Source organism: Fringilla coelebs (assembly GCF_963513975.1).
Source record: "Fringilla coelebs genome assembly, chromosome: 5".
Lineage (NCBI taxonomy): Eukaryota > Metazoa > Chordata > Aves > Passeriformes > Fringillidae > Fringilla > Fringilla coelebs.
The window spans coordinates 60802087-60946265 of NC_140033.1; the positions used below are offsets into that span (position 1 = coordinate 60802087).

General features: G+C 40.6%; 3 protein-coding genes across 3 annotated transcripts; 2 read left to right on the plus strand and 1 right to left on the minus strand.

Moving 5' to 3' along the window:
- Nucleotides 1–5582: 5582 nt before the first annotated feature.
- On the plus strand, nucleotides 5583–29163 carry FAM180A (family with sequence similarity 180 member A; the record flags this gene model as incomplete). Its single annotated transcript, XM_084205813.1, has 3 exons — nucleotides 5583–5658; nucleotides 28416–28516; nucleotides 28822–29163. 3 exons carry the CDS (start codon nucleotides 5583–5585, stop codon nucleotides 29161–29163), a joined length of 519 nt encoding a protein of 172 aa, XP_084061939.1.
- Nucleotides 29164–33885: 4722 nt separating this feature from the next.
- On the plus strand, nucleotides 33886–58395 carry SLC13A4 (solute carrier family 13 member 4; the record flags this gene model as incomplete). The annotated part of the gene is made up of 16 exons (XM_084205518.1): nucleotides 33886–34050; nucleotides 39360–39488; nucleotides 42066–42202; nucleotides 42408–42589; nucleotides 43288–43342; nucleotides 44947–44986; nucleotides 45700–45777; nucleotides 47454–47632; nucleotides 48802–48921; nucleotides 51704–51805; nucleotides 52896–52997; nucleotides 54060–54157; nucleotides 55256–55386; nucleotides 55731–55892; nucleotides 57367–57504; nucleotides 58258–58395. The coding sequence occupies 16 exons, from the start codon at nucleotides 33886–33888 to the stop codon at nucleotides 58393–58395; spliced, it is 1956 nt and encodes a 651-aa protein (XP_084061644.1).
- A 4412-nt stretch (nucleotides 58396–62807) lies between these two features.
- STMP1 (short transmembrane mitochondrial protein 1) lies at nucleotides 62808–70587 on the minus strand. The gene is made up of 3 exons (XM_084206335.1): nucleotides 69865–70587; nucleotides 66635–66688; nucleotides 62808–64140 (listed from the first exon to the last, which is right to left on the minus strand). Exons 1-3 carry the CDS (start codon nucleotides 69970–69972, stop codon nucleotides 64060–64062), a joined length of 243 nt encoding a protein of 80 aa, XP_084062461.1. The 5' UTR covers nucleotides 69973–70587; the 3' UTR covers nucleotides 62808–64059.
- Between the last annotated feature and the right edge of the window lie 73592 nt (nucleotides 70588–144179).

Below are 144179 nucleotides of genomic sequence, written 5' to 3' on the forward strand. Positions count from 1 at the left end.
AGACTCTCTAAGCTAGTCAAGAGGAAATACCAAGAAGAAAGGGGAGTATTAAATTTTGTGTCTCTTTGGAGCTTAAAGTTAGTGGGAGTTATTTGTCTCTGCTAAAGTTGTCATTGCAAACGTGAGTCCTCTCCCTGTTTTTTGTCTAAAGCAGGAGAGCCTTTCTTAGATACTTAACCTATTCAAGTAAGAACCAAGAACCTGGATTCAAATATCACTTCTACTTGAGGCAACTTAAACTTTCCTCTTTTATATGAGCTTGGTGAGTAATGCAATACTGATGGAATGTATCCTGCTTCCAAATAAAAAAGATGGCTGAGCAGTAAAACCTGCATCTTACTTGTGAGTGCTGTGATCATGGCAAAAAGCACCACCCTCCTTGTCCTTCTCTCTGCCACAATAAATATTTCATTACCTCCCACAGATAGTGAGAGATTCAGCAGCAGAGCTGAAAAGCTCCAGCCCAGAAGATCCTGTAATTTGGGTCTTAGGGGTGTTTGATGTTTCTTGTGGTGTGTATCCACATCTCCTCAGGCAGAGGATGGGCTGAGCCAGGACACCTTATAAAGCAGACAACTTCTCAAACACACAAGTCACAGAGCAAAATATGTTCCCCATCTGCTTCCTGAAAATGTGGAAAAAACTGAAATGTGCCACATGGGACTTGAGAGGGGCCTTTGCAGTCATATGTTTTTGTGAGTAGTAAGACAAGTCTCAACATTTTGTTTGAAAGATGAACTAGGAAGTAAGAAGCTCTGTTTTTTAAGGTAGATACAGTGGTACAAGCATTTAAGAAGCCTCACAGGGGAAGCTCAGGCACACAAGGAATTCAGATATCTGCAAAGCTGCATGTGCAGAATTTAAATTTCAGTTATTTAAATGTAAATCTGGAAAGTATCAGCTCAGCATCTAAGTGCTCATGTGAATGGGAGCTGGATGGAGGCAACAGGGGAGCTCTGGGCCTCAAGGACAACTGAAAGGTGCCCTAAAGTTCCTCCCAGCTTCCAGCTCGTGGCACTGTGTGGCCATACAAGGTCCGTTTTGGCTTAGGTTTGGTGGGATTCTGACGTCCAAATTGAAGCTGCAAGCTCAGCTGAGGGGCCAGCCATAGTCATTATGGACTGTGGGGTTCAAATGCCAGTAGTCTAGTTTAAGAAGATTTTTTCTTTTCCTAGCTTGTGCACAGCTATTTTTTCCCCTCTCCTTGTTCTCCTTGTTAAGAGGGTGTTTCTTTTCCTCTTGCAGAAGCCACTTTCTCTCTTTGGTAGATGCAGTGGTGCTGGGTGAGCTCCTGCAGTGTCAGAGCAGCCCTTTATGTTCTGGGCACAGGACTGGATCTGCTCTCAGTGTCTGCCCCAGCTCCATCACCAGTTCCTCCAGGGTGTGAGTCACTCTGTGTGCCTGTCCCCATTTCTCCATCCCTGTGCTGGGCAGGACAGCAGTGTCTGTGTCAGGCACGTTGTCCCACCCTGCTGGAGGCTGGCAGGCAGGTCTGCAGTGCCCATGGCACGGGGCAGGGGTCTGGCTGCAGAGCAGAGATTCTTGCTGAGAGGAACTTTCCATATGCACTCTGTTTTCCTACTGAAACAGGGTACATCTTAAAAAAAAATATCTGTCTGTTTGACAGAAGACTTGCAAGGGACACTCACAGTGACTGGGGTGTCAGGGCAGACTGCAACCCTGCCTTGGGTTTGGGAGAAGCTCATCAGAGCCAGAGCTGCTATCATCAGCTGGTATTCTCCAGTGAAACAGAGATTATTTTCCTTGAGAGACCCAAAGGCTCCTGATCACCCATTGCCTTGCTTCCCCTTCCAGTCACTTTTTAGATTGTGTTATTTCACACCATGAGCTACTAAAAAACCCACAAGGGACGCCCCACCACTTGATACGCTGGTCACTCCAGAGCATCTCCTGGGAAATTCAGGATTTCTGTGTATCCAGATGGCTGAAGTTGTTCTTCCCCCATGACAGCATCTGTGATGGGAAGAAAGCTTTGGAGCACCCCCTCAAGCCCTGCTCTCCCCCTTCCTGTGCTGCACAGTGCCAGCTGACAGCTTCCCTGCTGGTGTTCTGCACTCTTTCCACCCTGCCCTGCTTCCAGGTTTTTCAAAAGGGCTGTGTGGGAACAGCAGGGACAGACTGTCACTGACAGCATCGGGCTGGAGAACTCAAATGGAATAGTTGCTAGTTAGTGTCCAGTCATTGGAGTTACACAAATGTCCCTTCTCACCTCAAAAATCCTGCCAGAGGCAGCAGTCACACCTTTGCTGGGCCTGAGAGGTCTTACAGGTACTGGGAGCACCAGAGGACTTGCAGCTCCAACACCTAAATTTGTGAGACTTGGTAAAACACAAATATTCACCTTGACATAACTGTGACACTGCAGTCCAGCACTACTCTGATTTAAGAGCTGAATAATTTCCAGCCAGCAGCCCTGAGCCTCCTGGCTGCAGCAGCATGGCACCTTCTCCTTCTGGGTGCATCCTCAGGATGAATTCTTCACTCTAAATCTCCCCTGCTCTGTATTTCCAAAGCAATGTAGCCATGGTTAATATTTATAAATAGTGAGGATTTCTACCCTACTTCAGCATTCATTATAGTTGCAGTGATTCAAACCTCCAGCATAGACAGGAACTGCCTTGAGCTGAAATTGAGCAAGTATCTAATAAAATATAGTCATGAGATGAATAGGAGTTGTACAGTTGAAGTGCCTTGAGGATGCTTGAAAGATTTATTTCCTGGCTTCCTCTGGAGGGCTTTTTAGGAGGGAGGCTTGGACTCTGTCTGTGTATATATATCCATATAAGAGAGAAAAATATTTTAAAGTTTTAAGGAGGGGGGGGAAGGGACATTTACACTTCTTGAGGATGTGCTACAGAGAAAACATTCTTTATTTTCTGTGGACCTGCTGTATTTACAGCTGCTGAATTTCCTGCAAGAAAACAATGTGAGTGCATCATTCACAGCTTACAGGCAAATCTGCCACACAGTTGTGGTTCATGCAGGGAGACACTCAAAGCTGCAGTGCCTGAAGACTGCACTGCACTGCTATGTGGGATGTGGGTAGAGATTGTTGGAGCTCACTTGAGGAAGAGGCTGCTGGAGAGGATTCTGTAGCCAGACTCAGATTGAGGAGAAATAAATAACAATTAAAAAAATATATTATGTAACTTCAGAGCAACATCTCCAGGGCCTGGAAAAGGAGAGCTCAGTAATCATTTCATACACTCGTGTCCCTTTGATCTGTATGCCTGTCTTGCCACACACCTCTTCTGTCTCAGCTGCAACTCCTCCATGGCTCCTAGGATCCTTGCTCCAGAGGCTGGAATAGGGGGGAAATCAGGCAAGGAAATTCCTAGGACTCTTCTCCTCTTTCTAGGCTACAAATATAAAGCAGTGACAATTAAAACACAGAGGAAGTGTCCCCTTGCTGCCAGCCAGAAGAGAGAGCCATTCCAAAGGGCTGTCTCTAGAACATGGCTCTGGTTCTGGCTTAGGGGGGGATACAGCCTGTCTGACCTCCTTAATCCTCTCTTATCAGCTGTTATCACTTTAAATGTAAGCAATTACATGATACAGCACCCCAGAAGTTTCCATCCACATGCCAAATAACACTTTAAGATGTTCCTTTGTCGCCCCACAGGATTTTAGGTTCTCTCATAATTTTCTTCCTTTTCTCAAGCCTGCAATGTGCCTCCCAAGTAATGCTTCTCCCTTGCTTACCTGAATTTGAAACACCTTGTTCCCAGGCCCTGCTGACATTAAGATCATTGTTCTTGATGAACATCACCTCAGAACTGGGCAAGCTGATGGCTGAGTCTACCTCCTGAGAACAGCTCATCCTATCCTAAGTGACCTGCACAAAGTACAAATCATCCTCTCTCTTTCTCTCTCCCCCTCTCTAGGGAAGACAGAGCTCAGTTTCCTCCAGCTCTGTAATTTCTGGACAGACACAGGAGTGAGCCCACACCTAAATTTAACCCTGCATTCAGACCCACCCATGGTAACAGGAGTGTATATAGGGAGCTGCTGAGCCACCCTCCACTTGAATTGCACCTTTTGTCGTCTCCCTGGCATGTAAAATACTGCCTTGCATTCATGTGCTGTTCATGTGGGAGTAACCTGGGGCAGTCTGAGCATAGGAAAATCTGTGCATGTAGGAAAAGAAGTGGAATTGCCTTGAGCAAGACAACCTCGTTTGACCCTCCTCCTTCCTTTACAGTTGGTGTTTCAGCTGGGACAGAGAGGAATGAGGGGACTGAGCTGAGGCCAGATGTTGGCATCAGGCACACAGGAGTTTAACAGGTTTTCTCCATGCCTTCCTGCCAGTGCACGTTAATCCTGAGCCACAGTGCCCTCTGTCATTCCAGCTCTTGATCCTTTTCCTTAATCCTTCTATTTATACCTTCTGAGCTGCAGTCTCCTTTCTTATGTGCCAGTTTTACACCAGCACAAATTCATGGATGTCTGTGCATTTGTTACTGGCTTACTCTCACCCATGAAAAAAGAGAATTAGACTCATCACTTTAGGTACCAAATGGAGCATCCCCTACCCCTTGGTTTTGTAAATACTCCTTGTGTTCCTATTTTTCACCAGTTTGTTCCACACACACCAGCCTGCCGTTACTTTGGTGCTGTGTTCCCAAAAGACACCCACCCCATGGTGCTGCTGCTGAAGCTGTGTCAGGGACAGTGGTACCTGCAGCTTCCCCATGCTGAGCCAGCCTGGGATAGCCCCTCCCAGGGTCGTGTTCCTGGGCACCAGCATCAGCCAGGAGATGTCTGTCAGTAGCCTTTTGTTTTCCTCAGCTTTAGCCTTTATTTCTCCCAGCTGAATGTGGAGACATTCAGCCTGGCTAATGTAGGCTGTCCTTAGGCTTGTTCAGTGTTCCTCAAAGTTCCATTGAGGAGAGCCAGTTCAAGATTTGGACCTTCCTGTCATCCATACTGGCCAAACGGAGCAAAAGGCCAGGACTCGTCTTGCCTAGGACTGAAATCTAAAGGCAGCATGGTATGTTCTTAATAAAGGAGAGATTATATGAATCACAGTAGCAAAATGTTCTTGCAGAGCACATGCCCCACTCCCTGACTGCCGTGTCTGAGGGCAGCTGTCCATCATTCCAGGGGAGGGATTGCCCTTGCACAGGGGTTTTGGTTAGTGTGCAGCCCCCTGTGTTACAGAGGAGTAGCTGCAATTCCAGAGTCTCTTTTAATGAAGATACTTGCGGCTGTTTATTGGACGAAAATAAATTCCAACTGGCCCATATAACAAATGAAACTCAACGACAAAAATGTAATGATATTTATTCACCCAGCTGCCAGCAAACTCACATGCACTATGAGTCATTCCAGATGTGGATAAAAACAAAGTCTGTCTGTGAAAGTAAGTTCCCTGATCCCGAGGAGACTTGGTTTGGGAGAGGAGCTGTGCGCTGACTTCAGCTCTACTCAGAAGAACAGGCAGGTTCTTCTGCAAAGGGGGAGGGGGAGAGGAAAAGCCTTCATTTATTCCTGAAAAGAAAGAGGCTGGGGAAATAAAAAAAGCTACTGTACAGCTAGACATCCGTATTTTAAAGAGAAGGATGCTTTGGAAGACTCTGGTGCTGCTGCTGTTCTATTACAGTGCTTATGCCACTGTAACCCACAGATGGAGCAGAGGTAAGATTTCAACCTGAAAAACTACTTAAGAGAAAAATTTGAGTTGTAGATGTGGTCTCAAATTATGTTGCATTATACATGTATGTAGGTATAGATATATATATATACAATTATAATTTTTCCCCTCCAACTCTGGAATTTTTTTTCTCCGTTAAAGAGGTCAGCTAAAAATATATGGATAAATTAAAAAAAACCACATGAATAAGTGCAAAAAGGTAAAATGATATATGTATTCTATTAGAACAAAAATGTATTAAATAGCCCAAGAACCAAAATTACATTCTTGCACTTTTTCCCTTCTTCTTTCTAATTTTTCTCCTGCATTAACAAAAAAAAAAAAAAAATAGTTTATGAAACCTTAAAGTGACAGGCTGTGCAGTCCCAGGTGGCATAATCTGCTCTAGCAGGAAGATGCCTGGCAGTAGTAAAGCAAAGAATGCCTGGATAGTGCCAGGTGCCTGGGAATGCTGCTACCCTACCCTGGCAGGGGAGCGCAGGTAGCACAGAGGAAGTGACCTGGTGTCCTATCAGGCTTCAGCTGCCAATGTGACAATGCACAGTTGTGACAGATTTGTCATTTTTTATTAAGTGTGACAGCAGCATTATGGAATGTTTGGGGACTATTGGATGGCACAGGAGATGCTTGCTTCAAAGCTAGTGATGATGTCCTTTCCCTTTTTTGGTTTTATTCTCTCCTCTGGTATTTGGCACTGGTTCAGGAGCTGCTGGAAGTGGAGAAAGGAAACACCTCCCAAAAGACTTCTTGGGTTCTGATACTGAGATTCACAGACATTTAAAGGGACCAGAGTCTGCTAAAAAAAAAAATAGAGCATTTGAATGCCTCCCTCCCTACTCCAGTCTCCTCATCATAGCTGGTACCATTCCAGTCTGACATTTGGGTTTGGTTTTGATTTTGTAGGAGAGGGAATGGTTGAGGGAATTAATGAAGAGCTACACAATCCAGCTCAGGCTGCTTAATTTTTCCTTACAATGCTTAATTATTCCCTTCAAAAATAAAGTAGTGGGAGCTCACTGGCAGGGCTTTGACTGGGGCTCACCATGGCAGGTTCTTTCCACAACTTTTTCATCAGATTCTTGGCTGATATTGCATGAGTCATTGTACCTGCATGTACCTTACTTTTCTCTTCTGCTATAATACTGGAAATAGCTCCAATATTTGTCATAAGATCCTGTAATTCTGTAGGTAAGAATTTGTTGTTCCAGGCGTGACACAAAAATGTGAGAAAATCAGAACTAGATCTGTATATATTAATAATAAAAAAAAAAAACACAGCCCCACCCTTTGGAGGAATGATGTCACATTGCCTAAGAAATGGAAAAAAAATCAAGAAAAAGGAGTTCAATTTCATGTAATAATCACTATTCAGTTTAAGGATGTCCTTCACTTTTGCTAACACACTTATTTTAATTAAACAACATCACAACCCTAAAAGGAATTTATGCAACTATTAAAGTTCAATTTTAATCACCATGAATATTTAAAGAAAAACATCAGAACTCTATTGTGCCTTTTGGGAAAGCAGATTTTTTTTTTTCAAGCTGGAAGCTCTAGCCCTTATTTTTGGAGGCTTCAGAGGGAGCAGAAGATTTATTCCCTGTTGTGATAAGGAGTTCAGTTGTCACAAATAGTGTGTGCAGGGATTTTCTGAGGAGGAATCCAGATTTCTTTTCCACATCTACTGGGACTATTCTGCTCCCAAGGTGTTTTAAAGGCATGACTCCTTCAGCAATGACTGCTCCAGTGAACCTCCACTCCCCTGAACTGCGTGTCAACCCTACCAAATCTGCAGTGCCTCGAGAGGGTCCAAGCACTGTCTTAATTTTTGAATTGCTTAGAAACCTAGGATAAAATTTGAGTACTGGGCAATGACACATTGTGCTGCACACTCTGCAGAGCTCTTCCCTCCCTCCACAAATGACAACTGAGTCCTGTTTAGGTTAAACTTCAGTCATTTAAGCCTTATCCAAGCCCTGATTTGAGTTTTGCAGTGAAAAGGCAAAGACAGATCAGTATTTGGTCTGAGGGAAATGAAAGACAGATCTGTGTATCATCTCCATGCTGACTTGTCATCCAGATTGTTTACAAACAGTAGGGCAAAGGTCTTGCTTTAATTGCCAGCAGTTGTTGTTTGCAGTAGAAATGGGCAGCATTTATTGTATACAGAGTGTCTGGCTTTGACCATTTTTCCATGGGAAGCACTGGGGCAGCCTGGGATCCCCAGCCCTTGTAACCAATCATTCAGGCTTTGGCTCAAGAAGAACTCAGGCATGAGAAAAGATGAACACACTTGTGCTGACTGGGAACTCCCAACTCCCTTTTCCCTTTGTCTGGAAGCATCAATGAGTGGGGAAAAAAAAGGGGAAAAAAAGCATTTCTGGCAGGAAAACAGAGGGCTTTATTCATTCCTTTTTCTTTTTAAACTGCCTCAGCCTTTTGCATTAAAAATCTCACACACACTTCTCAGCCTGCCTTGACTGAGCTGTGGACACAGCTCCAGAAGTCACAGGCAAAACTTACTCCCAAGGATGGGTGTGTTTAAAATAACAAAGAAAAGATCCTGAATGAGGATGAAATAATTTTCTTGTCATCACCCCAAGCGTCCTTGAGCCTTTTGTAGGCTTAGCTGCATGGAAGTATCCTCTCAGATTTTGTGAACCTCCTGTCTAGGGAAAAAAGGTAAAGAAAAAAGGTAATTAAAAGTCTCTACTGCCTAAGTATTATTCCCTATGCAATGGCTAAGGTGAGGTTATATAAATTCTTCAAGTTCCAAATAAGAGACATCTTAAGAGATGTTTCTTCTGAAGAAACCAAGGAACAAATCCTGGGTTTTGCCAACAAAAATAAGGAAAAAAAAAAACCCTTCCATGCAGCCATGGCAACCAGTGTCACTGCTTGCTGGTTGCTTCCACCAAACCTTGAGAAGTACCAATCCCCTGGAGAGCAGAAGCCAGCCTTATGAGCATTACAAGAGCTGTCTGCTCCCTGAGGAGAAACCCTGAGGCAATCCTTACTGGCACATCTCAGCTGGCAGGAGTTTATTTGCTGTAAAGGCTGCCTGATTCTAATAAATGGGAGACACAAACAGCAGCATTCTTGCTGTCCCTTTACTCAGGGTGGGAAGATGCAGATCTCTTATGGTTGTGGCTCTTGGACAGTGCAGGAGCAGCTGCCAGGGTGAGTTCACCCCTCAGTGGAAGCTGGAAAAGGAAGTGTTAAAAGACACAAAAAAAGAAGGTAGAATGCTTTTCACCCCTCAGTGTCAGAAGGATATATCAGCACCACAGAGGTCTCATGCTTTTGGGGAGTTTTTGTGCTGCTCCTTCCAGCCCTCAAAAGCATCACCACAGTCCCATCAGACCTATCTGGTCCATCTGCATTATCTTCTACCCAGTCTCTAGTGGCTGGTGAGAGTGAAATGGCTGTTTGAGAGCACCAGGGGAGCAGTCTGCTCTGATTAAAGATTTTCTGCAGGAGGAATTGCTTGAAAGAACAGAAGGCCCATCCTCTTCAATCTCCCCACAACACTGGGGACTCTCAGTATTTGCTCTGGTGTGGTGGGAGCTCAGTTTGTGGGGTTGGTGGAGCAGCTACTGCCTGAGCAACTTTGGCCTGCTGCTTCTGCTTGTGGGCTCAGCCTGAGCAGGCTGGCAGCTCTCCAGGGCCAGGAGAGGGAAGACTGGGTAGAAGTGTAGAAGAGAAAGTGTAGAAGAGAAAAGAGAGGCTGGTCGTTGCTTATTGTATTTGTGTTGCCCCCAGACAAAGGAAGGAATGATGCACCTGACTCCATGTTCTCAGAAGGCTCATTTATTATTTTATGATACTATATTATATCAAAGAATGCTATACTAAACTATACTGGAGAATAGAGAAAGGATACTTACAAAAGGCTAACAAGATAATAATGAAAACTGGTGACTCTCTCCAGAGTCCTAACACAGCTTGGCCCCAATTGGCCATTGAGTCAAAACAGCTCACAGCAGAATCCAATGAAACAATCACCTGTGGGTAAACAATCTCCAAACACATTCCAAAGGATCAAAACACAGGAGAAGCAAATGAGATAAGGATTTGTTTTCCTTTTTCTCTGAGGCTTCTCAGCCTCCCAGGAGAAAAATCCTGGGTGATTTTTCAGAGAATGTGAGTGCCACAGTTGCTAGAAAGCCAGCCAGTGCCTTTGTAAGGAAGCACAGTTTAATATGTTCTAATCTCTGTGGTCATTTGGTTGCTGGTGATCTCTGCTGTGTGTGCAAAGATTGAGTGCCTCAGAAATTAGAGCATGCCCTTTATCCCCTTCTTTTCATCCTATTTCCCTCTCTTCCCTGCTGCATCTCATATTGCATCCCTACAGCCAGGCACTTCCTGCTTGAGCAGCTTCTGGGATCCCACCTCCAACACCAACTCTTGGGTGACTTTTTAGGCTTGGTGAGCATGAGCAGAAGGAATGTGGCCTGAGCACAGCCTGTAACTGCAACAAAAATAGTCAAACATGTACACATTGAGGTACCCAGTGGTCCTTCAGTAAATCAGGTTATGGTCTGTGTTATTTAATATGTGACAAGGTTTCCAGAGATCTGGTCCAAGCTTAAGCAAAAGTTACGTCAGCTGGTCCAGCTACCAGAATTTTTAAATTGTAATGTCTATCCAACTTCTTCTAATTTCTATAAAGACTTTGTTATCCAATTCTTAAAATGTGCAGTGCAAATGAAGGAGATGAAATGCTCAGGAACAGCACCAACTCTAAGCCTGGCTGTGAAAAGAATGTTACTTCTTATGAGGAAAATGCAATATTTCCCTTTCCTCTGGCTCTCATGTGATCACTTGGAAAGCTGCCTCAATTGCCCCAACTTCCCTGCTTGTTGGGCCCATCCCAGCAACCTCACTAGAGCTGCAAAAGGTGGTTGACCTCCTGCAGAGTTTTTCCCACCTACCCAAAGTCTGTTCCATGGGTCTGACCAGTTCCTGGGAATGCATGTTTGTGGGCTGGAGTCCCCTGATGCAAATTATTTCTGCATCAAATATTGCAACTCTGTCTGTGAGGAGATGAAGGCATCTCTTAAAGAAGGTCTGGAGAGGGATTTTCCTGGTTTTTAGTTTTTTAGTTTTTACTTTTTACTTTAGTTTTTACTTTTTGCTTTAGTTTTTACTTTTTGCTTTAGTTTTTCCTTTTTTTAACTAGTTTTTAGTTTTTTTCGGGTTTTTTACTGGTTATTAGTAAAGCTGCCTGGTGTTGCAAAGGTAGCTGGAATATCACAGTCTTTGAATGGGTTTTAACCATGGTAGGATAAATATCCAGCAAGGCAGGGCTGTGACTGTAATCAAAATCCATTCTAATGTGTCCTGATTCCCCAAATGATCCTTTAGGGCCAGACTTAATTAATTTAAACTGCATGGAGGATGATCCCTGAATCAGAATTCACAGTGGATACCTGTACCTGAAAGACATGCAAAGGATGCTTAAAAAAAATTAAATAAATCAAAGTTTCCAATCTCTTCTAGGGCAAAGATGCTAAACTCTGATGAGATCAGAGGGAAGATAGATTATGGAAGTTTTCACATGTTAGTTTAGATCACAGATGGATTTTGTACTCTCTAAAAGCAGTCATGCTGTTAGGAAGGATCTAAGTGATTCTGAGACTTTATTCACCACAGGAAGCAGCCAAAAAATGGCTCAAGCTTACTGCTCACACAGTAAAAGTTAAAAAGAGACAATTTTGAGGAAACCTGAGTAAACAACAAGAGGAAGACACAAGAAGCAAAGCTGTTTTCTCTTTGATAAGATGTCCTAGACCAAATGAGATCAGTTTGCTGAAAGTGGCGCCTGTAGAATCTTCCTGGTGGTCCCAGTTCCATCCCAGTACTGAGGACTGCCAAATCAGTTTGCTGCCTCTTTGGTCACCTTCCTCAGAACTCCTGCAGGCTGTAGTGTCACACCTGTTGGCCCCAGTTCCAGGGGTGGAGCTGTCCTGGGATCTGGATCCGTTTGCACAAAGTCCCTCCTGCCCCAGAAAGCCCATCTGGGAAGCACCTCCTGCCCTCTGAGCCCCTGCCTCCCCTTCCACCTGGACACATCTCCCTTTCCCTCACCCCTAGCAGCCCTCTCACTGTGCACCAGCCAGGGTTCTCTTCCAGGGGCGAGGCAGCTCTGTGGTGAATGAAGCAGCTCATGCAAAGACACTAAAACACTGTGAGACCCTCCTGGTTTCCTTAACTTCCAGACACCTCCATGGCACCTGGCTGTTAGAGTCACTTCTTTGAGCTTAATAAGCTTTTGGAGGCTATACCACACCTAAGATAGCTTAGCTACCTTTGGAGGCTTAAAAACTTACAGGATGGCTGGAAACAAAAAGGTTTGATAAAAGGGAAAATAACAAACAGAAAAACAGAGTTAGGTGTAAGAGGTTTTTGGTTTTGGTAAAACACTTTACAAAAGCAATTAGTTTCTTTGTTCTCTTCTTTTTCTATTTAATTGCCTAGGTGAGCTACTTAGCTATTCTTGAGTTTGAGGTGAAGTCTTCTGAGTCTTATAAAGTGTCTTTTCACTTAATCGAGGAAAGAAACTTTTAGGCTTCTTTCCTTTTAAGGGGACAAAGAATTGTTTTGTCACTCTGTCAACAAAAAATACACTCCTACACCTGGAATTATGCAAACACACAGAATAAAAAGGAATCTGTCCTTCTCCAGAGGACTTCCAGTGTAATTAAGGAGAGGAAACATTAGCATCCTTTTTTGTTGTGAGGCACAGGGTCATTAAATGCCTTGTCCCAGATCTCTTCAGGATGGCTGTGCGTGTATTTAGTCCTGTGCATTGTTAATAGCTGCGGTTATTTTATTTTTTGATTCTGTTTCTGAAGCATGAAGTGCTTTTTCTTGTTTTCCTGGGGTGGATCATGCCAAATCCAGCAGGAGTGTAATGACTTGTCACGCAGAAAGGAGCCCTGTCAGAAGCCCTGAATGGTACAATCTAATGGGAAGGGAAGCCAGCAGCACTAATGAACATCATCAGGCTGCAGAGCTCTGGTTGCTCAGCTGGTGACAGGCAAGATGTAAACTGCTGAGGTAAAGAAGGAGTGGGGCAGCAATTAACTCTGCAGCAGTGCCTGTGCCTAAGGCAGGGCAGGACCCACAGGGCAAACCCAGGAGGAGGAACTGTGACTGCCCACAGGCACAGGGCTCTGTGAGTGTCCCTGCAGCCCAGGGCTCTGCTGTGGGGAGCTGAGCCCATCCAGGATGCAGGGAAGCCAGCTGGGCACATGGACCTGGCTGCAGCAAAGCAGGGAGCTGTGGGAGTGTCTCGGTTTGAAGGGCACAAACCTGGCCCTGGCTGTAACTTTAAAAGCACTTCAGTGTGCAAACCAGCATGACAAAAGTCAGCAGTAGTTTTTCTGCTCTCTGGAGTGAGGCCACAATTCATTATCTGAAATTTTGTTTCCCTGCTTTTTAAAAATATTGCAGCCCAAATCAGGTATTTGTTATTTAAAGGGTTTTTCAGCAAAATGGCACTGGTGTGGGTGAAGGTGATGGAGGGTCAGCTGTGCAGAGAGCTGGGAAGCAGTAGGGGAAAAGTATCAAACCATTATTGTATTTGCAGGGTGCCCTGATGAGGGGAGGAATTATGCATGTCTCCATGTTCTCAGAAGGCTAATTTATTATTTTATGATGCTATAATATATTAAAGAATGCTCTACTAAACTATACTAAAGAATACAGAAAGGACACTTACAGAATGCTAAAAGATAATAATGAAAACTGGTGCCTCTCTCCAGAGTCCCTATACAGCTTGGCCCCAATTGGCCAATGAGTGAAAACAACTCACAGCAGAATCCAATGGAACAATCACCTGTGGGTGAACAATCCCCAAACACATTCCACATGTGGGCACAACACAGGAGAAGCAAATGAGATAAGAATTGTTTTCATTTTTCTCTGAGGTGTCTCAGCTTCCCAGGAGAGAAATCCTGGGTGAAGGGATTTTTCAGAGAATGTGAATGCCACAAAGTATCATTAAAAGGAGGAAAAAAAAAAAAGAAAATTTGAGAATAAGCTGCAAATGACACTTGTTATTTATTTAACAGAATCCAAAAACCCCAAAGGGATGGTCATCTCTTGGGTTTTCCCTCTAACTGGAAGGGAAGAAAGTCAATGGAGGGATCCTGCATCCTGTCTCTGTTGTGCATGTCTCTGATCCCACCCAAATCCTGTTTAATTTGGGAGTTGCAATGGCAGCTGTATGATATATCCCCTACAGCATGCTTGCTCATTCAGATCCATTAAGCCAGCCCAAATCTGCAGCACAGGCTGTGGTGTTCCCATGACCATTCCTCAGCCAGCAGCCCCCTCCACCCTCCAATAACCTGTCTGCACTTCCCTCCTGTCCCAGGGCTCGTTACAGCACAGGCTCAGAGCCGGGCTGGAGGCTGAGTGGGAGGAGGAGAGGAGCAAAGTCAAAAAAGCTCCACTACTCCCAGTTTCCACAAACATTCCTTTCCTCTGGTGAAAGCATCTGTGAGGCCCTTCCTGGCCCAGTTTGCTGGTTAGGTTTGGCAGCCCCCCAGTTCCCCTGAGAGCAGCCTGCATACCGCTGCTCCTCTGGAAATTCCTCCCTGGCCACAGGGAAACAGGTCAGGAGCCAGGAGCCGGGCTCCAAACCACTGAGTCTCCCTCAGCCCGGGAAGAGCCAGGTGGGTAGCTGAAAAAAGATGCTGAGAAAGGGAAAAATTGAGTGCTCAGAGGTTATTTGGGAGGAAAGGGGACAGTGGAAGGACGGCGCTGTGCTTCAGTCTCGTGTTGGTGACCCAAAATCACAGGGGTTTCTGTGACACCTGCCTGGCCCCCTCGGCCCCTGGCAGGGCACAGGGGAGCAGAACACTTCAGACAGGCTCTGCCCAGTTGTAAAGAGAGCAAGGACTGGATGTGGATATCTGCTGCAAGCCAGAGCATCAGAATTCAATCATCTCCATCCATTTGGCAGGTGGTGGTGTGCCACAAAAATGACCTTGATGCTTCTGATCTCTTCTCTGCCGCGGGAAGAGCAGAGACTTTCCAATCTGGCAGGGATTGTTTGAGCCACAGAGAGGGAAAAAAAGACAAAGGCAAAGAACAGATATGCTGAGAAAGAAAAGGGTGGAGGTAAAAATGAAAATTGTGTAAAGGAGAGGAAAAACGAAGATAAAGGAAAGGTGCAAAGAGACAGAAAATGTATAAATATGGATGGGAAATATTAAAGTGCACCACATCAAGATCAGAGTAGCATTGTCTCCTGTGTCAGCACGGCATGCATCCTCACTTGAACCCACACTTCAGCAGATGCCCATCTGTCACAGCTGGTCTCCATCCTACCCATCTGCCTCTCAGGCTCTTGGAATGGCTGCTTTCCTTGGGAGCTGGCTCTGCCTTTTTCTCGTGAAAGCAGGTCTCAGGTTTACTTCTGGTCCCCAACAGGCTCTCATCCTACTGGGAATACTGAGGCTTCCAGCCTGGGCAGTTGACCTCCAGTGACAGTATAAAAATTGAAGTTACTGCTACTGAATCATCAGTGTGGCAGGACTTCTTCACTTTTTTTAACCCCTCCCTTTGATCTTCTACACTATGTAGGCGAAAAGACTCTTGCCACTGCCCAAGAAAGAGCCTGGTTTTATTCCACAGAAGCTGCAGGAACCTTGCAGTTTTACAGGACTGCGGAGCTACAGCATTTCCCATTAACATCAGTCATAAGAAACAGCACCACAACTGCACAAGTCCTTGTAGTTTCCTATCAGTCCCTGGAGGGATGGATCAAGTTTTGAAAGCCCTCAGTTTCCCCTCTGGTTTTCATAATGCTCACAGCCATGACATTACTTTTTTGTTTATGCTTGGCTCTGAAGAAACACAAAGTGTTTATTGAATTTATTTATTAAGCACAGATTTTATGTCTCAGAGAAGTGTTCATGTTTAAAGCCCTCTTTTGAAATAAAAAGACATTTAAAACATGCTTTATTTTTTATTTATGTAATTATTCATGGCTTGGCACTGAACAAGCTCCATTTCCAGTTAAACACTACTTGTGGACCTCCTAATATAGTACAGCATGTGTTGAGTGAAACCATCTATTTTTCAAAGTTGCAGCAACTTCTGTTTTCCTAGATTACCATGCCAATTTGGCAGAAAGTTTTGGAAGGTCTAATGATAAAAATGTATACACTACTTGTTCTGCTGCTTTCTACTGCCAGGTTTTTAATAAACAGAACTCAAAGGGGCTGTCCCACCTTGACCTGTACTTAGCAAACATAAAGCTCAGTTGGGTCCTCACAGAGGAGTGAGGATAGAAAAGGATCCAAAGATTTTTCCACACTGGGCTATCCCATAGCAGGAATCAGATGCAATCAGCAAAAATCAGATCTACCTTCCCCAGTTAGCCCCAAGTGGCAGGGGACACCATGTGTCTGCCCTGTTGGGCTCTCCAGCAGGAGAGGAGGAGGAGGATGATGATGATGATGATGATGATGATGATGATGATGATGATGATGATGCGGCCCTGTTGACACACAGAACATCTGGGAAAAGCCAGGGTGAAATGAATGGGCATCACAGCATCTGATCTCTCCCTAAAACCATCCTGCTGTTCTGAGGGAAGACAGCAGCCTCTTGTCTAAAGGCTGGGCACTGCTGCCTTGTAGGGAATGCAGAATCCTGCAGGAAGGCAGAGAGCAAGATGGAGATGTTTAGCAGAGGGACTGAGAGAGATGGGGCAGTCACACAGGCTGAGCAGTAGTGTTGCCTTGGTGCTGCATTTTCCATGTTCACAGCCGGGAAGTGCTGTGGGCTTCAGCTGATGAAGTCTGGTTTTGAAGAATCTGCCTGGCAAATACCTCAGTGTTAGGGATACCATAACAAATTGTATTTCCCTAGAAAGGTGCTCCTTTTCTAGCCAGAAGCTATATTTTGGGAGCAGGCTGCTGGATGCTTGCTGGGAATGTCTGGATGCCCTTCAAGCCCTGAAGGACTAACTGCATGTGCCATAGCCCATCAATCCATCACGCACCCAGTTCTGCCAGCCCCACTCCCTGTGAGTGCTGCTCACAGCCAGCGTGCTCCAGCCAAAGGGAATGCCAGAGCTGAATGCCAACTCCTCCAAAGGAACACAGAGGGACTCTGAAGGAAACTATCACCATCAAGGCAAACAGCTCAGTTTCTACATGCACAAATTCGGCAGTGTAACCAACTTGTCACATGTCTTAAATACTCCTTTTCTATTTTCATGATCAAAGATGGAAATGTGTGCCATGCCCAGCTGGATTTTCACACCCACTTGTGATGTCCTACCATGAATTCAACCCTCCTGGTTGAATTCATGCTACCAACCATGATATGAAATATCCTCTGCTGGACCTGAGGCTGGAGCTCACCACCCCAGGGATGTCTGCCTGCTGAGGTGGAGAAGAGTGCCAGTCCTTCCCACTGCATTCCAGCCAGGAGCAAACTGTGCCTGATTGAGCTGCTTCCAAAGCCCAGTGCATTTCCCTCTGGGTGCTTTTGCTGACAAATTAACACATGTATTATTCAGGCTAAGTTATAAATCACCTTCTGAGCATTTCTTTCACAACAAACCAGCGTGCTCATGGCAGCCTGTCTCTGTAACCCACCTCAGTGGTTAACAGCTACTAATCCAAGGAGCTCAGCCCTGACAAGCTAGTTTTCATTCTCCTTCATCCATCGTTAATCCTTGGCACTCAGAGGTCAAAGCTGAACTTAAAGATTAATGGGGCTAGCATTTGGAATTATAAATAAGGAGACAAGCAGTCCTTGCCTTATTTTGTGGCCATACTAAATGTCAATCTACTCCTACAAATGACCTCTGTGTTCCAGCATCTCAGACAATGATTACCCCAACCTGACAAAAGGAAATCATATGAAGATGATGTAAGATGGGTATCAATCACATTTTCATAACCAGGTGGTGTCTGCAAGCTTACGTGGGAGGTGACCCTCACTAAAAAGCCGAGGAAGATCTGTTATGCAGAAATATCACATGCTGAAGTCCAGCTTTGGCAAGGAGTGATTCTGCAGGCCAAAGCAACAGACAGCAGATGGACCAGAAGATTTTTCCCTAGCAGGATGTAACCCCCACACCAGCAAAACCTTGCTAAGCAAGCTCATTTCATTATGCAAGCTTCAGAGTCTCTGAGCAAGCAAGGAGAAAGCCCAAATGTAGAAAACAACAAGATGAGATTACAACGAGTATCAGAGCATCTTAATTAAAGTGCTTCTCCACAGTAACAATGTCTTCACACACAGTCCTCACACACAGAGCAGTTAAACCAAGGAGCTGACTCCCAGCTGGTTTCAGTCAGCAGCATGCTAAAGAGTTTCCTGGAAATCAGGCCTTCCTCCCTTTCTCTAAATTTATTCATCCTAAATTTAGAAGATGAGGTCATTTTTTCCTTAAACATTTACTTACATTATTCTCCCATAAGCCAAAATCTATTTTATAAGTTCAGCTCAGACGGCTCCAGAAGAGGGTGCACTGAATCAAATACATCAAACACAAATACAAACTGGCAGGGAGCCACTGGGAGATGGCACCTGTAGGGGCAGGGACTGCAACAGTGAAAGAGGTCGAGAAAGGTTTTGAATTTCCATCAACTTCAGGCACAGCTGTCAGCATTTTGTGCCTTTCAGGTCTCTCTCCTCAGGAAACAGGATATTTGGGTCGTTCTGTTGGCTGTAAGATTTCTGTAACCCTGGCTGTACCGCTCTTGTCTGCTCTGTGATCCCAGGCATGTCTTTCCCAGCACAGGGCTCTCTGTGACCTGGCTGCCAGCAGAGCAGCATCACTGGGCTGCTGGTGCCAGCTCAGGTCATCTGAGGATCTCACCCACAGTGTCCAGCAGCCTTTAACAATTTGCAACATCCCAAGTTTTAGCAAGGCTTTCTGTATTTAGCGGTGAATCCTTTGGACATCAGTCTCAGCTTTATTTCAGCAGATCTTGAAACCTGGAAGATCTTGGAACAGACAGGTTTTAGAATACTGGGAAAAGGTCAGCTTTGTAAAATGGAAATCCCAGCTGTGTGTTTGTGAAATGGGGGATGCAGCTATAAACCCAACCCCTTTTACAGCCATCCTTTACATTTCTATGCTATGTTTATGGCAATATCACAAAGATTGCCTCGGCCCAACATCACATCTGCACACACTGAAATCCACTGATCACATTTAGTGCAGGATTATATTTGAGCTTCACTAATATTTCAGTATTATTTCCACAGAGAGGCAGGCATTAACATAAGGGGGCCCAGACATGCACACAGGTGGGTACTTGACAGAATTGATGTCTTCCTGTGCTGATCCTCACTCACCTCTCCAGGAGAAACATGTGTTTGCCCTGACTCTCACCAGGGATACAACCCAGCTTTCCATCCTTCATGCTCTGCTTATGGAACAAAGCAGCTGTAGCAGCCCAGTTCAGAGACAAACCTAAATCCATCTTCAGGTCTTGAGTCCCTTTCTCAGACTTCTTACCTTTATTGACACTACTAGAAATCGTACAATGATTTGAAAATAAATTGCCTCCAAAAAATAACACATTTTTTTTTACCAAAAGAACCCAGTACCCCTATTCTTTTTGTTTTCTGGGCAAGGCTGATTTATTCTCTTTCTCATCCAGCACATATTCATGTCATTAAGAAAACCCCAGCAGGTGCACTGACATTTGGAGCTCAATGAACAGCTGGAAAGGCAGCTGGGGTTTCCCTGCTTTTGAAGAGCAAGTGAAATCCCAGAGCTGAGGAAGCAGAAAACTGGTATTTACGTATTCACTTCCTAACAATTCATTTCAATTTGGATGGGGATCTGAAGAAAAAGGGAAGACATTTCTGGTTGTTTCCAATTGGAGTGAGAAGATATGGCCAATCTAATGTTTATTTCTCCTCAGTTCTAAGCTGTGATATTCATACTTAGTGAAGATGAGGAGTGCATTGTTGTTTCATGTGTATGAGCAGTTCATACATGAAAAAAATAATAATAGTTGGCAATCAGATCAGAGACTGCTCCTAGACCCACTGTCAGAAACTTCAATTTATTTGCCAGTTGAAACCATTCACAGATGGCTTAAGTGAATAATTCCAGGGTCCGTGGCATTTCTGAGCTGTCATGTCATCTTGAAAAAAATATTCATACTACTCCCTGCTAGGTCTGTGGTTCAAACTGGACCTTTGATTCTTTTCTCTTCATCCAGTCTGGGAAAAAAAATTTACATATTCTTCCTGCCAGTTGAATTTCCTCAGTTAAAAGCTCAGTGGGGTGTAAGCCTAGAAGGGGAAGAAGTGTTTGGGAGCTGATGGTCCTCAGCTAACCCTCTCCTCTAGCAGCAGCACTGACTACCCTTGTCGAGGTGGCCATCAACAACAAAAAAAAGGATCTTATCCATCTGGTGGTTAGATCAAGGGTGTGCAGGCATGAGGAAGAGCTTCTGCTTTTCCTCCCTGGGCTGATTTCCATCCTTAGGTCATCTGAGGACTTGAATCATCACCAGCTACACCAGGAGCAGAGCACGACTGCACGGGGAGTTTCTCACACGTAGAAATGCTGCTGGCCTAGCAGATGTGTTGTGAAGTGAAACAGCTGAAAACCAGCACTGTTTTTTTTTTTGTTTGCTTTTTCCCCTCATTCACGACCAGGCAGGTTCCTGGCTTAGCTGCCTGTGTGGCCACACAAAGCGGGGTCAGCCCCAGGGAAGGAGGGAGGAGCTGCCCCTTGCAGCCACAGCTCCCTTAGGTCAGGCTCAGCAAAACCCTCGCCAGGCTGTCCCCTCTGCCTGCCAAGACACAAAGGAATCCCAGCCAGTCTTAACTACGGAGTGAATGCCTTTGCTGTGTGCCCTGTGACTCGGCTCTGAGGAAATGCACACCTGGGAGGTGGTGCAAGGCTTGAGCCCGTCCCCTGGGGCTCTGCAATGTTGATATAGAAAGGGCAGAGAACCTCTGAGAGTGATTTGGTGCTGTGAGAAACAACTGCTCACTTTGGAAATTTAAAAAGGTTTATTAAACCTTAACAAAAATACAACCAAGGACTACATAAGGAAAAAGCTGCAGCACTGGGAAGTGCCCCTCATGCACAGCACATGGCCAGTTCATCTTGGAGATGGATGCTCAGCCTTTGATACCCCTGGGGTTGCATCAGTCAGCCCTGGCCCCTCCCAAAGTCTCTCAGTCAGCTCTTCTTTGCCATTTATCAGTGGAGACTGCTTGCTTGTACCTGGATTGGAGGTCAGGAGTTGCCATGCTGCACCCCCTGAGCACCCCCTGAGCTTTTCCATCCCCAGCTGCCCCAGGTAAGGGACACATGTGCAGCCTTCTTTTACCTGTCCTGGACAGCCCAGGCTGTCTGATGGCAACAATACAGGGGGGAGAGGGACCTGTGGGGAGAACAGAGGACATCTAAACCACAATAACATAACTGTACATCACTAAAGCTTTTCTTAATGTTCACACAATAGTTATCCCTAAAGTGCGCTAGGCAATCATCTCGTTATCCATCTCTTGGAGCTGCTGCAGTTCTGTCTTTTGCCATGAAGCAGAGCTCTGGTTTCCTTTGTTCTCTCTCCATTGCAACAGCAGAGGCAGCTGCTTCATTCTGCCCCTTGGGTGTTTCCCCACAGCCCAGCACCAAACACAAACACCTTGCTGTATTTCTTCCTTCTCTCCCTCCCTCCCTCATTCCCTTCTCTGCCGCCTCCTGGGAGAAGTGGCAGTAGATTGGAGCATCGTTGGATCCCTTTGCCTGTTCATTTGTAGGAAACTAGGAAATGTAAGTAGGAAACTATTTCAAATGTGTTTAATTAAGATTTCTTGGTGTCTTTCCCTTGGATCAGAACCATTGTGAGCAACACAGACAGGGAAGGAGAGGTGGCTGTGCAGTGAAGACAGGAATATAAAGTACTGGTCCATTTCCTGACTTTGCCTTAAATTAACTGTGTTACCACAATTATTTATTGCCTATGAGTGAAACCTGTGGAGCAGGGTTGATATTTCTTTCTTTTATTGCTGTCCTTCACTTACACAGCATTTGCCATTGTCTATTCCCAGTTTGTGCTAATATAGCAGCAAAGTGAAGGATAAGAAAACAAACAATATATTTCACTTCTTCTTCCCTTTAGTTTCTCTGGGTGCATTTTTTTCTCTTCACACCTTCTGCAGTGACTTTATTCCAGCATATTAAAGGCCTCTCCTGGCTGACTGGAATGTTTTCTTATGAGCATAAATAATTCCAGGTGGGCACCCCTCCTTATCACACCAAGGGAAGAATAAATAACACAGTATGCATTGTTTCAGCCTGGAAACAGGTGAAAATGCTGCATAATGGAAATTCCATATGAGGGAATAAATTCTCAGACCATTTTAGCTGGTTGGTGCTCGTGATATCTTTGAAACCATTTCACTTAAGTCATGAATGTAAATATCCTCCACCTCTCACAAACACAGGCTCAGGCAAACCATTTTCTTCTCTAGCAATATCCATTTCTGCAAGCATAATGGTTTTTTGGTCTTTCTAATACACCTTTGCATTTCTTACTTGTGCCAAGTAGCTAGACAGGCTATTACCACTCTATTTTTTTAAATAGGAATTCTGTTGCACATTAATCTAATCTCACACATCTCAGGTCATTTATGAAGGGCAGAAGTTTTATGGTAGGAATGGGTTCTGTTTTATGCAACTGAGACACCCTTTCATGTGTTTGTTTCTTTAAAAGGAGGTTAATTAGTAAAATCTAACTTTGAAAAAAACTGATAATATGTTGCACTATGGAATTAAATACAATATGCTATTAATTTTAAGTGTTTTAAAGTTGGGTTTTTTCCCTAAGAACAGTATTGCCTCTTGCCAACTTTTGTAGAGAGATCTGCTTCCTACGTCCTTATTAACAAAACTTTTCATGACAAAGCTTTTCCTTTAACCATTTTTTCCCTTAATAACTAAATATGATGCTAATGTTTATTCTCATTTTTAGTCAACGGTTACAAATTAAGTTTAGCCTTAGGAGCTAAGATAGCAAGGATATGAACTGAGGGCAAAAAGAGGCACATTCTCTTGGTAGCTGCTTTTAAACATGTGCTAATTCGTGTTGATTTGTAATTAAAATGTTTTCTCCATCTCACTGCTGTGTTCTCCCAATGGGCATTGGGATTTAATCCCCTAATGATGGAGATTTAAATGTATCAAAGTTGGATAAAAATCCTTGCATTGCACTTGTTGTCATAGAAGCTACTTATGTCAATAACTGCAAATCCAGACACAAGTTTCAGCTGCTAAACTGCAGCACTGAAGCATTTTTTTTCCCTTTGTCTTTCTAGGATTTGGTATGTGTTTCCCCCTATTTTATTCCCCTTATTCTTCCTCCAAATCTCCAATCTGTCAATTTCTCCTTCACTGGGACAAAGTGCTCAATGATTTCTTATATTGATGATGATAATAATATAATAATATAATTGATAATAATATTAATAGTTTTGATACAAAAAAGGAAAAAATGTGGGAGTGTAGCCAAAGCTCATGTTCTGCCCTGGCAACAGCTGCAGGCCCAGCACAGGGCAAACACCTTGCAGATGATGAAGATGCATCCTTCTGGGGATGAGCCAAGCTCAGGAAAATGAATAAAATGCATAAAGCACATTAACCCCTTAATAATCCTGCCCTTTTTGTGATTTACATTGCCACTTTCACTGCCTGACACCCCTGTCACAGGTTAACATCCCCCCACCGTGGTGTAAGTGAAGCTTTTGACACCCCTGCAGAATGGTAAAGGTACCATCTTCAAGGTATTTTCAAGGGTATTTCCCTGTTAGCCTGAGGCAGCAAATAGGGAACAGTGAATTGTTACTCCAGCAATGAAGAAACTCAGCATGGACCCACCAAAGTGTCATTAGACAGAAATAAAATTCTTTATGTATAAAAGATACTTCTGGTCTGTGTGCAAGCCCTCAGAAGTAAGGTTATCAAAGAGAAACGTGAAACAAAAGCTTTTTTCAAGTGTATGCAAACTTTGGCACTGATGTCCTCTTCTCTTCTGCACAGCCTGGTCAAGGAGAGTTCAAACCTTTGCTTCCCACACACAGGTATAGAATCATCCAGAAAGAATGGGCCAGGTGTGGAGGGACCACAGTGGATCACCTGGTGCCACCTCTCTGCTCCAGCAGGGTCATCCCAGAGCCCATGGCCCGGGATTGTGTTCAGACAATTTAAATATCTCCAGTGCAGGAGATTCCACAACCCCTCTGGACAATCTGCTCCAGCGTGCAGTCGCCCACACAGCAAGGAATCCTCTTGTGAGCATCTCAGGCATTTGCCCTAAAATCCAAAACAAAGCTTCTGGGAACTGCCCAGCAGTCTCTGCAACAGAATAGATTCAGCCAGCCTGGACCACTCATCATTTTTTGCATGGCATTAATTATAATGGCTAATGTATCTGCCTGTGCAATCACTTTATGGGCAGTGCTAAGGTTTTGGGTTTTTTTAGTTTGGCAACAACTTGAATCCATCTTGAAGAATCAAATCCTTCTTGCTCCTCTGCTCCTCCTGTCCTTCATGAAAGGTGTCCTTCTGCAGCAATGAGATAACTCTTTTCCATGCCTCTGATGGCAATCAGAATCATTCCTTCTGAGTCATAACCCCAATTAAACTGCTCCTGCCCTAGAGCCCCGGGGAGCTGTACTTGCTTTGGAGCAATGGTCTGCACCAGGCCCAAACTGTGCTTCACACCTTTTCATGGGGGAAGAAAAGGGCATGGATGATGCACAAATAACTGAGAACTCCTGCAGCTATGCTCTGTGCTTATTGAGCAAACACTGCACAGGAAACAACTGGGAAATAATGAACAGATGCATGAACTGGAAAGCAAAACTAAACATCTGTACTCTCACCAACCAAACTGCAGGGAAAACCTGGGAGAGGATCACAAATATTTACCACACTGCTAATGAAGTGCAGGAGATTCTGGCAGAATCTCTTAAGAGAGATGAAAGCATCTTTAAAATGAGGCTATTGTCTGCCTCAAATGTGATGTTTTGTTTAAGCCATAAAGATGCTTTAGCTAAGTGGTTAGAAGCAGGTCGATGCCTTGGCAAACATGGCTTTTTTTTTTAAGAGCCTGGGTAGTCCTGAAGGAGAGTGGAAACAGAGCAGTAGGAGGCTGGGTGGGCTCCTGCAGCAAGAAGAAAAGGAGATTTGTGTGCCAGTTTTGAAGGGCACTCCCAAGCAGCCTTAGCAGAAGTGTGGGCAGCCTGCAGCCTCCAGGCAGAGGCAGTGGTGCAGGCAGGGCACCTGGAGGGGTGGCTGTGCTCAGATGTGCTGCTCTCTCTGATCCACCTCCAGCCCTGAGCAGGCAGCAAGGCAGAACTCCCAAGGCCCCACTGCAGAAGGGATTTGGAAGAGGATGAGCAGTTATATATAGATATATAATAGAAATCAGTAAGGACAATGAAAAGCTTATTTTTCCTAACTTGTCTCTGCAAATCATAAGTTTTTTGTTATATGACCGACCAACCCTTAGGGCAGAAGCACCCATATGTACATTGGAGATGTCTTAACACTTTTATAAGAGAAATGAAAACAATAAATCAATTGGAGACTCTCCACAGAGTTCAGAGATACTAATTGGGGATGTCTGCTGCCTCATAGCTACTGCCATTGAAATGAATTGGCAGCATTGTGAACATAAAATCATGCACATCACTCTGCATCTCCAGTTGCTTGAGAGCTTTATAGAGAAGTCCCTTGGGAAAGAAATCAGTAAAGAGTTACAAACTCTTCCACTGTTCTTTGATGTCCCCAGACAGCTCATGTCAGAGATGGAAGTAAATGCAGGAAGAAGTAAAAGTCAGCAAAAAAGCTTCAAGTGGAATTTGCAATCATTAAATGCAGAAACTGACTGAAAATCTTTCTGTATCTCAGCTTTTGTACTTAGCTGACACGTGTGTTAAGTCAGTACAATGAAAATCAGAGGGCTTGCTCCAAGTGTTCATTCAGACTTGGAGGAACTCGTGAATTCATGGAGAGGAGTGTGGAGGGAGTGATGGTGGAAGGATTTCACTGCTGAGCAGGAAGGAAGAGAAAGGGAAGGACTGAATAAAATGCAGATCAGGAAAATCAGATAACCATGACAAATACAAACGAGCTCTGAAAGACTTTCTGAGTAGAGTCTCTAAGAACTGTATCAAACTTTAATATGTTTTGGGAACGAGATAATGAGATGAGGGAGTCAGTGCTACAGAGGCTGGCATGCTTCTGATACACATAAAAATCCCTTCTCACCACAGGGCAGCCCAAGCCCTTGTCCCTTTGAATCTCCTAACAAACCCTTCTTCTTCCTGAGGTGTTACTTGTGACTCAGCAAGTACTGAGTCAATAGCCTGGCATTCATTTTTGTGTGAGTCCTTTGCTGAGGCTTTTCTGGGTGAGTGGTGATGGGCTGAAGCTGGTGGCTCCCAGCTCAGCTCCATGGCGGGAATCTCTGCTTGGATTGAAGCTTAAAAGCAATCAGTGTGATGACAAAAAGCATGACAGCACTGAAGCAAGATGCCACAGACACTTTTCCCCTGGCTCAGGGGATATTTGAGATGCAAACCACCTGCAGATGTAGAGGTACTCTGCGCTCTGAGGCTGTTTTCACCAAAAGGACATCTAAAAGCTAAAAGGGATAAAAATGAATAGTCATCATTATGGACTGGATTTCTGCCAGCAGCTAAGTAATTAGAGTTTTAATTGCCCAGTAATAAAAGTTTTAATTACTCAGCAATTAGTGCTTGAAGTTTCAAGTGCTTTGCACGCACTCAGTTGCATCCTCGAATTGTCAAGAGCCAAAAATGGAGTAGCTCCAGTGTGCCTCAGCAAAGCTCTGAGCAAGAGAGGGGAACATCAGGGATGGAGCAGCTATGCCTGAAACCCATCCTAACCACTACAGTATGTTTCTTGCAATTCAACAAAATATTTTACTTTTCCCCTAGCCAATTTAAGGCCAAAATACCCTTTGTATCATCAGGTATGAATTGCTTCATACCTAGCCTTATCATGATTCATTTTCCATATGCAGGATAATAAAGGTCCTGAGGCTCTGGTTTCTCTCTTCTTGCTTTACTAGAATTTAAGTTTCATTAACAAGCCAAACTGTAACAAAGTCAACAGTTGCCAATGGTGCAGGAAGCAGGGCTGCATTAAGGGCACAGAGTCTGGAAGAAACTGCATATATATGATCTGCTTGGGTAACTCCAAAGAGGCAAATTGTCTCATGAACCATGTAGTCAAAGAGTTGGGACGACTTTTCCATAAAATAATTACAGTTCCTCCAGCCTTTTTTATTTTTTTTTTTTAATGCCCAGAAGAGAGAGAGCTTTACATGATGTTCAGTTTTTTTTTTAACAGGCAGCATGCAAAATCCATCACAAGAACTTTGGCAAAACCAGGCAAAATTGATTTAGTAAAAATGTTTCATGGGAAAAAAATCTGGTAGAGGAAGGGCGGGTTGAAACTTTCCAAAAATTCAAAGTAAGCTGCATGTTCTATTACGTGTTACTCATAACTCTAAAAATATCTTAATTTTGACAGGGGAAGCATAACGCCTATCAAAATTTGGGGAATTTCTTTCCTTTTATTCTTAGGCTGGTTTCCAAATTTATCTGTTGGCAAATAGAGTTAAAGTTGAGAAGTGAAGTTTATGGGAAGCATGCCATCAGTCACATAAGCACAAGTTAAAAAAACAAACCCTTCCTATTCCTGAATATTAGAGAAAAAATCCAACAAATTCAAATTATGATTACCCAAACATGAAAATAGAAATAATATACAAATAAAACATTAAACAGAGGTTTTTCCCTTCTGCTCTGAAAGTACACATATGGTTTGTAACCTGGTTAATAACTCAAAGCATTTAGGTCTTGTCTAAAGCAGCATCAGATGTTTTCTATACCCTGGACTGTCCAGGTCCCTGATTCCAAAATGCTCTACTTCACTGGGGTGCTGAGTTCAGGGACTGTACATTAGTTTCCTGTCTCATTTCCCTGTGACAGTACAGTGCACTTCACAGTGGTGAGCAGATACCTGATGGTAGCAGGCTCTGTTTTTTCCAGTTACTACACTGCAAAGTATTAAAGTCCCACTAAGCTGGGATTCACCTCGCTGCCTTGTTGTAGCTGCCTTGTCTAAGCTGGTAACAGGCTCAGTGAAGTGACACAGGCATCTGGGTGAGTCACTCCTTCCAAGTGTAAATGCCCAGGACAGATGAGCTGGTCACTCTCTGGTGGATCTGTCTCTAATAAATAAGGAGAGACCAACTTTTAGGCAATTGAAACCAGGAGAAATGTAGACTCTTGGAAGCATGACAGTAGAAGAATGGACCAAATAAAGTAGGTTTTGTTGAGTATCAGTGCTGACTTCCCCTTTCAGATCCAGGAGAAGGGCCTGGATTTCAGACAATGTTAATGCTGCAATTATCATTATTCTGTTCACCTCTGATGGTGCAACTCAGAGTCCCAGGCTTGGATAACCAAACACCCTGTGTTAGGCACCCTGTGGATCCAGCTCACCTCCATCCTTGGTCAGTCAAGGTCAAAGCAATCCCTGCAGACATTTCATTGACAGTCAAAGGCCATACTGTACAGTAAGATTTTGCAAGAGGCATTTTTTTAACCTGATTCTACTGTTGAAAAGTGCTGCTTCTGGTCAGTGTTTGGCACCTTATGGAGCCTCTCTTTTCCCATTGCTGTTTTCCAGCTGTGCTTTTCCCAGCTGCTCAGCGATTCAAGAGGTCCTCAGCTGCCTTCCTGAACCCGGTGTTACAGAACTCTCTGGAAGATGTGGTCCTGCTTTATGAGGTTCAGTATATGGTTCCTTAAGCCTTAACTGAGACTGGGGGTACTGCCCATGCTGGGGTTATCCATTACCTGGCTTTGTGTCACTTTTATTCATCCCAGCAGTAAACCCGTGGCTGTGTGATAGTTCACCAGAAAGGTGGGAACACATAGCAACTTTCTGGTCTTCCTTCCCCACCTCCAGACAGTGCAACTGTCTCCATTTGACAAAAATTAAAGACCCAAGGACATGTTGTTAACTCACATGTACTCTGCCTAGAGTCTCTTGGAGAAAATAAATAGCTTTCTGTGTTCTGATTTTGTACCAGTTTCTTTTAGCTGAGCTTGACATTGACAAAGGCCAGAGGATCTCCATCAAAGATGAGGAGCTGGCTTCCCTGAGGAAGGCTGCCGAGTTTGACACCATCTGCAACGAGATCATCCCCAAGAGCATCACAGAGATCCGCAGGCTGAGCAGCAGGCTGTCCTCCTACCCGAGGGTCCTCAAGAAGGAAGACTTTGAAAGGACAGTGCTGACCATGGTCTACACTGCCTACAGAGCTGCCCAGTCCCAGGGGCACCAGAAAGACACTTGGGCTGAATCCTTTGTCAATCTCTACCAAGCCCTGAAGAACGACTTGATGCTCCCATACAACAGGCAGCCCTCCTAGTGGAGGGGGAGCAGCAGCTCAGCCACCGGCTCTGGCTGGTGAAGGACACGGTGTAGCACGCCCACCACTTTATTCTGTACAGTGGTTCATAGCCTGCTTCCTGAAAGATTGTTCGTTTTCTGGCTCCCTCTTGTGGAGTCTGCTTTCTAGTTCCATGCTAAATGGTGAAAAATGTCTTCAGTCCTGAGAATTCGATTTTTGTGCTGGCTTGGAGGCACCTTCTGTGACAGGAAAAGAAGGAAGTGTGGTGCACAGCCAGACAGACCCTCGTTTCAGGCAAACCCTTGAGTCATCCTTTGGGTTTCCTACAAGCAATACATAAATATACTGTGCTTATGCTCACATGCTGGTGTGTACGTGCTGGAGAGTGCTGCTTTCCTAGCTGGGGAAACAAGTTTGTGTTTTGGCTGACCAGTAAGAGAAAATTACACAGGGATGAAGGCCCACTGTAGAAGGAAGAGGTTTCATAACTGTCAGCCTTCAGAAATTATGCCACATATTATCCATTCCAAATGTTCTCATAAGTAAGCACCCTCTGATTCACTTTATTTGGCCAAGCCAGTGTTTAATTGCAATAACATTTTCAGAAGACAAAGGGCATTGTGATGACCAGCAGCAAACAATGCCTGTGAACGCATTCCCCGCTTCCTGGAGCTGTCCTCCCAAACAGTCTGCAATGATTCTTTCATTATTTGCACATGACTTTGCTTCTGCTGCTTGTTTTTTTTTTCTGAAAGGAACATGTATTTGTCCTCAGTGGAATCCAAGGCAAGACAAAGCCCTATTTAATTTAATAATGACACATGTTTCCTGGTTCTATCACTTGAACGTAGGTCATCTAAACCTGTGCTCCAAAATCCCACTGAGGCAAGGGAGGAAGGTGCATTAAAACATACCTGGTGCTGAATTTGGCACTGTGGCTCTTTTTTTAACAGTAAATTGTATATTCATTTCAGTATCCTTGTGTTTGTGTGTGTGTGTGTCTATGTTCGTGCATGTGTGTGCACATGAGTGCTGAGTACGTAAAAGAATCCCAAATTGTTCAGTCAGTGAACAATTGCATCTGACCACTTGGCAGAAAAGGCTATTTACCAATTCAGTGACGCAAATTATGAGTTTGGGACCAGCAAAGGGAAAACTGTAGAAATACTGCTACCAATTATAATGAACTCCCAAAAAAATCCTGAACGAAAAATAGACAGAAAAAGGAGATCTATTTTGTCTGAAGGATGACTAGCTATCAAAACCCCAAACTTTTCTAAATCAAACCCCCTCATGTTTATGCACAGGAGATACAAATTCTGTTTTTCTATTGGTATTAGAGGTGCTTCTGCTTCCAGACCATGGGAAAAAAGCTGAACATTTATTTCATCCTTTCATATCATCATTCTCTGTTTTCTACTGCATAATATATTAAGCATGCAGGTCCAAATCACAAACCCCTGAGACTAAAACAGACCTAAGGATTCCAGCCCAAGTTCTGAATCGTGTTTAACTGCTTTTGCATCACTTGAGCAACAGGAACTAATTCTCCTCTGTCCCTTAACAGGGGCACTGCAAGGATTGGAGCTGAAAAAATCCACCCAGCAGCACAGCAAAGAGCACAGTGCAAGCAGTCAGAGCACTGGGCTTGGCAAACACCTGTGGGAATGGGGAAGCACAGCAGCCTTGGGGCAGTCTGGCCATGGCATTAGCAGCTGGACAAAGGGCTTATAAAAGACAGACTCAGTCTTGTTTTCCCCAGGAGTTTCTGGATTTGTGTGTATAAGCGTGCGCGTTCATTTAGACGCACAAATGTGTAAGCGCGCTTTTATACCTGGAGAATTTTGTTGGCCATCTTCAAGGCCTGTCTGGCAGATGGCAAAGGAAACTGCAAACCTCAGGCACAAAGCTGTGGGCCACAAATATCTCTGTCTCCCCTGCTTGCACACACAGAGCTCAGCACCCCTGGAGCAGCCTTGCTTTCCTGCCCACGTGCCCTTTGAGCCCTCAGCTTTAACACTGATGATCTGCTTGGGATTTCTTCCAGCCCCCTGCTTTATAAACACATGAAGGGGAAATGCCACAGAGTGCAGCTCTGCCTTTCCAGCTCTGCTTCTTGGCTCCCTGAAACACCCCTTGCTGGAAGGGCCTGGAACCAGGGCAATTCATAAATGCCTCGTAGCCAGCTACTCCAAGTCTGCAAAAACTGCAAGAGAACTAGAGCAAATATTAATTGCTATCTCCCCAATCAGAGAAATACCTCCCAGCCATGCTCCTCACCCCACAACAGGACTGCCCAGAAGAGTTTACTAATCATAAAATATCCCAATAAAAAGAATTACAGATATTTTTAAGTATCTTATAATTCCCTATGGCATACATACATTACCATACTTACAAATTGGTAACTGAAACATTTATATCCTCCACAGAAAATAAAGGTTTTATGAGTTTTTTTCCCTCCTTCTTTTACTGTGTGTAATGAAAGAAAAAGATTTATTCCTTGGGAATGTGCTCGGACTGCCCAGGTTAATTTAACAGAGACTTTCAATGTAATAATAAAAACATTCTACATAAAAGTCCTTGCCTTTGTATTGTATTGATTTTAGCAGCAGATTTACTATTTTGCAACTTCAACTTGAGTAATTGCTTATCTCAGACTGTGAAACTCTTCATGGGATCTATGGTACTGGGGAGAAGAGGGAACAGCCCTTCCCTCTGAAGGAGATAATAAACAGAAATGAGGGTGCCTCCTTTTTCCAGGGCTCAGGTGGGAAGGAGCACTCTGCCTCCAGGGAAGTTCCCTGGGCCTGGGGCACTTCCCTGCCTCAGTATTGCTCAAGATACAGGTGCAGGTTTTCTTCTCCCTGTCTCAGTTTTTGCCTTATCACTTTGGACTGAATCATCTGTATGTGCAGTTCTTATCTCACAGGTTAGAAAAGCATTGCCCCTAAATGGCACATTTTATCCACCCTTTGGCCTTATGGATCATAAAAATATGAAATAAGATTGTAGTTTTCCATTTAAAATAAAACAATTTTTCATTTCATGAACATTTTAGACTTTTTTGTTGTTGTTGTTATTTACTTAGTTTCTCTGAAACTATTGAAAAAAGAGATCCTGAGCTGTATTGGCCAACCCAAAATCTTCACATTAACTATAGCTTTCCTTCCACATCTAGTTCTTAAATTTACCTGAAAGGTCTCAAGGTTCTGTTGCCTGATGGAAGTTTTGAGGTATAGAAATCTAAGATCCAATTATTAATTTCAGGAAGAATTCACCCTGCTCATCAAACTCCTCTGCAAGGCTGCATTTGCCAGGTTTCCAGGACTCAGGGGCACAGAGGCATCACAGTCCAGACTGGGGAGCTCAGTTTTTCACTGAAAAAACTGAGGAATTTGATGTGCAGGGTGAATTCTTCCTGAAATTAATAATTGTATCTTAGATTTCTGGCAGAAGACAGGCAAGCAAATTTGGGGGGACATGGAAAATTGTATCTTAGATTTCTGGCAGAAGACAGATAAGCAAGTTTGGGGGGCATGGAAAATCCTGGATGTGTTCTTCCCATGAGACACAGGGCAAATATACATTTGTCTGTCTAGAGATGGTGCATGTAAGCAGCCATGGGTTCAGCCCTAAATCTCCAGGGCTTCCTGCCCCACAGAAAAGCATTAATAACAGAAGAGTTGGAGAAATGTTTTTTCCCTTAGAAGACAAGCGTAGAAAGTATAAAAATTCTCAATTTGATTTGGAAGCCAATGGTTACTCAAGGCACAGGAGTCAGCACAGAGATCAGCCCCTGCCTTCTGAATTAGTGACATTCAAGGGTTGTGATGGAAGAAACACGAAGACAAAAGATACTGTTCAGAAAACAACAATTATTTATTTATCATCAGTACAGGGACCTTGCAACAATACCAAACTGTTCAGCAGCCTAAAAAAGGTCTTTTTATATATTTGTGGGACTGCCAGAAGGCTGTTGATTTTCTGAAATGTTCTGACTGGGTTTGGGACAATGGGTGGAGCAACCTCTACCTTCTGCAGTCCTCATTGGTGAATTAGAGTTGCCTGTAGCTTTTTAACAAATTTTTGTCTTGAGATCAAGTATAATCCATGTTGGAATTACTGCCCTGTGAATTCCAAGCTCAGGGCAAATGTAGGGTAAAGGTAGATACAAAATAGAAGCAAAGAAATCAAATCTGAAGGACCTGCAAATGGAGGGGAGGTTTGGTCTTTTCTTTAAAGAAGAAGTATCTGAAATTTTACTTCTATACGTTGGAAAATGAATTGTTTGGTTTAGTAATCTTCCAGCAGAAAAGAAACTGCATTTGAGACTTTCAGACTATCAAACAGGAGGAAAAGCTGCAGCTCAAAACATATCTTGCCTGGTTTATGAAAACGGAAATAACACCACTGGATGATGGAAGAAAAAATCTTTATAAAACATGGGAATAAGGATACAACAAATCTACAACTGTGACTCTGAATGAAAAGGAAAATTTGTCAAAAGATCACTATGCTCCAGCTTGCAAACCTCTGCATGTTATGGTGTGATAATAATTCAGATGTGCTGGTGAGCCCTACCTAATCTGAATGTATTTTTAATCAAAAAACCTTTTCAAAACAACAGATTGAAGAATAATAAAGTGAGAAAAATATTTTAGGTGGCTGTGGGGATAGAAGATGAGGTTGTGAGAGTTTTTTGGGAGAAATTCAGGCAAAGGCAAAGGAAAACGTGGCATGAAAATTGGAATATCTGAAGAACCAGAGAAGAACCTGAAGGAGAAGAAAGCCCCCAGAAGGAGTATGGCAGTGATGAGGGAGATTCTCCGATCCAGAAATCTCCTGCTCGTTGTTCTCATTCCACTTCTGCTGCTTCCTCTGCCCCTCATATACCCCAGCAGTGTAAGTACATTTTCATTTTCCTTTTAACAAAGCCCCTGAGTGCAGCAGGCCGTCCTGCTGATTAGGTTTGCAGCGTGCAAAAGGAAAGACAAAGATGTCAAGAAGCTCAGATCTTAGAAAAATCAAAGACTCGAATTTGAAGGACTGTGAGGGTCACTGAGAAATCATCACTAAGAGCTAGAGCTGCCTAGAGTTGTGTCACAAGCAGAGCTGAAGAGCCAGGTGAAGCTAGAAAAGCGCTGCTTTAAAGCACAAATGTTGGATCTCTTTCTAAAATAAGATTGTGTGGAAGGGGGAACAGAACAAACACATCCATGTTTTTTGGTTTTTTTTTTTAAGGAGAGGTCTTTAAAATGAATGCTTATAGAGTCTTTAGTTTTTTAGTTATAAGTATGCATGAAGGGACTTTCAATTTAGTGGGGGCTTATAAAGACAGCACGTCAGGTGTGGCAGGAGGTGGCACTGGGTGACAATGCACGGCTCTGAGTGCTCCAGGGCAGGTGTGGGTACCTCTGCTGGAGCATTGCAGCTCTGGCACTGGCACACACAGCCATGCAAAGGAGGAATATCCTGTGCTTGACACACAGACCAGGGAAAGGAGGGAGTGCAGCTGTGCTCCTGACCCTGCTCTGGAGATACTGAATGCCTTGGCCACATGGCAAAGTCCTCTCTTTGCACACCTCTGCAGTTGTAACCCATAAAACAGCAATGTTTTTCTGCCTTAGAGAGGTGGTGGTGTTTAACTTATCAAAATCTGCAATGTATAAAAAATTTGCAGCTTGTCCTTCCCCACAGATCTAGACATAAATCTGTCCAAAAAGTGCAGCAGTATCCATTCCATCCTTTATCCTGCTAAAGATTCATTCTTCCTTGAAGTATCAGGGGATTTATGAATGCTGGTACTTTACCCAATAGAAATGCAAAAGATTACAAACTGCATAGCTGATTTCAAAAACAAAACCGTAGCATTTTGTTTGGAAAATAAACCAGAATTCATAAAAAGGAAATATTCCTGCACCACTGAGCTGTGTGTTCCACTTTGAGTTTTCCTGCTTTGAACTTCCACGTATCTTGGCTGTTCCCTTGCAGTGCTTTTTCATCTCTTTTATCTCAAGAGAGGGAATGAATAACAGACAGTTGTGCTCTTCAGGGAACAGAAAGGCTCACCCTTTCACAGAGGCTTGTTCTGCAGAGGGGTTTAATCTCCCTTGATGCCACTGGAAGGGTAACATGAAAAGAGATGCTCCCTGGCACGCTCAGCCAGGGGATTGTAAAGCACCTTATGGCAGCTGCAGCAGGAGTTCACTGACAGGATTGCTGCAAGAATTGCTCTGGTGCAGTACAAGCTGCCCTGCACTGTTACTCTGCACCTTGTGGTGCTGCTTTTCTGCAAAGTGATGTGAAAATCCATCCAGTGGAGATTTACATCCACTTTGTATATCTGTGAGGGACCACAGAGGGTAAAGCACAGCTGACAATCTGACCAAGAGCTGGACAAATGTTTATAGAGCTATAAAAAAAACCTCTACACCATTTAAACTCGGCCAACAGCACGCTATGCAAGTGCTTTTGTGTAGATTTTACTTTGTTACAACCCACTGACTATGATTACTTTTTAAATATGAAGATTAAATTTGATGCCTGCTCACATGCTTGTATTTTTATATTAGGGTTATATTATATCAGGGTTATTGTCTTTTTTATAGAGATGGAAATTACCAGGTCATTTATATTTGCATTTCTGCAGGGAATCAGCTTGCAGTTTCTTTGATGATACCAGCACATCCCTGAAATGTCAAAGGAGCATTACATGTGTAGTGGCAAGAGAGATCAGAGAGAGCACAAGGACCCAGAACTCTTGGTAGATGCTGCTAATGGGAATAAAGTCCACAGCTTCTTTTATATTATTTTGTGAAAAGAAATGGTTGGGTGAAGAATAAATTTGAGAAAATTTGCTTAAATTCCTTTTTTCCCCTTCTGGAGTTATGACTGAACTTGTACCACGTGTTTGGACATACATAAATGCCTTTCAGGTCAAAAAAATTGTGTACTTTACAAACTGAGGGTCCTTATTTCCTTCATTGTTTACTGTGACATGTGAGCATTTTTTCTTCTTCTTTTGAAATCTTTAGACGATTTTTTTTTTTTTTTTTTGGTCATGAAGCCCCCAGAGATACCCCAAGGAATGCCACATGATTTCAGTGAGATGGGGGCAGGCTTTCTGTGACCAATGTTACTGTGGCCACACTGCACCCAGTCAAGGACATTTGGATGGCTCCTGAAAGTCACCTGCTGGCAGAGCTGTGAGAATGTGGTGTCAGAGAATGTTGGCATCCTGATATGCCAAATCAGCAGAATGGATCCTAAAGCACAGAACCTGCTCTGGAGAGCCACAGTTGGCACATTTTCATTCAACTTTGGTTTTATTTCCACCAAAGCTGAAGGATGGAATTTCACATGATCCCATAAAATCAAAGATGTTATTCCAGAGGCTGGACTACCTCTTTGTAGAGCTTAACCACATGTCTGCATGCAAGATACACAATGGGCAAATAAGTGGGCAAATTTCCAATATATAATTTATTCTTCTTTTTAATAATTCTGAGATCTTTGGATATTTTATTTACAGAAGTTTTATGCATGACCCTTAGTGTGGGTCATGCATGGCTTCCTTTCAGCTCTTCTTTTAACCCAAGGGACTGGCTGAAGAGATAATTAGATGATAGTCCCTCCAACCATCACATGTTTTCCTATTCCCTGCTTCAAGCTCTGAGAGGGGTTTAACAGAATTTTTCAGCTGCAAAACAAGGAGTGAGGGGGGTGAAACACTTAAAATTACACTGCCACTGCTTCAGTGTAATACTTAGTAGCTCTGGTGACCATTAATTAAATATATAAACTCTGTTCAATTAAATAGAAGAGATTAATATGGTTTCTCTTGGAAACCAACTGAGAAAATAAATAAAGTTGCCAGACAAGCCGATTAAGTTTTTAGTGGAGATTAGCAAGCTTGGCTTTCCCAGTACTTGCTTACAGTTTTGTACCATTTGAAAATGTAATTTATTTTGGTTTTTTCTTTTGTAAAATGATTACAGCCTAGTGTATAGGAAACACAAAGACTTAGTGCCCATCCCAGTAAGGTTTTGGTTGAGATGCAAATTCCCTCTGTCCTATTCCATTTTCACTACCAGCCTACTGGTAGTGAAAATGGAATAGGAAATGGAAATCTGTTACTCCTCTGTGTGTTTTTGCCACACACAGAGGAGTAACAGAAAATTACACAATTACTCAAAGAAATTAGAGAGAAGTACATTTTTTGAGTGAGAAAATGGTTTGGGTACACCTTGGATCTTACATCTGGACTGCTCTAAAACAAAGAAATAGTTGATTCTTCTTTAATTAGAAGTTATTTTTCTCCTTAGACAGCTGCTGAATCTGATAGAGAGCTCATGCAAATTTTAGCAGAAGCTAATGAGTTAAAAATTAAAAATGTGTCAGAGTCACTAGGACACAAAAAAAGGCCCCATGCTCTGCTCTCTGTGGAATATTAACCTTGAGGTATAATGTAGTTAAACGTGACTGAAGAACAAGTTGGCTTATCCAGAGCTAAATTTCACCCTACAACTGAAGACATTTTCCCCAATATCCAATATAAACCTATCCTGGCTTTGATAAATTATAATTGTTTAGTTACACTTTTCTGAAACAGGAGTCAGAGCAAGATCTGGCAGCTAATTTAAATCCAAACTTCTGAGTAACTTTGGCTACAATTCTTGCACAAGTAAAGGAAATAGTACATATCCATCTATCTCAGCTTCCTCTCTGGGCCATGTTATGCCTGTTGTTACTATAAGCTGTACTTCAAAAAAGAAAAGATGAATATCTGATTGTAGCTCTTTTTTAGAGGTAATGTAAAAATGACATCTATAAAGATGAATTTAAATGCAAGCTTTGATTAATTCCATTGAACCCACATCCCTGTATAATTTCACTAGGCTTTACCACCTTGTTCACAAAGCTGATTGAAAACAATGAAATGTAAAACATGCTCTTTGATTTGCACAAGGGTCTGTGAGAATTGCTTGTGAAGCCTCTTGAAAGCTGCTTTATTTAGAAGTCATCCAGCCAGGATGGATGTACAATATATGAAATTATATTTTAAGAGACTCAGATAGCAGTTGTGAATGGTGAATTTTCTAAACAATATCCATTTGTGAGCTGTGACTCCATATGGCTCGACAGGTTCACATGGAGCATCTGGTGCAAAATGAAGAACAGATAAATTTATAGCTGGAGTAAATTAGTGCAGACCTCCTTACTGCCATAGAACAGCAGGTTAAGGCAAGTACAGGACTTGGCTTCAAATTTGAGAAAGGGAAAGAAAAAGAAAACCTTTTCTTGAAGATGGTTTCTGTAATTATTACCAGCAGACATCCCCAGGTCTCTGAGTATAGAAACTACTGCAAAGTAGAAGAAACAGCCTTAAGAGAACTCCAGTGAGCCATAAATAAAGACATTTCTAAAGAAATGGACAAGAAGACTTCAATTTGCTAGCTGTGTTCTCCTGTAAGATTATTCAGCAGACAGCACTTTTCTCAGTCATACCCCAGCTCCCCATGACTGCTCACCATGATGCTCTCCTGCCTTTTTCAACCAGAACCTTGGACAGCAGCAAATTTGTTTGATTAGCTCTGTTCACCCATTGCCTCCAACCCTGCAGGCCAGTGGTCTTCTTCTGCAGAAATTACCTCAGCAAATAAAATCAGCTAACAAAAGTGTTTGCACATTGCTTAAAAAAACCACAACAAACTAAAACAACAACAAAAAAACCCCAACTAAGTTTCCAGAGTATTTCCCAAAATAACTACGAGGCAGTTTTATGGCAAATATGATTGCTCTCATCTGGTCCTGAAAGGGAGCAGTTCCTGTATTTGTCCAGGACTGGAGACAGAAATATGCTGAGATAACAGGTCTAATCTGAGGAGTCATGATGGAGTGCCTGGTAAATATTGGATTATGGAAATCAAACTAATATGCCAATGCACTTGAAGCCATTATTTTGCTGCTAAAAAGGCTTGTCCCAATGCTTTGATTTGGATTATTTGTGAAAACTTTCATCAGCCTCATCTCCTGACACTCTCCTTTCAGAAGGTAGCCAACATTTCACTCCCAAACAGCTGCAACTTTGGAGGTCCCAATGCAGTTCTTTTTGTTTTGTTTGTTTTTTTAACCCAGGCACCCCCAGTCTGAAGAATCCTGTGGGTGAGTTCCAGGGCAGTACCACTCATCCTCTGTGCTTGTCCCTGCAGGAAGCCTCGTGTGCCTACGTGCTGATGGTGACAGCTGTGTACTGGGTCTCTGAAGCAGTGCCCCTTGGGGCAGCAGCCTTGGTTCCTGCCTTCCTGTACCCTCTCTTTGGGGTCATGAAGTCCAGCGAGGTCAGACTGTTGTGTGTTTTTATCCTTTAATGTTTTTGCTCTCAGCTAATTATCTGAACGAGGCTGATCTGAGTGCAGCAGCGAGACTCAGAGGTGTGGGAGGCAGAAATGTGCATCCAGTAAGGTGCAACTGGGCCCCACCAGCCCTTTCTTCATCTGAAGATAGATATGGGATGGGAGATGGGCTACAATAGCCAGGAGAGGTGTCCATCCTTTCAGCTCCTGCATCACCACAATTACCAACACCTACTGCACCGCAGGATCCCACCTCTGCCCTCCTCAAATCCATGTGCACAGCAGCCACAGGATTCACTGTCAACTTTCCTTCCAATTTTATTTATTGTGGATGTCATATAAGGCAATATGCTAAAACAAGTTATCATTTACTGAAAAAGACTAGATAATTTTGTTATCCAGATAAATGTCAAGCCTTTTTCCAAAGCTGTAACTTAACTGCTGCACTGTAGCCATAAGTTCTCAGGAAAAGGAGCAGCTGTACAGAAAAGTCTCTGTGATCAGTCCTGAATTTGCTTACTTGAGGTTTTTTCGAATGTTAATTTCTTTCATTATATGCCAAGAATTTATTTTATTTTCTCTGCAACTTTTTCCCCCCTGCCTTTTTCTATCTCTTTTTGGGGGAGTGAGGGGACAGCACATTGGATTCAAGGATGAGTAATACAGATAAGAATGCAGAGGAATATGCAGCAAACATAAAATTGTTGGATTTCTCTCACAATCTAGCACTGGAAATACTCATAAATGGCTAGAAACAAGCATGAGCCGAGAGTATAATGACTGCTTATTCCCCCAAGTTCTGTAATAAAATGAGATACATTTTCATACCAACACAATTCAGTATTTTCACAATCTTTTTTCCCTAACATAAAGGTAAAGTAGTTGGGCATTTTCATTAAAAACTTGGCAGCACATTGGAGAAGGAAATTTAATGTCAGCCTGAGAGAAATTCAACAATAGAAAATAAAGTGACAGTAAGACAGTACTGTAAAGAATGTATTATTTGCTTTAGGAACTGAAAGAAATCTCTGCATTCACAAATAAACAGCTCTGAAGCATTATTTCCAATCTGCTGTCTGGACTGAGTCTTGCCTAGAAAATTACTACTATTTAAGCTACAAATTACTCACAGGGGCTTGAGAGCATGAACCAGTGTGCCATATATATGTATGCTGGTATTAATGAGACTATTAGCATTCCCTTATTTCTCAAAAATGGCTATGAAAGGAATAAAGGAGGAAAAAAACCCCCAAATTCTTCATGCTGCTGGATTGATGGATTTCCTTCATTCACCTCATTATTTTTTGAAAAGGTAGCAGGAAAATAAAGAAAGTTAATGAGAAAGAAACCAGTGGAAGAAAGCCAAAAAGGTGATGTTTAAAAGTTCTGGCACACAGCTATGATGGCCGAGTCTATTTAGTCACCATAGGGATTTATTAAATAAATGTCATTAAATACATTACCTGTTGCAAATTTCACAAAATAACATTTTAGTCATTCTTGCATTTCATGGAGAACCATCAGTATAACTGAGAAAAATTGAAAAAATTATTGCTTCCTCTGATCTGAATTGTAAAGTGCTGGCACCTACATTTCATTAGAGAACTAGTTTTAAACTGAAGAAATTAAAATTTTTGAAAAATATTCCAGCATCAGCCTAGGAAGGATTGCATCAAAATAAATGAAAAATTTTGCTAGACCCCAAGCATCTCTATGTAACTCTTATTTTCTCCCATTTTGTTTGTTTTTACAGAAGTATGTGTGTATGTTTGAGTAAGAATTTTATGGTTTGCCTAATTTGTCATTTTTGCAGTTGCTTCACAGAATATCTTCTCATATTTTAGCAGGACCCACATCCACAATTCCTGCTGTGGAGGTGGTGTCTGAATATTTCCCTGAGCCAGTGATGGTTTTTGCTCATTGTCTTTAAATTAAGGTTCTTATTCTTGAAACTTTTCCCTCTTTTCCTGATAAAATGGAAATAGATTTCCAATGTGAAAAGGCTTTGACACAGGATTTGTGGATCATTGCAGCAATGTACCAACCCTTTTTTATTGCATTTAAAGAGTAAGCCCCAAAGGATTTTTATTCTGATGCGGTAAATTCTAGGGATGCCACATTTTTCCTAAAAGCTGAACAAGACAGAATAAAGATAGGCAAGATAAACAATACCTCCAGAAGGAAAAAAGCAGATGAAGCACATGTATAAGCTGCCTTCAGTGCACTTTTGTCTGTGCTTGTTTCCATCTGAGTCTAGCTGAGTATGACTGACTCACTGCAGGCACTGAACACCCGGCTTGCAAACGTAACATTTCTCCTGATCTCTTCAAAACTCAGAAGCCTATAAACAATAGGGGATAGAGCCTTATTTGTAAACACAACAAGAGAGAGATTAAAGAGAATATTCTGATTTATGAATTCTTCATTTTCTCCAGCTCCTTGTCATTCTTACTTGAGGGAGCAAAAATGCTCTGTGCTATATTTCTTCTCATTCAGCATGCTTTCTGTGTAGCGTATTTACTGCTTTTTTAACTGGCTGCTTCCCCCTGGCCCTTAATGCAGGTGGCTGGTGAATATTTCAAGAACACAACTCTGCTCCTCATGGGTGTGATTTGTGTGGCAGCTTCTGTAGAAAAGTGGAATCTCCACAAGCGAATTGCCCTGCGCATGGTGATGATGGCTGGAGCCAAGCCAGGCATGTGAGTGAACCTTTGGCTTTGGGTGGTCTGAGGCTGAGAGCAGCAGCTTGAATCCACTCTCATCTTCCCATCCATGGGCGAAATCTGCCCTGGTTTGGGGAATTTTCCATACCCATCTTTCCTTTCAGAGTTTGACAGCTCACAAATCTCCCCCTATTTTTTCCGCCCCCTCCGACTCCCCGCGTTCCCCCACGCTGCTCTCCAGGTTGCTCCTTTGCTTTATGTGCTGCACCACGGTGCTCTCCATGTGGCTCTCCAACACCTCCACCACAGCCATGGTGATGCCAATCGTGGAGGCAGTGCTCCAGGAGCTGGTGAATGCTGAGGAGGAGTGCGAGGTCATCGCGGCTGCAGGCAGCGCCATTGCTGAGGAAAACAAGCCCATAGGTACTTGTCAGTACTGGCATTCACTCTTTTCTCATGTCTTTGTCAGTGACCACACTTGTTTTATTTTTATTTATATTACTGAAAGTCTGTCGAGGTCAGATCTGTCTGATTCATACTGCCAAAACCACTGATATGTACTCTTCCTTTTTGTACTCTGATACTCCTTTCAAAAAATGAAAGGAAATTTTAGAAGTGATGGAAGAATAGGAGTTGGGAAACTATTTATACTGAATCAAGGCATCTGCTGTAGCTGTGTGCCATAAACTCTTGGTCATAGGATTTTACAGGGTTGGAAGGAAACCTTTGGGAATAAAGTCTTGGAAATTTAGAAGAGGCTCAGAAGTTTTAACAATCCCATAATAAAAAATTGATAAGAGCTCTAAGGTTCATTTTGTTCATTCCTTCCCAGAAGAAGAAGGCTTAGGAAGAAAAGAATCTCTCTTTTCTTTCACTTTACAGTTTCCAGGCTGAAAATTATTTCATCCAACCTTGTCTATTACATGTAGCCATCACAGTCTTTTAACTGCCGGATGCACACGATCAGTACAATACAAAATAATGAAATGCCACAACAAGAGAGCACCTGAGAGTGTTTGGACAAGCTTTTGTTTGCAGCAGCTCCTCCAGCTGCAGGGGTGTGGGCCAGGGGCTCAGCTCAGTTCTTCCCCCAAGGGCTGGTCTCTGTTCCTCTGTTGCAGGTCTCGGTGAAAAGCACGGCCAGCCTTCCCTGGAGCTTATCTTCATCAATGAGGAGTAAGGATGAGCCCTGTACACCAGGACTGGACATTTGAGCCCTACTCAGGTTGCAATGAGATGAACCCAGGAGTAGAGCCAGGAAGGGCAAGCACAACCTTACAAGGGAATGTGTCACATGTGACTGCCAAGGAAGGCTTACAGGATAAATGGGATTCAATGCAATGGTCTGGATCTCACTAAAAATTCATTTATTTTTTACACACTACGGATATTTTAGGGAGAAGGAAAATATTTCCAGGAGTTTGAAAGCTCTTTTGAAATCTGGGTTTGTGCTGTGTAAGAAAGTGATGTCCACAGGTTTTTATTCTGTTCCCCTGAAGGAACAGTGATGAACAGGATCCAGGTACAGCACAGACTGCCCACAGGACATGTCCAGAGGGACATCACTTACAGAGCATTCCTGAAGAAAGTCTGACCTGCCTGCATTCAAGAGAGATGGAAGTGGAGGGCAGGGGGACATGGTGGGAGGGAGAACCCACAAAAAACCACCCCTCCTCCCCTGCAAAATTTGTAGAAGATTTCTTGAAACATAGATGAATTTCTTCAGAGATTTGAAACACCAGTATTTTCTATTTGGAGAAGAATCTAGTAAGGGGAAAGGGTAAATCAAGTAAAGGAATAATTTGTTTTTCAAATTATCTAATTAAGCATCAATTCAAGCTGTACAAGACGGCTGATGCTCTAAAAAGTTATTATAGGCCAATTCCAATGCTCCAAGAGGAGCTTATGAAGTGTGAGAACAAAATTGCACAGTCCCTTTGTGAACTCCTTCTGTGTTATTTGCAACTGCTCAAAATAAAAGAGAAACAAGTTTCTTTTACTTTAAATTTTAATTTGCTTTAAAAGATATCAAACAGTACAGGTAACTTTAAGTTAACTGGCAAGATCTAAATAGTTTTCTCATTAGTCTAGAGACTATTTGAGTTCTCCAGTATTCCCTCTGTTATCTCTTTTTATCCCAGCCATATTTTCTATGCAATATAGAATCAAGTCTTCAGATTGGCACGGTGCCATTAGTCCCTTTAACCCCTATTGCAGAGTATATGTGGGATATTTCAAACAGAACTATTATTAAAATAGGATTACTTGAAAAAGAGCTTTGAATTTGGCACGAAAGGTAGCGCATCTTCTGGAAATAAGTTCAGTGGGTTGTTTGCATGATCCACATGCCACACGGGGCAGGTTTTAGGGAAGGCTTTAATGTGGTAGGGGTAGGTACTCAGAAACAGCATTGGAAGTGTTGGCAGAGGAAGAATTTGACTAGAACAGGCAGCAATGGTGCTGGATTGCCTGGAGATCCACTCCACTCCAGAGAATGGAGTCCTCTCCCAGAATGGGGTAAATACTACCAAGAAACAAATTTTTTCTTGCCTGGAGGTGGAACTCCCCTGTTACACAGCTAGAGATTGAGCTATGAAACACAATAATGACTTATTTTTTGGCCAAGAGCCCACATAAGAGGTTCTAATAAGTGGTATTCAGCATTTCAGTAGGCACTAGCTCTCCTGCAGATGTTGCCCCTCCTACCCATGATGTGTGCCTCTTGCAGGAGCTGGATGAACAGGCATTTTTAAAGCACATTTTCCTTTCTTTGTTTTTAGTGCTACTACTGCTGACTTCAGCTCCCTGATGCACTCAAAGGTATTGTCAAAGGTGGTATCTTCTGTGCTATGCTGTCTTCTAGTGCAGGAACCAGCAGAGCAAAATGCACTCAGCTCTGAAAAAGAACTGCAGGTCTCTTTATATTGAATGTGTGGTGGTTGTTGGCAGAAATTAGGTATTGCAGCATGCCCTGCTTTGTATTTAACCTGTCAGCCTGCTTTCACAAATCAGTTGGGGAACGTTAGCTCTGAAACAGCAAAAACAGAAGTACAAAACAATAGAAGCCTGTTGTACTCCTTGCTGGAGATCCTGAGATCCAGTCAGAGAACTAACAATTCCATATGGTTTCTAGCAAATTCAGATATGATGTTTTGTTGTTCCAGTATTGCCAGCTTCTGAAGCTGAGAATCCTCAAACTGCTGCAGCAGCTTGTACACATCACAAAGTCACAGGCTCAAGGGACCTGTTAAAATCTCAGACATGCCAGAGGAAGACCTAATCTCATTATAATTTGACTTTAAAATCTCTTTAAAATAAAAAAAAGCAGGGAGTTTAAACATTTTTTTCCCCAATGTAAAATTAAGAGCTGAGTTTAGTGGGTTGGATTTTCTTGTAGTTTTGGAACCATTTTTCTTTTTCCTTTTTTGCCCCCAAAGCCTGCCACCCAGTACCTTCACAAAGCATCACGAATTCACAAGTGCCCCATGGAAAACACGAGAAAAGCTAATCCAAAGGCATTTTCCTCCTTGCAGAGTATGAATGGTGTGCACATGATAGCCAACCCTATTGGAACAATGAATTCTACCAGCAATGGGCAGCACCTGCCTCAGGTAAGGAAATGTTAGACCTGGGGGTGAGGCAAAAGACAGATGTGGATATCACCTGCTCCCTACTGTTTCATATTTGTTCCTTCAAGGAATCATTCTCCATCACCTCAGCACAGCCCCAGCTTGGCCCTTTGCCAGCTCTCATTCCCATTTAGATACACCCAGCACAGGTATGTCCAGAACACCCTTCCCCAGTGGCTGGGACAATTCATTTAGCTTTATATGCAGTAATGTGATCACGAGTTTCCTTTATTATTTGACTGCAATAGCCACTTTGTTTCTGCAAATCCTCCTTGGAAAATAGCCCAACTCAAAAATAACAACCCCTGGCACACAAAACCCTACTCAGAATAAAAAAAAGCGGACCATGAATCTGTTCAGCCACTTTGTTGGGTACTCTATCCACTTCCTTTTTGTCTTCCAAAATATTCAGCCTCAAAATCTTCCATTAAATCAATTCATTCCAGTATTTCTACTTCTCTTGAGTGGTTCCAAGAAGAGATTGCTGTTTGGATGACAATTTTGTAGCATCCTAAGGGTATAAGTTTATGGGCATGGAAGAATAGGCTAAAATCAACACAGGAATTTTCCTTCACAGTTCAAAAATAAATCAAAATAAAAATTAGTAAATGTAACAAACCTTTCTGAAGCACTTGCTATCTTTTTCCTCATTATTAAATTACAGCTTGCATGAGAAGTGCCTTGAAGTACTGTACCTTTTTTCCCAGTATAAGGACTTGATCTACCAACATAGACATTTTCCTGTCACTGATATGAAAGCTTCTTTTGGAGCAAAATTTTCTGGCATCTTTTCCTTCCAAATTCCCATCACTCAGCCTTTTCCATTCCATTTTGAGCACTCCATCCCTAATTAGAGGCCCTGAGCTAGTTTAAGTGTGAAAAGTTCACCAAGCCTTTGTGTGGTGGCTGCTCCTAAGCCTCAAGGATTATGGATTCCTTCTGCTCAGTGCTGGAATGCTGTCCCTGCAGCCCTCAAAGGATTTTGGTATCCCACTGATATTCCAGTCAGACCTGGAGTTGGCCCAAACCTTAGCCAGAAGTCTGATTACTGCTTGTCCTACATTTTTGTCACAGACCAGGCCATTTTAGGCCCTGGGACAAGTTTCCAGGACTGATCCCAGTTAATCCCTGTAAAGAAAAACCTGGCCTCTCTTACACAAACCTGTTGCTTCTCTGGGCCCTGTGTTATAGCAAATCCAAGGGGAGAGAGAATGATGCATCTGGCTCCATGGATATCAGAAGGCTAATGAATTTCTTTATTATACCATACTATATGCATTTCATCTAAGCTGAATCTGCCAAGCACTCAGCCCTGCACACCACTGCTCACACTGCACTGAATCTCGTGACTGTCACCCGACAGTCCTGACACACACACACAGAGTTGGTCCTGAAGGAAACAAAGCACCATCACTTTGGGTAAACAATCTCCATATTGCATTCTACTTTGGCACAACACAGGCACAGCCAGTGATAAGAGTTGTGTTTTCCCTCTCTCTGAGGTTCAGAGAATGTGAATCTCAGAAATCCTTGGGAAGGATTGTGCCTTGCTTTTCTCTGTGGAGAGAAATGTGGCGACGCCGTATCGCCCTGCCATTAGAGCAAGCTGGGCTGCTGTTCTGATCACCTGCTTTGCTTGTGAATATGTCCCCTCGCAGGCTCAGATCCTGGTGCTGCCCCCTGAGCCCCCAGAGCTGAGCAGCAGGTACCAGAGCAGGCACGACCACATGGTGTGCAAGTGCCTCTCGCTGAGCATCTCCTACGCCGCCACCATCGGGGGGCTGACCACCATCATAGGCACCTCCACCAGCCTCATCTTCCTCGAGCACTTCAACAAGTAAGTGGCACTGGGATTTGCTGAGAATCATTTTCATCCTTGTGGGTCATTTCCTACCTCAAGGAACCCTAGGAAGAACACTCCCCCTGAAGGAAAATTTGCTTCTTCCTCTACTCTAATGCTATTACCAATGGTTAATGATTGAAGGTTGCTACATACCCATCTCTTCCTTTCTTGCAAAGTAAAAACTCCTCAGTGTGGTAACATTGAAGATTCTCCAGCAACTTCTTTTGATTTGACATAATGGTTATCATGAAAGGCATCAGGCACTCTAGAAAAGTAAACACTAAAGCTATGACAATAGAGCAAAGAAGGCAAAGAAATACAAAAGAAGAAATGTCATAAAAACAGCTGCTCATCAGCATGTAATGCAAAAAAACCCAAACAACCAACTTAGATATGTGGCCTTATGCATTTGCTTCAGAGAAGATGAGAAGCAGCTCTCTGATCACCCAAGTATTTCCTTTATCATAGGCCCAGGGCTCACAAAGACTTGAATGTTTCAACATCAGAAAAAATGAAAGCTTTTCTATAAGGAGACAGGTGGCACTTCTCATGCACAGACACACAGCCAAGCTCAGATCTGATTCTGACCACCTACTGCTACCACTACTATCTTGATATCTCTCATTTCTCTCTCTTAAATGGTGGTAGCACAGAAGACTAAGTTCAGAAGTCATGCTTAATCCAAGGATTTGGATTTTACAGAATTTTCCAAGATCTTGCTTTTATGACAGTTGCATCAAATGCACACATCCAACATCTTTGTCAGAGCACAGCAGAATGTAGTCAATATTTGTGTGTCCTGTGAGAAAATATAGAAAGAGGTTGTGAGTGAAATCATTCTGAAGATTGCCAGCCCTAAAAGAAGCTTTAATATAAACCACAGGTAGGGATGGAGTTTCACTTCAGGTATCTCCAAGTGTTTTTGAAGCTGGCCAGACAATCCAGACCATCTGGTGTTAAAGGTTTGGAGAGCTACACTGTTTGTCTGCTGGTTTCACTCTGCAGAGGTAATGCAGCTGTTTGCAAATGCAAACTGATGGAGTTTTTCTCTCACCCCATGATAGATAAATATGCCCCATAGATGTGTTTGCATCTATGTCTGTTGGAGGTCCCTGTCCCTGTACTGTTCTAACTTCTCATGCATCCTCTTTTTTAATTTACAGCCAGTACCCAAAAGCTGAAGTGGTGAATTTTGGAACCTGGTTTCTGTTCAGTTTCCCCATCTCCCTCATCATGTTGGTGCTGACTTGGTTCTGGCTGCACTGGCTGTTCTTGGGCTGCAAGTGAGTGAAACTTGTTCAAGATATACAGATTACAAAAGCAGGGCATCTGCAGCTCCTCTCAAACTTGTCTCATAAAGAAGTTTTGACTGGCAAGTGACAGAATTTAAGGCACAATTTCCTTCTTCTTGCCAGAACAATTACCAGAGGAAATCTCACTGCTTAGCTGCCCTGCACAGACAGCAGTGTGGAGTGTTGCTGCTTAAGATTGAAGGGCCCAGGTATTGCTGATAGAAATCCATACCAAGTATTCAACTGGTTTGGGTTTTTTTTTTACTCTTATGACAATGAGGATTCCTTCGTGGACCAACTTAAGTCCTCTTGGAAAAGCGCAGTTTAAAAGATTAATAGGAAAAAACCTGCAAGTGAACAAGTTACTTTTCAGATCTGCCTCCAGTTCAATGAAATTAGCATAAAACCAATTAAAATTAAAGGTAAATAGACTCCATATATATTTCTCTTTAAAGTGGACGGGACTCACAGCCTAAGACACAAATACATTTAATACCAGTCCCTAAGCCCCAAAAGAAGAAAAAGTTTCAGTCTTCTAGGTCATTTGTACCACATATTGTCTTTACAAAGTTAATGAAAACTGCCAAATGTGTGCATTTAGAATGGATTTGTTAATCTGCATTGAATTGTGATGCAGACACATTTACTCTGAATTAAATTTGCCTTAATTTGATTTAGTTCACTCTTAAAAGTAAACTGAATTGATATCACTATTTCACCCAGGACAATGAATAAATTGATAATGAGTTCTGCTTGCTGCTGACCTTGACTAGATTTGAAGAAGTAATTTAGAGGTGAATGGCTCCATGCCCCTCTCAGTCAGTCTCTGAATCTTATAGCTCCAAATTAAAAGGCTAATATAAATTCCCTCTGCCACTTTTTTTTTTTTTAATCTTGAGAAGAAACAGGTCCTAACATGACCCTCAATTAATTTGGTTTGAAAATAAAAATTGAAATTCCACATTGCATCCAAGACTTCATGCTGATTAATGTTGTTCTAAATAATACCAGAGTCTGAAGCATTATTGACTTCTTGAGAAGTAGCTGATTCCAAGGCTCTCTAATCTCTGACTTTATTCTCTGCACTTCATTAAAGAACATATTATGTTGGGAGCTGGGCTTCAATTCTTTGCCTTCACATCCTCCTGAGCCTGGAAACACTTGGAACCTGTTGAAACAGCTGCCTAATGCTTTTGCATAACTGTTTAATGAATTCCCATAATGTGTTTTTCCTAGGAAGCCCTGTGCCATCAATCTGTTATTGCTTGGTTTAGCTGGAACAGCATTTCAGAATTTAAGGCCTAGACCAGGTCAAGGGTGAAAGACAAAATGGATTCATCAAAGGATCATTGACAGCAAAAAAGAGATAAGGGTAGAAGTTACTACAGAACTGTCCTTTATAAACCATAGAGGTCTTCTCTTCCAGCCTCGTCTCTCCCTGCTGGTAGACTTTACTAAAGTCTAACAGCAAGATTTGCAAGGAAATTTAAAGTACCTATAGATGGAGAGCAATGCTAAGTCAGCTAAAAAATTGTATTAAATATTTGCCCATGTGAAATGCAAGCCCTGGTTAAGTCCTTCAGACAGGGCCTGTCTGGATCTTGAGCAATGCAAAGGAATTTGAGAGTCTGGCCTTGAGCAGATACATTGAGGGAGATTGCAGTCCATGGTTTGGCCAGGGCTACAGCTTGGGTGCCTAGTGAGGTACCCAATGAGATATTCAAATAGCAGGAACCATAAAAGCACCTATTATCACCCTAAAGAACTAAAGAATTGTGCTGCCATGGTACCTGAGTCACTGCTGCTGCTTCTTTTAGACTGGCTTAGATCCTGTTACACCCCTGTGTGACAGAGGGTACAGCTGGAGTGAAAAAAGGAGGGATCTGTGGCTCAAAGCACAGCTAGGTAACACTTCTGGAAAGAAAAATAGGAGAGGGTTAAAGTGAGCTTGAAAGCATCTTAATTTCAATTAAGAATGCCCATGCTTTCTTACAAAATGACAGAAAACTGAATAAATTAAGGGATTCACTTAACATCCATACAAGTGTATAGGAGGCTCAAGATATCCTGCTAGGATATGTGTTCTCATGTCCCTGGCAGAAGTACAGGCATTTTTCACCTGGGCAAAACACCAGGGTGACTCCCCTGGCCTCTGTGGTGCTTTTCTGGCTATGCCTGATTTATAAACAAATGTTACTATGACAGTATAAGCAGAAGCAGACAGGTCATGGCAGCTAATGGGATCCCAAGCACAGCTTTCCCTCATTATGAATCTTGAATATTCAAGGCAAATATGGTCTCAAAAGCCAGAGCAGACCCCAAATATGTTGGCTAACCCTGATCCAGGAAAGCATAGTTAGCCCATGAAAAATTTCTATTGATAGCTGACCTCTGTCACAATCTTTCCACGTGATGATAGACACTAGCTGTAGCTTTGGGAGGTTTCTGGCAGCTCTTTGAGGGAGCCTACGCAGAGGGAGCCCAGCCATGGCTCAAGATGGCTCAGTGATACCAATCAGTACTAGTCAGAGCACCCTGGGAGCCTTCCAACTGTGTCTAGAGTTGAATCTTAAAAGAACTTGAAATCAGATTAATCAAATAGCATGCAAAAATAATTTCCTTTCCCGTTGCCATCAGGCCTTGCCTCGGTCACATCTTCTCCCAACAGTCCCCGATACCAGAATTTTCAGTCTACCCTATTGCTGGGGGTGTTTTAAATTACATTTTCCCTCCCCTCTTGATGCTCTTGCCTAATTTTATCATGCTATCTCAGTTTTAAAGAGACTTGTTCTGTGAGCAAGAAGAAGAAGACCAAACGGGAAGAAATGTCAGAGAGAAGAATTCAAGAAGAATACAAGAAACTGGGAAACGTTAGGTAAACCAGACCTGCCTTCCTTGGGAATTTGTCTCTCATTGTCTCCTACTGCCCTCCATGTTGCCTTGGGATCATGTAGCTTATTCTAAAATTCTTTGCTCTTTTTCCTCCCCTCCAGTATAGAAATAGATCAAAATGCAAAAAGGAACTAAAATCAAAGACGTTGTTACAAGCATGCGTGCTAACATGCAACTCATTTAATTCTGAGGAAAAGGGAAAAGAAAGGAAAGATTCAAGTTTATTCCAGGGTTCAAAGGTCATCTGAGTCCAGGTTTGTCTTTGAACCCTAAAGGACCCCTTCTCCTAATTCAGGCAAATACTTATTTTAGTGGATATAAGTTCAAAAAAGGCTTTTCCCCATGCCATGGGTTTCCCAGCTTTCCCAGTTGCCCATAATATTTATGCACGACGGCAAGAAATGTCTCTTGAAAAGATTATTTGGGAACATTTTCAGTTTCAAAAGGGCTGATATGGCACAGAATTCTTTCTTCACAAAACATTTTTGTGCTGTTTAACTGAAATATTGACAGACCAACTGCCTGAATACGATAAACTCTGAAACTAAACTGTTGTTCAGGCTGTGCCTAAATATGAAATCACTCTTAATTTAAATCTATGCTAAATTAAAAATCCTCAAGCCACCTCAAGTATCCTCAAGTCACCTTGTGTGCACCATCTGTGCTAATTTACATTGTCATTTGCTCTTAGGCTTTCTATCCTTCTAAAAAATGCAGGAGAATGTGTTTACAGGGGAATGCTAATATGAACTTCACCTTGTTAACACATTTAATCAGATAATAATGCAAATACAAAACAAGCATTTAGAAATATTTTCCTTCAGGTCTTGCCCACGAATGACAGCATAGCAAATACAGATGGATATTTTTAGCCTATTTCTTACAGGGTTTAGATGGTTCCCAGCTGGGAGCCAAATCTAGAATTCTTTAATTCATACTAATCTCTCTTGCTATTTTTCATATTTTTTTAATCCTTTTTTGAAGCCACATTCTTACTTCTTCTGGAAGTTGCTCTGGAGCTTTCAGACAGACCTTGGAATTACTTCCTTGCTTTCTCTGTTTTTTATTTCTAGCTACCCCGAGATGGTGACAGGATTCTTCTTCATCCTGATGACCTTGCTTTGGTTCACTCGTGAGCCTGGCTTTGTACCAGGATGGTCATCTTTTTTTGAGAAGTGAGTAAAATCCCCATAACTACTGCACAGGAATACAACTTTGCTTCTTATGACTTACTACAATAATTTTTTTCCTCCTAAGACATCATCGGATGCATTTAATGAAGCAGTGAAAAACTGAGTCTTTATTCAAAAATTAGGATTTTTTTTCTTAAATTGTATTTTTTCATATAGTGAAAAATTCCATTATTTCTAAGTAATCATAGTGAGTTAACTAGAGAAAGTAAGTGAAACCATTTCAAATATAAAAGAATAGGAGGGTCAGATTTTGAGGTTAAAACATTTTACTGCATTCATAAAGAAGTTTTCACTAGAATATATTGCAACTATAATTGAAATGAAATTTTTTGACAAAAAGTGTTTTATCAAGAAAAAGTCTGTTCAATTAAATATTGCTGAGAATGGTGACTAAAGCAAATAATTTTTATTTTATTTTAAATAATATCCAAATAAATTATATTAAAGCTTACTATAACACACTTTGCACATCAAAGAAGAAGTGATTTGAATGTAAGTTTTCTTTATATTTCTACAGTATAAAATTACTTTAATTTTTCATTCCAATTTTGACAGAAAAACAATTTCTAATACTGTGATTTTCTGATGATCACTGGAGTTTGGTACTCCTCAGAACACTTTTACAGAAAGCGCTTTAAACATTTAATTTAAAATCAATCTACAGTTCATTTCTAAAGGATCACCTGGGTTTGGCTTTTCCCCAGAATATGTTTACTGTTTCTTACACTACAGTAAACACACTATTTTTTTGTACCTCCAAGTTAATAGATTTGTAAACCAAAAGGGATTATTTGTTTTTCAACCAGAATATTAAAAATTGTTGAGCTGTGATTGAAGTTGCCTACCAGAGTCAGTTTAATAAATGGGAAAAAATCCAATTTGTACCCTTGATATGAAGGTATTTTTTCCTAGTAGGCTGTTAGTATGACTTCAGATGTGGGAATACAACTGCACCTGCAGAAATGTGCTTGGAGCTATGTACCTGGTTTGGAAATGTTTTTGTTAATGTGTTTTTATGAAAATGTTGCTTTTTTTTTTTCCTAGGAAAGGCTACCGGACTGACGCCACTGTCTCTGTATTTCTTGGGTTTCTCCTTTTCCTGATTCCAGCAAAAAAGCCATGTTTTGGAAAAAGGAGGAAACGTGAGGAGAAGGCAGTAAGAAAGAGAACTGGTACATTTTTCAATGTCTAATGATTTTTTGTTATTTTTTTGTCTATAAAAAGTTCCAAGAAGACACTTTTATGTTGGTAAGTCAAGGATACCAGCCCTTCCTACATCAGACCCCCTTTTCCTTTGCTGTAATTCAAATTGTCTCATCCAGAGGATGACAAACCTCAATCTGAGACTGACACCTCTTCCGTGCTAGCAGAGTTATTAGACTTCAGGGCTGAGGACTGAGATTTGGGAAAGGTTTAGATGGAGTTCCATATTAAAAAACCATAATGCAAAATCAGCTCAAGATAAACCCCAGCAAAAAAATTAGTCATCACTCATATGTAGTGTCATCACTCATATAGTCTTAAGATAAACATAAAAGAGGTCATAGAGTGCCAGACAATGTTCCAATTTTGTGCAATGCTTCTCTCACAGTCTTTTTGATAATGAGAATATTTCATATTTGTGTTTGGGTAGCACTCAGAGGTTTGATCAGTTTGCTGCACCAGTCTTTCAGCAGTGCTGTATGACAGTAGAATTGTCTGCACAGTCTTATGTAAAGATTATAAATATATAGAAACATATATTTTTATGCTGTCATATATTGTACAGGTTTTAGGAAAATATGGCATTCTCTATCTCCTCCTTTAAGAGGCACTGAAAAACACCCTAATGTACTCAGATAAAATCTAGGGGCCTAAATGCACTTTATCAAGCATCATGGCCTACTTCATAACCCTTCTTTGATAATATAATCCATTGTAACACCATCTCTGTGGTCTACAGATACATGCACATGCATATACAACACAGCACACAGTCCCTCAAAAAGCTGTAACATGAGAACACAGGGGTGTACAACTATTTACATTAACAGAGCAGCCAAGGGAAAGTCAGGATGTTTGGAATTAATATGCTGCATTTTGTGAGGCCAGGCTATGCAGAGAAAAAGGCTATGCACTGCCTCTTTGCCTCTCTCTCAGGTAGTCCCATGCATCTTCAATCACTTCTATTCTGGTGAAAAATGTGAGGGTCTTTGCTAAAAGGGCAGTAAAATACTGGCCACACACTTTATTTCATATAGGAGATGGTGAAAAGTCAACAGAAATTAACACACTGGAGCCCATCATTACCTGGAAGGACTTTCAGAAGACCATGCCCTGGGAGATTGTAGTGTTGGTTGGTGGAGGTTATGCTTTAGCAGCTGGATGCAAGGTACTGGTGTAGATTTTTTTAATCCTCCTTCCTAAACATATTATCAACCTGCTCTTTTATTCCTTTGCATGCTCCCCACTTTGGCTTTATGATGTGGATACTTAAAAGTTTGTACATAATGCAGTAGGCAGCACACCCTGCACTCAATATATGTCTTTCCTGCTATTCATTAAACACTGCAGTGAAATCTAGTTTACTGAGCATAAGGAAATGCAGAAAGCATTGACCTGAACTTTGTTTATTTGTTGGTGGGATTCTCTGATGTAAACTGCCACAGAAAGAAGAATCCGTTTGACAAACATAGCAAATGTTTAGTAATTCTTGCGCTTCTGTCCTTTCCCCAGACCTCTGGTCTCTCTACATGGATTGGACGTCAAATGCTCTCCCTGAGCAGCCTTCCCTCCTGGGCTGTAACTCTGCTGGCTTGCATTTTGGTGTCCATGGTAACAGAATTTGTTAGTAATCCAGCAACCATAACCATCTTTCTACCTATTTTATGCAGCATGGTGAGTTAAAACAGTGACATTTTTAGTCTGTTGTTTCCTCACAGGCCTGTGGGAATTTTTCAGGACGTCAGGGTCTTGGCACTCTGTCCCAAGCTCCCAAGCTACTGTTCTGTAGTCTTGAAACTAGGAACAAAAACATAATTGGGCAGCCAAAAGCATATTTTAGCATCATGGATTTTATAATACATCTCAGACAAAGTGCACTGAGGAATTCATAAGCCAGGTATAAGAAAAGGTGACTATGGAATTAACAAGTTAGGTGAATTTCACATGAAGTTTAAGATGCTTTTGTCAATGTTATTTTAAATGTGTTGTTCATTACTTAGTAGTCACCTGCTCCCTACTTGTGAGAAAAGACTGGAGTGCCAAATTTTATTTCAGATTTAGAAGTGTTCAAGGGGTTGATCTGGTAAAGCATACTGTCTTCTATCATGGAAAGCAGAGATGTTTGTAAGGAGCAGAAAAAAATCAGGATGCTATATACAAAGGCAGAAGAAAGAGAGAGTAATTTAATTTAAAATTGGAATAGCAGTTACAGAAATTTTTTTTTTTTAAATATAATGAGAAACCTTTCTGTCCAAGAATGGAGGCTGTTAATCATCTTTCCCTATTATAATTATTTTATGGGATTGTCCCAAAGCATATTATGTGAACAGTTCTGAGTTAATATTAAGATGTGGTCAGATCACAAGATGTAATTGTGTTTCTGTGGCTTAGGAGTTCAGATTTGCTTCTGCTCCATGCAGAAAGAGATTCTCCTGAAAAATATTTAGAGCAGTAATCTACTTGTAGTGTCAACTGCCATCTTAAGGCAAACTCTCTTTTCAGATTGCAAAAGTAACCTGGAGACACTTCCCTCCCCAAAATGACTGTAACCTTGTTTATCCTTCCCTTTCCCTCTTATATAAAACTGGGCCAAAGCAATGCAAATGAAAATGGAAAATTTCATCACCACTGAAAACTGCATTCTTTAGCCCACTGTAAAAAATATTCCTTCATCTCTGCCTTCTCACCATGCACATTTGGATCACGAACAGCTGGTTCTCTTAACCAGTATTCAGGAGGACATCACGTAATGGTCTCAGCATATTCAGCAACTGGAAGAAGCAAGTTCTTTGTGTTAACCTGTTGTGATTTCTGGTGGATGAAGACTGAAGCAGCAGTCAGTGTTAAAGTCCAGAAGACACAAAACAGAATGACACAGAAAACAAGTGGGAGAAAGAGCAAATGTGTCCCAATAGTAGCAAACTCCACCCTCCCCTCAGTGTGAAATGTCTCAAGAGAGATCCCTGGAGCATGACCAGCTCAAAATTATGGCATTGCTCTAAAAAACCCTAAGAACCAAAAAATACTTTCATGCTAATTTTAGAAATTGGGCAGGTGTGATTCACAACAGAGAGGGTCCTTTCATAGTCTTTGTCAGCTGTGACTTTTATTGATCAAGTGAAACACCTCTCTCCCTCTGTTCTTCCAGTCAGAAACCCTGCTTATCAACCCTTTATACACCCTGATTCCTGTCACCATGTGCATCTCATTTGCGGTGATGCTGCCCGTGGGTAACCCTCCAAATGCCATTGTCTTCAGTTATGGGCACTGCCAGATCAAAGATATGGTGAGTCTTGGCACTGGCTATATCCTCCCATGCTTCAGGCAACTCCAACACCTAATCCTTCATCAAACAGATAAAATAATAATAAATAAATAAATAAATAAATAAATAAATAAATAAATAAATAAATAAATAAATAAATAAATAAATAAATAAAATAATGATAGTAATAAAAATAATAGTAGTAGCATTGGTGCAATAATAATGACTATATTGTTGCTAATATAAAGTAGTGATGTCTGAACTGCTCTTACTCAATAGAGCTGTCAGGTTAAGAACAACCACATACCTGCTGTTGGATGCACACATTTCTGATTTGTATTTTTTTATGAATGTAATGGTCTAAAGAGCTTTAGGAGTATACAATCCTTTTTGCCCTGACCTACTTAGACAAGCACAAGAGAGTGTAAGAAATTAGATTTATCACATAGCTTCACAGCAAGTCACGTATCACTCTGTTATGTGTGGTTTAACTCCCCATTCTGGTTATCTTCAGAAGTCCAAGTGACAAACTGAGGAGTTCACAATGAACTGCATCAGCCTCTAACCTGAATATTCATTCCTGAATACTCCAACATATACCTTGACACATTTGCTCTCGTTCATGCTTTTTATTTTTGCTCTAGAAATCACTATACATAAATTATCACACTATATATGAGTCAGTATAAATTCTACATACTGCTTTTTTTTTTCTTTTTCTCCCTTGTGTTAACTGTTTTCATTAAGTTGCTCTGATGCATTTTGCTTTTGCAGGTGAAAGCTGGCCTGGGTGTAAATCTGATTGGCCTGGCTGTTGTCATGGTGGCCATCAACACGTGGGGAATTAGGCTCTTCCAGCTGAACACCTTTCCAGAATGGGCAGCAGTCAGCAACATCACAAGCCAAACGTAATCTTTAATTAAAAAAAAGAGCAAAAGTGCAAGACCAAAGCAAGCTGGGGCAAAATATCAAAATATTGAACCTACATTTCACATATGAAAGAAAGACAGAAACTTGTGTATACATAGAACCAGGATCCATCGCAACACCATGAAGAAAATCCACTGGGAGGTCTTCTGCAACAGCTTTTCAGTTCTGAAACTCAGTGTGAGTTAAAAGGAGAGATTAGCTTTGCTCTGTTGTTGCTTTCTCTGGGATACCATAACTCAGAAAAAATCCATCAAGTTATTTCCCTATAGCTTTTTCATGCCTTAGAGGAGTTCTGTAGGACTTGCATGCAGGACTCCAGTGGCAGAAGACAAGTACACAAACACTGCTGTACTCAGTGTTTGTAACTCAGTAGCAGCAGCAGATTCAGTCCTACTGTTGACTCGTACACTGAATGTAGGGCGAGCCTTTTTCCCAAATCCAGAGGAGTTTTATAAGCCTACTTATTTTAAGGCAAATTACTCTTGTTTATTTTGAGATGACTCATCACTGTTTTGCAAAAACCATTTTTCCACCTAACTCATATGACCTGGACAGAAGTCCAGCTACCAACTACCAGCTACAGCACTTCAAAGGGATAATAGAAACCTCCAGAGAGGAAGGAGAAATCTCCTTGGAAGGAGAATATGGTTTTTTTTTCCACACAGCGCTAGTATAAATTTCCAGTATTGCAGTACTTGCAGTCCCAGCTTTGGAAGGAAGAGTTTCAGGAACAGAAAGTTTTGTTCAAGACCTTCTTCATCATTACTGCAGTGGGAGCTCTTTCAGCAGGAGAAGCTGTGACCATATCAGGCCAACAGCCCCTATCACCCTCCTGTCTCTCTGGCTGCTGTTTAATTATGCACTTATGATTCCCCTGATTGAGAAAGTCTCATTCCTGATGGCACTCAGTGCTGCTCCATGAGTAAGAAGGGAGAGGGCTGAAGTGGAGTGGTGCTGGTGTATCTCCCCATCCTGTGCATTCACTTGAATCTCACACCCCCTGCTCTCGAGCAGCCCAGAGAGCAGGAACTTCAAATGTAGGAAACTGTGGCATGAAGTAAATAACTACCAAGCCAAAAGGCCAATCTCTTTATCTCTTATCAATAAAGTGAATACCCTGCTTTCCTCACTGCATCTCTGTGACACTCATTAAGTCTTCTCATGTATTATGTCCAGCTTTTAATAATTTCTTTCATTTCAATACATTTAAGCTGTATATTAGAATGATTGAATCTCATGTAATCACACATACACTTTTAATGAATTTTTATGCTTTCCACTTTTAATCTAGGCTCTCTAGATGTGAATGTATTCTGCAAAAATAAAATGTCAATAAAATAAATTATTCACAACTGCACATTCTGGTGCTCCATGAGCATACAAATTGGATATATTTCACCCATAACCCACCCAAAACCTTAGAGAAGCAGTGTTGAGACAGCAGGAGGTTTTGGTTTGCTGCTTCTGTCTCAACAGAGGAATCCCACAGACTCATCCTGGAAATAAACAGGTACAATAAAAGGTCTTAGGCTGGCAGAAGGGAGAAATATGGGAAAAAACCAAAAAGCATGTCTTAGTCCTTGTTCCAAAAGCAGGAAGCTGCTTCCTTTAGCAAAACAATCGCTATTCCTGGTAGTTCCTGTAGATTTCATTTTGAATAGCAAAGCGTTTCTGTGCATCAGTCACTTAAAGTATCCCCGATGCATAAAACAAGACCTTGGCCTCACCTTTTCAACTCTTCTCTCACCTCACCTGTCCCCCTCACCCCGAGCCTGCTGCTCTGCTGCACTCCAGCACACCAAGCTCAGGGCATCCTCTGCCATGCAGAGCCCCCCCATCCTCAGGGTGTTTCCCTGCTCCCCAGCAGGAGCTGCTCTGAACATGGACCCCAAAATGGTGCTCAAGGCAGAGGCACTCTGACCTCCCCTGACAGGAGCTCCATCCTGAAGCCCCAGGAGCAGGAGAGGAAGGGGCTGCAATGTGTGTTCACCAACATCTGGCACCTGGAGGCAACTTCCTCCAGGACAAGCACTACAGTGGGTGGGGATGTCTGCAATACCAACAATTTTGTCCCTACACACAGCAAGCAGAACATCTCTTTGTTCACAGTGCCTTAAGTTACTTTTGGCCATTTTCCCCCTGCCAAGAAACTTTCTGGCTTGCTTTCTTCCCAGGGCTTTAGCTGCTCTGCACCTTTCACTTGCACTCATCTTCTAATCCTTTTCACTTCATGCTTCACCCACCAGCATTTTCCAATTGCTTTGCTGCTCAGCAACAAATCACTCTCTGTCCTCCTAATGCTGATCTCTCAGCTCTGTGCAGCTCCCACCACACCTTGCTATCCCAGAGATTTCCCAAGGGATATGAACATGGGATATTTTCATTTGTGAGAGACCAGCAGCTGGCATTCCAGCCAGCCTCAGGGAGACCTGGGATTACTCACAAATCAAACAGGATGCCCAGCAATGCTCTTCAGTAAGAACAGCAATAGCAGGAGGTAAATGAAATGCCTTGGTGCTCTTACACATCTCAAACAATATTTCTTCAGAAACATTTCCAGAAGGTTCTGGCTTAGCTTGTGTCTCACAAGATTGGTACAGAGGCATTTGGAGTGGACTCAGGCAAGGACTTTCCCCAACAGACTGTTTCTCCTGTTTTGGTGCTCTTGGCACACTTCCACATTCACAGCTGCTGGCACTCGTCACTGCCATGTGCCACCAGGCAGAAGCATGAGGCAGTGGGCTGTGGTTTTGGGGTGTAAAACCAATGAACATTCATGTAGTGAAGTTCTGTGAGGTGCATCCACCAACATTATTTGGTTCTGGCACCCAATAAGCTAATAATTAGCATTGCTGTCTGGCTTTCTGTTTATTTTATTAACCCTTGACTGTTTAATGGCAGAAGAGCCTTAGGGCAGCATTTTTCAACACAAGATAATACTGTCAACCCACAGTAAATGTTTTAGAAGTCTGTCAGTGGCTCATTTTCCTTTCCTCCCATTTTTCCTTGAACCTTCAGTTCCAGAATATGTCTCAAAAGCATCAATACATGAACACAACTGTTTTCAGGAAAGGAAGGAAGCCTGCATATTTTAGCTGGCAATTTTAGCTATCCACATAGGCATTTGAAATGGACATTCACAGAGTCCATGTTAAGTGGGAAACTTGCTCCTAGGTAATTTCATGGAGCATCCACCTTTTGTGCCCTGCTATCACACCAGAGCATCCAAGGCATTCTGAGCCACCAGATGCAAGACCTGCATCAAGCACTCACAATCTGTGCTCACCCTCTGCCCTCTGAAAGATAAGGTCAAATTTTAGGATCACCTAGGACAACCTCAGGCGAGGTAAAATGTGTTAGACAGAAGTTGCAAAGTCCACATCAGCTGTGTTATGTTATCCAGATTTACAGTTTATTATGTGAGAGGAAAAAACCCAGCTTGGGTTTTTTTCATTTCCAGCTAAAATGGAAAGTGTTGCCAACAGTGTCAAACACTTTAATATTATTGTCTTTAATATTAATGAGCATATATTGTTTCCACAGCATTACAGTTGCAGCTTTTCACTTACTAATATGATTAAAAAAAAAAAAAAAAGAATTCTAACATCTGCTTGGAATGCTTAGCTGAGGAGTCAGCTCCAAAAACACTTTCAGAGTAACTGGCCCGTTTGGCAACAAATACAGAGATTTTGAACATTATTTCACTTCTCATGACCATGTAAAGAAAGGGAAGAACATAAAGTATGTTTGAGCAAAGAAATAATCCAATTTTAAACACTAATATAATTTTACATGACAAGCAAAGAAAAATGAATGGGTTGGAGACAGTGTTTTTCAACGCTGTAGAATAGAAAAGGGAGGGGAGGGAGAGGAAGTTGGAGGAAACTTAAGTTCATCATGTTCATGAAAACATCAAAACAGCTGTACAGCACTATCAGTCTAGGGAAACATTTCTGGGCATGGCAGAAATTCTTTCAGTCAGGTCTGAAGGTAATGGAAATCTCTCTGGGTATCTTCCACACATGCTGCTACCACAGGGCTTCTGGTAGTTGGGTTCAGCTGGTACAACCATTTCTCCCTGTCAGAGTTTCTTGGAGTGTTTCCTGTGGAGAAAATCGGTTGCACACTACTAAGATTGTCTGACTTGAGCTGGCTTTTAAACTTCTCAAATAACCCTCTGCAAAGACTGAAAGCTTTTATGTCAGCTACACATTTCAGGGCAGAGGTGAAAGGAAGGATTTAAAATTACAGGTGCAATATTCCTTATATATATTTGTATTGCTTAAGAAGGAGAATCTTTGCATGAGGAATACTTTCCTCTGGTTCAGGAATGCCCTGTGGAAGAACTCTGTCACCATCAAACTTTGGCAAAGGATACAAATGTTTGGTATATGGTACTTTGTAAGTGTGTCCTTAGTGATCCAGTGAGAACTCCTGAACTCAGTCCACTCATGAAACAAAAATTAAAGGTTTTGGGTAGACAGTAAAAATTACAATGGGTACATAGAGTTCTGTACTTTAAAGCTTTGATGCTATATTTGTATCAAACAGCACATTTCACTGACAAAGCAAGACACTTAGTGCCCAGAGCTTGGGTTCTTTTCCTTCTGAGTGCCCCTAGACCTCTCTAATGGTCTAAACACCCATTAGAGATCAAAGCACATCTTCTGATTTAGTCTCTTCTGAGGGGAATACAGACCACATGCTCCATGTGGCTTTCCTATGATGAGAATGAAAACACAGTAGAAGGACAAACTGCTTTGAAGCCACAATCCCCATCCTAATTAAAACATTAATGGAGAAGCACTCTAGGTATGCTTTAATCTAGAGCCTGAACAAATGGAGGTCATTCTCTGTGCTTGCTGTAGCACTTCATCACCAGGCATTCTCAATAAGAGCAAGAACATCTTCCTGGCACTTTTCTGTGTTCTTCATGTCCTGCAAAAAACTGTCAAGAGGACTCTGCCATTTAAGCCATGTTACAGAGTTGATAGACCTCTTCCATTTTAAAGGAAAAAAAAAATTAATAAGATTCTTTAATTAATAAAATTGACATCTATTCAAATAATTGCAACTTTTTTTTTCAGAATTTACAACAGGATTTTTGCAGAATTATGGTTTCAAGCAAAAGACAAGAGTTCTACAATGGATGTGTGTTATCTCACACACCAGGGGTTTTAATGGCTGCTCTTTTTCTTTGCTTGTGTTTGTGGCTTAAGGACAGTGAAGAACCACTGCTCACAACAAATGACAGGAAACTCTGAAAGTTACTTCTTGATGCATTTAATTTCTTTTGTGCTGTTCTAAGAGCTAGGATATTATCAAGTGTGAGGTTACAATTGCAACAGGACCAAAAGCACTCCAGTTGGATCAGGTAAAAACAGGTTACAAAATATTAGGAAAAGAAATACTGAAAAATACAAATGATACCATCCAGTCACGCATCAGTTGCAAATCCAAATTCTGAAACCCTTAAAAATCAGTCCCAGGAAAAGTTCACAGCCACCCTTTCAAAAGGATATTCCAGTTCTAGGAAACTAAGAGTGGAGCAACCTCCCATGCCAACCCTCTACTTGGCCTTTGCTGCCTGAAAGGTAAATTGCATCCTTGGTGTACACACAGAGTTGACCTGGGGAACATTTCTCTTCAGGACTTGTCGTTAGGAGGTTTCTTCTTGGCTTCCACATCCTTCTTAAAATCTTCCAGCTTCTTTGCAATGTTAGGAATCTTTAAAGACAAAACAAAACAATCAAACCCCATACAACAAAAAAATCTGGGGCTACGTGAGTTTTATCAGGAAAGACAATACCATACACACAGCAAGAAATTCCATAAAGTTTCAACTGGTTTTTAAAAGATATTTCAGTATCTGTTGCCTTGCACAGAGATTAAATCTAAGCAGTATCAAGCAAACAGCAGATGAGAGCACCTCACATGAGGCTTCAGGAAATACTTTAGATTAAGGCTATAAGTCAGTGGTGATGGGAACAGGAGGAAGGAAAAAGGATGACCTTACAGGAAATTCAGCATGACCAGTCTGGCTTCCTGACTGAAAGAAGACACACTGCCAAGAATAAGCAGATTTAAGCACTGATGCACAGGATTTCAAAGAGGAAATTAGATTGCACTATACTGGTCATATCCCAAGAGAAAAGAGATGTTCAAGAGCATCAAATATATTCTCAAGAAATTTATTAAGAAATATTTCTTCTGGTTCATTTTGTGGGAAATCAAATTCCTCACTGAGGCATTCTACTGCATTGCAAATTGGCACCTTTTTGCAGTTTAACACTTGAATGAAAATTCAATTTACTGCTTGTGAGCTCCAAATCTTCAGCTTTATCTTACAAATAAAATAATTTTGATAAAATAATCCAACAGTAAATTTTGATAACTTGAAAGGGAAAAAAAGCTGAAGCTCCTAATAGCAAAGAAAAAATATGACCAGCTAAAACTGGGACGTGATAATGTATGATTTTACAAAATAATGTATGATTAAAACAAAATTAAAGCAAATTTTCCACTCTTAGCTGTGAAGAAAAAAAAAAAATCCTGGGTTTTTACTTCATATGTAACCTGACCACAGAGCAGAAGTTAATCCAAACAGAATGCAGTTCTCTTATTGAATGGTCTGAGGCTCACAGAACTGGTAACAAGTTCCTCTTACCTTCCTTTTCAGAATTACACTCTGTTGGAGCAAATGAAATTAAGAGCCCAGCCTGTAACACACCTGACATTTAAACTAGACCAAGAGCCACGGTCAGCAGAACCCTCCATGTACTTATTACTGAGCACTTGTGTGTACAGCTGCAGAATTAGGACCTCATTATGACAAGCTTATAGTAAATGTCACCTCAAATCAATCATCATCAACAACAGCAGTAAAATTTCCATGTTCATCCTGCAAGTCAGTGCTGCATTTCCAGGGAACTACTTTCAGCAAATCAAAAGCCTGAGTCCCCCTCTTGTGGCAATACTTTATCAGTGCTGCCAGAAAAGCACCATACAATGCTTGTGATACATATTGATACATCCAAATATACTCTTACGACTACATTTTTGTAACACTGTAAAACATGTATGAGACAGAAACACCAGCCTTTCATTAGTCCTTTTACTGGACTGACAGGAAAAATCACCCAAGTCTGTGCATAAACAAAGAGCAAAATGTAAGTTTGGGGTTTTTTTTAAGCAAGATGACTTCAATAGTGAAGATGAGAGGAAAGCAAAACATAAATGCCACCAAAGCCTCAAAAACTTTATTTTTTTATTAAGGCTAATACAGATTGCCTAAGAATTTTAAAAGATTTATATGTTAAATGTTGTGAACTCCTCTAGCCAGTAAGTGAAGTGGCACTGCTCTTACAAGGGATTCTACTGGCTCAGCAGAAAGTAAAAGCACATTTTGAAGGCTCAGCTTGAAATCTTTTTCCTCTGCCCTCTCACATTGAAAACTGCTAACTGAGAACTGAAAAAAAGAAAGTTCTCTTTCTTTTCTCACTGTGAGAAAAGAAGGAAATAAAAAAGTCTATTGACCTGCAATTTTTAAGAAGGAGAAAGTATCACATTTACAAAAAAAGCTGGCAAAACTTATTTTCATTACAGGTCCAGAAGAAAAACATTTCATATACATTGAGGATTTTTATTAACAGTTATACTGAGTGGAGAACACTGTAAGAAGACAGGCTATCTGAGACAGGAAACCAGTATTTTGTGCTGGTAAAATCCATGAGCAATTGATAAACCTTTTCTGTTTATCCTGTCTTTGCCTGTAGAAGGCTGGGCTCTAGGACTGAACAGAAGTTTAGGCTTTAAGCACTACACTACCGCAGATGATGTTTTGGTTACACCTTTTTTTTTTTTTTTTTTTCAATTATGGTTGGAAAAGTCCTACAAGATCACAGAGTCCAACCTTTGAACAATCACCACTTTGTTAACTAGACCAGAGAATGAAGTGCCACGTCCAGTCATTCCTAGAACACCTCCAGGGATAGTGACTCCAGCACTTCCCTGTGCAGCCTGTCCCAATGGCTGATCACTCTCCCAGCAAGGTAATTGTTCCTGAAGAAGTCTCAGTTCTCCTGTAACTCAAGTCAGCATGATCTGCATTTGATTCAAATAACATAAACCATCAAAATAAAGACTGATTCAGCTCTAATTGAGGGAAAACTAATTTATTTTCAGTTCAGGACAGATTTACCTCTGAGAACAAGATACTCACATCATAGTTCTGAGCCAGATACATCCCAACCACGTTGCCAAGAGTAAAACCAAGCTAAAAAGGAAGAAAGGGAGAAGAGTTAACATCCTTCCATCAAAAGCTTATTGGCGAAAATAAGGAAAAAGAGACATTGCATGAGTTATTTAATTGCAAGATATTTAATGAGTTTCAACTCATTAAAAGAGATACACAAAGAGATATTTAATGAGTTTCAACTCCACTCCTACATAATTTCTCATCTTTCATCCAGAGAGGTGCAGTTTTCTCCATCTTCCTCACCAGAAACACCTTGCCATCATTTCCAAAATACCACACAGTTTTGTTATTCAATCCACATCCCCAAGACTATTTGGATCAAGCTGTGTTCATCCTTGTAAGGCTCTCTACACACCCACAAAGGCACTAAAACTCCTAGAAAAATGGGGGAGACAGCAGCAGGGACCTACACATCAGAGAGCTCTTGGTCCATGATGGGAAAGCCTAAAGCAACACCCCTCTAGAACAGTGCACAGTGTTGGAAAGGGACATGTCTTAGTATGAAATAAAAAAACAAACAAACAAAAAACTTCACAATATGAACTTCAACTGATGTAAACCTGTTTCTTCTCTTCTGAAGCAACAGCTGGGCATCTTCCAGACAAACCCTTCTGACCCCAAGAGATTAGTTCTCAGCCAAATCCACTCTGATCTAGGGGCTCCTCCAAGGCAGTACAGTTGGTTGGAAGCTGGGCACAACCTCTTCTGACAACTGTGCAAACTTATAGCTGATGAAGGCTGTTCATAAAAAATGCACTCTGGAATCAGAGCAAGAGTAAAACACAAGCACAGTTTCTGGCCCAGACCCTGTCTGCCAGCTGAGGAAAATCCTCAAGAATTAGAACAGTTCTAGAGTGAAAAAAATTCCTCTCTTCAAAGGCAGGTGATGAGATTTTCATTCAGCAACTGCTCATTATCCTACATTTTAGTTTTGTTGCTACTCTTCAAAATAAGTCTGCCCTATACCATGAAAGTTCATTTAACTATTTTGAAAGGAGACACTACTAATATTGTGCTTCCCTTCATTGTTAGTAGACAAAACACTCTTTGTAGCAGCTGAGGACAGCTCTATCTCAAAAAATTGTTATTGTTCATGGTCACTGCTGTCAAAATAAGACTATTTAAAGAAAAATAAAACCACAGTCCACAAAACAACTTTGCTAGCACTTACTGACCAGACATTTTTTCCAGGCCCAAAGCAGCACTGCTCATCTTTTCTGTGATCCACACTCCCTAAGCAGCACTGGCTGCTAAAAATTGGCTGAGAGCTGTCAAATAAACTCTGACTGCAAATTACTTCAGTATTTTCTTAAACCCATTTTCAGTCCTATTCCTTATATTTATTATACCCTTATATTCCTATAACTACTTTTTAAAAGTTAGCTTTAACAATTTAAGAATTATTCCTTGTGTACTGTCCTGGTTATCATATGCTCTTGTAGCTTCAATTATCAGCTAAGTAGGTACTCTGGGAGATACTAACAAATAATGCACTGATGAGAACCAGACCTGTGATTCCTCCTGATTCAGAGTATCACTCTAGAAAAGGAGACTTTCCTGTATCTTTAGCAGGGTCTGGAAAGCCACCTGGAAGCACAAACCAGATCCTTGCTTATTAGCAGTGTTCTAAGCTTTTACCCTTGAACCTCTCCAATACACAGCACATTCTGTTGAGAGACAATCCTTACCCAGTAGGGATAGTACTGAGATCAGTACTCCCTTAAAGTGCACTCCTTTATTGGAAAGTCTAGCACTGCATCCACCCAGTTACATTTATTTTTAGAGCTGACAATTCGAACAGTGGGGGGAAAAAAATAATCACTACTTAAGACTTCAATTATATGGAAAACAAAACACATAGCCAATGAAAATGTACATATTCACTAAAAACAACAGGACTGAGGAGGGTTCAGGGTCTTCCAATTTCCACCCAGCATTTCAAGGTGCTTTGTAAACAAATGGCTTATTTAAAGCTTAACTCTGGACTGCAAAAACACAAGGTTTGTGAGATTATTCCTTTATCTCTCTGCTACAGCCCTAACGGGGGAGAGCAAGGGTCAAACATCCAATCTACACCCAAGCAGGGAAGAAACCCAGAATTAGTATATCTTTTGTCTAACGGTCACACACTAATGAGAAGCTGTTATTATAAAGTATTTTCATCTAGCAAAAAAACCCCAAACAAACAAACAAACAAAAAAACCAAAAACAAATCAAAACAAGCAAAAAAACCCCCACATCCCCATTAGCAGAAAGCAGCAGAGTTGATAAACACAGAAACTCTGAGAGAGGCTAACCATATTTAGCCTTACTGAAGGTTTCCACTGGGGTGCAGAGGAGATTATAAACAGCTACAGAAATGACTAAGACTTTCATACTTGTTATTATGAAGCTGGGATGAGAAATAGGCCTCATTTATTTATTTATTATATAAAACCAGGAAAGACTATCCCAATTTACAACAGGCCATCATTTTTTGCTCTGTATCAACACCTGCTATGAAACACTGCTGCATTATCTTACCCCAACGAAAGATGAAGTCTAATATTCAGTCTAATAATTCTGCTGTTCTTCGGGCAGTAATGAAATGTGGTCCCTTCCTTTAATTTCCACATATAAAAATCCACATCTCCAGCGGTAACCCTTTTAAGGGTGTACAAAACGGCAAGGGCTGACGCCCCTGCTGTCACTATAAAGGAGAGAGGCATTTATGCTTACACAAAGAAATTTGAGCAGCAAGGGGAGCATCACCGTGAGCTAGCAGAATCTCCAAGGCAAATTAAGAGCAGTGCTTGGAGGAAAAACAAGCCATGGAACTCCATTTTCGGAGCAGCTTTAGGGCACCGTTCTGCGAGAACAAGGGGGACGGGTGGGAAGGAGCGGGAGAAGGGAAGCCGCCCGACGATGGGACGCTGCCGGGGAGACAACACCGGGCGCAGCCGCCCCGCTGACAGGGACCGTGGGGTGGCCGGACACGGGGCCGCGGGGTGGCCGGACAACACGGGGCCGTGCGGTGGTCGGACACGGGGCCGTGCGGTGGCCGGACAACACGGAGCCGTGCTGTGGCCGGACAACACGGGGCCGTGCGGTGGCCGGACACCGCGCCCTTTCCCCTCAGCCGGGCAGCCGCCCCGCCGTGCCGTGCCGTGCCATGGCGGCGGCGCGGCACCGCGCCTCAGAGCCCAGAGCCTTACCAAGAACTGCAGCATGGTGCCCGCTGGCCGCGCCGCCGCCCCGCCCGACAGCCGGGGAAGTGAGGCGGGCGGCGGCTGCTCCCCTTCCGGGCCCGCCCTCGCCGCCATGGCCGGGGGAAGGCTCCGGGCCGGCCCCGCCGCGCCCCGGCCTGAGGGGGAGCCGCGACCGCGCCATTCCCGGCCCCTCCTGAGGGGCTGCGCGGGGATGCCGAGCGCTGGTTGTGGTTCGGTTTTGGTTTGGTTTTGGTTTTTTAGTTTTTTGTTTTTTTTTTTTTTTTTTTAGGTTGCCTGAGTAGTTGTTCTTTGTGAATCGCTTTGGGTTCAGTTTCTTTTAATGGCTACATTCATTAATTCATTGAGATTTGGGCAGTAAATATCGGTTAGGAAGATTTCTCCTGCTGCGAGTCAGTGAGAGATCACAGGCTTTATCGCAATTTGTATCAAAACTCTTCCCCCCCGCAAATTTTCAGAATAGGAAAAAAAAAAAAACAAAAACAACAACAACAACAACAACAAACCTAACAAAAAAAACCACAAAAAACCCCAACAAAAGAAACAAAACAAACAAAAAAAAAAAAACCAAAAAAACCCACAAAACACCAAACAAAACAAAAAAAACACCCCACCAAACCAAAAACCTCCCCGTGAGATATGTATATTTTTGAGCTATTGGGAAACTACTCTGAAAGCAAGTTAACTCACATTACATCTCAGTTCCCAGAAAGCTCCATGCTCCATCTAACAGAGAATATGTAGCATCTGCCTTTCTGAGGAAGGTACCTTGGTGAAGTATCTCCTACCCGCTTCAGGAAAAAAAGCACAGAAAGATATTAAGTAACACCTTTTTTTTTTTTTTTTTTCCTTCTGGTGATACCCTGCTGAGGACCTGGACTTGAGACCACTTTCTGCTGAATTTCAAGGCATCCCGAAGCTGTTGTGTTCTTCCCCTCCGCAAGAGCTGACAGCTGGAAGTAACACAAAGATTTGAATGGATGTGGCACAAGAGCCCGGGCGGGGCTTCCTTGTCCTCTGGAATGACTGACTCTTCCGGGGGTCTCACAAATGAGCTTTGTTCTGGAAAGAAGAACAAATGAGCTGCTAAAAACTATTTTCCTAATACTGAAGCCTTCTCCATGTGTGCTGGATCAGAGCACTGAGATAATATTAGACTCCAGCCTGAGCACATGTCAGAAACCAGATGGGGCAAACAAGGCTTTTAGTAGTTATAATGCCTCCACAGTATCATCACAGGGAGATAAAGTTCATTAAAAATGTTGTTATTATACTTAGGCTATAATGAATACAACATGTGGTAGACAGTCTTGGCTCAACATTACTCTACAGGGTTATTTTCCTACATGCCATCAATTTCCTCTGTGACATTTAGAGGACTGCCAATTTTTTTTTTTTTTTCCTTTAAAGTAAAACTATTCCATTTGCATCAGCCAATGCTGAATCCTTTTGGGTCAGAGAGTGTAGAGGGTGGGTGCTGTGGATGGCATATATTAGTGGAAGGAAGAGCTCAGTCTGGTAGTTATAAATTCAACAATTATGCTTTTATAAATGGGGCTGTGGAGGGGGGGGGAGAAGCTAAACCAAAAATCCCAAAAAACCAACCCAAACCTACTTTTTTTTTCTGCTAGGGAAGACTTTCTCAATGTTATGTACTATACTCTGGTATTCTGCAAGTACAATCAAGCCCCTGAGGCATGCAGAAAGCTTGTTTGTCAGGAAGTACTGGCAACTCAACATGATTCTCAATTGCTAAATCACATTTGGAGACGCATTCATGTTGATTTAATATTGTTTTTATAGAGCATGTGCAGTATACCTATGTACTCAACTCTATGGAAAGTGAGAATAATTTTTTAAAGGGTAACATTAAATTTACCCTACTGTTACAATAAATTTGCTGAGTTATGAACATACTAGGACGAGGATGTTCTATATGTTAGGCCCAGTAGAAAAAGAAGGGTGTTCTGTCATGATATTGTGAGAATTGCTAACAGAGAAGAGTTTATATTCTGTATCCCCAGGAGTCTATGTGCCTGGACAAAATTTGCCCCACTGTGAGAGGAAGTGGCTGACATTGCTGCAGGTCCACTGTCTATATTATTAAAATTTATAATTAAAAGTTGTGGAGATCCGAGGATATCTTTAATAGCTGGAAGAAGGCAAATGTCAGACACATCTACAAGAAGGGCCCAAAAGAAAGCCCAGGAAACTACAGACTCATTAGTGTTGCTTCTACCCCTGGGACAGGGATGGACCAACTCCTCCTAGAAACTATTACAAACCAAGTGAAGCAGGTGATTTTTCTGTACCCACAGTACATATGTGATTGTCAGGTCTGAAAGCAGCGCCAATTAAATAGTTGATGCAAAAACTTAACATAATTGTGTTGTAAATATCTGAGAGTTTATTTGAATAAAGCAGTAGTATTGATTCAACCATCATGAGATGCAAGCAAAGCGAGGTTGGTAGGGAGTATTGGTATTTTGGCATTCTAACCGGTATCCTAAGGACAAATTATAAGTTTGCTATAGAAGACCTTTCTCAGAGATGAAAATTATTTAAGTCACAGGATATAAAAACTAATTTTAAAAAGTATTCTCTTTTTACTTTCACAATAAATAATATACAACTTTGAATGTAAGTCCTCAGAATAAGTATGTTTAACTGGAGGCTTTTAATACCACTCTTCACTTCCCATGTGCAGCTGGAAAGGGAAATCATACTGCCTTGAGATAGAAATTTTGTAAAATAAACACCAGATGGAGCCAGAAAACCATCTACTAAAACTTCTGTTAAAATTTTATTGTTTAATCTGTACATTTTGGTTTTAGTTCTGCCCATTTTCTTTGCTTTATTTTAGTAAAATATCTTTTATAATCTGTAATGTGGTTTCAAGGTTTCTGAGAAGTTGTAATTATCCCGGGCTCTTTTGTCTTGCCATGGAGACGTGCACTATTATAGTACACAACAGATACAGAATGTATTCTGCACTTGACATGTATTGAACAGTATGTAATAAGAAATCAGAACTGCAGGGCAGTAAGCTTGCAAAAAACTTAGTAGGACTTATGATCTTTCAATGTACTGAGTGTAATTGCCTACCTCAAAAAATATTAGGTAGCCTTTCATCTCATATCTTTTCTGGTGGAGGTGCAGTTTATTGTTAATTAAAGTTGTTGAAAACATCTTTTCCATAATAACTTCCAGTGCCTTCTGTCTCCTCTTAGTGGCTGTATCCCAAAGGTCCTGTGGAGTTCTCAGATCAATAGCCTACTACATTTTTGACAGAAAAACAGATAGCATCCCTGACTCACTGTGTAAGTCAGATTGTTTAAGGCCAAACTTTCAAATGTAATTATGACTAGAAGAAGTAGTTGGTTTATAGTGGTTCATATTGACCCTCTCACAGAGCTCTCTGGGAGCCAAAGCGGATTCTGTACACTGGAGTCTGCCTGGCTTTGTGTGAATGATTTGTCAGAGGCAGAGAGAGCAGCTTAGCCCTTCGTGCCAGCCCTCAGCCAACCTGCAGTGTGTGCTCCCCTCTGCTGCCCTGGAGGAAACAGGCTGCAGCAGCAGCTGGAACAGGGAGATGTCAGGCACTACTGGGCTCAGAGTGAGCTCCAGAGTGCTCTCCAGAGCACTCCCTTCTCCTAAAAGTGCTCCTTAGCAGAAAGAGGGAAACTTTAAAGCATGAGGAAGGTGAGCCCCAGGAGAATCAGAAGAGATAAACCTACAGAAGGTCTCTGAGCAGCAGGGCCGAATCATAAGTTGGAGTTGAGGAATCTGTCACACTCCCAGGGTGACACAACAATGCAGGACCCTGGTCCCACTTCAGTGAAGACTGTTTCTACATTTCCAATAAAATGAGAAAGTGGTCCTTACTCTCATGGCATGGTCTGATGATGGATGTTCTAATTGAATCTATAAATCTAAACATCTACAGCTTGTTCCTCTCTAGAGTAACTCCACAAGACCCTTGGCACAAGGGGAGGAAATCAGAGGGACTTGAGGAGTAGCTAGAAAACAGAAAATACAAGCAAAATTTTCTTTATGTGCAAAATAATAACAATGGGATGCTCCTCCAACAGACCAACCATGGAAATGTGAAATACTTTAAATGAAAAAAAAACAAAAGATAATTCAACCACATTTTTTGTTACTTGTAGATGCATGAAACTGAATTTCCTGACCCATTTAGCCACTCATTCCATCCTAATATTGCAACTTAATCCTGCATTTCAACAAAAGGTGATCTGAAAGCCCTGTCTATGAATTTATCATATACCTTGAAATTATCTCACACAGTGATATATATAAGGCTACAGATGGCTGTAATTTATCTGCTTAATATCTCACCACACACCTTAGAGCCTCTGGTTTTACCCTTAAAAATGGCTCTGCTTTATTTTTTTTTCTCCTCTCCTATATTTATATATATAGGCAACTTATATTTGGCTTGGATTCAGCTTTCAACTGTTTGATCATAAGGTCAGTCAGATGATGGTGCAGGTCAGAGAGGCTGTGCCACATCCATCTTTCAGGTTTTCTTTTTTTCTTTTAATGGAGGAAAGAGATTTTTCAGTCTTTGCATACAGAAATAAAGAAATAATCATCTACCCTGCCAGGAAAAATGGAAACCTGTGCAATAAAAGTTCCAGTGTATAATTAAAAAAACCCTCAAACCCAAAAGACTGATGATTTTATTTATAGGCAGGGTAGTGGAGTATCTTGAACGCAAATGAGTCATGATTTTAAGTTTTTACCCTGGAGCTACAACATCTAGAAATGTTCTTTAAACAACTCCTCCCCCAGCCAATTGATGTTCCCATGAATACATGTCCCTGGGACTCAAAATTCAAAAATTGGAGGCTGAGTCAAGCAAGAAATTATTGAGTAATGATACCTTTCAGCTCTAGCTGCTGTGCTGTGGCCTGACAAGGACAATATATGAGAAGTAGATGATATATGAGGAATATATAATTCTCCAGTGACTCACGGAGAGGCATAATTGCATGAGCAGACAATAGATATGAAATGAATTCAGACCCACAGAGGGCAAGGGTGCCAGTCATGCAGATCTAGCTGGCATTTCAAGCTGTAGCTGTGCAGGCAGCTGTGGGAGCTCTTGGTTCAGCTCCTCCTCCATTCTGGTTTAGAGACAATCATCACAATCACATCAGGTGTGAGACACTGGGGAAATAGTCCCATCACTCATAGGATGACAGCAATCACCAGCACACCAGTTTTCTGAAATTGTTTCTCAGAACAGCACTAGAGCTTTTTAAGAACTCAAATCCTATCAGAAGTACAGAAAAATGAACAAAGAAAACCTATTTATAGCTTAGCTTTCTTGCTGCAGTTAAGGCCTTGAGTGCACACACAGACTCTACAGCCTTGGCTACCACCCCTGGGTTGTGAGATAAGGCTGGGAGAATCCTCCCTGGGGCCCCCCGTGCCTTGGATCTGAAGCTGAGCTTGCTGCCTGCTGCTAAGGTGCTGCCAGCTACTAAAACAATCAAACATCACCGTGGTATTAGCTGATGGCTGAAGGTACACAAGCTTTCTTTCACATGTGTTCAAGAATCATCCAGAACTTCTGGAATTAAGTTTATGACATTCCACACAAATAAAACACATGCAAGGGAAACATCATACAGAGTGATGATCAGTAGATGGTGCTCTTTTGCCGAGCAAGAATGTAAGAAATATTTTCAAATTATCAAAAATATTATAAACATCTTTCAATTTTTTATTCCAGAATTAGGTAATATTTATTAAAAGTTGTTTCAAACACTTTTTTCCTTCCAAAAGTCACTCCAGATTATCACTAGATAAGAGACAGAGAGGCACTGGTTTAACTGACCCACTTCATTAAACTTGGTGGAATAATCTAATTGTGGTGTTGCACTTTAAAAAGCAACCCTTCAAAAAGAATAAGATTATCTGTCCAGATTTTAATTAGCTCTCCTCTTTCTATTATGAGATTGTTTGTTCTGCTTTTTATGAAAGCAAAACAAAATCAACCTGTCACCCCTAAAATCCCAAGCCCCTTGAATTACCTGGTGTTATTTTCTTAGACATCATTTCTTCAGTTAATTAAAATAATCTGAATTAATATAGAGATCAACTGAAGAGTGACCTGTTCTCCTTACAGCAGTAATGTCAAAAAGAAAAGATTTTTTTTTAAAAATGCCCAGTACTCTTGTTTTGAAGCGACTTCCAGGTATGCAGTGGGAATTTCAGGTGACAAGTTACAGATGTTATACCTTTGCAGGACTGTGGCTCTAAATATTCAATTAATCTCTGATAATTGAATAAAATCTGATAAAATCCACACTGTTCGCTTTCTGCTGAGCTCTGTCCACATTTCTTTTTAGTCTTCAGTGCAAATAATAACCTGCACACATCACCGAATTGAGGAACCCCACTTACTTGATTACAGTTATTTGGTATTCACTCACTTTCTGTTTTTCCTTTGATGACTGTCATACTCACTGGCAAGCAGAGTTCAAATGCTCCCAGTTACCAAGAAATTTTGTGCTGCCACTTCCCAAGTTTCCAGCATTGTACAAGATAAGCCATTAAAGTAAATCTGGGGAGCGCAACTTCTGTGAATGCTCTTTTCAGCCCTGCCCCTGACTGCTGTGCCTGTGAGTGCTTCTATTGAGGAATTACAGCTCCAAAGCATCTCAAGCCTTCTCCTTGAGGGTCACTTTGCCCTCTTTTGCAGGCTTTGGGGTTTGGGCTAAATAATTTAAAGACCCCAACAAGGATTTAGAGTTTCAAATGCTACTAAAACCCATGTTTCATGTGACAGCTGCCTTTAGAGAAATGAATATTACAAGAATTTAATAAAAGCAAAAGAAAAAAGTCTGGAACTCATACTAAGTACATAATTTTTCCTGCAATGACTTCTTGAACTGATTGAATGATTCTTCTGTTTAGGCCAATGTGGTGTTACAGGGAGCATTCAAATCACTGTGATTTCATACAGCTGAAAGTCAAGGATATTGTAAGATGTGAGATTTTAGCTTAAGCAAAATATATATTGATTGTTTTTAACCAGGTTGATGAATGTAAGATCAAATCTGTGCTTTGTACTTGTCTGTAATATGTAATTCAGAACACGTAATTTCCTTCTGTTTCAGTAACTGAGTGCTCCCTCTTTCATGGGCTCATTTAGATGCAGACAATGAGATCCTTTACTTCAATAGCACAATTCTTTTAGATGGATGATAGATATGTCTCTGTTATACTTGGGAACATTGAGGCTGCAAAGGTGTAAATTCCATGGATGAGGAAATGTGATAGACTTAGAGGCCTAGCTCCAAATCATGAAAAGCATTGGGCATTTAAGGCCTAATTTACAAAAGGACTAACTTAATGTCTTGCCTTCTGAAAGGTTACTGAAGCAGAAAACTCAGATGATCCAGCTGATCCTAACTTCTTTCTAGCAGTGTGTCAAGAAACAGCGAGGCAAGCTCACACTTTCCATGAACAGACCTTGTTAATTGCACTGTCAAATTTATATGCTATTAAAATAAAACACTGTGTTCATGTGTGCCATGTACATTTTGTATAATATCACAGACATATTAGAGTGATTTAAAAGTCTAAATTAAATGAAAGAACACAATCTGATGATTATGAAGGGAAAAAAATTTCACTCTCAAGGAAGCATTTTCAAAATATATCTATTTTTTTGTTCAAGTTAAAGCATCCATTTATGCTGACATTTAATTTCTGAATGAGAGAGTTTTGAATAAGCTCAGAGATTAATTGCTATATGTATTTGATTCTGCGATCTTATGGGAGGCTACATAAGGGCGTCCTAAGAGCTTTGTGAACTGCTATTGTGTTGTACAACGTGTACTACTTCTTGTCCTAATATTCCTGACCTCTGTTAACTACCATAGACCACAACTAGCATATACATTCTCATTCTGATAATATATTATCATAATGAATGTATTATTCTTATCTAACAGGGGAGAAAAACAGAGAGAGAGACACAAGTGCTCCACTTTAATCTCAAACGTGTCATATTGCTCATGGTCTTTACAATGTGTACAGCCAGATGCTCTTAATCTTGTCCTGCAGGCAGTTCTCAGTGCTCAGTTTCTACTGAGAACTGGGGTAGTGGGTATTTCAGTTTTGCTAATTTCACAGGTTTTCCCAGGAAATCACAATATGATCTGCTGTTTTCTAGTTCAGAACTCTTTCAGAATTATGTTTACAAATGCTTTTTGGATATTTTTTTATTCCATAGAAGTAAAAGTTGTTCTTCAGATAAAAAGATCTCTACTTCTCAAGTATCTTAATATACTGATAGTAGTTGCAAGTTCTTTTCACGTTAGTTCATGTCTTGTTACTTAGGTCAAAGTAAGGTGGTTCTGGCAACATCCATTTTAGAGTGACTATTAAAAAACAATGTGATAGGTAATGAGCATGAGGTTACAGACTTGAATAACAGGTATCAAATGCATGCTCCTGTTGCCTTAGTAACCAATCCTTCCCCACTGAGAATTTAATTTAACCCACTAAGCAATGTAAATTTAACCCACAATATTTCCCTGTTACAGTAAAGGGAAACATTTCCTAGAGTCTGATTGAAATTGCTGGAAGAAACAGAGGCTAATTTGTAACATTACAGCAAATCTTTGGCGCAGTTCCCTGTTCACCTGTTACATAACCTAAGTACAGGACAGTTTCCTGCACCCTTTTTGTTTAATATGCACATAAGAGTCAAAATCCTCATAAAAATTCACTGTACATCTGAGAATGACTTTATGTGGAGGTGCACAGGTAAACAAATATAGTTTTGAAGTTTCTGATTCTGTTTAGCAAAATGTTTAGCAAAGTCAGGAAGATAATATTCTTTTCCTCTTTTTGTCCCTTATTTCACAAGTACCCAGGCAATTATCCTTGAATCTCATTCTAGGAGCTGCCTCTAATTATTGTAGTTACATTTGCTAAGGCATGAAAAGAATTATGTCAAAGCTTAAGATTAAAAAAAAAAGCCAAAGAACTGAAGTGTTAAGCCATAGCTGGAGCTGGTTCTGTACTCAGGGAATTTTGCACAGCATACTGTCATATCTTAAAGATATAAAAGGAGAAAGGGAATCAAACTGTTCTTCCTTCATGTCTTCTTGAACTGGCCCCTAAAAGGCCTGCTATCAGATGAGCTGCTTCAGTAAAAATTTGTGCTGGCATTGCTCAGGGACATTAGGAAGTGTGATCCCTGAGCAGCAGATATGTGCTAACTGAGAAACATTGGCAAGAGGCAGTTATAGAAAGAAAAACCACACCAAGGTGTTGCAGGGTGCACTATACGAAATGCATCTTCTGAGCTGTTTTAACAATCAGTATACACTTTGCATCAGTATACCCTGGAGTCAATGAGGCCTCACTAGACACTCTTCTTTTGTTTAGATTTTACTAAATGTGTATCTTTTTTTTTTCTTCATTTCAATATTTTATTTTGCTGTTTCAAAAGTTTCATTTTCCTTCTGTCTAAAACAGTTGGAAAAGCACAGCTGTGTCATGCCACATGGCCCTGGTAAGGCTCCTGATGTGCAGCAACACATAAAACAAGATAATTTGGAATGGTCTATTGAGCTGATGGCCTGGACCTCAGGCAGGAGTGCTTAAACACAGTCTCCAGAGAGGCTTGAGACTTCTTTGTTTGAGGAAGGGTGCCTGCTGAGAAAAACAGTTGTAAACATGAAATCAAAGCTTAAGGGACTATGTAGGAGCAGAACTGCACAAAGGGAAGAAGCACAACTGAAAAGGTCTTCTCAATTCCAGTACTCCCTAATATTTTTGTGAACTATATAAATATTTTGCATGCAGTATATTATTTATGAGGTAAATGCCTCAGGACAAGCTAAATGATTTTCAAGGTCCTATCCCACCTCAAATAAAATGGCCCACAGAAAAAGAAGAAAAATAATTGAATTATGCAAGTTTTATTTGGAGAAAATAATTTTGGTGCAGTCCATAAATTATCTTTGACTTTAATACCGGTTAAGCATCTTTCCCCCAGCATTATCTCCATGCCCTCTGCCCAACAGTCCCAGACAGTTTGTCCTGACATTTCTGCCTCTGTTTCCACCTCCTTTACTCCTTGGTACAGGTTAAAGCCTAAAGCTCAGAAACTCTTGAGAAGAGCCTTTGCTGCAAAACCCAGACTGCTGACAAGGTAAAATAAGCGTGTTCTTCGCTAGTATTTGAATATGGCTCTTCGAAGAAAAACAATAAACTAGATACAACATTGCAAGGTGCCACTGCAATACTTTTTTTGCACAGGTGACAGTAATGCTGTCATGTAATTTGTTCTTTTTTGTGACCTATTTTCTTCCAGTAAACCCACACAACATTGCACTTACAGTGGATGCAGGAAAAACCATCCTGAGGAACTCTCACATCTTGTCCTGAACTCACACATCTCATCCTTCCCAACTGAGTATTGGAAAGAAGGTCCACTTTATGCATATATTCTCATCTCACTCTTTTTCTATTCCATATCTTGCAAATAAGGAAAGTTATTGACAATTTTTGTTTTGTTAGCAGCAGAATTTGAAAATGTGTTTGTGTCTACAGACTGTGCGTATGTTGGCTGGCAGGTGTTATTCAGGTTCTTTTTTGCTTTGAGAGAGATGTATGGAAACATTTTAAAAGGTACTAAATAACCATCCTACAATAAAGCTTTTGATGGGCATGAAGATCCTGAGGCCAGTCAGGCAGGTAGCTGTTCCGGGCCTGCTAGACTGGGAGTGTGAAAAGGAATCTGTGAACAGGCTCTTAGACACAGAGAGAGCTTCTCTTCTTTCTTCCTTCCCCTTGTGTTTCTAAGACTCACAGGGAAAAACATGAAAGTTTGGAATATTGGAAATATTGTGGAGAAAGCAATGCTAAAGCGTACAAATGTAGCTGACACAAATGCACTGAAAACTCCCATTATAGATCCCTGAGTTCTTTGGGCTAATGAAACCTTTCTGTGTTCTCTGTGCAAGTGCTGTGGTCTGATAAGGCTCCTGAATTGTAACACAATGCTATAGGAAAGAAAAGATAAGTTCAGGGAAAAGCAGTGTGCTGAGAAGAGGGTAAAAACCCTGACACTGACACAGTGAAATCAAACTCATGGCTATTATTTTAACCAACTCACACTAGTGAGAAATAGCTGTAAGTGATTTTCAATCCATTAACATGAAATATTTTTCATCAGGAGATCTCAATACAGTCCATGACAAAGTCAGTGTGATTGTCATAATATTGGAAATTAAGAAATTGAAGTATAGAAGAAGTAACAGAGTTTTGATGCAAGGTCACCCATCTCTCTGACAGTACCACAGTGCATACATTCCAGGAATCTGAAGACTGAATCCAACATTTTCTGCAACATTATCTTGCTGAAAGTGTGTGTGGGGTGATATTTGGCATGTAGGTGCTCACACATCTATGCACAAACTCTTATACTAGCAGATATTCTAGAAATAACTGGAAGTATCATTGTCTACTATCCCATACTAGTAATCACATGTCAGGATGGCACTGAGCACATCTTATCAGAGTGCAGAATAATCTTACTTCTAATCACTTTCACCTTTTCAATCCATTAAGAGGCCCATCTCTGTTGTGCCTTCCATCCAATTTTTTTTTAAGAGACCCAACTGATCTAACATATATTGATCTGAGCTTGTCTTCCAAATTACTAATTTGTTTATATGCTCCTAAATGGCTCTAGCAGTGTTTCTGCCAGGATTCTGGCAGAATCTGAGATAGACTCTTTTTGATAAACAAACATGCAACTTATGTCATTTTTATAATAATATTTGATTACTGTTCATCATGTTTTTACAAAATACTTCAGTGTAGTAAAGGACAGCACCTGCCTTTGGGTACAATGGCTACTTTTATAAATGCTGCAATTTATCATTTCGGTGAACCCATTTAAGCAAGCTGAAGTTATCCTGCCTAAAATTGTCCCAAGGGAACAATGGGATCTACTTTTTATTTTTTAAAAAGTACATTTGCATTATCACAGACTCTGAAAATTAAAGTCATATTGGCTTTTATTAAAAAATAATAACTTAGCAAGTATAAAATGCAAGCCATCAAGAGAAATAAATCAGATTTGTCTTATTTTCCCTTTTATATTTGTCATGTACTTAATTTGTTGCAATGCTGTTCTGATCCTCTGTTATTTTAAGAATCAGAACTGATTAGAAATTTGCTTGCAGTACTTCTACTAGAAACCCCCTTTTTATACACTTTCTTTAGATATTTGTTTATGTTTTTATAAGAAATGGTAGGATAGTGGTTCCATATTACTGTGGATGTTAGTGTAACTTCTCAGAATCTTCTTTTTCCTTGAGATCACTGTTAATCTTTAAGAAATTTTCTAGATGAAATATTATAAAAAGATCATAAAATCATGGAATGGTTTGGGTTGGAAAAGACCCTAAAGGTTGTCTAGTTCCAACCTTCCCTTGCCATGGTCATGGACACCTCTCACTATTCCACATTGCTCAGAGCTCCTTCTAACCTGTCCTTAAACAATTCCAGGGATGGGGCATCCACAGCTTCTCTGGGCAGCCTGTTCCAGTGCACTGAAGTAAAATGCTCAGAGGGTAAATTTGATCCTAATAACTACTGGGGATACCACTAAGTTAGATCACCAGGAACTCTGATTTCTAAAGCCACCATTGGGCTGTCAGATGAAGATTGGGGACTTTCAACCATGTAAGTCTGTATGTTCCTGGTGCTGGAGGTGATATTCTTGCTTTCTGCAGCAGGTGGCTGACTCTGGGGTTGGATACAGATGCAAGCTTGGCAGTAAGGGGCTGAGCCTGCTGGAAGCTACTCAGTTTGCCCTTTTGCAGACTGTTTTCCTTAGGGATCTGCTCAATTCCAAATCAATTCATTGCAGTTTGCCCATCTCAAGACAAAAAAACCCCTCTTCATTTCCATTCTGAACCAGTAAGTTTCACGCTCACTGTCAGTCTGCAATCCATCTCAACGGCCTTATTATCATCCACTGTCCAACACAAAAGAGTTTGCATCTAAGTGTTGTGTTTTCAACTCAGAAAACCCAGGAGAAAAGTTCTGGCTGCAGAGAGAGCAGTTTTTTCTCACTTTTCCACGCCATCTTTGGATCGGTTTGATTTCATCTCCATTTTATCTTTTTGTAACTCTCTGTAATGTTCCTCCCTGGCACATGTTTTGGATGCTTCAAAAGCAGAGGCAACAGATGGGCAACTTTTTAACCAAATAAGTTAAATTTTTCTCTTGCCACAAGAGCATTAAGCCAGTCAAGGAGGCACTATAGAAGCTGAAAACACCGAGGAATGTTCTTCTCTTTCTTGCACAGAGTAAGAGCTGCACTTCTGAGAGCTGAAAAAGAACAAAGTCTCTGTGCAGAGCCTGGCCACAGTGGGAAAGATTCACAGATGCCTCTGTCCTACTGCACTGACTTTGTGAAATTAAAGCACACGGCGTAAGTTAATATCTAAGACAAATTGCATTTATGAAATTACATTTCTATAATAATTTAAATGCTCTTCCTTCCACTGTAGTATTGGAGTTATTGATTATGAGCTAGAAAATGAATTCTGTTGCTTTCCCAGCATAAAGAGAAATGTGGAAATGTGGATACATCCGTGAGGCTTCTTCTCTTTTGCTGGTAGCTCAGAATGCCCCTAGGAATTTTAACAATGCAAAGGACATCTCAGGCTCAGAAAAACAGAGAACATAAAGGTATCAGCTCCCATGTACACAGTATTTGTCGAGCCTTTGGATGTGAGAGACTGTTGTTTTACCAGATTTCCCTATGGCCAAAATTTACCTAGACAATGCTTCATTTGGTCTTATGGATATCTCACAATTTACTGAGGCTCCTGGGTGTCCAGCTGAGTGCACATGTGCTTGTCTGCCATCTGCCAATAATGGTTCATCTCTAAAACACACCCTGCCAGTAAATGGATAAAAACAAGTAGAGTCAAGAGACTTGACCACAGAAGACTTCTCCTCATTACGACAAACTGTCTGAAGGCCTTGGCAATTTATTTCATTACAAGCCTTGCTGATGCAGACAGACCTTAACAATATTCTGCCAATGATCCACTGTGGAGTAGCAGTTACCTTGCACTTTTCATTTAGAGTTGTTTTTCTTTCATGTTTTTCCTCTAAGTTTTCTCTTAAGACAAAGTTAAAAGGCACATTTCAATCTACCAGGCTGATGTTGTTAAGCTCATGCACTAAATTCCCATGGGGGGAAAAAAACAACAAAACTTTCTGCTGGAAAGGGGAAAACAAAACTCTCTGCTCCAATTATGTTAATCAGGAATCTGTCTGCAGGGAGGGAAGAAAGGACTAAGTGGAACTAATAGAGGAGAAAAAAACCTATTTTATTATTTATATTTGAGTGAGTGTACCTGACATCTTGCACTCCAGGGACCTTGCTGTCAATAAAAATATACCATGAAATATTGTTAAAGAACTGTACAGCAGCATTTCCTCTTTCTTAGGGAGAAGAAAATATATTAAAATATATGTCAGAATTATACAGTCATAGAGAATAGGGCTGGCAGGGATCATATTTAATCATCAGGCTCATATTGGCACCTCATGCCTAAAATATATCTGGCAGACATCTGGAAAACCTCGAGCACATGGACATCCCACAGCTTTTTTGGACTAACAATTCCTTGTCTTTAGTATTTATCTCTTGTAAGAAAGCACACACATTCCCCTGAAGCCCTGTCCTGTTCTGGCAAAACCCAGCCTTTTACAGTACCCCTGGAAGCTGCTGTAGAGCACTGGAGTTGGCCCTGACAGGGTCTTTCTTTCCTTTTTATGCAATATTGCTCTCTCCAAATAGGTCTGATGGCAGCTGTTGCTAAGCAGAGCCTAAAGAATAAGTTGTGTTCTCAGACATTTGTCTGGATTCTGCCCAGTCATGAGTGTGGGTACAAGAAGGAGGAACAGAAAATGAAGCTGAGAGAGAAGCAAATACAACACCTGTAAGATATTGGTGTGCCCTGGCACTGGATGCAGAAGTTCTGCCAATTTTCCTCTGAGTTGTGTGGCAGGAGCAACAAGAACTGATGGCATATGTCATGAGGGGAAATAGGGTTGATCATGTGTGATAGGCCATGAAGCTTTCATGCATTGCTAATCAGAAATTTGGTGAAATGCCTGTTTTCCCCTCCTTTTTAGTACAGCTGTTGCCACTGTGTGCCCTTACCACCAGAAAGGACAGGGATGGTAGCTGGATCCTCCTGGGTGCACACAGCTTCAGTTATGCCCTGAGCAATTTGTTTTCAAACACAGTCAGAAGCAGCTGGAATTGTGGGGTTTAGGTAGTTTTGGTTTGTTGATTTTTTTTTTTTTTTAATTCTGTTTTCCATTACCTATGGAGTACCATGTCAAGTAGCAGCAAATAATATCACATTGTTTCCTTCATTTCATCTGGCACCTGGAGCTTAGGGGTTGTACTCTGCAGAAATCCAGACACTCTCCTCGTGATGCTTACATTCATATCATCTAGAAAAAAATTCTTTATTGGAGTTTAATGCCTAGCAGCCACTGCTATTTGGGTGCAATTTTCACAAACAACAAAATTACTTCCATAATGAAAATGGCTCTCGAAAATGTATCTGCTGTGTATTTTTAGTACAAATTTACTTTCACCCAAACCCAGTTTAAAATATTTTACTGCTGAATTAGGATAATGATATGTTAGATATTTTAGCAGAAAATGAACCTGTTTCTAATTTAAATGTTGTAGGTTTTAAAAGAACAGATCACTTTACATAGTGTTGGGAAAACCTACCATTTTATGGAACTGAAAATTTAGCCACAGCTGGTAAAATAATCAAGAATTCCATTTCTGTGTAGGGGGCAGGAGGAGAAAAAATGTGACTCCAAGCAGTTTGTTTTCTTGACTGAGGAGAGAGTTATAAAAATGGGATTGAGGCCTATAAGCACAGAGCCCCATCCTGATGTGGGTGCTCTTCCAAGCACAATCTCTCCTTAGCAAACATGGCCTGTGATGAAGACCCATCTCATATCAAAATTGCCAGGCAAGTCACAGTGAATCCCTGGCATCATGATAAGGACTCACTTTGTTCTCTTTATTTATGCAAATTGCCATGGGAGCAGAAACAGTCTGGTTGGGAGTGTTTTCTGCTTGGCACAGTGGGTGGGTTTGCTGAGGAAAGGGAAGGAATTAGGCTTGCTGGGAGCTCTATGCTGCTCTGTACTGGATGAAAGCAAGGCATTGGCTGTGCCCTTGTACATCACCCTCCTTCCTTCTGCCCTGACTCCCCCAGGATAGCTGCAGCCAGCTTTATTATCCAGCAACACCCATTGATAAGGATGGTGATGCTAACACTGTATAAATAGGGCAATAATAGGTAAAATCTGCAGGCTGAGGGGTAGAGAGTGTCCTCCTCCCTTTTTAAAGAGCATTCACAGCTCTCACCTCATCCCCAGCTGGCAGGAAAATATCTCCCTTATTTTTTCTGCTTTTGAAACAGTTTTGAACACAATGCTGGGGCAGGATGAGCTTGGCCTCTTTAAGGGACAGATAAGGGGCAGAAAAATGCCCATTCCCTAAGCAATGCTTCTCTGTGAAGAGTGAAGGATGCAATCTGTGGCAAACTGGAGGCAAGAGGATGATTTTAGACAGCAGGCTTGCTGGGGTAACATATTTATCTATTTATCATTTTAGACTTTGTTTATAAAGAAACATGCTGGCTCTATCTGTAAATATTTAAAATAGTTCAGTCGGTGGTAGGCGTGGGAAGGGGATCCAAACAGGGATTCTGGGCATTTTCCTTGCTGTTCCTTCTGACATGTCAGTTCAGAGCAGTTGGTAACATAGCGACAGGCTGCAGCACTTCATTATCACCACAATCTGCTACCTTTTTAATATAGTATCTGACATTTCAGTCAGACAGAGATCTGCCTCCTTAAGCTGGCAGGAACTCGGTGCCTTGCACTTGAGAACATCGCCTTGCTGGGTGTGGGCCTGAGGCAGGGCACAGGCTGCCAGTGTTTATCTAGATATGCCAAAGCATGGCATTCAGGTGAAAGGCAAAAATATATAAATACTGATGGAAAATCACCAGCAAGATCCAAACCATCCTCTGCCATCTGGCAAAACCATTTCCCTGTAATGCAGTTTCCAGCAAGGGCTCACACAAGTGTTTATATGAGAGGAGAAAAGCCAGTGTCACTTGAACTTTGTTGGCAGAGCTGAGGTACCCAGTGCTAACCAGGTGCTGGTGTTACCTGTGCCACAAGGTTGTAGGGAAGATTCCAACGCTGAAAGTGATGTGGCCACAGGGGCACAGGGTTGCAACTATTTAGCCAGGCAAGAGGCACAGGCAGGACTGTGCTTTTGGGATTGCAGTGCAGGGAAAAATTTGAGCTTGGAAAGTTCTGACTTAAAAGGAGCAACTCCACACCGAAGATTTTTCCTTAGGTATGTTAGAGATTTATTATTTCAGACCTGTCTCTTTTGCATGGCTTCATGTGGCTCATCTTGAATGTTCTGTCTTGCTCTGCCTACTTGCCCTTGTTGGGAAACTGGTATTAGAAAACCTAAATAAATGGCAGAAGCGAAAATGTGTAATAATGTCTGTTGCTCATTTGACTCTGCATCTCAAGACCTTGCCTATAAAATCTTAAATAAAATCTGGATAGCAGATGTTACTAATATTAATTTTCCAGGTGGGTAAACTGAGGCACAAGCGGTTACTGGCCATTTACAGGCTTTCCTACCTTTACTGGATAGCAGAGTTTCTCCCAGGAGACTGTGAATTTTATATATTACATGGAAAAGATGCATTAAAGTTCGAGGATTTGGCTTCAAGTAAGTAACTTAACTTTGAAATCAGAAAGTTCTGGTTTGCTGAAGTTTTGCTTTGCTACTTGAACAGCATGGCAAGACTGATTTTTCCTGTTACAGCCCATTGAGATTTCAGTCAGGGGTACCAGCGTGACTGAGAAGTTTAAATGCTGATCATCAGAAGAGCTGCCCTGTTTGTCCCACAGCTGCACAGGGGTAATGTGTGAAATCCTCTTTGTTTGTAAAGCTTTCCGTGTTATCCAGCTTGAAACACTAGATAAGCTTTTGTTAATATTTCAGCAAAATTTGTATCTTAGGCAAATCTTTGATCAAAGCTTAAAATTACCTCATTTGATCTAAGCTCACTTTATAGATAGCAGTAGAATAAGGGGATGATTTCCAGTACTCTCCATTTTATCTTGGCTAGAATAGTTTTTCTCAATAATTCATGCACTACAACATCCATAATCTTTCTTTTATTATGGCTAGACTATTTGCTTCAATGCTAGGTTTAAAATGTCATGTAGGATAACTATGGGGGTTCTGTGAACTAAATTGTTAACAGCACTTTTTTGCTTTGTAATTCACTTAAACTTGTGACCCTTTAAGTTATACTAACACGTTATGATAGTTGCTGTGAAAAGAAAGGTGAAATCTTTTTCTTGTCAATGAGAAGCAAGTATGTAAAACAGTTCTGGTCTGATTTGTGAGCAGTGGTTAGCACAGTGATTTAGTGGAAACTTCATAAAAGCACTCCAGTAATTTGGGTCATTTATCTTAATTTTTACAATCATCCACAACCTGTAAAAGCTTAATATTCATTGCAAAACAGGGAGACTTGAACTCCTAAGTGTCTAAAGCCTTTTGAAAAACAATGATTCAATTCTCAAAAGCCTGTTTTTCCTTCTAAAACTCTCAATTCAAATTCAGGGGGGTTTTTGGAGTTATTTTAATGTATTAAACTTCCTTAATACCAACACAAGTTTGCCTTAAAGGGTCTTTCACACTTAGTGGGTAGAGGTGGGAAATAGAGGATGTGGGAAATATGTAGGATTCTGTGTTATACCAAAATGCATCATGCATCTCCTGGGAAAGACTGAACTTGCTCACTAAAGTTCAAAGCCTGTGAATAATAAAGTAATAAAATACTAAGAGAGAATGCTGAGCATTAATTGATCCAACACACTTCTTGCCCAGTGGAGGGCTGGCAAACACCAGTAGACCACACCTGTGGTCAAGGAAGGGGTATTGCCTAGTGAGAATGTACCTGGGAATCATCCTAATGCTCTTTCTAGATGTGTTGAACAAGCTTTTCGCAGTGCTTGGAAGTCAGCAGTGTGTTGGAGGTCTGAAAGAGCTGTCAGTCAGCTAGAAAATATCAGGAGATATCAGATGGCAGGCACATGAAGAGCTTTTGAATTCCAGGTCACAGTCACCGGAGCTGCAAGGCAGATTGAGTTTGCTGCGCAAAACCAGGTTCCTACTCTTTGTTACATTGTGTAACAGAGATTGGTCGACAAATATCATCAAAGGATACAAAACAAACACTTAAGAGGCTGAAGAGCTTCAGTGCTAAGGTAATTTTCCACTATTTTTGCTTGATCAGAATGAGGGGAAAGGGATTCATCACCATTATGGCACTAGAGTGTGCAGCTCTTTGCTGAGACCACTCTAGACTTTGCACCTCATTTTGTAGCAGCTCTTTCCCTCACAAGAAGTGCTTGCTGACTGTATTGATTTACCCCACTTGGCAATTGCCCCCCACTCTGCTTCTCACTCACTTGCCCTGGTGGGATGGGAGAGAGAATCAGAAGAATAAAAGTGAAATAACACGTGGACTGAGACGAAGGCACTGTAACAGGTAAAGCAAAAGCCACACACACAAGCAAAGCCAAACAAGGAATTCATGTCCCATTTCCCATGGGCAAGCAGGAGGTCAGCCATCCCCAGGAAAACAGGGTGCCATCCCAGGTGAAGGTGACTTGGGAAGAAAAACTTCATCACTCCCAACATCCCCCCGCTTCCCCCTTCCCTAGCTGTGCCTGGTGAACATGACAATGCACGGGATGGATATCCCTCGGGTCAGTGGGGACCTGCTCTCCTGGCTGTGCCTCCTCTCAGCCTCTCATGCAGCCCCAGCCCACTCCCTGTGGGGGGAGAGGCAGGAAAGGCCCTGACCCTGGGTAAACCCAGCTGAGCAGCAGCTTTCCAGCTTCTGCAGCATGAACAGTATTTCTGGCACAAACCTAAAACATCGCCTGTACTAACTACTGTGAAGAAAATTAACTCTGCCCTAGACACAAACACCACACCATGGCAGTCTGGGTCTAAAAATAGTGCTGATGTTAACGGAAGAAAAGAATGAGATGTGAATGAAAAATTGAATACATTATATTGATGTCAACTAAAGAGAGATTTCTGACAGTACTTCTCCCGCAGTTTTGTTAAACAGTACTTCCATTTTATTAACAATGACGGAAAGAAATAAACAATTGCCTACATATTTTTCTGGGGAGAAGTTTCTCCTTCTGAAATCCTTATAATGAAAGGCCATTCTCTCTGCCTTTCTCAAACCAATTTGTTCATAATTGCTACCTTCAAAAAGAACATGTCTGAAGATTTCAGTTTTTATCTTCCAGTCCAGGTCTTTAGAGGCAAAACAAATGAGCTCAAGCTAAAAATTTCTCTTTTTTTTTTGTGTCTGTGCTTTCTATTTTTGTTTTTTGGGGTTTTTTTTCCCACAAAAATAAGAGCTAAAACAATAGAATAGACCCATTCTCCATAATGCTCTAAACCTTTGCAAAATCATAAGACCCAGAAGTTTCCTATCAAGAAATTTCTTCATTGTGAAACATTATACAGCTTCATAAAACAAAAATAAAAAAGTCTGCCTACCTCCAATTACTGATCCTTTGTATTCCATAGTGGAAAAGAGAAGACTTGTGAATCTCATAATTCAATATCTGTGAAAATACAGCCTGGCAGTTAATGGTAAGGAACCTGCTGTGGGTCATTTTGGGTACATTTTAGAGTTTATCATTGACTCACAGCACAGCACTGAGCAAGGAACTTGATCTCTTTGCAGCCCACTTTATACCACTATTGAAAAGTTGTAAGGAAATCTACCTTCCAAGGGTTTTTTCAAGCCTTATTGTTCATAAGACACCAGGACAGGACCAGTCCCTAGAGAGATTTCAAAGTATAATTAGTGTCAGAGAATTACTAGGCTATTTCCTACTTTGGCGATGTGCAATTAACCCTGTAGGCATCTCAAAGTGCCTAAATCCCCAAATTCACTCTATAAAACACTGATAGTCTTAATTTACAGTAGCACCAAAAAACAGACAGAGGATGATAAATATATAAAGATAGGTAGGTAGATAGATAGATAACTAAATTAAACAAGGATAAAGATAAGATAAAGAGAAAACTTGAAAACTCCTTTGGGTGGCTCTTTAAGCTGTCAAGTAAATTGAACTGCAAGTTAATGACAAATTAACAGTGGTGAATCTGTTTTTACTCTTGACTGTATTGCTGAGATATTCCTTAGTTTGTTCAAAGATGTTGCTATTAGGACTCTTGGATGTAAAGCAAGCATTTTGACAGTGTATCTGAATTAACTTTCTGTGAAAAAGGAGATGATATTTTAAAAGTTGTCTGTGATACCTAACTGCAACTGTATTATACTGGAATGTATTCAACATTGCTGCTAGTTACTGACTTAAGAAAAGCCAAAGGACAAGCTAAATAGTCTCCTTTTGGGGTAAATCAAAGGAGCAATTAACCTTTTGGATAGCCAGGGCCTGATGCAGTGATGGGAGGCACTGAGCACTTGCACCATGCAGCTCAGGAGAGCAGATGCCACGAGTGGGTCTGGGAGCCCCAGCTCATCCTGTGCCACGTAAATCTGAGTTTGGGGGCTCAGCTGGTGTGGTGCTGGCCACTGCCAGCAGTGCTGGGAAGCAGAAGGTTGAGCAGAATGCTGAGAGGGCTCTGGGGGAGCTGGCTGCCAGGGGCTACGGGCGGATTACGGGAGGTCGAGTGCGGATTTGTGCGTGGCAGGAGCGAGAGCAGCGAGTGCTGGTAACACTTTGAAGGAAAGCCAAGAGCACATATTTCATTTTGAAAACACAGTTTTCTTTCTCAAGGCATTATTTTTTGCTTGTTTTTTGGAAAGTTTGACTTATGTTACAGGAGACAAGTAATGAACTCAGTTTTAACCAGTTTCTTCTTCTGTCAGTACTTGCAACTCACAGTTTTAAAGCTCTGCACCTGTGTCTTGGAATAAGATCTTTGCCCTTTCTGGGAAGATTTATTTTAAAAAAAATATTTAGACAGAAATTCAGCTAATGTTTATATAAATAACAGAGAAGACAAATATTTATAATTTGCTTTTCCTTTGCACTTTAGGAATTAGGTCCTCTAGGGAAAATAAGTCCCAATATATTCAAAGCACCCTGAAGAAGAAATTCAGGACTCATGTCCTGAAAATCTTTTCTTTTCAGAACTAAAAACTTTGTACTTATTTCAAATTTAAATTATCAAGATGTCTCTTCAAATTAGAAAGAGTCTAAAACTAGTATTCAAATTTAATTCATTCACTGGATATAAGAAAATTTAAAAAGGAATTATCCCATGCATCCTCTTGTGTGTATATGGGTTTTTTCTTAGAAGTGCCATTTTAATTTATGCTAAAGTTTATATTCTGAAAAATAAACCTCTTTTGAATGTATGTTTGCTTCTGTTCTATTGAGACAATAATTTAAATTCCCATGTTATTTAGCAGTCACCTCAGCTTACAGCATCACTTGTATTTATGCTCTTCAGAATTCTCCTCCAGACAGAGGTAAATCTAATTTCTCTTCCATTTTCTTAAAAATTTTACAGTTGCTGTATCACATGGGTAAAGCTTCAGTAACCTTATGCATAAGGTTACTGAAAGTACCTTTCTTTATTACACTTGTATTTTTTTCTTTTCTTTATATTTTCTCTCCCTAAGGGCCAAGAGTGGTTAACCTGTGTATGATGTCATTGTCGTGCCAGTACCAAAGCAGCAGTTCTGTGTTCAGAACCCTACTCCTCATTCTGGATTTAAGGCTGTCAGCCTCTGTGAGTTTGGATGAAGATTCAAGAACTAAGTTTATATGAATATATTAATGAAAGAGCCAATATTATACAAAAGTAATTAAGCACAGAAAAGAGATAAAACCAGAATGCTTTTAATTAGTAACAGGCCTTACAATTTCACCAAGTAGGGTACTGCTGCAGAAAACCTCCTTGCTGAAATTAAATTATTTGGCCCATGTAGAACAGAAAAACAGTTTTTTACTGCATCCCATACAGGCTCAACTGTAGGAAGAACCTTCTGTGACTGCAAAATGAAAATGTGCCAGAGGGAGATCTGAGTCCAACTGTTCTTCAAAGGCTCTGAATCTGTCAGCAGGTGTAGTCCCCTGCAGATCACTCTGCAAAACTTTTTCAGAAGTTTCCCTAAATGTGGGGCTTATTGTTTGAAAATTGTTTGTCAGATATTGTAGAGAGAGTCAGAGCCCAGCAGTGTTATCAGAAGAACAGCTGGTGGCCTTTGTGAACTCCCTGTTACCCTAATGGCACCTTCTTGATCACATAACGCAGGTCCCACGCTGTCCAATGCCATAAAATAAGGGGGGGTAGGGGATATTTTACAGAGTATTTTTGGCTGGGATAGGGTTAATTTCCTTTATAGCAGCTGGGGAACTCCTGAGAACAAACACTGGAAGAGTTTTGTATAATTGGGAGAAAAAAAGTGCATGTAATTATTTTCTGGTTTTGAAATGGAAAAAATACCCAGTGCAATGAAAGAATCGGCACCAAGTGATTTAAAATGTCAAGTGCTTCAATTTCTATCAATTCCACATACAGCTAAGTTTGAATGTGTTTTATAAATTGAATAAAGTGCTTACAAATGTTTTAGAAATACCAAGTGCTATGCTGCCATTTTATTAGATACAGACTACATGATGTTGGAAGCTGAACAAAGTAGAATTTCACCAAGCCCTGGAGGTGGATGACAGCATTTCTCACTTGGCTTGGGTGTGTGGTCTTGGTCCAGCACTGTGGATGAGTACAAGTATGAAAGGTAAAAGAAATTAAACTAAAAAGGGGGAGATTCATCAATGAAAAGTAAACTGAAAAGACCATGAGCATGTTGGACAGGAGCCATGCAGTGTCTGCTGAGATAAGCCTGAAGAGTCAAGACAAAACTTTCCCCCTTGCTTGTAGGTCTGTTCCCTCTCTTGCTGCTGTGCCCAGGTGAAGTTGTTTCAGTGACTACCACTGCTTGACTAATTCATACTTTCCCAAAAAAAAATCCGTGAAAAGCCACCCACAAAAAATGCCTAGAAAATTTAGCAACCGGTGTGACTGTCAGTTTAATGGAGAGTTGTAAGTGCTTTCTTTAAGGATTCAGTTCTAATTCAGGAGTTTAGACGGTGACATTTTAGGCAAATGTCACTCAGCAGCTCATATTTTGTGCAGTATATAATATCTGTGCTCAGAGTTTATACCTACAGTTTAAAAACAATTCTATTTCTCAGTGTATGGAAGCACTGTGAGGGGAGTTGTACCATTTCAGGGTACCAAAAGCTACTTTTTCTTCAAAGAACTGTCTCCCAAACCTCCCTATTTTGCTATGAAGGGATTTCTTCCAAGAGTCCAGTGAAGTGTGTTCCCTTCATCCTACTGCCAGGCAATGGTGGATTCAGATGAAAAATAAGTATTTGCATTCCCTCTTTTGTCCAAGTAAGAAATGTAAAAAAAAAAAAAAAAGAACAGAAAGCAGCACATGACACACAGAATGGCAAGGAGGCACATCAGTAATGTCCTTGATAAGAAGCCTGCTGAAGGCAGAAAAACTTATTAGGAATTTTTCAAAATACATCAAAGCAGAGAGTGAAACAGAGAATCAGGCAAAATAAAAAATTATCCAGGTGTAAAAGGGAAGAGGAAAAGGTGAAAAAAATAAATTTTGAGGTTGTACTCCAGTTTTCACTATGGAGAGGTTTGAAAGAGAGTCCTGCATTCAAGGAAAAGTTTTAGAACCTTTTAGAAAAGGAAATATTGGCAGAAGAGATATTCAAAACAAACTTATGAAATTGATAATAATGTTAAAATTGTTTATTAAAGGATTCAGTAAGGCTTTGATCAAAAAACAGAGAAAGTTAAGCCAGTTTTTAAGAGTGATTTCACAAAAATACATCTCAGTAAGTCTGATTTCTGCAGCAGAAAAACTGACAAACTTTATAATAAAAAAGGAATAATTTCTGATATACAAGTATAAAACATTGGGGAAAAAAATCAACATTTTTGTTATGCATCAGAGATTTGTCAGATTCTTTGTAGCAGCTAACAAGCAAGCAATAAAAGGGCCTTAGTTAATATAGCATTATTGGATTTCAATTCAATTATTGAAGTTTTGAAAAGCTATTGCAAATGTAAATAAATGGCTTGCCATTGATATTTTCCCTCAAGAGTCTTTGTAGAGCTTGTGCTATTCCTCGTAATCATAAATGATCAGAAAGAAGGGGAAATTACTGAGATAATAAAATTGGTTGCTGACACAAAATTAGTCATAATAGTAAAAATGAAATCTCAAAACTTATTCACAGGGCAGTATTTTTTCAATGGTGATTTGGCAATTTTGGAACTTTTTCTCCAGAACATCATGGGTATAGAAATTATTAGGCCATTCAAACATTAGACAGATTCATCTAAATCCTGTAACTATTCATGTCTCATGTACATCTTCCAGGCACAGTCAGAGACAGAAAGCTGGGAGAGAAAAATTGCACATGTCTCCCATTTCTATCTCCAGCTGAATCCTGCTCTCCGAGGAGGCTGTAGAAATTCTGCAGTTTCAGGGTAGGGACTGTAATTCAGGAGAGCCTCCCTGTGTCCCATGTGGGAAGTGTGGGGGGATTCCCTGTCCCATCCTGTGGGAGCAGGATAACTCATGACAGTGCATGTCTTCATCAAATTCAGGTAAGAGCTTGCAGAAGCTGCAGAATTCTTATTCAGTGAGGTAGGACACTGTGGAAAACACCCTGAAAAAAACCAAACCATTCCAAACCAACCCCCACCAAAGTTCCTTCCCTGATCATAACACAGAGAAGAATTTTGGTTTTCAGGGCTGCATTAGAGACATGTTGATACTTGGTACTGATGAGAAGCTTATCAATGCCAAAAGCAGGGAATTGTTCCAGAATAAAAGCTGGGGTCTCAGTCAAGCTACTCATTATTATTTATTAAAACTGTTCCTCCCTGGTTAAGAAACCATGACTCTTCTGAAAATTTTCTACCAAAAAACAGCCTAGCACCTTTGGAAGCTTATGAGGGTGCTAAAGGCCTCCAATAATCCACCCCAGATCTCATTTCTCGTTGTCACCTTTGTGTATTTGATTGCATCATGCTCCAGCTGCTCCTAATTAAACCTGTCAGTCAGACAAGAGTCCTGACTTGTTCTGAGAGAGAGAAAAACCTAGCAGACATCGTGCTGAGGTGTTGCTAATGTGGGAACCTTGGAAAACAAGTCCAAGCAATGAATCTGGGACAAGAAGAGGAAAAAAAGGATGCTGAACTCTTCAGGGAACAGGCTGGTCAAGAGGACTGGCTAGAACAACGAACTGCCTTTTGCATTATTAGTCAGAATTTGTTCAATACAGCACTACCATTGCTGGTGTGAACTAAAATTGCCCCTGAGAGCCTCAAACACTGCATCAGGAATTAAATTAAGTTTAAACACAGGGTGGGTAGGGGTGATGAGGTGGGTAAGAAAGGCCCAGAAAAGCTTGCTTTTCTTCTTCTTATGTAATTTTTTTTTTTTTTTTTCTCCACAGAGAGAGATGGCATCTCTCATATGTTTAATTCTGGCACCTTTTCATTAGTGCTATATTTGCTTTCTAAAACTAGGCAGTAGCACCAGGAACTTTGTCTTTGATAAGAGCAATTTTAAGACTGAGTTCATTCTTAGGTACCTTGATGAATCAGTGCCCAAATTTTCAGCTCCAGTTCTTAGACTTTGAAAATATGTAGAATTGTACTGCTAGTTAGATAAACCAAACAGATCTCTGAGGGAAAGGTGTATTTCTAGACTTGAGCTTCACTCTTTCCCTTCAGAAAAACAAAACATCATGCTACATATCTATCTAGATTACTAGGGTTTTTTTTTTATTTTCTAAAATATTTAATATATTTTAAGACATAAGCATTATCTGTTCTGACTTACCACTTCATCTGACTCACTGAATTTCATCCAGTCATTTCTGGTTTGAATCTAATAGCCTGTAAATGAACTAGAACTTTTCTTCTGGGTAGACATTCAATCAAGGAAAACATTGATTTTATACTTGGAGCAAATTGTTTTCAAAAAGTGTTTTCTCTGCCCATATCTATTTAAAAATATGACCACAAAGAATCTTGAAACAGTCTCAGGATATCCCACTGTCTGGACAGAGAAATTTGTACAAAATATTCATCTGACAATAAGGAGTGATGCAGAATATTATCCTAGTGAAAATACTGCCATAACTTCATATTCAGTTCTTGCTACAAAATCCCTAAAATCATTTCTAAGGGAAGCAAATTATTATCTTATTCAAGGTTTACTTTAAATCTCAAAATTACATAATTGTGTCTTATTTGCAAGTGATATGTGAATGCTGTTGTGTTGATTCCTTTATCTTTGTGAGACAGCCTGAACTGAATTTCTTGGGATGCAAGGGACAGTTTGCTTGTGTCATTCACCAGTTATTTTTGGGGAGGAATAGAGAGACTCAAACCTAGGAACAGAACTAAAATGCATTCCCCCATGCACTTCTAGAAGGCTCCTAATTCAGAAATATTTGGTTTAAAAAAAAAAGCACTGGAGTAAAAAGGGCAGTCTTTGGAGGACCAGAGGGGGTTTTTTAGCACTGAAAAGCACATTGTAGCAGTCAGAGGGTATTCACAAACGTCATTTAAGGGTTTTCTTGGCTTCTGTCTGTAAGGCTGGGTTGCCTTAACTGGAAACAGAAGAAATGCACTGAAATTACTGCTGGGCATCAGCCAAATATAAAGAGTCTCCTGTAAATCTTGTCAGACCCTACACAGACAGGTGAGACAGTCAAAGCCATGCTGCCGTGGGCTTCTGAGTAAGGTGATCCTCCCATGAAGTCTCTGCCTGTTTCTGTACCTGTATTTTATCCATGGCATGATCAAAGTGGTTTTGTGAGACCCCACATCCACCCCATGGCGTGCCTTTTGCTGGGAGCTGAATGAAATCACAGCAGAGTTAAACTGCCAGGTACCTTTTCATCACAGAGGGCACAAAGATGCATTTGCCCTTCTGCACAGCTCTCACACACGCAGAGGCTTCACCACAGTTCTAAGGCAGGTTTGTAAGGGCTCCTGGGCATGGGGAGGGCATGAAAGAGGAAAGAAGAGGTGTTGAGGTGAGGTGTGGAACAGAGCTGGGGATGTTCCAACTCTGCCTGGCGTATCAGAGGTGTTAAAATCAAAGATGTAGGTGTATTGTTTACAGTCTGAGGGCAACAGAGGAGGGCACAGAGTATTTCAAACCTGACTGAAAGGAGCCTGCAAGGTGTCAGCTTCTTTCTTCTCCGTCCAGGCTGCAGAAGGATCCTAGCAAAGGTCTCTGCTTCGTGCCAGAAATGTTCAGAAGTTTATCCTGATGGCTCGGCTCTACAGGAGAGCAATCTTTGTTAGTGTAGCTCCCAACGTGGTGCAGCTGCTGCCTGCTACTCTGGCTAGAAATGTCAGGCCACATAAAGACCTGAGAACAAAACAGGCGTAGACAGGTTTCCTCTCATCTGATTTTTTAATAGAGGCATTATTACATTTCAATATTTCCATTCCCATTGCTTGCTCTCAGAGCAGACAGTGCATAATTTTACCCTAAAACACATCCACTCCATCTTCTATTCTACTACAGGAAGCTGAAGACACTTGATATTCTACATTTTACACACTGCACATTCATCTTATGGGGTAGCATTTTCACTTGTCTTCCACAATACAGCCTGAGAATTTTCTAAATATTCATTGAAATAAGATGTCTTGTCTCCCACATCTACCTCTGTCATATTTCTTCTATCTAAACAAATAGAAAAATAAAACAAATTCTTTTATAATAAAAATAGTCTGAATGTTAAATAAGTCCTACAGAGCTTAGCTGCCATCTTTCTGAAGGGCGTCTAATGATTAAATAAGATTTGGCTTTGTTCAACTCACAATTCCTTTAGTTAAAAAAAGATGTAAATTGTGCAGAAAATAATTTTATTTTTTGCACAATTTCATCAGATTTTCAAAGATAAATTAGTTTCAAAGACAGATCAATTCACATATTTCTGGTTGGATGAACATTTTTGTAGGTATCATCTCATTTATATTTCTCCTATTCCTCTATCAAATATAAACATCCACGTTAGATTTTTATTCCTATGCATGAACTCTGTATCAAGTTTAAGAGTTTTAGATTCAGATAAGAACGACAAGTAATATGTTGGAAATATAAAAGGCTGCAAATGTGGTAGAAGAGGAGCTGCCAGTTTAAGGGGTTTCTTTTACATAGTGTAGGAAGTAAAACTAAACAAATTACTATAGTGAAGTATTTTAGTTGATGGAGTTGATTTATATTTTTTTTTCTCTGTTGGTTTATACTCCCATCTAATCAGTCAGAGCTTAGTATAGAAAACAGAAGCTGATAGTGATTTTCCAAATGGAAAAACAAAGTAAAATTGACAAAGCTCTTTTCAATATTGCTGTTTTAACTCTCCATGGATCATTTTATTCAGGCAGCCTTTAGCATTTATTCAAGTGCTTCACAGATTACTTGAAAAACCAAAGTAATTTGCTAGCTAATACATGCAAGGAACTTGACAAACTTTTAGCCTAAACAGTTCATGTGCTCTCAGTTCCCAGTAAGAAGCCCCCGGGAGTTTGCAGGTCAGGCAGTGGGCAGGGCAGGGGCACCAAGCCTTGATATTGTTATTTTACGGTTTATGGCTCCCTGTTGTTTCTTTCATAGGTTTACACACCAGATCTCCGTGCTGGTGTTTATCCTCTCAGACCCTCAAGCTGCTCTGAGTTCACAGTTTTATCTTCTTCACTTTGTGTGGGTTTCCCTAGAACCCTTTCTCACAATGAAACCTTGCTCTGAAATTTACCCCCAGATTTTGTAGATGGGCTGCGTTGGAGCTCAGCCTTGGGCTACAGGGAGCTGCCTCCCTTGCCAGAGGAATTCAGGGGAGAGGGCTGCAGCTAAAAACATGTTTGCCCTCTGTTTATGTGCTTTTAGCAGAGATAAGTGCAGTGGTTAATCCCACCCTGAGCTATTGTTTCAGGGTCTCTGCAGGTGCCAGATCTCACACTGGTTACATGTGGGTAAAATTGCCGACCTGAGTGAGTTGTGCCCCCCCTCTGATTCAATTTTGCCTTTACCTTTGAAGCACATGAGTTTTCCTTTTAAACAGTGGGAGTACAAATGATAACTCTCCTCATTTTCCTTTTGTTGGCACAGGGGTTTAGCTTCCTGCCCTGTGGAGAATTTTGGATAACTCATTGTCGAGACAACCCTCAGCAGGATCAAGGCCTTGCATGAAAAGTTACATTTTCCACAGTGAACCTTTTAAAACAAAGCACAAACACACCAGGCAGTAGGTGGCAGTTCAGGGTGGGATCTGATGACAGAACATTTCCACAGAGAAAGAACCTGAATTACAATTGCTCTGTTCCATGAAAATCATTAGGTGTCTTTTCTTCACACCAGTTGGTTTTCACCATCTCTTTTTAATTGTATTGAAATAATTGATGCAAAATGAAAGTAAAAATTAGAAAAACTAGGAGGGAAGAGCACAGAAGAAAGCATGCCAAAGTCTTCTGAAGATATGAAGGGGTTTGAGGGAGCTGAAGAGAGCAAAAAGGAGCCCCATATCATAAACTATGCTGGGCAGTGATTTGGAACAGAGAACATGTTTAATCCTGCGAGACTGCAGTACCTTGCATGATGTACAAGTGCCTCACAGACAGAAATTATTGTCACATTTATAATATAAATGACCACATCTGTGTAACAGGGTTCATTACTAGATAATTCCTTATCTGGGCTGAAAAATTAAATTGTATAACAATAGCAGCACAATAGCTCTCTTGGCAATAGAGCTGCACAGTTGTTGAACTGAAACAACTCTCTGCAAGGTCCTTAGTTAGAGACCTCCAAAATGCAACATATCCTCTGCTGCTCTGCTCAGCCATGACACCCACAAACCCAGTGGTCTGTAGAAACCCCTGTTTGCTCTTTGTGCATGTGAGAAAATAATTTTTCTCATTTTAAATGTTACAGACCTTCTTATATGTGGTTCCACTAGAAATCCACTGTATAACAAAAACCCTGGGCTTTTTGAGCAATACAGCTGCCAGAGGATCCACAAACACTCTGAGCAGGGTGATGAATAACATTGGATTTGCCTATTAAAGATAAGATTGTCTGAGAAGCCTCTTGGTTTGGAGGTTTTGGTCACTTCAGACTCTGCTGGGAGAGCTGTGAGGAGCTGTGAAGCTGTTCTGGCCCTTTCTCACACAAAGCACATAAGCCATATTCTGCAGGATGAAGCTTTTCCAATTTGTGGATGTCTTTGGCCATATTAAGAGGAATTTGAGAAGGGCTTAAGGAGAATTAGAAATCCTTATTCAGAACCCAGTAGCTTAGCTGCTGGTTATTATTCTGAGCTGCTGGTTTTTCTAATATCAATTTCAATGATTTTCATTTCAGAAGAATCACCTTAATAACACATTGGGAGCAGGAATAATATATGGAACTGTTTGGAGGCTACTGGCTTAATAAAAATAATTTCTGTTCAGCCCATCTATTCTGCTAGATGTTTTTTACAGCTTTCTTTCTTTCTGATAATCTATCCCATATTTCTTCTGGTAAAATTGGAATTCATCAGACATGAGTTTTAATTCCTCCTCTACAGCCAATGCAAAGAGAGAAGCACCTGCAAGCATTGACTTAGTGCACCAAGACCATAAAGCTCTGGCACAGCTTTGAAGGGAACTATTCATGAGCAGAATCTTTGCTTGAAAGTCTAAAATAACACGAGGCTAGGCCAACCTTTGTTTGTCCTATTGAGTGCCTTGTCTAATACCAAAACACTTCTGGCAAATGCAGCACAGTCAGAGCAGAAAGAGTTAATTTTTTTTTTGCCTCAGAACTGAAGGTCCACATTTTTATCATAATGTGGACCTTCAGTTCTGAGGCAAAAAAGAACCAAAATCATTTCAACATGCACCCCAAGTAGACTAGCAGTCCAGTCAGGGAGTGAAAAATCAGACAGGTAAAAGAAAGCTGCAAAATTTGCTTGGGAGCAAGCATATCTGAAATCAGTCATTGAGACACTATTCTGGGACAATAGTATTGGAAAAAATACTATTGTTACCCAGTGTAAGAGGAATTCTGGAATTCTGACCATGGCAGGAGTACTGATGAACCTTGCCACTCACTTTCCTAAACAGTAAATGCAATCCAGAGATCCAGGAGCTAATCATGATGCAGGTAATGGATCAACTGCTTTTCTTAGAGAGATTCAAACTTTGAAATGAGCCATTTCCTCATAGCATTGGAAGATATGAAGTATATAAAACTGGGGTTTATTTTGGTAGCTTTCATTTTTCCTTTCATGTCCATGCTGAGAAACTTTTCTGTCAGAGGAGGCTTTTGTTTCCTTGCTCAGACACTCATCAAAACAGCGGATGCACCAAAGCTTTTGCAAATTTCCTGAATTTCTTGAATTCCTGAACACACAAGGCTTATGGCCTATTTTCTGTGGTTCTGAGGTTCTGTGACAAAATCCCGTTTTTCCTTGTTTGTTAGACTCTCTCATAACTAGTCTCCTCCCTGTAAAACATAAAGATCCCCCAAAATAAAGTGATCTCATGAAGGAGAAAAGTGTTCAAATCAAAGGAACTTTTTCTATTGGGTCAGTAGATTTTAAAAACACTCTTTTTTCTTCATCTGGGTCACATTTTTTTAATATTCCTGTGGCTTTTAACCAGCATAAGGTTAAAAAGTGTGCTATGGGAACAGGAAGGGGATAGTCTCTTCTTCCACCTGCTGTCTCTGATCCCAATATTAAAATCCACTTTGTAGTTTCTGGCACCACAGCAGCATGCTGGTGATTAATGTTCAGTTTGTTGTTCACCAGAATCCCAAGTCCTTTCCTTCATGGTTTCTATTTAGCTGTCCAGCCCCCAGTTTACTCTAGTCTGAGTGGTTATTGCAGGATTTTCATTTGTCCTTGCTGAAGTAGAGTCCTGTTGACCCACACTGGCAGGCTATGAAGGGCCCTCAGAATGGCAGCCCTACCATCCAGCATATCAACCACCCCCAATATACCCTTGTTTGGCAGCCCATTGAGTGGCTATTTTATACTGCCAGCAATTAATGAAGATTTTAAATAAAATCAGTGCCAGCCACCAAGAGGTGCCACTGGCACCCAGCTGCCACTTTAAACCTCTGACCATCAGCCTTTTAGGCCAGGAAAGAAAAAGAAAAATCCAGCAGTTTTCCACTTTATACTCCATCTATCCAAAATATAGTTCTCCAGTTTATCATCATGGAATACCATGCTGACACTCTTCCTGGAGTCAGGGTAAACAACATCTGTTGTTGTGTCTGCTTGTGCATGGCTCAAGTCATCTCCTCATGGAAAACAAATCAAGTTGATCAGCTGTGCTTTCTATTGCTGAATCCATCCTGGCTGCTCCCAATCACTTCTTGTCTTTCATGTGCTTGCAAATAGTTTACACAAGAATTTACTCCAAAATCTTACCAAAAACTGAGGTTAGATTCGCCAGCCTTTAGTTCCCCAGGTTCTCCTTATTGCTTTTCCTCTGGCATGTTTTCTCTCACAGAGTGAGGATAGATGCCTCAGGCTCAATTAAACACCTTTCCTTTTCTTTTCCACCCTCTTAGATTTGGATCAGTCTCCCTCTTCCTTCAACAGACCTGAAGTGATGGTGAGAAAAATGCTCATTCCCATGGACCTGGATCCATGGCAGTGAGTCTGTGACATCCTGATGACAGGGAAGCCTAAAGTGATAAATAGCAGAGGGCTGGTTTGGGATTTGGCCTCTGCTTGTGCCTGTTGATTCCAGTGAACCCTTTTGCAGGTACTATTTTAGGGTCTCAGCTGTCTTCCTGAGATGAAGGATTTTTCTTTCTCTTGCAGCATCCATTATTGTGCTGGATATGAGAAATCTTTGGTTCAGATCTAGTAGTACCCACCTGTCCTCACATGCTTGTAAAAGGGCTGCCTCAAAGTTCCATTGGTGTCTGAATTCCATCTGAATTTCAAACCATTAAAAATTCCTAACCATCTGACTTTCAAGCCATTCATTCCATCTGAATTTCAAACCATTAGGAATTTCAGTGAGCACAGTTGCTCCTATTAAATCTGTTTGCACACACAGGAGATCATTTCATTCAGAAAAATGCCTTGTTACACAGGAGATCAATTAAAGAGATGCTGGAAACTCAATTAGGACGAATCAGTTTTATCCTACTAAGCTAAGAAAGAAGTTTACTTAGACTGTCAGTGGTAGGACCTGGACATATAATTTAAGTCTCTTGCATTACTATTTCCTTAGGTATTTTATTTTGTCACATCCCATCTGGCACTTCAAAGATAAACAGTTAAGGAATTATTTTCATGAAAATGATGAATGAGAAATGAAAAAATATTTTCATTTCATGTAAACCCTCGTATTTTCCAACGTCCTGCTCTGCAGCAAAGGAAACAGCAGGAGTGTAAGATATGGAATCACAGAACCATAGAATTGTTTTGGTTGGAAGGAACCTTAAAGAACAACCCTCTGCCATGGGCACCTTCCACCAGACCAGGTTGCTCAGAGCCTCATCCAACCTGGCCTTGGACTCTTCCAGGGATGGGGGCAGCCACAGGTGCTCTGGACAACCTGTTCCAGTGCCTCACCACCCTCACAGTAAATAAATTCTCACAAATAACTACTCTCTGTCACTTTGAAGCCATTCCCCCTTGTCCTGTCACCATGTGCATGTATGGTATGGGTCATACTGTGGCAAAGTTGACAAATTCCATGTCTACTGTGTCACTGTATCGCTCACTTGAATAAATATGACGTATTTGGCCTGGATTTCTTTCGAGTTACAACATGAAAAAAATAATATTAATAGCAAGTGGTTTGCAGAAAACTGACTGTCTTCTATTTCAAACTCAGAGTAGCTGAAAAATGCACTGAATTGCCATTGATGTCATTTTAATGGATTTATTCCTGGTGTTACTTCTAATTAAACTGATATTAGTATTTGCTGTCTCTTCCCATTTTAGAAAAGGTGCAATCCAGTCAAAAACTATTGTCTCTTATGGAAACCTATAGTCTTGTTAAGTCATGGTTTAAATATAGAGCTGCTGTAATGCTTATGAGATTCTATGTGCAGTTCAAATTGTAACAGCATCCAGAATAACCAGGGTTCACCAAATGCCTCAATGCAAAGAGCAGCCTAAACAAACATTCTGAAAGATACATCAGCCTTGAACTTGGTATCACATAGAAAGTAAATTATACCTTCAGCTGAAAGTAGGAAGGCATTAAAAGAGGATCCAAATTGGACAAGTCTCTACCAACTGATTGCTGTAAGAGCAGAGTTCAGCCTTTTATTCATGGATTCATCTTCACAGTAGTAGCACCCAGTGATATCAGTGAGGGGTCAGTGCCCTCTTCTACAAAGACAAGGGTGCAGGGTGTGAATGCCATAGCAGCCAGGAGAAGAGAAAAGGAGTTTTTAGGGAATCTTTTTATGATTCATTGGGTCTGTGTTGGCCAGCTCCAACAAAGCTGGAAGCTTTCTGGTAGAAGGTCCTGATTTAAACATAAATCACATTAAACTCCTTGTTCATTAATATGAGGAAAAAGGGGAAATGGTCTGTGTTTCCTTTCATCCTGTCAGATTTGTAGACACTGCTATAGGGGCATGAGAACAGAATAGAATTTTTGGGATAGTGATGAGGCTCTCAACTTTGGTCATTAGCAAGCCAGGACTTCATTACTGACTGCAGTCCTTCATTTAGGGATAGTCCCTTGCAAAAGGCATAAAATAGAAAACAAGCAGAAAACTTTTCAGGAAGAAATATATCCCAAAACGTGAGGGCTTCCCCCCACATAACAACAGACATAATTCAGCACAAACGACTTTATTAGTAAATATCTTCAGCCAGTTCCTCACACATCTTCTGTTCACCCTTGGACTATTCACAATGGAAAAACCAAGCATGCATTAGAAGCAAGCAGCTAAGAGATGTGGATGAAGAACAGAGCCAGGAACCTCTCCCAGTGCAGCACCTGTGACCAACTAGCTCCTGCTTCAATTAATTGAACTCAGCTGGGTTTTCTTGCATTTATGAAGAGAATAAAATCCATTTGTTTCAGTTGCTGCTTTAATTGCAGCACAGGATCACTGTCTTGGAAACTGAAGGGCATTGCCATAAGTACAGTCAGTGACAAAAGCAGCTTTAGGCTCATTCCTCAGCACTCAAGAGTAGAATTCAGGTTGAAGTCACGTCCCGGTTTAGCTTAGGAAAGATGAATGTCCCCAGTGGAGTGACTGATTTTTGAAACCAGGCAAAGGAACCCCCAAAGCACAGTGCGAGTTTGTGAGCTCTGTGGTTATGGAAAGCAGTCACAGAGCAAGCATTGCCTCCTCCCTGTTTCTTGTGTCCCTTTCAGTTCTGCTGCCTTTCAAGATCAGGGATACATGCTTTTGCTGTGTTTTGGGGTTCATCATCACCTGCTTGTGACTGTGATCACAGGGGTCCCAGGATAAGGGAAGAGACAAGAATCTTGACTGCATGTTCAGAAGGCTTGGTTTATTCTTTTATGATATATATTATATTAAAAACCATACCAAAAGAATAGAAGGAAGGATTTCATCAGAAGGCTTAACTAAGAATAGAAAAGGAATGAATAACAAAGGTCTGTCTCTGACCGAGACAGTCTGAGGCAGGTGGACTGTGATTGGCCATTAATTGGAAACAACCACACGAGACCAATCCCAGATCCACCTGCTGCATTCCACAGCAGCAGAGAATCATTGTTTACATTTTGTTCCTGAGGCCTCTCAGCTTCTCAGGAGGAAAAAATCCTAAGGAAAGGATTTTTCATAAAATATCTTGGCTACACCTGCTCTTTGCATTTAAAATCTTCTTTACTTTAGTCCAGTTGATCTCCATAGTACCAGAGAAAGGATTACGGGTAGTACTGTTTTTGTGATTTATAAGTTCTTTCATGCAATTGTTATTTATTCTTTGAAATGTTAGCATTCACTTTTACCATTAGAGGGCTGTATTGTTTGTTGCTTTTCTGTCTGTTATACATTGTGTTCTTGTTAATATCAGTCAAAACTACCTGTAATAACAGCCACAGCACCAACAAGTTCTTGCCTTCCACCCAACAAGCGGCATGGACCTCGTTTGCCCTCATACCAGGAGTCCAGCAGAAAGAGGTAAGTTAGTAACTGTTCCATAAATTTACTGAGTTAAACTTTGAGGTCTTCTCTGCTGCTGCTGATCCCTGAGGAGATGATTGGCCTCCTTCCTCAAAGGGAAGCAGATAGAGCAGATTTATAAGGTGATATCTGAGAGGGAGGTCCCAGAGAGAAAATCCATCCTCGCTGCGGTCAGTGGGAAATGTGCCGCTGAGCTGGGCTCAGGATTGCTCTCGCTTCTGCCTGACACATGAAAGCCATCAAGAACTCCTGCCAGTGACTGAGGGGGCTGAGATGAAACTCTGCACACAATCACAGCTGTCACTTCTCAGGTTAGGGTTTGTTACAGCTTCCTCTGTCACACCTGAAACACTGGCCCTCAGTGCAGGCAGAGTGACAGGCTGAATGGGGAAGGGCAGCTGCAGCAGTTTGTTCTCTACAGCAAGAACAAATCATAGGAACTCTTAGGTCCAAGGAGGCCTGCAAAGAATTCTTGCAGAAAGATAGATAGTTTTTTTTAATAAATTAGAATTTTTTTTTTTTTTATGCAAGCCAGGCTAATTTCATCAGGGTTTTTTTCAAGGCAATAGCTGCACCCTGTTTTTCTGACCATTAGGAAATACAGATGCTTAAACACTAGGATTTAGTTAGCACAGTGGAGTAAGCAGAGACATTCCCTGGTTAGAACCCTCATATACACATATACAAATTCAGGTGAAACAGACAGCACTTCCCAAAGTTGCCTAAGTAAAGCAGTGCCAAATCCAACTCTGTGCAACACCTGGTTGGATAAAAGACAAAATTATTTGATATTTTCCAGTATAGTGAGCTCACTGGGTTTTCTTTCATGATTTATCTCATGCATCCAGATTAGAAAATGTCAAACTATTAACTGACTGTTCTTCTAAGCACTCAGTATCAGACCAGCACTCCACTGTGTCACTGGGCTTCAGGGGACATTTTCAAAGGCACAAATGACATGCAGGCACCAACTTTCATTATCTGCTCTAGAAATTGTTTCAGAGGTTAGGGACATTAGGGGCCCTGACGTTATACATGAGGAGAATATTCTATCAAAATACCTTGTTAGCCAGGGCACACAGAGGAAAGATTATCTTAACTTGTCATGAATAAAGCTGTGTGCTCAATTCAGCAAATCTTTTAAAGACATGATGGTGTCCCTTGAAATGGAGTACTGCAATTTAGAAGGACATAGTAGCCATGTAGAGAGAGAGAGAAATTTCAGAAAAAGTAGAATTTCAAATCCTGACATTACAAATAAAATTAAAATTTTAAAAAGTACAGTACATTTTATATGACCAGTAGGACAGTTTAGTTTTAAAAGTTCTACTCTGCTGGTTTTGCATTGCAGCCAGGGCCCCAGGCTCACCTCTGCCCCTGACATTTGAGCTGAGAAAGTGTCTGTGTATAAAAATAGAGCAGGTGTATGGATCTCCACAAAAGGCTTTGAGAAAAGTTGCCTGTTGTTCTTTCTGCTTCCTAATATTAGACCATACAACAAGAAAAAGAGCTTTCAGAAAAAGAGAAGCAAATTTAATTTATCTTCTTAACATGTGGACCACAACACATCTACAATGAGCTATGGCATTTATTTTTATGCAAACTAGGTACAGAAAGCCATGGATGAGGACAACAGCCAAACAAACAAATTAAAAAAATAAATTAAGGAATTTTCCCTTTATTTCTTTACTTAAATACAGATTTTTTTTTTTTCAGTTTGTTTTTGACTGACAGAATATCAACATATGGATTAACTCCCTCTTGTCATTATTGGCAGGAATGTTAATGTGTCCTTTTAACACTTGTTGTGTCACAATATTAGAGACTGTTTTAGAGAAAATGTTCATGAACAGTTGATGGCAAAATTCTGCCAGGATTCACGTACAGAAATTAATCTTGATTAGTTTGTTGAGACAAAACCCCCAACACCAATATTTCTAAGATACTGTGAAAAGTACACGAATAATTTAAAAATAAAAATCAAGAAATGATCACGAAATGATGATACTGGCATCAATAACATATTGGTAGAATTATTCTAATAATTACATCTACTTTTATTTGTTTACATTATCCTATGGCCTTCATCTTTGAATTTTAGTCACATGCTGTAGGTTTGGTGCTGTGAACATGTATGATCTGTTTTCTGTTCAGAGAGATTAGAATTAAACTTTGTGACAAAACAGATGGACAGAAACAGATGAGAGGAGTAAAGGAAAATAATGAGGCAACATTTGTGGGTGTGCTTGGCTTCTGATCTCAGAATATCCCAGCAGTCCCTGCTTTTGTGAGCACCTCATCAAAGAAGAATGGTTGTTAAGCAGTGGTTTTAAAAGGAATGACCAGAGTTCTCGGGAAGGCTGTGAGAAATAAAAGACAGGTGAAGGTGTCACTGGATGCCTGAATGCATGAAGTTCAGAATTTAACATGGGTGTGATGAAAATTGGCCTCACAGACACCTGCAGGAGGGAAATGTCAACTTGATACTGCAGTAAGACCTGAAGAGCTTGGAAAATTAAAAATAAAGTGCTCTCTTTGATACAACCCAGAAGGTGAGAGCAATTGCAGAAAGTCAAAGTGATGGACTGGGAAAATGACCTTAGCAGCAGCCTGCCACATGCACACTGGCAGCACAAAAGTGCCTCTGACAGGAACAGACAACATGATGCCACAGCAAGTGAATTGTGAGATGGAAAAGCTTTAAGGACTTAAAGGGACAATGAAACTCTATCTTTGCAGTGCTCTGCAAGCTCCTTCCACCACCACCGCTGAAAAAGAACCTGTCACATTTAAAAATAGGTCTTACATGTCAGTGTTAAAAAGCACTCTAAATTAAAGATTAAACCTCGATTGCAAAGCCAAGAAATAGATCACTTGCATCTGTAATGGTGCAGAAAAGGGATGGCTCAGAGGTAAAAGACAAAGATGCATTTGTGAGGTAAAACATGCCAGGAAGCTCTTCTCAGGAGTGAAAGCAGGAAAAGGAGAAGACAAAAAGAGTGCAAGGAAGAGAAGCTACATGGTGAGGTCATTGGAACAATTGGGCAGTTGGGCAAAAGGCAGTCAAGAAAAATCTGCTTTTCACAGGTAAATGTAATAGCTTTAGAATAGACAAAAGCAATGCAAAAGCCCTCCCTTTGATCAGGTTCCTCTCGGGAGGCTGAGAGGACTGTTCATGGAATCAGTAAAAGGCTGGCTGCAGTGGGGAGATCCTCAACGACAGTGACAAGGAAATTGATGGCTGGGGTGAGAAAATCCACTAAATGTGAGGAGAATTGTAAACTGGAGAAGATAGAAAAGGTTTAGTGAAGGTTTTGTGGCATTTATTCCACGAGTGTCCTAAGCCCAGAAAGAAGACTGAGGGGAAAAGGCAATGGGGATGAACCAGGGTTGGATTGCAGCACAAGCTAAAATGGGGCAGGAGGGAAAATATTTATATGAGAGAAAGAAATACCTTGAGAAGTAATTATGTCAAGAGAAAGAGAGAATTAAAGGGAAATCAGGAGGAGGAATGAATCTATAGAAAGCTAAACTGTAAAGGAAGGAAAGGTGGGTGGTGGCAGGTCAGCAGGTGCCTCCAGGACTTTGGGTGAGCTACTTGCTGAAGATTTTTAGTAAAAACTACTTAAAGAGAAATATACCCTAGTGATTGCCAAAACCAAAATGTCAGGGGTCACTGCAGACCAACACCTTTGAGAATCTTATGACCAAGGCTCTTTGTGGCAGGACATTACAGAGTGCATTTTTGCCTAGAGGACTAGAGAGGGACTCTGTACGATGTGAAAGCCATGAGTCCAGAACAGCTGCAAAGGTCAAAAGTTATGTTTAGAAAAATATTGAAAAATCCAGCAGGAAGCCAGTATTCAAAGAAAGCACTGGGAAATGGAATAGAAAAAATACATTATAAAAACACAACTCTGTCCTGTTCTACTGCAGTTCACACATAACATAGAGAAAAACAATATTTTAAGATTTAATATCTAATCTAGGCTGCATTAGTGAGTGTTTGTCATCTCAGTATTTCAGGATCTCACATCCATTGCTCAGGAGTCTATATCTGGAATGAAATGTGACTCACAATATATTAAAGGCAACTGAGGTGGGTACAAAATGACTCAAAAGGGAGAAGGCAGAGGAGGAAAACAGTGGTGCTCAAATTCCTTGGGGTGGGAATGTGTTTTCCTGTGTGTAACAGGTCTCACCTGCTTTATGTGGAATGTGGTGACAAGCTGTGTTTTCAGAAGCGAGCTGCATGTCTTCTCAACCCCCCCCCCGAGTTTGGGCACTTTCCTTCATTGCCTGGGTATTTTAGGAACCAATAAATGTCCCAGATTATTTCAAATTATTCTCATAATATTTCCCATATGTACTTGACTTCTTTTAGAGTCACTTTCCATTACTGTCCCTTCCTCCTTTCTGGTCCTGTGTAACATATTTCACATAATTTTCTTGAAGCATCATATGGAATTCGTGCAATGGTCATAAATAGTGGAAGTGAGAGGAAAAAAGATGCAAAAATAGGATAAAAAGAGCTCAGTCTAACTGAAAGTACCTCACAAATAGATATTTTTATTGCAAGATTCCTTACCAGCACTCATAATGCCTAAATAACTAATTTCTGGGCATATCCAAAGACAAAGAGCAGTAGAGATTTGTGGTTATTTTTGAGACTTTCTTTTCAGATATTTGTCTAAGATTCCAGTGGCATCTGTATCTCTGAGGTTGTCTTTCAGCACTGGGAAAATCTCATTTTCAATACCAGCACCTATTCTGCAGCCACACTTCACAGACTGTCACTTTGGAAGGTTCTGTCTTCCCAGATTTTAGCCATGCAGAGCTAAATGCTCACTCTTTAAACTGCTTTTCTAGAGTCCTTCTGCAGTTCCTAGAAATAGAAAGATTCCCCTACCACAGCACAGAAATTGTACCCAGGATCTTCCAAAGTATTAAGCTACTTTTGCATGTTTAGCTTGATAAAGGGATACCAGAGGTTTTGCTCCAGGATTTCTGTAATTTGCAGACAACATAAGAGTAGTACAATGAGAGCAAAATGCCACAAAAAGAGCAGAGGTAGATTTGGGGATTATTTTTTTATTGTAATATTTGGAAGTATTTTATGAAAGCATGAAATTACTGTTAACTGTTATCCTAATGAAGAAAATAATAATTTTTAAAACAAAAAAAAAATTAATGCTAAAGTCTTCTTAAAATTAAAAAAAGCCTGAGCTTGATCTGCAAGTGGTTGTATAAACACTCATAAAAGTTCTCACAAAATAGCTTCTGTTTGGCCCTTCTGCCAGTTCTGTAGGAAGTAATTTGGCCTCTAATTTCTTATCATGAAGGTACATAAAGTAATAGTTCACAGCCTTCAGAATTATCGTGCAAAGAAATTGATGAGTGTTTCACAGTCACTTATATTTTAAAATTGTGAGGACTGCACCAAAGTAAACTTGGTTTTGTAGGTAATGGAATATTTTCAGTTCAACCAGCTGTGAAAAAAAAAGTGAAAGTTATTCAAAAGAGAAATTTGGATTTCTTCCAACACTAATCCAGAAAATAAAAGTTAATATTGATTAATAAATAATTAACTTATGATAAAAACTAGTTTATGATAAAAGATGTGTCCCCCAAGCTTGTGAACTTTGATTCAAGTTTTACTTTACAAACAAATAGTGTGAAAACACCTCACAATTTACTGTCTAGTAGAGACTGATAAGAAAGGAATGAAGGCTCAGTTTTGTGTCTGAAGGGACCTTTAAGGCAGCATTAGCAGCATTGTAAGACTGTTCAGTACTGCTTTTTTCAGCAATTTCCACCTCTTCATAAAACAAACAAGCAGCACTACAACCAATAGGACAAAGAAAGATCAGTGTGTGCTGGTCCAGCAATCACCAGGCAAAAAGGAGAGAATATGGACTGCAGGGAGGATCCCCAGCCAGCTGGGTTTTACCTGCAGGCCTAGAGTCAAGGACTGGAAATGCAAAATTAGGATTTGGAAGTCTGTAATCACATGGCTCCTTGGAGGATTGGAAAGCCAGCAGGTGCTGGTGGGATGCATGGCTCTGAAAGCAACAATTCCATCTTTGTTATCTGGACACCCCCACCCCCTGTCCCAGTGCCAGCTGTGCAGCTGTGCCAGGAATGACTTTGAAGCCCCTGGTAGAAAAGTGAGCATTCAGAAAGTTTGTAAATCTGGTCTGTGCTTAAATACAGTCTGCAAAGCCAAAACTAAAGCAGACTCCAATGCCTGTGGTGCAGGGAAAATGCTCAGCACTGAAGAAATATTCATATTTCAGCCTGTGCTGACTCCCCTGTGGAGCCACCGTGCCAGACTGTGCAGCCCTGACTGCTGGAGCACAAATCCTGGGGTGGAAGGAAAGCAAGGTATGACCAAGGAACAACTGCAGAAAGAGCTTAGGGGTGTTATAGATGGATAATGAGATGATTGGCTCTCACACTTTAGGGATAACAATTGTGTGAGTATTAAGAAAAGCTTTAGTGATGTACAGTTATGTTATTGTAGTTTAGATGTCCTCTGTTCTCCCCACAGTTCCCTTTCCCCCCTGTATTGTTGCCATCAGACAGCCTGGGCTGTCCAGGACAGGTAAAAGAAGGCTGCACATGTGTCCCTTACCTGGGGCAGCTGGGGATGGAAAAGCTCAGGGGGTGCTTAGGGGGTGCAGCATGGCAACACCTGACCTCCAATCCAGTTACAAGCAAGCAGCCTCCACTGATAAATGGCAAAGAAGAGCTGACTGACAGACTTTGGGAGGGGTCAGGGCTGGCTGATGCAGCCCCAGGGGTATCAAAGGCTGAGCATCCATCTTGAAGAAGAACTGGCCATTCTCAGGGTTTCTGTGGTTGAGACGACCCCGAGGTGTCAGGGAGTCTCTTTTTCCCAGCCCTGAGATCAAAGTCAGGATTCTTTGGCTGTGGTTTCCAAGGTTGTTTATTCTCTGTTATCTATAACATTCTTTTTCTGACCTGCTGAGGTCTGTCTAGCAAGTCAGTCTGAGGCACTCTGCCCGCCCTCAGGGTGGTGTTATCTTTTTATTCTAAAAACTACGTGTACATTATTTACAATAATTTTCCAGTGCCTATCACCTATGTTAGACAGTGAGTTTCTACTCTAAACCAATCCAAAAGTGCCACCATCACCCAGAAGATGGAGACTAGGAAGAAGAAGGACAAGGCACACTTCCATCTTGGCTTCTGAACCCCTATTCTAAAAACCTAAAATTCTACTTTTCATCCAGTGATAAATTACCTATCATTCTATTTACACTCTCATGGCTTGTCAATCTTCATATAAAGTTGGTAATTTTTTCCATGGGTTAAAAATCAAAGACACAGGTGTATTTGGCTCTGTGCCAAGGTCTCTGAGCCCCCTGGCAGGGGCTGGAGCCATCCAGGGCAGCCAGAGGGATGTCCTGGGTCCTGACAGGCCATTGGTGTGCATGTGGTGTTCCCAGCACTGCAGCTTTTTCCTTATGTAGTCCTTTTGTTGTATTTTTGTCAAGGTCTAATAAACCTTTTTAAATTTTCAAAGTGAGCAGTTGTCCCTCGCAGGAGGAAGGACAAAAAGAAGATATTAATACATCTGAAATACCTAATTAGATGTTTTTGAAGCACATCAGTAGCAATAGGTCAAGGAGAAAGCGTGTAAAGCCTCTGCCAGGTGTTAGAGGGAATTTATTGATGGAAGGATACATTGCCAAAATGTTAAATATGTAGACTTGCAGTTCTAAGGAAAGAGTGAGAGGTAGATTTTTATTCTTTTAAGAAAAATGTTAATCAAGTGAATTCAAGCATCTTGGAACATGGAACTAACAGAAGGTAGCAAAAAAGCCAATGAAATTTGAGACTAGAGCATGCAAATCCATGACACTAACTAGGGAAAAGCCAGCTGGGTGTGAACGGAGAAAACACAGTACGGAATGAAAACTATGGATTATATAAATATAATAAAACTGATGTTTCATGCACAGGAGAATCTGTTTCAGCATTAATAAAATGTTTGAAGAGAAGGACTGTAAACAGGAGGGGGTTTTGAGGCCCAGCATTAATTTACTTTATAATTAAATAAGGACATTTCCAAGAATCTAATACATAATTGACCTGCATCGATAAAGAGCTTGAGGCTCAAACCATACCTTGAAAAAGCAAGTTTATAGCCAATAAGGATATTCTTATTTACAACAGGGAATAAAAAGCTTCTCATTTAAATTCTAAAGTTTCATTTACAGTCTCTGCAAGAAGTTCTGTAAATGACCTTTAAAATACCTTTAATTAAAACCCAGAACTTTTTTTTTTTTCATTTTAACATATAAATTCTTTTAAAATGCAACCAGCTCTTCTCATTTGAGATACAGTGTAGTTTCTGATGTATTACATGTAACTTAATCCAGAGGTTCAATTCTGGATTGAGCCAGCTATTTTGCTGGTAGACTGGACCCTTAATTAAGTAAGATGAGCTATCTTTGCTTTTCTACCCTTTACCAAGTGATAGGAGATGAAGTGTTAATGGGAAAGCTCTTTTTTACCTTCAGAAGAGAGAGAGGGCAGCCATTTACCATCTTTTGAGGGCAACTGTTTATTTACCTGCATCCCTCAGAGCATCACAAACCATCCAAGGCCCGGGAAAGGTCAGGTCTGTATTGATGATGTTGTATGCTGAGGACAATCCCAATGTAATGCTTTCTGATGGGCTCTGCTGACAGCACTGGGCCTGTGCAGATAAATGCCCACTGTAGTCATTTCATGTTGCTTTCCCCCTTTCCACTTCAAGCAGTTTCTGGCTGCAGAAGTGACATAGATCTCTATCCATTACTAACTTGAAAATCTGATCTAAAGCTCTGTGAACCTGCAGGCAGTGCTCAGTAAATTGGTATTAAAACCCATATGAAGAATTGCATAATCTTTTAAAGAACATTTCATTTGCCAGTGACCTTTCCAGCACTGGAACTAGTTTCTTGTTTGGCAATGATTATTTGCTAGAATAACCCTCAATACTTGTATGCACCCTTTGTGTAGCATGAACCCTGAATTTTTCTCCACAGACCTGTCATATTAGGCTATGGTTCTCCAGGTAGATGGCTTTAATACACCCAATATCATCAAGATATATTGAGTATATTGTCAGTAAACTATGAACAGCTGACTGTAGGTTCAGCTGATGATAGACTACCAGCAGTGTGCAGTGACCATAAAATTATTTACTTAGGAAGCTGTTCCAGAAGCAATCTATCAGGCAGCAGCTTTAAACCCTCAAAACTGCAGAGTCCCATGGATATTAAACCTGGCTTAAAAAGATCAGATGCAACAAGTCTGGGCGAGTGTGGGAAACACTGCCTTTTGCCAGGATACTTTCAATACTTTACATGTGATTTTGCAGCTGTGTAGGGTTTGGGTTTTTCTCCTGGACAAATCAAGGAAGCAGTCAGAGAAAATTAAGGCAGTGTGGCATTCACATTCTCTGAAAAAATCCCTTTGCCCAGGATTTTTCTCCTGGGAAGCTGAGAAGCCTCAGAGAAAAAGGAAAACAATTCTTATCTCATTTGCTTCTCCTCTGTTTTGCTCATGTGGAATGTGTTTGGGGATTGTTTACCCACAGGTGATTGTTTCATTGGATTCTGGTGTGAGTTGTTTTCACTCATTGGCCAACTGGGGCCAAACTGTGTCAGGACTCTTTCCAGAGTCACCAGTTCTCATTATTATCTTTTTAGCATTCTGTAAGTATCTTTTCTGTATTCTTTAGTATAGTATGGTATTCTTTAATATAATATAGTATCATAAAGTAATAAATTAGCCTGCTGAGAACATGGAGTCAGATGCATCATTCCTGCCTTTGTCAGGGCATTTCCTGCAAATACAATAAGGCATCCCTAGGGTAAGGAGTGATGCTGAGCTATGTGGCAGCTTGACCACATCCTAAACTGATGATTCCTCACCTTTGTTACCAGGAGTATAAAGCTTATTAAAATAATTGCTTATTTAATTTTTTTCCTCCCACCTGAGATGCTACCAGAACAGCAAGGAATACTTTATTCCTTCTGAAATTGTCTGAAGGTCCCCAGCTGTGGTGCTGTCATTGCCAGAGATGTCAGAATGAATCCAAAACCCAGGTACACTTCAAGTTCAGATCCAGACCTTTCTTTTTACAGCAACCTTTTAGTGATACCAGAAGATAAAGCTAAAAGGGGAAAAAATGGAGTCCAGCCACACTTCAGCTTTGCTTTTCAATTATGACCTCTTTGTGATTGAAATTATTGACACTCTGCAATGCCTTTACATAGGGAGAAAGACCCAAGAACACAGAGTGCCTCAGAGGGTGCTATGAAAGACAGCAGATATTGCAGTTATATTAACAAAGTCAGTAATTAAAAATATACAGCAATAATGGTTCTGTACCTTTCCAGTAGCCAAAAAAGAGAGCTGGACTACTCAGTCTCTCAGACATGCTGTGGCATAGACACCTGTTGTCAACAACTGCAAAGAAATGTGTAAAACTGAATTCCAAGTGTGGAAGTAAAATTTATCTTGATAAAATATTCTGAGAAATTTTATCAAGAGGTTGTCCTCAGCAGAGAGTTGGGGAAGGAAATTATTTTGTGGCTGTTATTATTCTTAATATGAATCTTTTGAGCTGGAGTGAAATGGACATTCCTTATCCTCAGACTCAAAAGAATACTTAAAACAAATCTTTTAAACTTCAAATAGCTTTGCTGACGTCTTATTAATTCTTTCACCACTTTTTTCTTGGAAAGTCAAGAGCATTCTTCATGGGAAGATGAGCTGTGATGAACACGAGGCAAACCAGGAGAAGGCACTTTTGAAATACAATTTGAGGGTAGTACCAGGCCACTGTGCTCCATCAGCCTCTCATTTAGATTAAAAGAAATTAAATTAATAGCAACTAGCCCATAGTTAGTGTGCACAGCTCTAAATCCACTGATTTCTCTAAGTCCTTGTCACATACATGTTGAAAAAAATCTGGAAAATTCAAGTATTTATGAAGACCCGCATCAAAGACTTCATCTCAGTTCTAAGAACTGTACTTGCACTGTTCATACAAGAACCAATAAACTACAAAGATGAACTTAAATATTACTATTGCTGTTAGATTGTGAAACCACATTATACTGTTACCAGCATTTCATTTAATTTTTCTGCAGTCATTTAGGAATGTTCAATTTGTTTGTTAGATTGTTGGTTTTTTTCCCCCTCTATTTTTTACATCCCGTATGTTTTTCTCCCTTGAGAACTGGGTTGGGATTCACTTCAGACGAATCTCTTTCTCCCTACCCAGGGATCAGTCTGTATTAGAACTTTTTTGCCATGGCAAAACTATACTCCACAGGAATTATGGATTCAATGCCAATGGTTTAAAACAGTCTCCAGAGTGCAACTGTATTTTCTGTAAAAGTGCCCTGTATATACCTAAAGAGCATCCCAGAGTCAAGTGAAATAATGTCTTGACACGTGGCAGTCAATATTGGTGAGTGCTCTGATGTTATTTGTACAAGTCCCATATTCTTTCTGTTGAAGTCCATGATACTATCCATTACTTATGGCAGCAAGTCAAAATTTTATATTTTTGAAAGGGTTTTTTTCCTGGTTTTGTTGTTGTTGTGGTGGTTTTTTGGGTTTTTTGTTTGGTTTTTTTCAGCGTTAGAGGGGTGAAGGGAAAGAATGTGTCCCTTCCCATCTGATGGAACAGGAGGCCACAGCAATATTGCAGCCCTTAACCCTTTGAGAACAAGCAGTAAAAATTGCTAAACACTCTTGTTATTACACAGTTCAACCTGATAAAGATGTCTTGTTTTCGTTTAGCCATAACAACAATTTGTATCATGGAAATGGTAGTGCAAACAGGAAATTGAATGTGCAGAATAATGGGAATAATAGGATTTGGCCATTGATTTTTACATGAAATAAAAGAGGAGGGGAAGATTGGGGGATTAAAAAAAAGAACCAAACAAGATAGCAAAAATATTTTAGCAATGCAGTAAGTGAACTGGAAAATACATTAAGTGGGAAAACTAATTTTCATAACAGAAGACCAAAAAGCAGGCAAAAATAAAAGGAAGTGAATCCACTCCCATACAAAACACTGCTGCTTGACTACAGCTGATCTGTGCTTTAATGTGGCAGCAGAACCTCTGCTGTAAGAAGAAACTGAATAAAAAAGAACATTGGGGACAAGTAAGTCACTTAGAAAATTAGTTCTCACCCATTCTCAAGTGTTTTGCATTCTGATTGGAATTCATTATGTGCAGTGTTCCTTCTTCACAAGATAAAAACCATTTATTTCTGTGTTTATGAAATGTTGCAATTTATTCTATTGCTCTGTTACCAGCTTTTTATTTTCTTATGCCTGGAAACTTTCCTTTTCTCATTGATCTCTATTTGTTACCTCTTTCACTCGGTGCACTTTTTTTTTTTTTCCTGTTAAATAGAGCAAGATTTACCAGGAAACAGAGGTGAAGTAGGCTTGGGGATATAATTCTATATATCTCTTCCTGGAACTACAGGGGACAAGACAAAATGTTTTCTGACAGTATCCAATGTTTTCCTCAGTTGGTCTCATTCAGTTCTGACTTCAGGACTTGATCTTGAAATAAGGCAGCTCAACAAATCTGGAAAGCAGGTTGTTTTAATTTCTGCTGTCTCTGGTGTGCCAGCACAGTACACAGAGATGGAAAAAGAAACTTTTCACAGAACATATTCATCTTGGACTTGGAACACCTGCAAACCTAATATTTGTTTTCTTCCTTTTTATAGTTCAATGGCTTCACAGTTCTTTTCCCCATCCATTTTTACTGTAGTTGGTCAATCAGCCATTTTCATCTGTATTATCTTGTGATCGTTTCCAATGTTTTTGGTGTTATTTACTTCACAAGCTGCTGACAATCAGTTTCTGCCAGATGTTCTTGGAATCAAAGCAGAAAGATGAGCTGAGACTGCAGCAGACAGCTGGGACAAACACTGTCTGGGATTTTTGCATGTATTTTTTATTTTATATATGTGAATAAATCTATTCAAAACCATAGTCTGACAGCACGTGATGAAAAACAATGGGCTAATCGGCCAAGCAGTATGTGAAAGACAAGGTATTTAATTCATGGTTTTGAAACACATCACCAGTACATGCTGAGAACAAGATACTGTAAGTTTGCTGAACTTTACTGTTCATGCTTGTGCTGTATGAGCCCAAGCATGAGCAGTATGATTTGTATTCCCACAATCTGCACTCCTAAACCTCCATGGTCAGATTCCTCTGACTGAGAAAAGTGAGAGAAGACTTATGCTTCTTCAGATTCTTTATCATAAAGAGATCATCCAACCCAACAATGAACAAGAGCAAAGCTGCATCAAGCATGCCTTAAGAAGATGTTTGGGCACACGCCTGGAGTTTCATATTTTTCAAGTTAGAATGATTTCTGTTCTTATACTTACAGTGCCTTATTAATATTATAGCTCAGGAGGGGGAAAACATCAAACCATTCAGAGTTATTATCCTCAAAACAGAAACTAAATGTCAAGATCTAGCTGTGATCAAAGCCAATGAATTTCTGTTGTATTCCTGTTCTTCACGCTTTGCTAAGGGAATTTACTGCTTATAAAAGGTAACAGATTGACTGCCCTGTGAACAGGGGTCTTCTATTGATCTTCTGAACAAACCTGCCAGTGTGAGATGCTGTCTCACTGATGTAGCACCTTTCTGGCCAGAGGGATCAGACAGAAATTCCGCTGCAGCTCTTGGTTTGTCTGCGCAGGCACTCGCTCATCCCAGAACCGCTGCGGGTGCTGATCAATGTCTGCCAGGAGAAGGGATGAGGAGAAGGGATGAGACTCTGCTTTAATCTCACCACTCTGCTGCTCTCTGCCAGGACCTGAACCACTCCAGAGAAATGGGAAATTATGTATGTGTACATTTGTCTGCTCATTACTTTGGGTCTGGGCATTCATTTTCTCTCAGGCTCACCTTTAAAAGCAAGGAACCATGAAACAATAAGATATCCACCTTCACAAAAAAAAAAACAAAACCACCACATTTTCAGGTTAAATGAGTCTGTGAAGCTTCTAAATTATTGCAAAAGTAACATGCAGATGCAAATTCTAACATGAACATTTGGAGTGCAACATGGCAGAATTCACAACAGATTTCCCTGATTTGTTTTGATTTTTTTGGACAAATTTTTTTCAACCAAGTGTTGTGGAGTTTGTGTTTTATCTGTGTAATAAAGCTGCATAGATATAAGCTTTTATTCATTTTTAAGTGGAAGATGAGTTCTCAGCAATAAACTGGTATTCTTCTTGAGGCTTGTTAAGGCCCTGCACCTTTCAAACTGCTAAGAATTTGAGACAGTCTTTATAATTTTGAATTTCTACTGAGAAATGCTAGAGCAAAACCCAGGATCATTTGTCAAAACAAAGACCTAGTTTTGCTTCTTTCCACATTACCTAGAAGGGAAAAAGTCATTTAGGCTAAGAGACACACTGAAAAAGAGAGATGTTTTGAAAATCGAGAGTTCCTCAATTAAAAAAAAACCCACAAGTGTTTTACCAGTGTTGTGACAAAAATATCTTTATGAATTGTACAAAGCCAAAATTGGGTTTATAATTCAATTTAGTTGCAAGGTTGCATCCTCTAAATTTATTTTCTGTATCAGCAATCTTTATGCATCAAGTTGAGGAGAAGTGCTCCATTTACATTGGTTACAGCAAGGACTCCCAAATTTGTCTTCTGCAAACTGCTGCTCCCTGGAAGCCCTGTCCTGCTCTTAAGCAGGCACCTCTGTTCCTATCATGGTATGTATCTCAAGAAAGAGTCCAATTACAGAATAAAATTACAGGCTAAAGCAATACTGAAGTTAGTTTCATCCTTCCAAACTGTTGTGAACTGCTCCTCCCCTCCTTTGGTGGAAAAAGTTACTTCAAAGGGGAAAGAGTGACTTTCACCAAACTACAGTACTCACAGGACAGCTTGATGTTGAATGTCCCTACAGAATAAGAGTAACAAGCAAAAATCTGAGACTCCTGTACTGCAACAAAAATCAGAGATCTCTACTTTTTTCTCCTTGATTTAGCATTTAACAGCAAGCTACTGTTGCACCAGAGTCCCACAGGACCTGGTAAGTTGTGATGAATTAACATGAGACACTAATGGGTTTTAACTGCCTGGTTGGCATCAGAAACATCAATCCCAGAGTTTATTAGAAATGCTTTCTGCAAGGTTCTGGCCTTTTTGGTATTTCCATGATGCTAATTGCTATCATTAGCAAGTTGCTTCCTCACCAGAGCTGCTTGTAAAGGACAAGTTTGTGGGATTGGATTCTGGGTGATAAGTGTGCCATCTGCTTTCCTTTTACAGCCCTCAGCCAGATAGATTCATCAGTGCCACTTTAAAAGAAGTGCCAGGGGGGAGGGAAAAAAGGGTTCCTTGCCAGATGTTACCCAATGTTTTATGAGAGATGAAAGGCCAGAGAAATTGATGGTGATTAGAAAATTGTTGCACTTTCAGTTTTCTTTTTGGTTACATTTCAAAAGAATGTCTTCAATAATAGCTACAGACATGAAAAGTCAGACTGCAAGGCTAATTGTGTCAGCTTCATTGCAGCAAGGACAGAGTTATGCATTTTTTAAATCCATTTCAGCTTGTGGGGATTGGGAGTCTGTTTAACCTTTTTGGTGGGAAGGGCTCAGCAGAGTGTTTGAACACATCAGAGAAATAGTTGTGACTCAGCTGCACTTCTCCTTTCAGCCCCATTTCCTTTGCACTGTTGCAATTTCTTTTCCCTGCACTCCCCCAGCTAATCTGGCAGTGGTTTCAGAGGGTTTCCCATCTCTCATCATCCCCCTCCTCAACTGGCTGCACAGAGGAGCAACAGATGAACAGACCTTTATCTCCTGAGGTCTGAGGATGGATGAGTAGGGGAGAGGAGGGACAAACATTGCTTCTAAGCACCCTCGTGCAGCCCAGAGAACCATCTGAGGTCACAGCAGACAGACAGAACCTCAAATCACAGAGCAGAGGAAATTTTAATCTGATATTCTCCACAGGGTTTAGGATTAGCTGAAACAAAATGTCAGGCCACAGTGGAATCTCTGAGTCCCTGCAGGTAGCAAAGCCCCAAAGTGGGGATTGAGCTTCACTCCTGAAAATAAGAAATGCTTTAACCAGCTTGCACACAAAATCTTCTGGACACCACGGGAAGGGCAGTGCCAGACCGCTTTTCAGCTTTGTGGTGAATCCCTCTGCTTACCAGGAGAGGCTCTCCAAGGGAGCTCAGGTGAGTTTTTTAAAGGGAAATACAGGTGCTCAGAGCACTAAGGAGACAGTTCAGGGTTACAATGTTGAATATTAGCCATTAAGCTGAGGTGACCAACAGTAAAATTTCATGAGTTGGAGGGTTTTCTCACCCTTCACTTCCAACCCCTGATGAGCAGTGAGGTGCTTAGAGAATATTTTCTGTAAAGGCTGGATTCTTGGTGGATAAATTAAGGAGCAAGTATGGATTCAGACTCAAATTTTACAACTATTGAACTGTCATTTAACTGAGTGTACACAGAGAGACATGTCCCACGTTATGAAGTTCCCAGCTCAGATCTGCAGCTTAGAGAATGAATTAAAGTGTTCCTGACTTTGAAAGTTGCTTCAAATGCTCAGTTCAGCCATGGGCCTGAAGACTCCCCATACCAAAGGGTGGGAGAGCAGAATGCCATGAGGACATGAAGACCATTTGAGAGACCTGAATTCGTGCAGCCCTGATAACATTTAATGTCTAGTGTATCTTTTGCAAGCACAAAAGTATTGTGGAGACAGCACATGGGATGCAAGTTGCAAAAATATATGTGGCAAGAGGAGCAATTTGCTTCCTTATTTAAAAAAACCCAAAAAAACCCAAAAAGGAAATATGTTGTTTTATTAATTGTTATGAATGGTAGTGTGACTCCATCCTTCACACCTTTTGGAAGAGTTGGGTGTAATCCCTAATGCTCTGTTAAAGGTGAATGACTTTTAAAGGAACTAATTGTTATTAAATGGTTGCCCTAGCAACAAAAAGAGGGTTACCATAGTAGCCTCTTCTATCCAAATTGAAATATAGCCAGTCTAAGGGCTCACAGGGCTGGAGATTTTAAAACCTACTTCTTCCTCCATGCAGTGAGCCACTGCCATTACACAGAGCCAAGTCTAGCTCAGACCCCGAGGTTCTTGGTGTTGTCTTTTTCCTGCTGTAAGAGATCTTGTTTGATTTTCCCCTTCACTGAAAGTTTGAGGAGGGAAATTAATAAAGATTAAACTGCATGACACCTGTGTAGTTCACAATCTTGTCAAACCTGATGGAAGATTCCTGACCTGGTTCTTTTTCCATGGGGCAATGTAGGAATCATACTGGTCTCTCTATCCCTGCATTATCCATGACACTGGGCCATGGACACCTCCCCTATTTCTTTGCCTTCTGATAAAACTTTTTCATCAATAAACTATTCAGATACAGATTCAAAGCATTCACATGGGGCTCCAGAAACTTCTCTGAAATAAGAAAGCATGGAATATTTTTCACAGTACCACTGTGGGGTCAGTAAATGAGTTTGCCACTGGCAGGAGATGACTAAATCATTGGTAATAAAGAGTGTGCCCAGCAGGTCACAAATCCCTGGTGGAGCTGAGTGTTGCTGTTTCTGTCCCTCTATTTTACTCATGTCTCTGTTCTTCTTCAGATGGAGTGCATGAATATTTGTGCCACTGATCATGTTGCAAAGACTTATAAAGCACAGCTGAACTATTTCCTGATAAACTGTTTCATGATAGTGCCACTGTTGTCAAATCAGATTTTAAAACAAATCCTAACCATTTAATGTTTTCCATAAAACCACAGTATCCAATTCAAAGGCCCATGGAAGAATAAACATTTCTTTGAAAATGTGAAATGGGCTTCTAGTCCCATAGATTGTGGCAAAAGGCTTAAAAAAACCCTTTAGAACCTGACTGGGTGCTGCATGCTCAACCTCTTTTTCTCTCACTCCATGTCCCTCAAGAATTTTAAATGAATCCCAAACGCAATTGAAGTAGTACCAATAAGCTCAGACAACTTCAAGTCCTCCTAAAGTGTCATGCTTCCAGAAAGACTGCCTCACTGTAAGTCAGCATAGAAAAGCTGGAATTCTTCTTTTCCCTCCAACATCACAAAGTTAGCATCACAATATTAACTTCAAAATTAATCACCATTTTCACATAAAATTTCTCATAAAAGTCACTTCTGAATGACGTTTTTTCAATGAGTCTCACTAGCAGAGTAATAAAATTAGCCATGGAATACAAACTTCATGACTCTTATTGCCAAGGTTTCACTTCAAACGACATTTCTCAGAGCCTGCACTCGTGCATCCATCCTTTGTAAGTGCCCTGCAGAGCTGCTGGGCAGCTGCCATGGAAGCTGGGGAAGTCTCCACAGCTCAGAGGAGAGAGCAGCTCCTTTCCTCTGAAAATCCAGCTCCAGCTCCTCAGGCTGCCCTGGCTGCTGCCCAGGAGGAGTTTGTGCTGCCTCAGTGTCTCACCTGAGTGCTCAATGTCCCCAGGGACCCACCCTGTCACTTCCCAGGGCAGCTCTGGCTGTCAAATATTCACACCCACAAGTGCCTGTGGAACTCCTTTTTACCGGGTGACGATTGCCTTGGTCAAGGCTGGGGGCTCTGAGGATGAATTCCTGTGAGAAATGGGCTTCTCTTGAGATGGTTGTGAAATAATGATCTCTAAATTATCTGGTGAGGCTCTGCTGGCAAAGCTAAAATGGCACTAAAAAGAAAAGTGTAATGTTTATGCAGGAGGTACTGTCTGTTGAAAATCTGATTAAATTAGAGACTAAGCAAAAAGTACCTAATTATAATTAATTAACAGAAAGGTTTGCCTTTATTTTAAACGGCATTTTAAACTGACTGAACAATTCAGAATGAAGCAATTACACTCATGTACCTTTTGTTTCCTCAAAGACCAGGAGATTCCTTTAAACCCTTTTCTAAGGGTTTTCTAAGAAAGTCTTGCACATATCCACGTAATCAGTTCTTGGAAGAAAGGCAGAAGTTGTATAGATGATTTTTGCACAAGAAATATTAGTCTGTTAATGAATCCACCTAGCACTATAAGTAGCTGCTATTAATTGGGACAGAAATTAAACATTCAACATTTATGCCACTGACTATTTCAAGGAGAATTCAGAATTCACTGTATATGATGTGAAGTGAAATGATTTCTTGAGAGACTTCTTCCACTTTTTGTGGAAGTCCAATAGGGGTGCATGAGAGAAACATGAGATTACCCATTGATGCTTATCTTTTTCAGTTTGTTTGTGCTTTGGTTTTAAATATGATTGATAACTTTTTTAATAGTAGCACATGTTCTGTGAAGATTGCCCAAATCAGAGAAACTGCTACTGGAGAAAGAGACCCTAGGCTGCTCTGCTGCTGTTCTAGACTTGCATTCTCTTCAGCAGCTGCTTATATAGTAAAGTTCTGTCCTCTGGGGAAAGAAAAAAAATTCTTCTTCACACCTCACCAGAATCAATGTGGTTTTGAGACACATCTTTTAAACACCACCAAGCAGTGAGGTGGAGAAGTGATTTTCTGCCTCTTCTGGATTGCTCTGCTATCTAGAGCTCCCATGTCTGTTTTTTCCTCTTTGTCCAGCTCCTCTGTCTGACATTACTGCTGTGCCCATGAGCTCACCACCGTGCTTTTGAAACGGTGTCAGCATCCTGAGCTCAGGCTGTGCCCCACAGCACACCTCCTACCCTGGCTCCTCTCTGCAGAGACACAGCCCTGCATGGATGATGGGTTTGGAAGGCTCTGTGAGCTGCTTTGGCCTTTTCCTGCATGCAGGTAAGGCTGGGTGCAGCTGAGAGCCCTGCTCTGGAAATCAGCCTGGAAGAGGGACAGGGTTCCTGGCTGGAGCTGCCTGCACCTGAATCTGCTCCCAGGGGCAAGCAGCCGGCAGCAGGCACGCTGAGCTGCAGCTGAAACAAGGGGAAACGGGGAGGATCTCTTTTCTGTCAGTAATCTGACCTAGAAACTCAGATGGAAAATGCAAATGCCGTCAGAGAGATGGTTAGACGTGGTGTTTTAAATGAAACTTGGGAAGAGCTCTTCTCAGCAGAAATCTTTTCCCCGAGCTTTTGGAGGAAGATGAGAGTTGTCCTTGCAGAGCAGCAGGGCACATCTGCTGCTGCTGCTGATTGCTGCTCTCCACTCTGCTGCCAATGAGCCAACCGTGACCCAAATATCCAAAGTTCCTAGAAGTGATTTCTACACAGAAGATTGAAAAGACAATGCAGTTGTTGTTTATTCTCTTTCCATTCTGCTTGTGGACATTTTATAATTTGTGTATTCAACCTTTTGTCTGTACCTAGGGTAGACAAAAACAAATTTTACAACCACAAAAGCTGGTTGTTTTGTGCAAAACCTTGGGTTCATTTTTTAATCAAATGAAGGCAAATTTCAAGAAAAAAATATTTATTCTGATAGTGAAAATAAAAATTAAAGTGAATTTTAAGAGTTGAACTTACCAACAAAACATTCAAAGGAATTGGATATAGCAAAAATAAAATAAATTAAGTCCTTTGAATTTTAATAAAAGGTGACAGGAAAAGGAAAAAGCTCTTTTCTTTTGTTAGTAACCATCAAAGTATTGCCTTATAATGTTAATTCAAATATTAATTTCCAATACAGTATAAATATTTTTTTGTCTTGGACACATTTGGCCTATGCATGAATGATTGACTTTTCTTCTTAAAATAACCATTTTCATGTAAAAAAAACCCCAAACCCATTAAAACCTTTATTCAGTAAATTACAACAAATTTTATTAGAGGAAACTCATCTAGATTGACCCAACTTTTTTTCCTTTTATTTTTTTTTCTTCTATGCATAGTCCTAGGAGGTATTACTAAAATAATAAGTTGCTGTTGCTTGAAGGCCAAGATTTGATTTCAGTTTTACACTCAGTTATTCAATACTGCTATTCACCATGAGGTAATCAAAATAAAAATGTGAACATGCATTAAGTTATCATTTTGTCTCATCCAAGTCACCCATAAAAACCCCCAATTGTTTCATATAGCTACTTCGTCCAAGGGTCTTAACAAACATGCAAGTTAATTAGCTTCAAGTGTGATAAATGAAAAGTAATAGTGTGTGCAGGAGTTAATTAGGAAATTTCGTGAGGAATCATACCTTAACCAGCTGAGGAATTAATGGTCTTTAAATGCAGGAGAGATTAATAACTCTAAGGGAATTATCTTGGTAAACCCTTAAAAGAGGACAATCATTTGCCTAAATCAAGATCCTGTAAACCAATGAATAGTTTAAAAATACTTTTGTTTTAATACTTTGCTTCTTAGAAGTATTTGTGATGTTCTTTTTTCCCTGATGTGTGCTATTTACTATCACTGGAATGATTGATACAAATTGTACTGAATTTTCTGTCTTTAAAATGCATGTAAAATCCAACAACAGCTAGGGAAGTAGGATAAAAATGTCATTAAACTCCACTAGATTTAAATTCTAACAATGGTTAATGTGTTTGGTTGCTGTCAATCCCGAATGATTTCCTCGAGTTTGGGAAATTAAAAACAGTTTAATTTTTTTGTTGATAGACAGGTTGAAAAACATAATTTGAGGATGGGGAAAGTGTGTTGTTCTGGATCTCAGTGTCCTTTAATTATTGTCTATTTTAGAATAGATTTGAATGAAAGAAAATTGGAAGTCATCGTCGTTTCTTTTAAAAATCCAAAACAATTTTAGGTTAATTTTTCTTTTTTCAAAAGGAAGAACTTTTTGGAATTGAAATGGCCCCTTCACAAGCCTGTCTTCACTCCAGTAAATTAGTGACTGTCCTATTAATGTCCCTGGGCAACCTTTTCCATTTTAGATTACATGTGAAAATATATATACAAGTATATGCATACGTATACATTTAATGTGAAAATGTCAGCTGGTTCTACTAGGGTGAAGCTCTTTTTACCAAAAAGAATCTAAAAAGATCCTTTTAAATGTTATGCTCTTTGAAATGCATGACATAATCCAAACTTGGAGATCCATAAAATCCTCCTTTTCCATGATGATTTGACTACTACCTCTTGTTTTTCTGTGCCTGGTCTAGGAAGGTGCATTTTAACCACAGCTTTCATCTCTGCTCTTTCAGGGGATGACGCACAGAGCTACTCCTCCCTCCTGAACCTGCTTCCTTTTCTTCAAAGGAAAATGCCAGGTTGTCCTGCTGGGAAGTTAATTCCCATCTATCAGACATATAGCCCGGTGCCTGGGATTTGCTACCCCTGGAGATTAAGTGAAGTCATAATGAGGTGCGTGTCTGTCATTGCCTCAGGTGTCCTGTGCACCTCTCTACTCATTTTCTGGACTCATTTTGCTTTGGTCATTTTTTTGGTGGGGCCTTTTTGTTGTTTTTTTGTTTAGTTGCTTGGGATTTTTTGTTTGGCTTCCTAATTTTGGTTTAAAGATATTTTTTCGTAATAACTCTGCAAAGCAGCATTGTTGTTCCTACCCCTAAAGGCCATCATCTACATTGGATTCCTTCATATCCCAGGATATAGGTCACATCTAGTTAATGGACATGGCCAAACACCCTACTCAAGGCCAGCAAGGATGCAAAACACTGAGGACAAGTGGTTTGCTCTTAGTCCTGCACACAGCATTCCATGAGACAAACCATCTCAGCTGCATGATTTTGGCACCGCTTCTGCCAGTCCCTGGGGGCAGCCAGTGCCTTGGATAGCTGCACCCAGCCTGCTGCCACACAGGATGGCAGAGCTCCCATGGCCTGGAAGGAGCAGTGTCTGTCCTCCCCGGGGCAGCACACACCAGATGGGGATGCTGGCCCTGTATGGCCCTACCAAGGAATATTCAGGCAAGGAATTGTCCTTGATCCACAGCACAAATCACCCAACCCAGGTCCACACACAGGAGGCCACTGACACTCCAGGTCACCCTGTCCTGTTCTCATCAATTCTCTTTTATCCCTCTCACCACAGGCTCCCATCTGTGTTTTGGTTTTTTGCTGTCCTGATGCCCTGGATCCCTCTGCATCCCTCTGCCTCCCTTCACCTTTCTCTCCACGTGCCTTGAGTCCTTCAACACCCCAGATTTTTGCATGTCTATGTACACCTGATTTTTTCCTAATCAGTGGTTGGCATGGTTTTGGAGATGGCGGGGAGGTCACCATGACTAATTCTTATTTTGATGGTGTCTTGGTTTGGAAAGACAGGTGCCTGCTAGGGAAGGCAGGAGCCTCCCCTGAAATGGAGAATGTAAACCCCCCCCTCCAAATTGTGAAAAATTTTTAATTAAGGGGCTCTCAGGCAAAAATATGGGAGCAGGAATAACAGTTCTTTATTAGGGAAGAAAATGAAATGATAAAATAAAACAATGCAATACACTAAAACAGCACTGACAGAGTCAGAACACAACCTGACACCCTGCGTGTCAGGGTGTTGGCAGCAGTCCAGTTGGAATTGTGGCTGCAGTCCTCCTGGAGTGTCAGGGGTGGTTCTGATGGAGCAGGGATCCTGTGGAAGGGTGGAGTCTTCCTCTGAAGATCCAGTGGAAGAGGCAGCTGCTGTTCCTCTGGGAAATCCAGTGGAGAAGCTGTGCTGGTGTCAGAATCTCCAGATTATATCCAGTTAGGAATGCTTGGCTCCTCCTCCCTCTGGGTGGAGCATCTCCCAGGGGGATGCTGTAGTTCTTATCAGCCATGCAGTGACACTCAATAGCCTGTTATCAGCAGATGTCCCTCTGGAGGAAGGATTGGTTGTGGAGGAGATAAGGAAAACTGCTCAGTTAACAGAAGACAACTGCCATACAGATGGCAAATAGAATACAACTTGCTTGGCAATTCAGGACAGATGGTAAATAAATCAATTTCCCCTGAAGTTGCCATGGACACCAAAGCTCCCTACAGCCCTACTCCACTATGAAGTAGGGATTCCTTGTAAGGATGTTTGGCAAGGTCCTACTGTAAGTCACATTAACACCCACTTTACTCTCCCCATTGCGATTTAGTATGGAGAGCCTTTCAGAGCCCTCCATCAGGGTACCATGAAGGTACCAAACAAACATAACTGCAGCCCTGAGGGTTCCAAAAAAACAAAACTGCAGTCCCACCTTGACCTGTCCCCGTGCAGCCCTTGGCTTCAGGGGCTATCTCACCCTCCCAGAGCTCTGCCATGAAGTGATGGTTTTTATCCCCATCTCCTGGGTGTTCCCTGGTCCTGGATCCCTATTTTTAAACAGGTGGGTCATTCAGGCAGAGCCCAGCCTAAGGGAGGTCACCTTTGACTCTCCCCCTCCCCACATGCTGCTCCCTGGCACCTCCAATCGCTTGATTTTCTTAGTGTTAAAGTAAAACAAGAGCCAAGGACAGACCCTTGCTCAGTTTTAGGCAGCTTCCTGTTTAGTTGCTCACCCAGATGTTTAAAAGCAGTCATACCAGACCCCCTGAGGACAGCCTGGAAAGCTTGTTATTATCTCTCTGCTCTTTGTCAATTGTGCTCGCTTGGCATTGGTGACAGCTGCAATTAGTTAGGCAGAAATGATAGAAATGTGTTCTTAAAGACGAGGCAAAAATGTGGTGGGTAAAGGTGTTACCTGAATGTTACTCCAGAAAAAAAGAGTTGGCTATAGGAGCATCAGAATAGCACACATAAATGATTTTTTTTTTTTATTGCACATACCATGCTCATTTCAGGTCTCAGATTTTTCCCCAGAATTAAATGATAGGATTGATTGTAATTTCAAAGGGATTTCAACCTATATATATTTTGTATGTTATATAAAATCCTTATGGTAACAGGGGAGGCACCTTGCATAACCTTGAGTCCTTATCTCAAGATCACTGAGAGTTGTGAAAAAATTCAGATGATTTGACATCTTTTGGATTACTTCCTCCCTGTAAAGTGGAGGAGAGATGACAGTGCAGATCAGATAGCCCAGTTTATCACATGCTGTTCATTCTCCCTTTCTTTCTCTTTTTGGTTAAAAAACCAAAGAAAACAAAACAAAAAAATGCAAGGAAAAAGGAGAAAGAAGCAGTAATATTTATTCTCTGCTTCATTATTCTTTACACATTTTTTATTTAATTACACTCATTAATAATTACTCTGAATCTTGCACTTTACATTTACTCACTCTTCCAAGGAATTTCAAAGTCATTACAATTTTAATTTCACTGCAGTAAAACAAAAAAATTGTCACTTCCAAGAATAAACTCACTGGACTGGGTCAAACAATACTACTTTCTGATGCAGAGAACCTTTATGCTCCACCTTTCCACTCACCAACAGAACTTTCCCAAAAGAAGGATAGGAAACTAGAAATGCCCTTTTCTTTGACCTCCTCTTTAACAAAGCATGTTTCTTTCACATGTAATGGTGCTGCACAACAAGGAATGACTCTTAGCTTTCTTTTTTATAAGTAACTGTGTGACTAATCCAACAAAATACTTCTGTTTTCCTCTGAATGTCTCTGTGTGGTCTGACCAATACAGGCATAAAAGCAGGTGAGTAAATGTTCCTCTGATAGATGAACAAAACTCAAGAGCAATTTGAGGGACTCTAAAAATTACTTAATTATTGCAATGGACAACTGACTTAGTTGTTATACACTTTCTTAGTGTTATACATTAAATCATATCAGGCAGAGTCTCAACTGTAGCTCCAGAAATCTCTCACTGTGATTTCTGCTCTTTCTGAAGGAATTGCAGCATCACAGATGCTGGGAGGCAGCTGTGGGCAGTGTCTGTGTAAAAGGCAGGGTCTGAAACCAGAGCACCATCAGGGAGCTGTGGAGAACTGAACAATTGTAAAACTCACTGGTGCATGTCAGAGTGCTAAACTGAAGGAAGAAGCATGACTGCTATGTAGCACAAACAGCTGTAGGGATACTCCCAAGCAACACACCCTGGACAGGTCATGTTGAACCAAGTTAATGGCCTGTTTCACTCTTTGGCTGAGCAGGGTGTGGATGCCAGAAGTAGATAATTGACAGAGAACTTCAGCTTGCTCTGTACAGGCTGCAGAATGCCTTTGGCACTGTGAAATTTTTTTCCCAAAATCTACCCTCCAGCAGTCTGCTGCTGCTGTCATATCTGGACTCAGTAATTTGGAGTGTGCTACTATCACATGTCAAATACAGAAATGTTTCAGCCCAGACAACACCAATATACCAGACTGGCCACTTCTGTTCCTCACTTAGTGACATAAAAGTCTGAAATCCCATAGGTGAGCAAATGGATGAGTTAACCTTATCCTAAACAGAGCAAGAAGTGTGTACTTCATTGTGTTATCCTGTGGCAGATAAAGACTAAAAGCCTCCAAGAACAAAAACTGTTCTTTTCTCATCACCTAAGTTGTGTTGCAAGAACTAGAACATGATAGATCGAACTAAATCTCCAGAATATTATTACTCTGTCAGTCAGTGAGTCAATTTTGTTTGATTACATGTTTGTATTGTTTAAGAGACTTCTATCCCTCCTCAGACAAATATATTTTCTCTTTGGGAATTTATAAAAAAATACAAGCAGATCTAATAGAGTGAACAAATAATACCTGTTTTGAAATATGGCTACAGATGTAAATTTTTTGTTTGTAGCAGAGTGGTGCTTGTTTCTTGAAAACATCTTAGGCACAGCTGCAACAATGAGGGACTCTTACCCCAGTAAAAATGCTGAAAGGTTTGGTTCCTAAACACACATGGTAACACAGCTAAGAGAACTCATGCATTTAGAAGGCTTTCCCCTCAAATGTCTTTTTTCTGTGAGCTGTTCTGTGAAGCAATTAGCAAGAAGAAGGTTGTATGACAGCATTACAGGGAAAGGAGCAGCTGTACAACACAAGGCAGGTTCCAGCTGAAGGTCAAACCATTGTGCACACACTGATGGTACCTACCAGAGGCTGCTCCCCAAGGAGGAGAGCAGGAGCTGGCTGAGGTACTGGGGGTGCTGAGGGTGAACAGAAGCTGAATTCACATATCCTCTTCCAGTTTTCAGCATCACATTTACTAAACCAGTACAAGAATAATCAAAAAATAGTTGAACTGAAGTTTGGAGTCATAAGACTGTAATTTTTAAGTTGCCTCTGTCCCTCTAATTAATTCCCCTTAGTCATCAGACCATATGGTTTTCCATGAAACAAGCTAGTGCCCTGGCTAGATGATACCCATGTTTCAGAAGGTTGAATAAAAAGAGGATGCATTAAAGGAAGGCAAACCCAGAAAATAATAGCCCACACTACCACTTTGTTGTCCTTGAAATAGATGGAGAGGGGAAGAGAAAAAAACGAAACTCAATTCTCTGTAAGTGAGTAGGTGGTTGTTAAAAGATTGCTTGGATTGTTTGATCTGAGTGGTTTCAGCATTTTTGGTATATTTGTTGCCCAAGGCAGACAGGAAATTTCAGACCTAAAGTCATCACTGCACATTTCTGGCATAGGCTAGTAAGACAGATCAAAAGAGCAATTGAATTTACATTAGGTGAGCAAACAAAGGTTTGCTGTTCTTGTAAGGATGACAAATTACAGTGAAAATTCTGTTGGAGTAAAAGAAACAGAAGACCCAAAAGAGGCATAAGGAGATCCCTCAATGGTATAAACTGACACAATGCTGAAGAACCCATTTCAGTTAAAACCAGCTGTGATCTAAACCAGAAAATTGGAAAGTTTGGACATGCTGATCATTCACTCTGTTAGTCAAGTTATTTTGCAAGTGGTGTAAATTTCCTGATCACCATGAAAATTTAGACTTTCTTAACGCATAGTGCTTAATATATTGATTTGTTGCAAAATGAGGGAAATGTTAAATCTGTGTTGATATCATCTACAGCTAAAATATTTCTCACTCACTTACACCACAATTTTTTTCTGTTACATTTTGATTACAAAAATGCTGAATCTTGAGGTAAAAAACAGCACTGAAGGCAGTGTCATGGGATGAAGCCAATTCTGTGCTGCAGAAGATGATACAAGCACAAGGTGAAAATGAGTGATAGAAGATTATACACCAGCAGGGAAATGTCTGGAAATCTTCTGAATGCTACATTCCATAATTTATAATTCATGCAATATTAAAAGCTTCCACTTTGAGGATAACACTGAGTTTTGACTGGATCCCTCTGAAGCACTTTTTTAGGTTGCCTTCCCCCCCTCCCCCCCACCCACCATGTTTTACTCTAATTAAACTAAATTTTGAGTTTCTTTACTGAACTTGAAATTTTCTGTCTTCTTTCTTTATCTCCTCCCGGTCATTTAATTAGGTCTGGCACAAATAATCTGTAATAAAGGGCAGAGGGCTCCACAAATCTGGTTCTGCTCACTGTAGGGGAAGCAAGAGTTACAGTGCTCCAGGCTGCTCCCCAGCAAGTCACAAGGCTGGCATATCCACTCTGCCTAATTCCACCTAAGTGTGGAATGCCTCAACTTCATGCCCTCTGAATTACCCTCCAGGGGCTTCTAAATTACTTTCACTCACCTTGCTCAAGGGCATCTCGTGGAGATTAGACTCCTCATTCAGGTACCTAACTCAGATGGATAAAGTCAAGCAATGTGAGTGCTGCTTAATGGCTGCTGGAAGAATTTGCCTTGTGACCTTTAACTGGCATCAGCAGGCAGTTAATCACCATTAAAATGGTTTCTCGAAGCTGAATGTTTTGCCCACCAGAAGATGCTATAATTCCTGCAGTTAATTCCTTTGTAAGATTGTGGTGCACCTCCGGTTCAAAGCATTTAAGAGAGCAAATTGTTATCTGTGCAGGAATTTCAGTCACCCAAATAAAATAGATCAGGACCACTGTACACCTTGCTCTCACATTAAAAAAAAAAAATCTTCATTATTAAAAGCCTGCAAAAATAAAATTTAACAAATTCAGTTCCTTCAACCAATTTATAAACAGTTAAAAGAGTTACTGCAAATCTTCCTTAGATCATGTCCTTTAGGAAACAAAAAACATTGCTAGCAATCCACCACCTTGCATTGCACACCACTTATTAGAATGAGGAAGGACAAACACAAAGATCTTTCCCAGGAATTACTTATCTCCGAGCCCAGCAAGAGGGTCAGTTTTTATTTCAAAGTGGCCAGATACGACAGAGACAGAAGAAAAGTGAATTTCAGAATCAGTGATTCCACCAAACCAGACAAACATGCAGCATGTTGGTCACAGTTTGAGAATTAACATCTTCCATTAGAAAAAAACGTCTAGAACATGATTATTTAGTGGTCAGATTTTCAGTAGGATAGAAATATTTCTTGTATCTTGAGTGGAAATCCATTTTCTGCACTGGCTTGGTTGTACCACAACTCTGAATCTGCTAGAAATCCTGCCACAGAAGACTGGTCCTTTCCCCTTGTTTTTACTTCACCTACCTTCCTTCTCTCTTCCTATTGATTTCCTTGTGTGCCTGATAAGCAGTCTGACAATGAAAAATAAGATATAGTCCGTGAAACACCGGACTCTATATGACTGACACATTCTGCCTCTCCTTAATCTGTTTTCATGGGTGTGAAAACTCAGGACATTTTTAACCAGTTATGCTTAGTTCTCATTGAAAGTCAAACACATCACTGTGCTGACAAGGGAGGAAGTGCTAATTTTAATGTTAACACAAGTCTCCCCATCCCAGTTTGATGTCTTGTTCCTTGTGGCAAGAAGCTATTTTATGCATTAGGTTGTAACCTTTTGATTGGAATGAAGATGTTGTGTGGTATTTTCTGGGTCCCCCGTAGTGGGGAGGAAAAAAGAATCTGACTCCATGTTCTCAAAAGGCTATTATATTATATTATATTATATTATATTATATTATATTATATTATATTATATTATATTATATTATATTATATTATATTATATTATATTATATTATATTATATTATATTATATTATATTATATTATATTATATTATATTATATTATTATGGTATACTAAACTATACTAAAGAATAGAGAAAGGATGCTTTAAAAAGGCTTAACAAGATACTAATGAAAAACTTGTGACTCTCTCCAGAGCTTCAGCACAGTTGGCTGTGATTGGTCATTAAGTCAAAACAATTCACATGAAACCAATCAACCAATGACCAGTTGGTAAACAATGTCCAAACACATTCCAAAGCAGCAAAACACAGGAGAAGCAATCAGATAATTATTGTTTTCATTTTTCTCTGAGGCTTCTCAGCTTCCCAGGAGAAGAAACACTGGCAAAGGGATTTTTCAGAAAACGTGATGGTGACAGTGTTGTTGTTACACTTCGGAGGGGTTTGAATGCTTCCTGTGCCTGAATGGCACGGGTTAGATGGAGCTTACCCCATCTCTTTCTTTATTTTTCTCTCTTTTGAATGCAAAGTGAGGTGGTACCACTGAAGTGACTCCCTCAGAGATTGTGCTGTGCAATGGTTGCCAGCAAGCCAAGGCAAAAGGACAAATTTTACCTTTTTCTCACAGATAGTAGGTGTGCTGCTCACAAAGCATTGCTCACTCTGTGATAAGGCCACGACTTCCTGAGGTCCTTGCTAAACAGTGGTAGAGAGCTCTGGGAAAGGACATGATAATTACTTGTAACATTCAGGAGAAGGCATACAAAGGAGTTATTGTATAATTTCCCTCAGATATCAGTGGGGATGCTTTCTGATAAAGACTGACTGCATTGGAACAATAATGGAAACAAACCATACAATATTTCTTTAAATGGAAAAACAGATCTTTCCCTTTCACACTGCTGTGTTCTTTTGGACAAGAAGCTGGCACTGAATTACTTAATGGTAAGGCAGTTTTCTTAAATTCTGTTGGATTTCTCCTGCAGCCTCTTCTTTCTTTTCAAGAAACATGATGAATAACTCTTAGATCAAAACTTTTGTTGGACAGACTACAGTTCAGTTCATGTTTTGATTGTCTCTTTCCTCTTCAACTTTTGGATGTCTAAAAGAACCTTGGTACCTTCAAAATATGTTTAAGAACTCAGCATATGCTAATAAATTCAGGATCACTATGACTTATTACAGTCAGAAGTCTCTACATCAAAACTCCAAATCTAAACCAATATAAACTGGCATAAATCCAAATACTTCAATTAATTTCTGGCTCTGGGGAAGAACTAAATGAGAATTCACTGTCATGCAATATGTATTGGAAGAACTCTTCTTATTCCATTCATGCGATGGAGGATACAGTCCAAAATTTTCTCTTTCAAAACTTTGTGTGTGTCTATTATTTCTAGGGAATAAACTCTTCTGAAACACAGCTAAATTAAGCTCTGAGAAATGAGAAAAAGTTATGCAGAGATTTATTTTTTTTTAACCAATTGCAGAATTTAGATAGTGAACTGCTTTAACTGATCCTCTTATGTTTGGTTGCCACGCTTTAAAATATATTTTCAGTTCTTCTTTAACCATGCCACCAGTTAATGTGGTATTGAAGAATGCTGATCCAAGTGAGTGGAATTTTATACTGGGCTTAAAAATCTGTGCAAATTTATGAAGATAATTATAAAAACAATAAGAACAGCATTATATTTTATCTCCACAACTTTCTGATATTTAAAACCAATGCAACTTTTTATTTACTGAAACTCTGCATTTAAACCCAATTTTAATTTGCAATTACCAACCTGAATTCTAGTTTGGAGATATAGTGTTCCTATAATATTAAGTTTTACCTAACTTTTCTAATCTTAAATAAAAAAGCAACATAGCAAATTATTCATTACAAAAAATCTCTTCAAGGTCTTTTTTTATTATATCAATATATATTATACTTTCATGATATCATCAGAACATATTTTGTAATAATTCATCATAAAAAATCCTACAAGAAACCACAAACTCCCATTTACATGGATCCACTGCATAATATAATTAAAAGCATGCATTTTTGAGGTGTCTACTTCCCACACAAGATTGCTGCAACAAATAAAAGCACGTCATTCCACTCCAAGTCATAAATATACTTTCTACCTACAGAGCATTCATGCTGAGAATTTATAGAACTCTGATGTAATTGTTTTCATTCTGGGATTGTTAATTTTTCTTCTGGACCTTCTCCACATATTTGATAAACAGTGTTAAAGTCAAAATTGTTCTGATAAAAGCAGTTTGCTTAAACTCAATAAATCTATATGAACTGTGGGTGATGAATCTCTGAAAAATGAATGTTTATAACAGTAGCTCCTTCTTTTACATTGCCTTCTGATTTGATCCTGAATAAATTAAAAGTTTTCACATTTCTTCATTCATGTTTTGATAATGACACAATTCAGATAGTGCATCATGCTATTTACATCCTCAGATCTAATGATGGACCTGTCAAATCACTGCCTAATTCTCCTGGTCTCTCTAATTATCAGGAATTCATCACTCCAGGGAAAAGTACAGTCAATCCCTCCATTCATATGACGTGTCCACGTCAGAAATTTCTGAATGCTGATGTATTTCTGTTTCCAAAAAAAGCTGGGTTTAAGGATTGTTTGTGTCAATGTCCTTATAAGCCATACATTTTAACACTTCATTCTTCAGTGTCGCCGTTTAGAAATCTTTAATTTATTCTGGTTTTGTAACGGACTGACTGAAAACTACGTGGCTGCTTTTTACATTTGTCAGAATTATTTAATAGGTATGTGCATTCAGATTGAATCAGAGAACTGTTATCCTTTCTTGTACTTCGACATCATGACCAATAAATCATGTTGTTGGGGTTTTTTTAAAAATTGTCATTTATTTAAAAACCTAGTTATTTTACTCATTTTGGAAGTGGGTTGAGTTTTATGTCATAATCATCAGTGAGCTTTATGTGTTCTCATCGACTCTTTTATTTGCTGGCAGGTACCTCCCAAAGGAATACACAGGGATACTCAATCTATTCCATGCAGGAAAGATGAAAAAGAAAGCATGTTCAATGAGATGAGGTGTTTATCCTTGCAAAGCAAATGTAATTATCATTGATCTCACAGGATATAACGTGAAGGTGGAATTTCATTTTCTGTTTGAAAATATTAATAAAACTTTCTGGTTCTTTAAGCAGATTTGTGCTTTGGTTCCTGGCACCACATTCAGCATCATAAACCCATCTTATTTTTAAGGCCTCCTGTCTAATAGAATAAATATATTCTCCATGATTCTTGTCTTTACTCAGAAGTGGATGTCAAGCCCTACCAAATCAAAAGGGGCAAATCATTAAGCAAGAACTAAAGAAGTGAAAAATGAAACCCAGTACCTGGGAGAAGTGAAACTGGTTACTTTGAATGTGTGAGATGATGTTGTTTTTTCCCTGGAGTTTTAAAAATATTTGTCATTATGATGTACACAGGAATCATTGGGGGGTTTGTTACTGTAGAGTCACAAGAGTTTTTTTTAGTTCTAATAATAATAGGAAGGAAAAGATGTGTGCATGGGATGGGGGTGCAGGAAAGTGGAGTTGCCAGGTAGAGGTCTGTTCCCACGTGAGCAAGGAAAGCCTGAGCAGGATCATGGTCTTGGTGCAGTGATTGCCATGGGCTGTTGGATTAAAGTGTGAGCAGCACACAGGCAGAGGCAAGGCCTGAGATGTACACAGGGATGCTCCTGGCAATCCAGTCCAAATAATTAATTATTTCCTGAAATGTGTTTTCTGAAGTTATGCCTCTCCTGATTTTGTGTGCAAAAGGTGAGAGAGTTCTACCATGAATTTTGGGGTGCACCAGACCCTCAGGCAAGTAATTACATTCTACACATGTGCTTATAAGAAAACAGTTGGAGAGATGACTCAAATGCACAAGTCACAAGCTGCTTAAGCTTCATGAATCAGAGCTTTAACCTGTTCCAAGAAATCAGTGAGTCTGAACCCCCAACTAATATTTATAGTCCCTCTTTTGGCAGTCTCAATTATGGAAATACCTACACTAATGAGCAAGTGACATTCTGTGCCCAGTGTCACCACAATGACATGGAGAGCTATTACTGCCTTTGGTGTGCAGCCCCTGCTCACATATCTGAGAGCTGGATATTCCTGTTAATTCCAGTGAAGCAGAGCTGGGGCTTGGCTGGCCTGGAGGTAGAGATTCCCTATCTGGAGAGAACCATCCAGGTCATTTTCTCTCAGCTCCCATATGTGTGTCACAGCAACATGCTTCTCTTCATTAGTAATTTGTTATGATTGTAGTTATTATCATTAATTTTGTAAAGGTCAGTCCAGAGCCTCCCTCCTAAACTCCCTTTTTCTGTAACTTAATTGTGCTGACAGATATATTTTTTTACTTTCTTATTTAAAATGTTTCTGAAAATGAAGCCTGTTGGTTTTTCGCTTTGTTCAGTAAACATAGGGGAAAATGGGTTACACATAGACATGGCACTTCATCTTCCTTTTTCTGGACTTCAAACAGATCTTTAAAATATCATTCCTTTGAAATTCATTTTTCAAGTGATTCCCAAAAAACCATGTGTCTAAACTGGACATTATTCTCACCTGAGTTTAAGGAAAAAGGTATTTTCTGTGCCTGGTAACGGTGGTCTCTGTAAGATATCCCAGAGGGAGACTTGGGAGTTTTTGCAATTATTTCATGATGATTTCCCACTTCATTACAATTCACCATACTTTTCTTGCACAACTTCCTATGAGTCTTCTCTTTTTTAATTATACTCTTCTTACAGACTTTACCTTTGACTTTATCTGATTTTTCCCTCCTTAATTTTAGATTATTTCTCCAACTTGCTGAGATTATTTTAATTTGTTCCTGTCTTCTGAAAAGTTTTTGGTCTGTTCTGTGTATTTTATAAGTCTATTATAATTTTCATAATCTGAATCCTTAATGGAAATAATGGCACTAATTTGGGCATAGAAGAGACTGTAACTGCTTTGCTTTTTTGGTTTTTTTTGACAGAAACCATTACAGTCAGATCTAAGCAGATTTTTTTCAGCAAATTATGTGCCCATTTTATGTTAATATTCCCAGAACTATTTTTCCTTATCCAACCTATATTTCCTATTTCTATGAGTTGGTATCAGAGGCCTTACAGAATTTAAGACAGTACTGCACCTGTGTTTATGTTTGTACCAGTAACCATGCCAAAATTAATATTTATTTGCTTGGAGAATTTACTTCTCAAACAAACTCCTAAATTTTTGTTAATCTCTCTACAAGCTTATATATTATTATTACTATTTTTTAAACATTTAGGTCTATTTCCTGTTAATTAAATTAGCCTGAATCATCTTCGTTCTCAGACTTTATCTCTCTATTCTCTCTTTTTTTAATAAAAGCTCACACATTTTTCTGGTCTCCTGGGACCTCCTTCTTTTTCAATAGCAACAACAATTAAATTCTAAGTTAAGAATTAGTTTTAACTAGCCCTCTCCATGATTTTCATCAGGCCCTGAACACAAAAATACCCCTGCCATAAATTCTGTAATACACTGAAATTACCTCTTCTTTTCTCCTACTGTGATCTGCACACCTGTGCACTGTTAATATAATTGCATTAAGCATCTGGTTGCCTCTGAGTGTCTTTGTGTAAAAATTGAATCAGGGAGTTCACTGAGAACATGAGCTTGCATCACTCCTTCCTGAGTTTCCTGTTCTGTAAGGTAGTGGATCTGTTTGTATATTTTCTTCTTTTCACCTTGCAAGTATCTGCAAAGCCTTTTATAGACCTTGCTGCTTATGATTTTTTTTTTTGGTTTTTTTATTATCCAAGTTCTAATTGTCTTCTGGATCTTAAACCTCATTTCAGTGATTTCCTGGCTCCATTCTGGTTGCAGAGGTCTTCTGTTAAGTTATTAATACCCTCAGCTTTCTCCTTCCCTCATTGAGCCAGACTAGTTTCAGCACAGGGAAATGTTTTGTTTGGAGCAGAGAGTGTAGTATAAGGAATTTCATGTAAAATTTATGAATTGTACAAGCAAAATAAATATCTCCCTAATGCTATTTTTGGGAGTGAGGGAAAGTTAGGGGTAGAGATTGTGCATTCAGTTTGCTATTCTTTGTAAGATGATCTGGCTCAGCAGTGAGGCAACCATGCAAATCATTTACAGAGTAATTTAAAGCATGTTGTCTAATTCTAGATAATTTTGATTTGTAATTTCTTGTTACCTATCTCCCTTTGCAGGAATAACTGTCACCGAGCCATGAAGCTACAACTCTGATTGTGGCATATTTTATGCTCATATGGTTGTCTCACATGTACCCCATCATTGAGTTTTGTGTCTGCTTCTCTTGCTTTACAATTTAAGCTTACCAAGGATGAGTAGTTTCAATATGTTCAGTAGCTGAAGGGAAAAAAAAATCCTTCTATCTCAGAATTTATCCTTGCTTTTAAGTTTCTTTCATGGCATGAGAAGTGATTAATAAGATCTTGTTTAATCTGGTTCAGCTTTTGACTTTGAGAACTATGGGGCCAAACCTTTTAACTCCTCATTTGTGTGCTGAAGTGAAATCAGTCCAGTGATAGACCCAGACACTGAAGATGCTTCTATTTCTGGATGTCCCTTTTATTCCACAAATTATGCTCACAACAGAATCAAGCTGTGGAAACTCAAGAAGGGCATTTATCCTAAAAAACAACTTGTCACATAAAGATGTCATCACTGTATCCATGACTTACTTAAGCTTAAATAACATGGAAATTCTTCTGCTTTCAAGTAAACCAGGATGGTGGAAACTTGGATTCAGGTTTCCTTCTTAACAACAGAAGGGGTGTTAGCATCCTTTCAAACAGCCCAGAAGTACTAGAGGACAGTGATTTTTCCTTTGTCCTTTCCTTCATATTCCTTAGTGTTTTTTAATATGAAACAGTGACTACACAAAATTCCTTTGATCATTCCTTGGAAATAATTGAGGCAGATTGGTT

Excerpts from the sequence above, each read along its gene's own strand:
- STMP1 (XM_084206335.1), bottom strand. The coding sequence starts at position 69,972 with ATGGCGGCGAGGGCGGGCCCGGAAGGGGAGCAGCCGCCGCCCGCCTCA. Across the intron at positions 66,689-69,864 it reads GCACCATGCTGCAGTTCTTG|CTTGGTTTTACTCTTGGCAA; the intron begins GTAAGGCTCTGG and ends CTTCCTTTTTAG. Across the intron at positions 64,141-66,634 it reads ATCTGGCTCAGAACTATGAT|ATTCCTAACATTGCAAAGAA; the intron begins GTGAGTATCTTG and ends TTGTCTTTAAAG.